Here is a 144,179-nt window from a genome sequence, read left to right as displayed (position 1 = left end):
TAAACATATTGAATTATACAAAAAACTTAAAAAGGAATCTCATTCAGACTTGATAGGAGGAATGTCACAGTGTTAGTGAAAGGGTACTGGAAAGTAGTTTGAAATCAAACAAAAAATTACATACTTTTTTTTTTTTTTTAATGAAGACATACAAAGGACTTGGAGGCCCTGTATATGCATCTAGGGCTAATATGGTTTCCTTCATGTTGGATTTTGTCAATTTGTGCATCTAACTTAGGGGTGGATTTGTGATATCTATTCTGTGAAGTCTTCCCTATATTTGTAGACTGAGCTGTTTCCTTATCTATGATCTGTTTTCTCAAATTTGAGAGCTGTTCTCGAAATTGTTTTTTTAGCTTCATTTTACTTATCCTTAAATATTTGCAATCAATTTAGTTTACTTATGTAGCACACTTAGATCCTTAATATTTTGCATGAGTTTAATCATGTAAGCTGGAAGAGTCACTCTGGCGTTTTTTACACTACTTTCTTAATTTCTTTCACTGGGCAGCAAAAATTAAGATATTGTAAAATAATATCATAAAATTTGGCCCATTTGTATTCAGACCCTTTTTGCTGAAGAACTAGTTGCCATTCCATAGATGCTAGTTTACTTTTAAAAGTATTAATGTTTTTCTCTTTAAGCATTCTTTTGTGTTCTAAGACATGAGTCCTTTCTTGGTAGATTGTGTATTCACAGTCTACAAATAGACATTTGTGGTCTGAGAAGTGGAAATCCACATTCCAGCATCTAATACTATCTTTTACCTCTCTACTTAGTATTATGTAGTCTATTCTACTAGATGTAGACTGAGTTACTCTTGTATCTGAACTTAATGCATTCATAAGATTATAGGAGTTAAGGGCATCTACTAGCCAGCTGTTATGGTTATTGCAAGATGTTGTCTCTATATTCAAGTCACCAAGAATTGTTACCTCGTTTGGGTCACAGTGTCCCACTATTCTACTAAAAATATCTATCAAACACCCTATATCTGATTTTGGTTGATGATTTATTATTTATTTTATTTATTTATTTATCCTGTGGATCACATATTGTACAAAGTACACATGATATAGGACAAGTCATTTTTCATAACAAATATGTAGTTTGGAGAAAAAAAATGAGCAATGGACTGCCATTTAAAAAAATGTACACAAAATTGTTCGTTGATGAATATAGTAACTTCACATACAGAGAATACAAACAATTTACATGGGGAACTAAGAAACATGTAGGCAATGTAGTGCTACTTTAAATTTACACAAATAATCACTGAGATTACAGAATAGTGAAAGTGTCAACTGGAAACACAACAGAAGGACAATGTCATTTAAAAACTACATTAAACATGAAGTTAACATTGAGATTTCACAGACAACTAAGTTTAATACTAATAGAATGTGTACTTGTACATTCAAAAGCGAGTTGAAAAATTTTGGGAAGTGAAACTGAAACATAGTTGTGTATAGTAGAAATTAGGTTATTATTTTGCCTACAGAATGTTTTACTCTAATCACAGTACTTTACAAAGGAACTTTATAATTTTTCATTTCCAGGAATTCTTGTACTGAATAGAAACAGTGCTTTGTCAGAAATGCCTTTAGTTTATTTTTAAATATTGGATCTGGAGCAGTTTTTATTTGTTCTGGAATTTTATTGTGTAATACGACACCCAGATGAGTTATATATTTTTGGTATGATGATGTCCTTGAAAAAATTTGATGGATATTAGATTGCCCTCTGGTATAATGAGTGTGTATATCATTGTTTCGGATTAATTTGCCTGTTCTTGAGAGGTATTCCCTGGTGAATAGGATTGTTTCTTGAATGAATAGGGATGGGATGCTTAGAACATTAAGTTTTATAAACTGACATTTACAGGATTCCAGCTTTTTGAGGCCACAGATTATCCTCAGTGCTCTTTTTTGTAGTTTAAATATATTTGTACTGTTAGTTGAATTTCCCCAAAAGATGATTCCATAGCGGAGCAATGAGTGGAACTGCACATGGTATGCTTTCATTAGTGTGGATTTACTTGTAGTAGATTTTAGTATTCTTAGTCCATAGCACAATGATGAGAGTTTCTTTGATAAGTTGTTTATATGTGTGTCCCATTTTAAATTTTGTTGGACCCATAGACCCAAAAATTTTGTTGCATTTACATTTTCAATTTTATCGTTATTTAACTTTACTTGGATAGTTTTTTGACTGGATGTGGGAATTAGATGGAAGTTGATACATACAGTTTTCCCACTATTAACAATTAGGCCATTTTTGTTAAACCACTCAGAAAGTTTTTCCATGGAGTTATCAGATATTGTCTGAAGGGATTCAGGGCTAGATCCAGTCAACACTATGCTTGTATCATCAGCAAACAGGATAGTTTTTTGTGGGCTCATACGTTCAACGAGATCATCTATGTAAATGAGGAAAAGTAATGGCCCTAGAACAGAACCCTGGGGAACACCATATCTTATTGTTCTTTCCTCCGAGAGGAAAACTGTGTTATTTATTTTATTCTGTACATTAATATCGTATTGAAGTGATACCTTGATACCTTCTGTCTGCGGTTTTGTAGGTAAGAGCATAGCCAGTTGTGAGCCACACCTCTTATTCCTCTTCTTTCCAATTTAGCAAGCAGTATTTTATGATCTAGTACGTCAAAGGCTTTAGAGAGATCTAAGAAGATACCTGCAGCTATATTATGTTGGTCAATTGATTTCAGTATGTGGTCCAACAGTTCAAAAATTGCTGTCTGGGTGGATAAAGATTTACTAAAACCATGTTGTTGAATGCTGATTGGTGCGTGGTTTTTTATGAAATTTATAAGCCTGTCATAAAAAAGTTTTTCCAGGATTTTTGAAAAGACGCTTAATATGGATAATGGTCTATAATTGGATACTGGATAATTTCCTGTATCACCATGCCCTTTCTGCAACCACTGATATGGAGTTCAACACCTGTCACTTCAGTCAAGCCTTCATTATTATACAGATCTAGATAGTTTAAGTTACTTACTTTGAGCTGCTCTCTAACAAATACTGCTGCACGTCCACCTTTAAGATGCTGTCTACAGTAGCTATTTCCTAGTAAATAGCCATCTAGTTTGAAGTAAATAATTTCCTCAGATTTCAGACCATGCTTGGTTAACACAACTACATGAGGTGAACAAACATTTGCAAAAGTTTGCAAAACATAGAGCTTATTTCTATTTAAGTGCATGAGCCTTAATGGTACTTTTAGTTTGTCACTTTGAAATTCCTCCTGTTCTGGATTGATTATATTGGGCCAAATCTGGTTGGAGTTGGCCATTTCCACTAGTTTCCCTGTGTGTTGGGATTTAGGTTGACAGCCCATCTGTTTTCACAGCTGTTTTCACAAATTATTACATCAACAGCTTTGTTTATGTCTGATGCAAGTCCCTTTTTACCAAATAGATTTAAATGTTGACCATGAATTATGAAACTAGTGTTTACTTAGCTGTTGACATCAAGAAGTCTTACATTTTTAAACTTGGAGCAGAAATGTTGTAATTTTTTATTTGTTCATCAAATTCCACTATTTACAGATGACCATTCCACCAGATCAAATCTCAGAGGTAAATTTGCTACTATCACATTTGTAGTTGATAGCAACTGCAAGATAACACTAAGATTTTTTATAAATGCACTGGCCTCATTGCAGTGAACACTGTTTGATCCTGCTATGAGAAAAAGCAGTCACTTTTAGTGGAACTGCCACATTATTTTTGTATATTGCTGGTTACATTTCCAAATTTCACTCCAGGCTTAACAATAGCTGACACAATCACATACTCCTTAGCAGAGTTTGATACAAAGTTTGAAACATTGCGTGCATGGCTGTCTTCGAAAATTTTTAATTTGAATCCAGATGTATTTGTTTTTGCATTGCTGAAGAGTTGTTCTTTCGGGAGTTTGTATTTGTTTTTGTGATTTTTAACACTGCAGAGCTGTCTTCAACACTGTCAGACACAAACATTTTTTTGTTTAAGTTTTCAATATTTATGGAATGTTCGTGCTCATCTGCTATTCTTACACTATTTTTACATGAATTGTTGTGTCTGTTTTTTCACCTGCAGCACATTTCTTAGGTTCACGTGATTTAACAGTTATAGTACAATTGTTTTCATTCACTTTTCAATTCTTGCTGCTTCCCAGGATTTTGCATTTTTGTTCTGAAGCAGCACACTTTGTGAAGCACTTCAATATCCCTTTGCAACATTTCAATTATTGAATCCTTGTGTCTAATAATGTTGATATACTTCTTTTCACATGTTTCTGTTATGGTACACATGCATCACATGACTATGAGTAGTCCAAAGTTATAAATTTTATGTTTATTTTGCAAATGTTTTCGTGAAACCAAACAATATTTGCCCTGGATACCTTTACAGACTTCTTTGTTGCATAACATGCAAATGGTGACATTTTGTTTATATAAGAGTATAGAAGTACAGTTTAATGATTGGAAACTGAATAACAGTACAAGAAAGCTACAGTACTTACATGTAACATAAAATATAAGATTCAAGAGACAAAGTTTTAGTCACAAAAGTTTTGTAATACAGTGCATAGAAGAAAAACAACTTTGGGCAGGTCACAATTGTTGAGCTACAGGTAGCATCTGACATATGCCCCCGCTAAACGAAGTGTGGGCAGGTCTTCATGTCTCCAAGAGGGCCATCTAGTACCTGAAAATTAATGCAGGCAATTTAACATTATAATTATAGACAGGTGAATTTAATGATAAACACTATTTACTATCTGAAGTAAAAGGCATTATTTCATCTGTTAGAAGCAAACGGAAAAAATTTTGTCCACATAAGAGCATAGAAGAACATTTTAATGGCTGGAAACTGACTAAAGGACAGGAAAGCAACAGTATTTACATGTCACATAAAATATAAGAATGAAGGGATAAAGATTTAGTCACAAAGTTTTGTAATGGAATGCATGGATGGAAAACAACTTGGCCTGGTCATAATTGTTGAGCTACAGGTAGCATCAGACAGTGGCCCCAGCTAAAGGAAGTGTGGGCAGGTGAATATGCCAACAAGAGGGCCATCTAGTATCCACAAATAAGAAATGGCTACTTAACATTATAAATATAGGCAGGTGATACTATGATGAACACTATTTAGAATATGAAGTAAAAGGCACTATTTTTTCTGTTAGCACCAAGCCCGATGACATTTTGTCTACATAAGAGCTTAGACCCCCCCCCATGAACCATGGACCTTGCCGTTGGTGGGGAGGCTTGCGTGCCTCAGCGATACAGATAGCGGTACCGTAGGTACAACCACAACGGAGGGGTATCTGTTGAGAGGCCAGACAAACGTGTGGTTCCTGAAGAGGGGCAGCAGCCTTTTCAGTAGTTGCAAGGGCAACAGTCTGGATGATTTACTGATCTGGCCTTGTAACAATAACCAAAACGGCCTTGCTGTGCTGGTACTGCGAACGGCTGAAAGCAAGGGGAAACTACGGCCGTAATTTTTCCCGAGGGCATGCAGCTTTACTGTATGATTAAATGATGATGGCATCCTCTTGGGTAAAATATTCCGGAGGTAAAATAGTCCCCCATTCGGATCTCCGGGCGGGGACTACTCAAGAGGATGTCGTTATCAGGAGAAAGAAAACTGGCGTTCTACGGATCGGAGCATGGAATGTCAGGTCCCTTAATCGGGCAGGTAGGTTAGAAAATTTGAAAAGGGAAATGGATAGGTTAAAGTTGGATATAGTGGGAATTAGTGAAGTTCGGTGGCAGGAGGAACAAGACTTCTGGTCAGGTGACTACAGGGTTATAAACACAAAGTCAAATAGGGGTAATGCAGGAGTAGGTTTAATAATGAATAGGAAAATAGGAACGCGGGTAAGCTACTACAAACAGCTTAGTGAACGCATTATTGTGGCCAAGATAGATATGAAGCCCACACCTACTACAGTAGTACAAGTTTATATGCCAACTAGCTCTGCAGATGACGAAGAAATTGAAGAAATGTATGATGAAATAAAAGAAATTATTCAGATAGTGAAGGGAGACGAAAATTTAATAGTCATGGGTGACTGGAATTCGAGTGTAGGAAAAGGAAGAGAAGGAAACGTAGTAGGTGAATATGGATTGGGGCTAAGAAATGAAAGAGGAAGCCGCCTGGTAGAATTTTGCACAGAGCACAACTTGATCATAGCTAACACTATACATGGAAGAACCCTGGAGATACTAAAAGGTATCAGATAGATTATATAATGGTAAGACAGAGATTTAGGAACCAGGTTTTAAATTGTAAGACATTTCCAGGGGCAGATGCGGACTCTGACCATAATCTATTGGTTATGACCTGTAGATTAAAACTGAAGAAACTGCAAAAAGGTGAGTATTTAAGGAGATGGGACCTGGATAAACTGAAAGAACCAGAGGTTGTACAGAGTTTCAGGGAGAGCATAAGGGAACAATTGACAGGAATGGGGGAAAGAAATACAGTAGAAGAAGAATGGGTAGCTTTGAGGGATGAAGTAGTGAAGGCAGCAGAGGATCAAGTAGGTAAAAAGACGAGGGCTAGTAGAAATCCTTGGGTAACAGAAGAAATATTGAATTTAATTGATGAAAGGAGAAAATATAAAAATGCAGTAAGTGAAACAGGCAAAAAGGAATACAAACGTCTCAAAAATGAGATCGACAGGAAGTGCAAAATGGCTAAGCAGGGATGGCTAGAGGACAAATGTAAGGATGTAGAGGCTTATCTCACTAGGGGCAAGATAGATACTGCCTACAGGAAAATTAAAGAGACCTTTGGAGATAAGAGAACCACTTGTATGAACATCAAGAGCTCAGATGGAAACCCAGTTCTAAGCAAAGAAGGGAAAGCAGAAAGTTGGAAAGAGTATATAGAGGGTCTATACAAGGGCAATGTACTTGAGGATAATATTATGGAAATGGAAGAGGATGTAGATGAAGATGAAATGGGAGATACGATACTGCGTGAAGAGTTTGACAGAGCACTGAAAGACCTGAGTCGAAACAAGGCCCCCGGAGTAGACAACATTCCATTGGAACTACTGACGGCCTTGGGAGAGCCAGTCCTGACAAAACTCTACCATCTGGTGAGCAAGATCTATGAAACAGGCGAAATACCCTCAGACTTCAAGAAGAATATAATAATTCCAATCCCAAAGAAAGCCGGTGTTGACAGATGTGAGAATTACCGAACAATCAGTTTAATAAGCCACAGCTGCAAAATACTAACACGAATTCTTTACAGACGAATGGAAAAACTAGTAGAAGCCGACCTCGGGGAAGATCAGTTTGGATTCCGTAGAAATACTGGAACACGTGAGGCAATACTGACCTTACGACCTATCTTAGAAGAAAGATTAAGGAAAGGCAAACCTGCATTTCTAGCATTTGTAGACTTAGAGAAAGCTTTTGACAATGTTGACTGGAATACTCTCTTTCAAATTCTGAAGGTGGCAGGGGTAAAATACATGGAGCGAAAGGCTATTTACAATTTGTACAGAAACCAGATGGCAGTTATAAGAGTCAAGGGGCATGAAAGGGAAGCAGCAGTTGGGAAGGGAGTAAGACAGGGTTGTAGCCTCTCCCCAATGTTATTCAATCTGTATATTGAGCAAGCAGTAAAGGAAACATAAGAAAAATTCGGAGTAGGTATTAAAGTCCATGGAGAAGAAATAAAAACTTTGAGATTCGCCAATGACCTTGTAATTCTGTCAGAGACAGCAAAGGACTTGGAAGAGCAGTTGAACGGAATGGATGGTGTCTTGAAGGGAGGATATAAGATGAACATCAACAAAAGCAAAACGAGGATAATGGAATGTAGTCGAATTAAGTCGGGTGATGTTGAGGGTATTAGATTAGGAAATGAGACACTTAGAGTAGTAAAGGAGTTATGCTATTTGGGGAGCAAAATAACTGATGATGGTCGAAGTAGAGAGGATATAAAATGTAGATTGGCAATGGCAAGGAAAGCGTTTCTGAAGAAGAGAAATTTGTTAACATCGAGTATTGATTTAAGTGTCAGGAAGTCATTTCTGAAAGTATTTGTATGGAGTGTAGCCATGTATGGAAGTGAAACATGGACGGTAAATAGTTTGGACAAGAAGAGAATAGAAGCTTTCGAAATGTGGTGCTACAGAAGAATGCTGAAGATTAGATGGGTAGATCACATAACTAATGAGGAGGTACTGAATAGGATTGGGGAGAAGAGGAGTTTGTGGCACAACTTGACCAGAAGAAGGGATCGGTTGGTAGGACATGTTCTGAGGCATCAAGGGATCACCAATTTAGTATTGGAGGGCAGCGTGGAGGGTAAAAATCGTAGGGGGAGACCAAGAGATGAATACACTAAGCAGATTCAGAAGGATGTAGGTTGCAGTAGGTACTGGGAGATGAAGAAGCTTGCACAGCATAGAGTAACATGGAGAGCTGCATCAAACCAGTCTCAGGACTGAAGACCACAACAACAACAACAAGAGCTTAGAGTGCACTTTAATGGCTGGAGACTCACTAACAGTACAAGAAAGCAACAAAATTTACATGTCACATGAAATAAAAGAATCAAGCGATAAAGATTCAGTCAGAAAAGTTTTGAAATAGAATGCAAGGAAGAAAAACATTTTTGGGCTGGTCACAGTTCTTGAGCTAGAGGTAGCTTCAGACAGAGGCCACCATGAAAGTAAGTGTTGGCTGGTAAACATATAACCGAGATGGCCATCTAGTACACACAAATAAAGGAAGGCTACTTCATATTATGTACATAGACCAGTGAATTTTATGATGAACACTATTTAGTATATGAAGTAAAAGCATTATTTTATCTGTTAGCAAAACATGGTGACATTTTGTCTACATATGAGCATAGAAGACCCGTTTAATGGCTGGAAACTGACTAACAATACAAGAAAGCAACAGTACTTACAGCTCGCATAAAATAAAAGAATCAAGGCATAAAGCTTTAGGCACAAAACTTTTGTAATGCTATGTATGGAAGAAAAACATCACTGCACCGCCAACTATTGTTGAGCTACTGGTAGTATCTGACAGAGGCTCCCGTGAAAAAAAGTGTGGGCAGGTGAACATGTCAGGTAGAGGGCCATCTAGTAACTGTATAATAAAAACAAGGTATTTAAAATTATAATTTTTTACAGTTGAATATTATGATGAACTCTATTTAGTATAGGAAGTAAAAGGCAATATTTCATTTGTTAGCAGCATACATGTTAACATTATGTCTACTTCAGAGCACAGAAATACAGTTTAATGGCTGGAAAATGACTAACAGTATATGAAAACACCAGTACTTACATGTAACATAATGTATAAGTGTCAAAGTATAAAGTTTTAGTCACAAAAGATTTGTAATGGAATGCATGGAAGGAAAACAACTGTGGGCTGGTCACAATTTATAGCTACAGGTAGCATCTGACAGGGGAACCCTCCTAAACAACGTGTGGGCCAGTGAACATGTCACCAAGAGGGCTATCTAGTACCCGCGGATAAAAAAAAGCTACTTAAAATTATAAAAATAGACAGGTGAATATTACGATGAACACTATTTGGTATATGAAGTAAAAGAATTTATTTTATGCAATAATAACAAACATGGTAACATATTGACATCTTGGGTTGTTGGGTGTTCTGCCGGATATTAGCGTCATACTTGCACGATATTTCAGTCATGTAGCTCATAACCTTCATCAGGTGTGACCTGAGACTGCTCCTCGAGTGGACCTGGTCCAGTATTTATGCCTATGGCCTTCCCCCTCCACCAACGGCTGCAGGCGCAGGGAATGGGCGCAGACCAGAGAGGAAGCGCCTGCAGCCGTTGGTGGGCGGGGAAGGCCATAGGCATAAATACTGGACCAGGTGCACTCGAGGAGCAGTCTCAGGTCGCACCTGATGAAGGTTACGAGCTATGTGACTGAAATATCGTGCAAGTACGACGCTGATATCCGGCAGAACACCCGACAACCCAAGATGTCATTGGATCGTCGGGAAAGCCTGAAGAGTTACATGGTAACATATTGTCTACATAAGGGTATAGAAGTACAGCTAAAATGTAGGAAACTGTCAAACAGTGATGAAAGAAACAGTACTTTTGTGTCACATAAAAATAAGAATTGAGGGATAAAACTTTTGGCACAAAGTTTTATAATGGAGTGAATTGGAATGAAAGCAACTGTTGGCTGGTCACATTTGCTGAGCTACAGATAGCAGCAGACAGAGGACGCTGTGAAAGCAAGTGTGGGCAGGTGAACATGTTACCAAGAAGTGTATGTGAAGTAAAAAGCGTCATATATGTTAGCAACAAAAATGGTTACACTTTGTCTTCATAAGGGTACACAAGTACAGATTAAATGTAGGAATCTAACAAACAGTAGGAAGGAAACAGTACTTACGAGTCACATAAAATATAAGAATCAAAGGAAAAACCTTTCAAAATAGTGTTTTATAATGGAATGCATGGAAGGAAAGTTACTGTAGGCTGGTCATAATTGCTGAGCTACAGGTAGAATCAGATAGAGAACCCCGTGAAATGAAGTCTGTACAGATGAAAATGTCACTAAGAAGGCCAGGCAGCACCCACAACTAAAAACAAGGTACTTAAAATTATAGATGTAGATTGGTTGGTTTTGGCGAAGGAGACCAGACAGCGTGGTCGTCGGTCTCATCGGATTAGGGAAGGATGGGGAAGGAAGTCGGCCGTGCCCTTTCAGAGGAACCATCCCGGCATTTGCCTGGAGTGATTTTAGGGAAATCACGGAAAACCTAAATCAGGATGGCCGGACGCGGGATTGAACCGTCGTCCTCCCGAATGCGAGTCCAGTGTCTTACCACTGCGCCACCTCGCTCGGTATAGATGTAGAAAGGAGAATATTGTGATGAACACTGTTTAGTATATGAAGTAAAAGAATTTATTTATGGAATAACAATGAACATGGTAACATATTTTCTACATAAGGGTATAGACGTACAGCTAAAATGCAGGAAACTGTCAAACAATGATGAAAGAAACAGTACTTTTGTAAGCAACAGTACTTTTGTGTCACATAAAAATAAGAATTGAGGGATAAAATTTTTGACACAAAGTTTTATAATGGAATGAATTGGAAAGAAAGCAACTGTTGGCTGGTCACATTTGCTGAGCTACAGATAGCAGCAGACAGAGAACCCTGTGAAAGCAAGTGTGGGCAGGTGAACATGTTACTAAGAAGTGTATGTGAAGTAAAAAGCAGTATTATATACGTTAGCAACAAAAATGGTTACACTTTGTCTTCATAAGGGCATACAAGTACAGATTAAAGGCAGGAATCTAACAAACAGAAGGAAGGAAACAGTACTTATGAGTTACATAAAATATAAGTATCATGGGATAAATCTGTAGACACATAGTTCAATAGTGGAATGCATATAACGAGAGCAACTGTTGGCTCATCACAATTGCTGAGCTATAGGTATCATCTGACAGAGGACCCCCAGAAAGGAAGTGTGGGCGGGTGTACTTGTCACCAAAAAAGCCATTCAGTAACCACAAATAAAAACAGGCTACTTAATATTATAAAAGTACACAGGTGAATACTGTGATGAGTACTATGAATTATATGAAGTAAAAGGAATTATTTTATTCATCAGCAGTAAACATGGTAATGTTTTGTCTACATAATGGCATAGAGGTACAGCTTATAGACAGGAAACTGACAAACAGTAAGGAAAGCAACAGGACAATTGTGCCACATAAAATATAAGAATCTAGTAATAAAGTTTTAGAAACTAAGTTTTATAATGGAGTGCATGGAAGGAAAACAACTATTAGATTGTCCAATTACTGAGATATATATAGCATTGGACCCTGTGAAAGGACATGTGGGCAAATGAACATGTCGCTAAGAAGGCCATCCAACACACGCAATTTATAACAGTTTACTTAACATTATAAATGTGGCCTGGAGTATATTGTCATGAGCGCATTTAGAATGTTATGTAAAAGGTATTTCTTTATCTGTTAGCAGCAAACAATGTGATATTTTGTCCTGATAATGGCATAGAAGTAGAGCTTATAGACCGGAAACTGACAAAAAATATGTAAGCAACAGATAACATCAGACAGAGGACACTTTGAAAGGAAGGGTAGGCAGGTGAATATGTCACAAAGAAGGCTATCCAGCTCCCACAATTAAAAACCAGCTAGTTAACATTATAAATGTAGACAGGAGAATATTGTCATGAGCACTATATAGTATATGAAGTAAAAGGCACTATTTTATCTGTTTCAGCAAACATGGTGAGATTTAGTCTACTTAAGAGTGTAGGAGTACAGCTTAATTCTGGAAACTCACAATGTGGAAAGCTAATGTGAATATGTTTCACATAAAATATAAGAAACATGGGTAAAGCTTTATATACAAAGCTTTATACTGGAATGCATCAAAAGAAAGCATTTGTTGGCTGGTCACAATTTATGACCTAAAGACAGCAGCAGAGAGAAGACACCGTGAAAGGAAGTGTGGGCATAGGTACATGCCATCACGAAGACAATCCAGCACCCGCAATTAAAAGTGGGCTGCTTAACATTATAAATGTAGAGAGGAGAATATTGTGATGAACACTATTTTGTATTTGATGTGAAATGCATTATTTTTGTTGAGTGGCACTTAAGTAAATAAATTAGTGAAATCAAAGTGATTCCAGTCAGCTGGTACTTAAGTAAATAAATTAGTGAAATCAAAGTGATTCCAGTCAGCTGGGCGAGGCGGCGACACGAGACACACACCGCTATGCGTAATTAGATGCCGCCACCACCGCTGCCGCAGCAGAAGGCTACGCAAACGACACAGCTGCCATTCTCCAAACCAGAACATCCAGTAAGATACAGTTGTACGAAACTTTCAATAAAAGTTATCTTATGTAAAAATGCTGTTTCATTCTACCTCATACCTGAGCCAAGGAAGAATCCACCCTGCCCACATGTTGTTAAGAGAGAAAAATTAATTTATCTATTATTTTCCCCCTTACATAATGCTTTAGAATGCTCATCCTGACAATTGACTTGCATCAAAAGAGAAAACCCAGTTACATTTAGTAGCAGAAGTGGTACAATTAGTAACAGAAATGTTACATTTACAATGAATAAACAAAAAATAGATTTTTCACTTAGAAAATTATGATGTAGTCTCTTCTTGCATGATGGTCTTCAGCATCGAAACTAACTGAAAACTACTGCTACGCTTCTTCACTTCTTCGTCTTCTTCGTCTCTTGTCTTCATCTCCGTCTGTCGGGCCCACCGTGTCTCGCGTATTTATTCACTTCAGTTCACTGGAGGTGAACGACTTCATGGCCATTGCCTCTTCTGTCACGTTGAAAAGCTTCTCGAAGAATCTTCTTAACGTCGGTCATTGGCTCTTGGGATGTAGGCGAGGGCCTTTGATCATATGTGACGACTGAGAAACACGTGAGCCGGTCATTGCCTCTTCTGTCACGTTGAAAAGCTTCTCGAAGAGTCTTCTTAATTTTGGTCATTGGCTCTTGGGATGTAGGCGAGGGCCTTTGATCACATGTGACGACTGAGAAACACGTGAGCCGGTCGGGCGACGCCCTGACGGCTGAATCGACAGCGCCCGCTTATGTGGAACTTGCTGACTTCATGGTCATTGTCTCTTCTGTTCTGTCCGCTGTTTGCCAGTATGTAACTCTCTAAACTAAACCAACTTTTTCATTTATGTTCTAATTTATACTTCACTTTGATTTCACTAATTTATTTACTTAAGTACCACTCAAAATTTTATCCATTAGCATCAGTCACGGCAACATTTTGTCTACATAAGCGAATAGAAGCACAGCTTAAAAGCACTAAACTGGCAAACAGTAAGGAAAGCAACAGTCATCCATGTCACATAAATCATAAGTATCAAGAGATTAAGCTTTAGACACAATTTTATAGTGAATTGCATGGAAGGACAGCAACTGTTAGCTGGTCACAATTGCTGAGCTACAAATAGTACAGGTAGATAACCCCGTGAAGGGAAGTTTGGGCAGGTGAACATGTCACCAAGAAGGCCTTCCTGCACCTGCAATAAAAAACATTCTACTTAACATTATGAATGTAGACAGGAGAATATTGTATTGAACACTATTTAGTATAGGAAGTACAAGGCACTATTTTATCCATTTGCAGCAAACATGGTGGCAATCTGTTTACATAAGGTCATTTGAAGAACAGCATAAAGGCAGGAAACTAACAAAAGGTAAGGAAAGCAACAGTTCTTTTGATTCTCATAAATCATAAGAATCAAGGGATAAAGCTTTAGACACAAAGCTTCATAAAGGAATGCATGGAAGGAGAGCAACTGTTGGCTGGTCACAATTGCTGAGCTACACATATCATCAGAATTAGGGTCCTGTGAAAGGAAGTGTGGCCAGGTGATCATGTCACCAAAAAGGCTATTTGGTACCCACAATTAAGAACATTCTACTTAACATTATATTTGTAGACAGGAGCAGGAGTAGGAGTAGGAGCGGAGAGAGACTGGTTCAACCAATGTCATGGTGACACAAGTTATAGTCTTAGTGCTGATTTGTCAGGGAAACTTTTATTTGAGAAATTTTTTTAGAACATTTCTGACACAATTTTATGACAACATCCCCATAAATAAATGTAAATTAACTGTCGAAGGCCTTGCAAACAGGGCTACAAACAGACTAAATCCATGGTACACTAAATGGTTATCAAATATGAAAAACCAAGTTATGGTGTTGCACAATATATGTAGCAATCAGAAAACAGAACATGCCAGATTAGCCTATATAAAATGCAGAAATGAGTAGAAAAAAGCTATTGTGGAAGCCATAAAAGTACATAATTTCAATACCATTGATAATTCCACAAATAAGTGCAAAGCTGCATGGAAATTAATAAATGGTGTTGCTAAAGATGTAAGAAGCAAAAAAATTAATATAAGTCCCCAAAAATTGAGTGATTTCCTTAATAAATCTATTGAATATGTAGGAAATACTATTATCAAATCTGATATCAGTTCATCAGAGTTACTTTCTAAAAATGTTTGCAGAACACCAACAGACACTGGCACGTTTATTTTCTCTGAGGTCTCACCTAGTCTTGTCCTAAGCATTGTAAAATGGTTGAAATCTTCAGACAGTGTAGATATATATGATATATCCTGTAATATACTAAAGAAAGTAATAGACTAAATTGTGTACCCCTTAACATTCTGTATAAATAAATGTATATCTGATGGATATATTCCTGAAGAACTTAGAGTGGCTAGGGTAGTTCCATTATATAAAATGGGAGATGTAGACTCACCTCCCAGTTACGGACCAATCTCCACATACCCAGCTTTTTCTAAAATATTGGAATGTGTAATTTACCAACAGCTGTCTGTTTATTTTGAAAAATTAGGAATAATTGGTGAATCTCAATACTGTTTTAGGAAAAAGTTGTCTACTGTGGATGCTATAGACTTTGTAGTCAAATACTTACATCAAGTGTTTGAGGATAAGGGCTATGCTCAACTCACATTTTGTGATCCAAGCAAAGCTTTCATCTGTGTAAAGCATAAGCCACTCCTAGAAAAACTGGAATTCTATGACATTAGACATAACAGCCTTAAATTAATAAAATCATATCTTCAGAATTATAAGCGTGTTAATGGGTAGGGAAAGAAATGTCAGGTAATAAACAAGTCAAGGTAGGTGTAACACAGGAATCTGTACTGGGCCCCTTTTTGTTCCTAATACTGATAAATGATCTGCCATCATTTATCAAGTCCACCACTGTGTTGTATGCAGATTATACAACATTTCTTCATGCTAGTGATGATTTCAATAGCCTTCAAACTTGTGCAGAAAAGACAGTTGACCAAGCATCCTATTGGTTCAAGGCAAATGGTTCCTGCCGAATGAAAACAAAACACAGCAGATGGTTTGTAGTCTTAGAGATAAGCTTCTGTCAGATGATCCAAGTTATGTCAAATTTTTTGGGGTATATATAGATGATAAATTATCTTGCAGTCAACATGTACAATATATTAGTGGTAAGTTGTCAAGAGTTATTTACCTCTTAAGGTGACTTATGGATTTTGTTCCTGAAAAATATATTAGAACATCCTTTTTTCATTCTTTCAAATTATAATAACATATGGAATTATTTTGTGGGGGAACTCTAGATGTGTATATGACATATTAATACTGCAAAAAAAAGCTATTAGGATAATTACTGGTTCTGCATACACACCACACCTTAAACCATTGTTCTGAGAACAAAAAATCATGACCGTTATCAACTTGTACATATACTATGTCCTAATTTATATGAAGAAGAAATTACCAGAAACAAAAACTAGAGAAAATGTACATAGCCACAATACAAGAAGGAATAGGTGCCTCTATATTCCTTACCACAGATTGTCAAAGTCACTCAACAGTTATGAAATCATGGGGTACAAATTATTTAATAATCTTCCTCAAGCTGTTCAAAAATTACCTGAACATTTATTCAAACAAACAATTCATGACTGGCTAGTTCCCCACCCATTCTATGATATAAGAGAATTTATCAACAGTAAAAACAACAAACTTGCTGTTTCTTTCCAACTATTAATTGTATTTTAGTATGTGTATGACATTGTATATTGCTGTAATGTCTGAATGATAATAAAATTATTATGATTATTATTATTATATTATTATTATAAACACTATTTATTATAAGAAGAAAAGGTATTATTTTATCAGTTAGCAGAAAACATGGTGACATTTTGTCTACATAAGTGCATAGAAGTGCAGCTTAAATTCACGAAACGGACACACAGTAGAGAAAGCAACAGTACTTATGTGTCACATAAAATATAAAAATCAAGGAATAAAGCTTTAAACACAAAGATTTATAATGGAATGCATGAAAAGAAAGCAACTGTTGGCTTTTCCCAATTGCTGAGGTACAAATAGCATCAGACAAAGGACCCCGTGAAAGGAAGTGTGGGCAGGTGAACATGTCACCAAAAAGGCTATCTAGTACCAACAAGTAAAACCAGGCTACTACACATTGTAAAAGTAGAGAGGAAAACATATTGATGAACACTATTTAGTATAACAAGTAAAAGCCATTATTTTATCCATTAGCAGCAATCATGATGACATTTTGTCTAAATAAGGAATAGATGTATAGCTTAAAGACAGAAAACTGAAAAAGAGTAAGGAAAGCAAGAGTAATTTTGTGTAACATAAAATATAGGAGTCAAGGAATAAATCTTTAGACACAGAGATTTATAATGGAATTCATGGAAAGAAAGCAACTGTTGGCTGGTAACAGTTACTGAGCTACAGATAGCATGAGACAGATGTGTATGCAGGTGAACATGACACCAAAAAGCCATCAAATATGCACAAGTACAAACAGACTACTTAACATTATAAATGTGGACAAGAGAATATTTTGATGAAAACTGTTTAGTATATGAAGTAAAAAGCATTATTTTTTCTGTTAGTTGCAAACGTGGTGACATTTTACTACATAAGTTGATAGAGGTACAGCTTAAAGGCAGTAAACTGATACACAGTATTGAAAGCAACTGTACTCATGTGTCACATAAAATATAAGAATCAAGTGATAAGGCTTTAGACACAAAGTTTTATAATGGAATGCATGGAAGGACAGCAACTTTTTTCCTGCTGACAATTGCTCAGCTAGAGATAGTATCAGACTGGGGATGCTGTGAAAGGAAGTTTTGGCAGGTGAACGTGTCACCAAGATGGCCATTCATGACACACAATTAAAAACAGGCTACTTAACATTATAAATGTAGAAAGCAGAATATTGTGATGATAACTGTATAGTACATTAGATAAAAGGCAATTTTTTGTCCATTAGCAGCAAACATTGAGAGATTTTGTCATAATGGCATAGAAGTTCAGCTTAAGTCAAGAAACTGACAAACAGTAAGGAAAATAATAGTACTTATGTGTCACATAAAATATAAAAATGAACTCATAAATCTTTAGACACAAAGTTTTATAATGGAATCCATGGTAGGAAAGCAACTAATGCAGAACACAATTGCTCGGCTAGAGATAGCATCAGACGGGGACCCTGTGCAAAAATGTGTCACCAAAAAGGCCATCCAGCTCCCGCAATTATAAAAAGGCTACTTCACATTATAAATGTAGGCAGGAGAATGTTGTGATTAACACTATATACTATATGAAGTAAAATGCATTATTTTATTGATTAGAAGCAAACATGTTGACATTTTTGCACATAATGGCATAGAAGTTCTGCCTAAAGGTAGGAAACTGAAGAAGAGTAATGAAAGCAACAGTACTTATGTGTCATATAAAGTATAAGAATCAATGTATATAGCTTTAGACACAATGATATATATATATATATAGTGGAATGCATGGCAGGAAAGTAAATGTAGGCTGGTCACAATGGCTGAGCTATGGTTGGCATCAGACACAGGACATCATGAAAGGAAGTGTGGGCTGGTGAACATGCCACCAAGAATGCCATTAAGCACCTGCAATTAAAAACATTCTACTTAACATTATAAATGTAGACAGGAGAATATTATGATGAACACTAATTGGTATACGAAGAAAACTGCACTTTTGTCAGTTACCAGCAAACATGGTGACATTATGTCTACATAAGTGTTTAGAAGTACAACTTAAAGGCAGGAAACTGACATACAGAAAGGAAAGAAACAGTACCTATGTGTTACATAAAATATAAGAATCAAGTTACAAAGCTTTAGACACACAGTTTTATATTCGAATGTATGGAAGGAATGCAAATGTTGGCTGGTCACAATTGCTGGGCTACAGATGGCATCAGACAGAGGATGCTATGCAGGGCCGGCCTTAGCCATCCAGGTGCCCCGGGCGAGTCGTCCAGTTGGCGCCCTTTATTGTATAAATAGCGAACCTGGCAGTGCTTTGCAACACGGTATTTGACTGTTTTCTAGAAATCGTCTTAAGTGGTTAATGGCATCATCTTATGATCATAACATTGTGAGGAGAAATATGGAGATGTATCACAACAAGAAGAAGTTAAAGCATGACAAAAATGTTAAGGTGATTCAGTACAAAGTTGGTGACCTGGTGTTAACAAAACGTTATGAGAAATCAAAGGAGAAATCATAAGGAGATCAAAAAGTTTTTTGATATTAATGTAGGTCCTTTTGATATTAGTGAAATGCCACATCCCAGTGCATACAGACTCATCTATTCTAGATCCAGGAAAGTGTTTAGATTGAGAAACATAGTACAGCTTAAACAATAATTATCATAAAGTTAAACTTCAGTACCACATCACTCATATACAGATTGACACATTTGACTTTTTTGTTGTTGTTAGCATACATTTGAAAGTGGTGAATTTTGTCTTTTGAAAATTTGTGAGTGATGCATTTCAAAAGTTCCTTTTTAGTACTGAGACAAATTAGATTGAAAATTTGAGAATATAGATTCATGGAGAAAGCGTTTTACATTTGTACATCAGCTTATGACATTTGACAAACATATCAGGAATTTTGACTCGGATGATGCTTTAACACATTCATAATCCTATTCTTGCCTGAACACGCTGCTTTATAATGAAAAAATGGTTCAAATGGCTCTGAGCACTATGGGACTTATCTTCTATGTTACGGGAATAGTTTAACCGTTTAATTGATAGAGGAGTTACTTTCAAATTATCTAAATCTTACTTTGGAAAAGAAGAAGTGAGATTTTTAGGGAAAATAGTGGGCAGTAAAGGTATTAGGCCAGACTCAGCGTGTATTGAAGCTATTGCTCAATGTCCAAGTCCTAGAAATAGGAAAAAACTGAAATCATTCTTAGGAATGATAGGATTTCTGAGAAGATTTCTTCCAGGGAAGGATATTGTGGATCCTAAATTACTCAATTTATTAAAAGAGAAATCAGTATGGCTCTGGGGAAAAGAGGAAATCTTTAATAAGACAAAAGGGGCATTAATAGATGCTAAAATGTTATACCACCCAGATTTGAGTATTTTATTTTTTTAAATGGAAATGAAATCCAAATAATCTGAAAGCCTGCTAAGACGCTCCATGTGAGTCTTGTGTAGCCTGTGATGTCAGTCCAGCATGCTGCTGTCGCTGCCGTAACAGTCAGTATAGCAGTGATATGTTGTTTGGGCATTCACATTTTGGGAAATTGTCTAAAAATATTGCGTAGTACTGCACTGTACATCTACAACAACTCCAGAAAATTGTTTTTGCGTGTTCCAAACAAAGAAAAGATGCGTAAAATGTGGTTGAAACAGGCTCGTATATCCCAAATATTTCTTTTCTTTTCTGAAGCACCCCTGTACTAAAGCGAACAAAACAAAGCAAAAATTATTCAAATTGGTCAAACCATTTTTTTGTTTTGGTGAGACTAACACACAACAATTGATTTTTATATATAGGAGGTAATATGTATAACGAAAAAACACTAATTTTGAATTGGGTACCATATTTTTATTGAATTTAATATAACTGTAAGCCATAAACCTATATTTTCTGTCAGTCATCTGAACACAAAACATATTACGCCTAATGAAAAACAATTATAAACGACTAAAATTTTACTTTTCTCCCTTTTCTGTCGGCAAAGTCTCTGATCAGATTAGCAAAGTCCAGGTTTTCTGCAACTTCATTTTCAGTGGACAGTGAGGCCAAACTGGTTAGTCTTGTTTGAGACATTGTAGACCGCAAGTACGTTTTTATCAACTTCAGTTTGGAAAAACTGCGTTCGCCACTTGTGACAGTCACTGGTATTGTTAGCAAAATATGTAACGTTATCCAGATGTTGGGATATAACTCTTGAAGATTATGCTTTTTTATGAAGTTTAAGGCTTCAATAGGCGTTGCCTGGCTGTCTTTGAGATAGTGTTGCAGGCCTAAAATTTCATCGCACAGCAAATTTCCATCAATATCTGACTTCATGTTGACAGTTAACTTTTCTTGTAATTTAGAACAGCATTGTATTAGTTCTTCTTTATTTTGATTTTTTTAAATGTCAAAAAAGAAATTCCACGTCGCAGAAAATTCTTGCATCTGTTCAATCTTTCTTTCATGGATATGTGCACGGTGTCCAACAGTGCATTGAAAAACTCTACTTTAAACTTCTTTTTTGGGTCAGTTATTTGATCATCAACAGCCTCTTCACCCGGCCTGCGTTTAATACATCTTAATCGCATTTGTGGTTTAAATAATGGCTGCGTATCAAGATCCGAAGCCAGTTCAGTTGTTGTTACAATAGCTTGTTCGAAACCTGTTTGTCTATATGTTTCCAAATAAGGGCAACATTTGTCAAGGATTCCCATAAACTCGACAAAGTTGATTGTGGGTGACTGACTTGCTTTACTCACAATGTTAATTTGAAACAGAACATCATACCATGTCACGAGAGAAACAATGAAGCTGAAGTCTTTTAATTGTCCTCCTAGTGTTGTCGCTTCATGTGACACCGCAGCATCGCTTTGTTCAGTAACATCGGCCAAGGAAACCAAAGCGTCATGCATTTCGCATAATTGATAACGAACCGCTTTGACACTATCAATTCGAGCTTCCCAGCATGTGTCACTTACATTTTTCAGGGTGTATATCTTCAAATGGTTGGTCAAAATTTTCCATCTATTTACCGATCCAGCAAGTAGATTAAACATTTTTTGTAACATTCCGAACAGTGTCACGGATTTTACTGATGATTTTGACGCATCACACAATACTAAATTATAACTATGGCATCCACATGGCACAAAAAAAGCTAGTGGATTTAACTTCTTAATTCTGTTCTGGACGCCTTTATTTTTCCCCTTCATGTTCGCGCCATTATCGTAGCCCTGTCCTTTGCAGTCATTAATGTTAAGGTCAAGATCACTCAATGTTTTTAAAATGCTTTCTGTGAGGCATTCACCAGTTGTATCATCTATTTGCAGAAATGAGATGAAATGTTCTTTTACACTTACGCCATCCTCTGTTATGTCGGCGCGTCTTAAAGTTATCGAAAGTTGTTCTTTGTGGCTTATATCTGGAGTACAGTCAGCTATGATTGCATAATACTTTGAACCCTTTATGCGGGATACGATTGTAGACATAACGTGTGATGCCATGAGTTCTATTAATTCATTTTGTATATTTTTGCCGCAATAATGGTCAGCCAAATCACCATTCAATGCCAGTCTGACGTGCTCTTCCATGATTGGATCAAACTTTGCCAATAACAGTACAAGACCTAAGAATTTTCCATTATTTGAGGTAAATAATTTATCTGATAACCCTCTGAATGCCATATTATTTTCAGTCAAATACAAAGTAATGTGCATCAATCTTTGAAGCACATTGCTCCATCGTAAACTTTCTTTAGAAATTAGCTTTTGTTCTTCCTTGTCAATAGTTAATCCAGCTTTAAACCAAATTTCAGCTTCAGTCGATTGAGTAAATGCTTTTTTGTGGTTAGGACTATTTTCATGCAGTTTCAGAGCTTCACTTAAATGTTTCCAATTTCTGAAACCCACAGTGGTAGTCAAATTAGTAGTTGACTTTAAATCAAACAGTCGACAACAAAAGCAAAAGACACTGTCGTTTGATACAGGATAAACTAGCCACCGTCATCTGATAGTTTCTTCGTTTGATAGTTTTCTTGTGTAATGAGTTGAAGAGAAATGACGCCCATTTTCATCTTTTGGAAAGTTATTTAGACATACTTATGAGGGTCCACATATTATAATGCGATCTATATCTCTAGCATTAAGTACTTTTGGCCACGTACCTACATCAGAAACATTGTATTCTTTTATTGCAAGAATGTTGAGACTTTCATCGACCACAGATGTCATGTGTTGATTTTGACTTGGAGAAATATCAGAGGATTCATGCAAAGATGTACTGCGCTGGTCAATTTGATCACCTTCAATAGGTGATTGTATATTTTTTGTGTATAATTGTTCACAGTCTGAAGAAATATTTGCTGATACATGGACTTTTGATTCAATATCTGAAGTATTTGCCTTAGAATTTCTTTTAAGGTACTTATAAATATTCATGTGCTTTTTAGTTTCTTCAAGAACTTTTTCTTTTTCAGCTTTTCTTTTCCGATTTTCTGAACCAGAAAGCTTTTTTTTTTATCATTTCCTTCTCCTCTGGCATGATTTAATAATTTGACAAATTATTGCTTGGACACTGCTCTATTTCACGACCACAATATTCGATCTACAACAAATAAAGAAATTCGCCTATCAGTAGACGTAACTAGAAAAAAACCTGAACTGAAAGATAAAAATGTTTTTCGCACCTACCAGAAAATTAAAATGTTGACACAGTCACGACACTCGTTTCACTCACTATTATTCAGCCATGAAAACATGACCCCTGCCTCCGACTTTTACTGACAATTACTGACATGCGGGTGCAAATCGTAGCGCTGCCAACATATGCAGTCTAACAAACATTGTGTGGCGCTGTATTATTTCAGTAAGTTAGGGGAGAATTCTCTATGAATGCAGTGCACGCATTGCATGATCTATTAATTAATGTACATGAGTCATTAAGTCACAAATATTCGATATAAATACATTCGTATTAATTAAATCATAATGTAATGTATATTTCACAGTCTGTATTTTCTTTTATTTGGAGCGACCAGTAGTTTCTGTTGTAAACAAGAGATGGTGCAGCTGCATGGGCTCTTCCTTGTTGCAGTTCTTGAAACAAATAAGAGAGGCGCTTTGGTAGAGCCCGTGCTAGCCCGCGTCAAATATGGATGGTTGCAGACAATACAAAGATTGCATTCAGCATGATTTCTCTTCTGCTACCCCGAATTCATTGCGCATTCGTGATATTAGTGACGTATGTTGAATGAGACTGAATAATATTTTAGTTTCGCGAAATGGGTGATTGAAAATTGTAATTTTTTTTTTTTACATGCGTTTAGTACGTGGCGCCCCTTGGGCCCCGGTGCCCTGGGCGACCGCCCGAGTCGCCCCACCCTACAGCCGGCGCTGAGGCTATGGAAGGAAGTGTGGGCTGGTGAATATGTCACCAAAAAGTCTTTTCAGCACCTGCAATAAAATACAGTTTCCTTCAAATTATAAAAGTAGACAGGACAATATTGTGATGAACACTGTGTAGTATATGAAGTAAAAGGCTTGTTTAAACCATTAGCAGCAAACATAGTGACATTTTGCTACATAATGTGATAGAGGTACAGCTTAAAAGCAGAAAATTGACAAAAAGTGAGGAAAGCAACAGTACTTATATGTCACATAAAATATAATTCTCAAGGGATAAAGCTTTAGACACAAAGTTTTATAATGATATGCGTGTAAGGAAACAACTGTTGTCTGGTCAGAATTCTGAGCTACAGATAGCATCAGACCGATGACCCCATGAAATGAAGATTGGGCAGGTGAACATGTCACCAAAGAGGCCATCCAGCACCTGCAATTAAAAATAGGCTAGTTAACATTATATATGTAGACAGGAGAATATTATGATGAACACTATTTGGCATAGCAACAGTACTTATGTGTCACATACAATATAAGGATCAAGGGATAGAACTTTAGACACAAGGTCTTATAGTGGAATTCATGGAAGGAAAGCAACTGTTGGCTGGACACAATAGCTGAGTTACAGATTGCGTCAGACAGATGACCCTGTGAAAGGAATTGTGGGCAGGTGAACATGACACTGAGAAGGCCATCCAGCACCCACAACTAAAAACAGTTTAGTTGACATTATAAACGTAGACAGGATAATATTGTGATGAACACTATTTAGTACAAGAAGTAAAAGACATTATTTTATCCATTAGCAGCAAACATGGTAACATTTTGATACATAAGGTAAAATGTAACCTTCTATCCTTCCCATTACTGTGTGCAGATCTTAGTTTCGACTTTCGTTTTTATGCAAATTATGTGCAGATCTTAATTATGCATTTTACTATGTGAAGATCTTAGTGTCTAAGTTTTATGCCAAATCTTAATCAAATATCATTATGCATTTTCTAATGTGGCAGATTTATCAATATTAATTTTAGTGGTTAAATCATTAATCTTCCATTTCCAACAATTTTAATGTTTTTGTCCATTGTTTTTTCTTTGGAGGTGATGCAGTAACTTTCTCTTCAAGTCATTTTTGTAGTTTGCGAGTGACTATATTGTAGGCAGACTAAGAAGTGAAATGTGTGTGATGAAGTTCGAGTTTAGGATTTGCTTTTGTGTCTACTGTGCCTCGCTATAACAGTCACCATGTGTAGTTCTGAGAGTATAGACGTTACAGTAGAAACATTTACTCCACCACAACAAATCCACATGTTGACACCAAACCAGCAGCAATCATCAGTAAGCACACCATTTTTGGGATATGGACCAAGTGAGCAAACACGTGGTTTACTAGCAAACTTAGCAGAACTGTTAAAACAAAATAAGAAGTACCTGCAAAAAGGTTTACAAAAGGACATTAAAGACCTGAAAGAGGATATTGATAGCAAATTTGAACATTTAAATCATACTAATGATAACCTGAATGAATCTGTTATAACAATTAAGCAAGATATTAAAGACACTAATGAACGAGTTGCAGGCACTCTGTTAGAAATCAGTCAGCTATGCGAATCTACTGCCGTAGATTTTCAAGCAGTTAATGACAGACTGAAAAATGTAGAATCCCGTGTTCAGAATACAGATGATACCATTTGCAAAGAACTCAATAGACAAAATGTAGAGTTTAAGGTCACGAAACAATACACCAAGCAAGAAGGTGCCTTTGTTGAGGAGAAACTAAAACAGAATGATAATCAGATGCAGGAACATTTTTCAAGTGATAACTATAAAATAAATGTTGTTTCAGACAATGTTAAAACTTTCAAATCTTGTCAGAACAATCAGCACTGGAGCACCAAGTTAATGGTAGATTTGTACCATCCTGCAACTTATTGCTTAAGTATTTTCCCAGAGGTTTTAAGATACACCCAGTATATTTTATTTGTCAATGTAGGGATAGCTTTCCTGCTGGCATGTCTGACTTGGCTAAGATAAAATTAGCAAAATGGTTTCTTGATGGCTAAGCCTTGTCGTGCGCCAATCAACATATTATAGCTGAAATTACATTTAAAGAGTTTGAGCAGTTATTCTTAACAGGCCGGCATTAAAAGTGCATTTTTAAATGGTTCAAGATTCAAGATTCTTTATTAGCCATTGATCATGCTAGATGAAATAGGCTTCGTCAGTACATAAAATAATATTAATATTCCAGACACTATATATAAGGCATAGATATAATTAGCATATGAGTAACTTACAAATAACATAAACCTTAAGCAGGTGACTACAATGCTTAATACATATTCTTGTTTCAGATACATACAAAGGTACCAAAAATGAGTTACATTGTAGTAGCAAACACAGTAGTTACGTAACACATCATAACACTGGCAAATAAAGTAGTTACCTAACACAGTTGAAATACAAAGGTATTAGATATGAAATATTTTGTAACAGTATATATAGTAGTTAATTAAGTTAATTATGCAATTACAGGTTTATCTCTGTGCTACTCAGATCATAATATTCTTGCATAGAATAAAATGGATTGTCAGATAACCAATTGTACAAATTTTGTTTAAGAATTTTTGTGGGCATGTCCCGAGCAGATTGCGGTAGTTTGTTGAATATTTTTAAGGTATTCACTTTGTGTGAGTTACTACTTTTTGTTAGTCTGTGTCTTGGTATATCATAATCTGCCTTCCTTCTAGTGTTGTAGTTATGAATTTCTTCCCTGACAACACCTTCCATACCATTGTTTTTAATGTGTAACACACAGATATAAATATACAAGTTTACAATGGTCAACAGTCTTAGCCTTATAAAGAGAGGACGACAGTGCTCCGTGGGACCGACTTTACACATTATGCGCAGCATTCTTTTCTGCATCAACAAAATTTTGTTACTGTGAGAGCTGTGCCCCCATATGAGAAGGCCATATGTAATATGTGACTGGAAGAGTCCACAGTACATTGTTCTCAGAAAGTTCATGCTAATCATGTCCCTAAGTTTCCAAAGGAGATAGGAGACTCTTGAAAGCTTTTTGCAAACCTGATTTACGTGTTCTTCCCAATTAAGTTTGGAATCAATATGCATTCCTAATAGTTTTACAGTTTTGTTTTCTATGGTTTTGGGTAACCCTAAGAGAAGCTGTTGTGTTTTCTCTGAGTTACACAGTAATTTATTGGATGTGAACCAGTGGATGGCTGATTTGAGTGATTCCTGTGTGTTATTGTCCAAAGCTGAGATGTTCTGATGTGAGGTGAGGAGGGTTGTGTCATCTGCATAGCATATGGTAGTACTATTTATGTGATGAGGTAGGTCATTGATGGCTATGATGAAGAAGAAGGGTCCCAGAACCGAGCCCTGTGGTACACCAGTACTAACTGCTGCTACAGGGGAGTAATTATTTTTAACTGAGACAAACTGTCTTCTATTATGAAGATATGACTCTATTACTGCTAATGCTGGGTTACATACACCATAAAATTCTAGTTTTGCAACCAGGGTGCCAAAGGGAATGCAGTCAAAAGCTTTGCTCAGATCACACAAGACCAGTGACACCATATTCCGGTCTTCAAAGGCTGTTAATGTCTGGTCAACAATTTCCAGGATGGCCGCAGTGGTATTTCTGCCCTGTCGGAATCCGAACTGACTATTGCTCAAAAGGTTGTGTGTCTCAAAATAGCTACTTAATTGAGTGTACATAAGTGACTCAAATACTTTAGAAAATATTGGCACAATTGAGATTGGGCGATAACTTTTAGGAAGATGTTTGTCACCCTTTTTAAACACTGGAATAACTTTGGAAATTTTGAGGGAGTCGGGAAACACTCCTGACTGTAAACATTTATTAAATATGAATGCCAATGGTTTAGCGATCGAGTCTACAGTTTTTTTTATTATGTAATTGGAGAGCCAGTAGCAGTCCATACTTTTAGAATTTGAAAATTTTGTGACTGTTCTTTTAATCTGAGCAGGTGTGATACTATACCAGTTAAAGACATGATCTACTGGTGGAAGGGCATTAAGTAAATCGCTTGCAGATGTATCTGTTTTTTCTATCTTACTTTCAATTTCTTTAATTGAGCTAATGAAGTAGTCATTTAGTTCCCTTGGAGTGAGCTGAGTTTCATGTGTGTGACGTGTGGGATTTTCTTGTGCTACAATCTGCCATGCTGCCTTGCACTTGTTTGTTGCACCTTCTATGTACCCTTCATAAGCAGCCTTTTTTGTCTGTATCAGCTTAAGTTTGTAGAATTTTTTACATTTTTGGTATGCTGCATAAAAGGTGCCCTCCTGCTCTGATCTTTGTTTACATGCATTTTTATATGCTGTGTATAGTACGAGCATGTTTTTTCTTATCTGGACCAGTTCGTCTGTGTACCATTCCAGCTTTTTATTTTTATATGTTCCAGAAGAGTTGGTTTTAATTAGTGGTGAGCATGAATACCATAATTCTGTATAATTTTTAAGGAAGTTTTCAAAGGTAGTTTCAACATCAGACTTCTCAGATGAACACTTATAGACAAAGTCCCAACTTGCATCCTCTAGTATACGAATAAATGACATAATGTATTCTTCTTTTTGTCTTCTTACCCATGTCATATTGTGCACACTAGTGGAATTTGGTTGCTTACTAAAGAGATTGAGAAGCAATGGGTCGTGGTCTGCAAAGCACCCATTTGCAAGGCTAACAGTGTAGCTGCCACGGGGAAAATTCACAATAATATTGTCTATGCATGAATTTTTACGTGTTGGACACTGGATGGTACAGTACAGATTAAGGGACCTTAATAAATTAAGAAAAGTTCTTGAGGGCTCATTACTTGTGTTTACCATTTCTATATTAAGGGGTGGAGATCGTGAGAGAGATAGAGACCGAAGGTCACGTTCTCCAACACATCGTCGACCATATGAAAAAAAACCAAACAAGCTAACAATTTTGGAACGTCTTGGAATAGAAATAAAAGCACCAAATGATCCTACGGCACAACCTGTAACACCACAGCAACTTCTTCAGCGTTCAGCAGAAGAGCAGGCTCGACAGATTAAGTCTACTACTGGAATAGAATTTCCAAAATATTACAATCCAGCTGCAATGAATCCTGCACGTTATGCTGAACAAATGCAGAAGAGGCGTCTCTTATGGGGCAACAAGGCAACAACTTCTACTGTAAAATCAGATTCGTCAACACCACAAACATCTACCAATAAATGGGAAGGAACTACATTTGCCCAAGACCAAGATGGCAAAATGACAGCCAAGTTTAAGAGGCTGATGGGGATCAAAGATACGGCACAAGGAAGCTCTGGCTCTTCAGGCACAGAAGGAAATGAAATTCTCAAGAAGCAAGAAGAAATGTTCAACTCCATGGAGATGCAGTATGAGGTAGCGAGAGTAGCAACCCACACACATCGTGGGGTAGGCCTTGGCTTTGGTACTTTCCAGTACCCACGATAGCAAGAAAATGGGAGGTGTGTCATGATATCACCTGGGGACGTGATGTATATGAGTGCAGGAAATGGTAGCCATTACAGGCCTGGTAATATATCAGTGAGGGAATTGTGTGAAAGACAGCTGGGTAAGCTTGCTCATCTCAACAAACCACTAGATGATTTAATACTTACAGATGCTTTAAGGAGACGTGTGCCCAGAAGAGCTCAATGGGGTCTAGCACGTGGTCACAATGACTCGATTGACAATTTCTTAAGGCATGTTGACAAATTAGGAAAAGCTTTAGATGAGGAAGACAGATACAAAAATTCACATAACACAAACAGTAACCAGAATGGTGGTTCTGATAATCATAACCAGCAGAACTTTCACAACAGACACAGAAGGAACCACCACAATAATTGAAATGGTAATAGGATCAATAACCGCAACTCCCACAACCAGGAAAACCAATAATTCCTTCACTTGAGGCCTGTCAAGTGGAGGAAACTAACAGATTTTATGACCAGGCAACTTTGAATACATGTGCGGAGGTATCAGATAATTGTAAGTATGAGTACCCAGTAAATTTTACTGTTGTTGGAAGTAAGTTTGGGAACATGTACCTAAAGAAAATGTATGGTGGAAAGAAAGGTATTGTACCTGAATATGAATTGGAGGAGGGTGTCTTAACAAATTTATTTTCTGATTGTTCTGTTTGTAGTGATAACAAAGACTGTGATTTCTATGGGATTGTTAATCTTATGTGTTCTAAACATGCAAATTCTGAAACTTTTGGTCATGAAAGTAGGAGGGCTTGTCTTGACTCTGTTTTGTTGGAAGTGGATCACACTCAAGAAAGGTGTGACAACACAAATGATTCTGTTGAGAATGCAGTGATTGAAACAATAGATTTGAGTGAGTTTGACGGAATGGTGTACTTAGAAATATTCAATAATAACCATACCAGTCATCCAATGCAGGAAAGCCAACTAATCCCCATTGATGTAAGTGACATTGTAGCAAACCAGGACATAAGTAGTCAACATACTGAAACTGACAGTAGAATTAAGGAACACTTCAGAAACTGTAGGGAGATTGTAACAGATAATATGAATGATCCTCAACTTGATGTGAACAGTCAGTTAAATGCTCACACCAATCCTCTCTTTAATTGTGAATCAAATCAATTACGATACCCATTCATCCTATACAAATGTCCAACAATAGTGCGAACTAGCCATGTAACTTAGACTTGAAGCAGGTTGAGAGTGATTTATTGAGAGAAGATAATGTTACAGAACAACATAATTTTGTGGGTAGCCCATACATAGAGATACCGGTTGGTAACTGGACAGATTTATGTCTAATTGACACTGACAGTGCAATTTCAATAATATTTGAGTAATTTAGAGACAGAGTACAGAATAATCCTGACTACATTGAGTTTCCTATCTCTGGAGGTAAAATCAAATGTGCAACTTGTAAGTACAGCAAAGTAATTAATAAACAAGCATTAATTACCTTCCATGTAGGAACAACTGTGTTTGAGCAAGGTTGCTTGATTGTCAGTGATCTCATTGAGGAGATACTCCTGGGAATGGATTGGATTCTAAAGAATAATATATCTTTTGACTATGTTAACTCACATGTTTGGTACAGAACTGACCTTTGTGAGAGTGAAGTTCAAATTTCTGATCATACTAAGCTATATCTAAGAACTGGTGAAACTACAACTAACAAAGTGTGTGGCTATGAGATAGAAGTAAAGGAAGGGGTTTTAGATGATCTTACAGGTGTTGATGTTACTGTTAAAGACTTTGATGATTTGGTTAGTGATAAGGTCAATAAGGCTGATAGGCTTACTGAATATGAAAAATCTGAACCTGAAAGTGTATTGAGAGAGTTTTGAAGATACTTTCAGTGAAAACCAGGTAGAGTTAAGAATTATTCTTGTAAGCTTCAGCTGAAGCAGCATCAGCCATTCTTCATAAGACCCTATGCAGTACCTATACATAAGAAACAAATTGTGGAGAGGGAACTCCAAAAGTTACAAGAGTGGGGAACTGTTGAAAGAACCATAAGCCAGTACAACAATCCTCTAGATGTTGTATCCAAAAAAGATTGTGGAGTCAGGCTTGTACTTCATTCCAGACATCTAAACAAATACTTGGAAAGGGAGGCAGATCACCCAGAGTCAATAGAAGAATTATTAAATAAATTCCATGGTGCCAGGTATTTTACTTGTTTGGATCTGACATCAGGTTTCCATCAGATCACTCTCAAGCCTAGTTCCAGAAAATACAGCACCTTTTTATTCTCTGGTAAAAGTTACTAGTACTGTGTAGCTCTGTTTGATCTCAACGTGTCAGTTGCAGAATTTATAAGAGCCTTTGATTTAGTGCTAGGTAGTGATACACTATTGAAGTTGGTTATTTATATTGATGACATCCTCATTGTGAGTAACTCATGGAACTAGCATTTCAAGACAATTAAGGAGGTAGCAATGAAATTCAGAAAAGGAGGTATGACCTTCAAATTGGCTATATGTAGATTTGGGGTTAAATCTTTGAACTTCTTGGCTCACAACATCAGTGAGGAAGGAATTCTGCCCAATGCAGATAAAATTAAAGCTATTGCCGATTTTCCCAGACCCAGAAATAAAAAGGAATTAAGATCCCAATATGGATTATGTAACTTCTACCATAAAAACATAAGATTACAAGTCCTGAATGAACTGTGTTTACTCCATTTAATGAAAAAGAACACATTATGGGAATGGTCCACAGAATGTCAAGCAGTTTTGGATGAGATCAAAACACAGCTTTGCAATAGTCAGATTCTATGTAGGCCTTATCCTTCCTTAATATTTTTCCTTATTTCAGATAGTTGTGATTATGGACATGGTGCCTATATTTTTCAACAGAAAGAGGTTGATGGTAAGATGGAACAACATGCAATAAGTTTTGCAAGCAGGAATTTACTTAAACAGGAAATGAATTACACGGTCACTGAGAAACAATTGCTCACAGTTGTGTGGGGTTTCAAGAAATTTAGAAACTACATCACTGGACATAAAGTCATTGTATTCTCTGATCACAAAGCTATTTATAGGAATGTAAGCTATACCATAACCGAATCGCTCACTGGGCCTTATATCTTCAGCAATTCGATTACACTATTTCCCATGTCAAAGATGAGCAAAATTGTGTTGCTGATGCCTTATCTAGGTTGCCAGTTGGTAACAATCAGGAGAATGTTGAGATTCAGGAGGACAAGAACTTTAGAATTATGTTTATTAAGGGAGTAAAGTGTGAGAGAGAAATTACAAAAATTTGTAAACCATTATGGAGACAGCAAAACCAAGATGGGGAAATTAGTGATAAGCTTACTCGGTAGGAAAGTTTAGGATAAAGTTGGACAGTATTACCAGGTGCACATGGGTGTTTTGTTCAGGAGACACAGACCAGACTCTGATAACTGGAAGCTATGTTGGCCCAAATAACACATAGACTTACTCATTAAGTTTATACATGAGAGTTTATTTTGATAATATATCCAGGAGGGTAAAGTGTTGGCTAGCTTCTTGTGATAGATGCCAGAAAGTAAAGGTAATAAATCAGTGCCACAAAGGTTTTTTAAATAGCATTATATCCAAAGGTAAATTTGAGTTAGTTGGGGTTGACTTCTTTGGTCAATTATCTCATTCCAAAGAAGGATACAATTACATTTTTGTTGTGGTTGATTTGTTTAGTAAATTAATTATGTTGTACCCATTGAAAAAGGCTACCAGTATGAAAATTATACAGTGTTTTGAAAATGATTGTCACTAATGATGGCAAACCTAAAGCTATATTGTCTGACAATGGAAGCCAGTTCATCTCACATGTATGGAAACAGTTTATGATAGATCAGAACATCAAACACATTTACACTTCTGTTTACTCACCATCTTGCAATCCTACTGAATGATACATGTGTGAGATTGGCCGGCTTTGTAGGACTAACTGTTCCAAAGATCATTCAAATTGTACTCCTATGTAACACAATTTGAGGATATTCTCAACCATCTGCAACACACAAAAACTGGATTTTCTCCTTATGAGATACATTACAATAAAAAACCCACTAATTTATTGTATGAATTAGTAAAGTTTCCCAAGTGTTCTGAGTTGTCTCCTGTTGAGAGAGAAGACATTGTGAGGAGAAATATGGAGATGTATCACAACAAGAAGAAGTTAAGGCATGACAAAAATGTTAAGGTGATTCAGTACAAAGTTGGTGACCTGGTGTTAACAAAACGTTATGAGAAATCAAAGGAGAAATCATAAGGAGATCAAAAAGTTTTTTGATATTAATGTAGGTCCTTTTGATATTAGTGAAATGCCACATCCCAGTGCATACAGACTCATCTATTCTAGATCCAGGAAAGTGTTTAGATTGAGAAACATAGTACAGCTTAAACAATAATTATCATAAAGTTAAACTTCAGTACCACATCACTCATATGCAGATTGACACATTTGACTTTTTTGTTGTTGTTAGCATACATTTGAAAGTGGTGAATTTTGTCTTTTGAAAACTTGTGAGTGATGCATTTCAAAAGTTCCTTTTTAGTACTGAGACAAATTAGATTGAAAATTTGAGAATATAGATTCATGGAGAAAGCGTTTTACATTTATACATCAGCTTATGACATTTGACAAACATATCAGGAATTTTGACTCGGATGATGCTTTAACACCTTCATAATCCTATTCTTGCTTGAACACGCTGCTTTATAATGAAAAAATGGTTCAAATGGCTCTGAGCACTATGGGACTTATCTTCTATTTACGGGAATTGTTTAACCGTTTAATTGATAGAGGAGTTACTTTCAAATTATCTAAATCTTACTTTGGAAAAGAAGAAGTGAGATTTTTAGGGAAAATAGTGGGCAGTAAAGGTATTAGGCCAGACTCAGCATGTATTGAAGCTATTGCTCAATGTCCAAGTCCTAGAAATAGGAAAAAACCGAAATCATTCTTAGGAATGGTAGGATTTCTGAGAAGATTTCTTCCAGGGAAGGATATTGTGGATCCTAAATTACTCAATTTATTAAAAGAGAAATCAGTATGGCTCTGGGGAAAAGAGGAAGTCTTTAATAAGACAAAAGGGGCATTAATAGAAGCTAAAATGTTATACCACCCAGATTTCAATCAGGACTTTTGTATGTGTACAGACGCCTCTGATTATGGTGTGTCTTGCATAATATTCCATGGTGATTTGACTAATGAAAAGGGATTATATCAACCTATTGGATTCACTAGTAGAACTTTAAATAAACATGAAAGGAATTATTTTGTAACCGAGAAGGAAGCTCTCGCATTGGTATGGGTTTTTCAAAGGTTTAGTGGATTCTTAATTAGAAGAAAAACAATTGTATATACTGATCATCAGGCTTTAACCTTTTTAAACAATTGCTGGTTACTTCACCATAGGTTATGACATTGGGTATTATGCTTGCAGGAATTTCAGTATGAAATTAGGTATATAAAAGGATCTCAAAATGTAGTTTCAGATGCTTTGTCGAGACTTCCAGTAGGAATGGAGAATATTAGCATTGCAGAAGAACCAGGAACAAATTACCATGTTTATTTCCTTTTAAATCAGGAGAACAAACATAAGGTTAAACAATTAGTAACTGCTATTAAATGCAATCAAAGAAATGACGATCAGTATAGGGATGTTATACAAAACCTTAGTAATGGGGAAGAAACAGTTACCACTAGAGGTGTGTGGTTATATGTCAATGAGTTGTTGTATTGGAAATCACAGAGGGAACATCAGAGGTGGAAAATTTGCATTCCAAAAACTGTCATTTACGAATTAGTTACTTATATCCATGAAGGTTATGGGCATTTTGGTATTCATAAATGTGTCAAACATCTGATGAAGTATTATTATTTCAAAAATATGTCCCGTATTGTAAAAAGCATTAGTAGAACTTGTGAAATCTGACAAAAAGTTAAAGTTAGTAACAAATCTAAGCATTATAAAATATATGCGGTAATTCCTCGAGGTCTATGAGATCTACTATCACTGGATTTTTTCGGTCCTCTGCCTCGTAGTTCAGGAGGATTCAGTTATGTGTTTGTTATAATGGAATGTTGGTCCTATCATATGAAACTATATACTTTGAAATGAGTGAATACAGCAAGCATTATACACTGCCTCACTCGAAATTACTTTTTTAACTGGGGCATTCCTAAACGACTTATGTCTGACAGTGGTAGTGCTTTTATTAGTCAAAATTTCAAAATATGATAAAACAATATGGAATAAGCCACATTTTAACCTCAAAATATCACCCTCAAAGTAATTTAGTAGAAAGAGTCATGATAGAATTAGGACGGCTATGTAAAACATACTGTGCATCTAGACATACTCGGTGGGCCAAACTAATGCCTGAATTCAAAAAAATATTAAACGAATTGCCTCATCTAACTACAGGGTTACCACCTATAGAGAGAGCCTCGCCTATATAGAGAGCCTTTACTAGCTGCTTTACCTTGGCCACCAGTAAATGAGACCCAACAATGCATTTCAAGCGACAAAATTCGCGAACAGATTGTTAAGAAAGCTGAACGGAGACTTAAAAGTTATAATCAACATGCTATAGAACTCTCATTTCAAGTAGGAGACCTAGAACTCATCCTAAAATTTCGAAAATTAATAAGGAATGTAGGAAATTTTTCTTTACCTTTGAAGGTCCATATGTTGTCCATGAGGTTGTACATCCCAAAGCGTTACTTCTTATGGAACCTTCGTCAGGTGTAATTAAAGGTTTATATGGTGTTGATCAAATTAAACCCTTCATTCCTAAAGAAGTTAACAGTTAATGTTACATATGAACGACTGTTTGCGGTTTATTCATGCAACTTTTTTTGTGATTGGGACGTATTATTTTAAGGAAATGACAAAAAGTTTACACAAGGGCTCAACAATAATCTACCAGTACTTCAAGAAAGGAAAGATAACTGAAAATGGCTTATATGGAAGAAATTTCATTCAAGAATCTTTTATAGAGAACTTTAAAAGAATTTAAATAATTTTTGGAAGTGTTTTGTAAATAACGTAGGTGACGAAGTCTGCACATGGTCATATTTCAAACAAAAATCATTGAGTCATACGTGTCATTACACTACAGCCTCTAATTCCATAATTACCTAGTTTACACAAGATAATAACATGATCAGTTACAACAAAGGCTTTACTTAGATCCAGAACTATCCCAGATACATGTTGTTTATCATCCACTGCTTTTAATACTTCATTTAAGAAGGCAAAAATTGCTGACTGAGTTGACTTTCCAGCTCTGAACCCATATAGAGAATCACTTATCAGCCTCTCTTCATTTAGGAAAACTGTTAATCTTCTAAGGAATATTTTTCCATAATTTTGTTGAAGCCGGACAAAACTGAAACTGGTCTATAATTAGAAATATCACTTTTTCCACCCTTCTTAATGCAAATGTGTTACTTTTGCAGTTTTTAGGTTATTTAGAAATACGCCACACTCAGAAGATGAATTTACTATGTCTGTTAGTGGTTCCACAATAAAAGTTGCACTAACTTTGATAATAGCATCTGGCATCTCATCAACACCCACTGAATTTTTATTAGGTAATTCTTTTAGGATTCTTGACAGTTCCTGCCTCTCTGAACATCATGCGACCACTGGTACAGAACTTTTAAGTGTTACAGGGTTTAGGTTAGCATCTCACTTTTGTAGATCAGAAATGGAGAAAGGAGGAGTTGCTACATTCATCAGGAACTGTTATAAATTTAAGAACATAGACATTCATAAATTTTGCCTAGAACAGCATATAGAAGCATGTGCAACAGAAGTAGAATTTCACAAAAAATCCTTCATAATATTAAGTGTATATCGAGCACCTGCAGGTAACTTTAATCTGTTCGTAAACCACCTTGAAGCTGTACTGGCCCATTTAACAACCAATAACAAAGAAATAGTAGTTGCTGGTGATTTCAATGTAGATTTCCTTAAAGACCCTCCCAATAAGAACATATTTGAGTTAGTAACACTATCATTCAACTTAATTCCCACTGTAAAGTTCCCCACTAGGGTAGCTAATTGCTCACAAACAGTCATTGATAATATCTTTACAGAAAAGTCCAATGAACAAAATTATATTACAAAACCAATAGTCAATGGCCTCTCAGACCATGACATGCAGTTCCTTCTGTTAAATGGTAGTACTGAACAGGATGTAAAATCTTTTAAATCTGAGCTCAAGAGGTTAATCAATAAGCCAAAAATTGATTATTTTAGGACACTCCTCAGAGGCGTTCACTGGACTGATGTTTACAGTGCTCATGGCATGAATGAAAAATATAACACTTTTGCTAATAAAGTGCTTACCTTATTCAAACACTGTTTTCTTCCAAAACTTACCAAGGTTAGAGCAAAGTCTACAAAAGAGCCATGGATTACTCAAGGAGTAGGGGTATCTTGTAAAACAAAAATAAAACTGTATCTGTCAACCCGTAACAGTTCCAATGTTGATGCTATAGCACATTACAAGAAATACTGCAAACTATTAAAAGACTGTAATACAGACATCAAAGCAAATATATTACAAGGAAAAGATAGTCATATCAGATAACAAAATACAGACTATATGGGATATAGTGAAGGAGGAGACTGGTAGAACCAGACATGAAGAGGGCCAAATAGCATTAAGAGTAAATGATACATTGGTGACAGAAATGTATAGTGTTGCAGAACTTTTTAACAAACATTTTATAACTGTTACTGACAAGATGGTGTTGTCATGTTCTGTAGATTTTGCTATGGAATACCACAGACCAGACATTTCAAGTAACTTCCATAATATGAATTTGATCCTCACTACACCAGCAGAAATAATCTCCATTATTTTGGCATGATATCCTTATCCCTTTTGTAATCCACTTGTTTGTTTCTTTAGTATTGTTCTACATAGTTGTTTTCTTGAGAATAGCCATTTCAAAAAACTGTTCAAATCTAGCCATAAACTTATCACATTTCTCATTAGCCTCATTACAGTCATATACATCTTTCCAACATTCACCCTCTAGGAGAAAATAAAAATATTCCACATTTTTTATACTGAAATTACGTGCAGTGTGTTGTATTCAACAGGGAATTTGGTGTCCTGAAACATTCATTGCATGAATTTGAGCATAGTGACACTAAAACCCAACTTTACAACTTGTGTGGTATAGGCATATTTTGAAGTATTTATGAAGATGAATACTTCAAAATATGCCTATAACACACAATTTGTAAACATGAAGTATTTATCAAGATCACCCCCCCCATGAACCATGGACCTTGCCGTTGGTGGGGAGGCCTGCGTGCCTCAACGATACAGATAGCCCTACCATAGGTGCAACCACAACGGAGGGGTATCTGTTGACAGGCCAGACAAACATGTGGTTCCTGAAGAGGGGCAGCAGCCTTTTCAGTAGTTGCACGAGCAAGAGTCTGGATGATTGACTGATCTGGCCTTGTAACACTAAACAAAATGGTCTTGCTGTTCTGATACTGCGAACAGCTGAAAGCAAGGGAAAACTACAGACGTAATTTTTCCCGAGGGCATGCAGCTTTACTGTATGATTAAATGAATTGGGTAAAATATTCCAGAAGTAAAATAGTCCCTCATTCGGATCTCCGGGCGGGGACTACTCAAGAGGGTGTCGGTATCAGGAGAAAGAAAACCAGCCTTCTATGGATCGGAGTGTGGAATCTCTGATCCCTTAATCGAGCAGGTAGGTTAGAAAATTTAAAAAGGGAAATGGATAGGTAAGAGTTAGATAGAGTGGGAATTAGTGAAGTTCGGTGGCAGGAGGAACAAGACTTTTGGTCAGGTGGATACAGGGTTATAAATACAAAATCAAATAGGGGTTACGCAGGAGTAGGTTTAATAATGAATAAAAAGGAGTACGGATAAGCTACTACAAACAACATACTGAATGCATTATTGTGACCAAGATAGACATTAAGCCCATGCCTACTACAGTAGTACAAGTTTATATGCCAACCAGCTCTGCAGATGATGATGATGAAATTGATGAAATGTATGATGAGATAAAAGAAATTATTCAGGTACTGAAGGGAGACAAAAATTTAATAGTCATGGGTGACTGGAATTCGAAAGTAGGAAAAGGGAGAGAAGGAAACAAAGTAGATGAATATGGATTGGGGCTAAGAAATGAAAGAGGAAGCCACCTGGTAGAATTTTGCGCAGAGCATAACTTAATCATAGTTACCACTTGATTCAAGAATTATGAAAGAAGGTTGTATACATGGAAGAACCCTGGAGATACTATAAGATATCAGGTAGATTATATAATGGTAAGACAGAGGTTTAGAAACCAGGTTTTAAATTGTAAGACATTTCTAGGAGCAGATGTGGACTCTGACCACAGTCTATTGGTTATAAACTGTAGATTAAAACTGAAGAAACTGCAAAAAGGTGGGAATTTAAGGAGATGGGACCTGGATAAACTGAAAGAACCAGAGGTTGTACAGGGTTTCAGGGAGAGCATAAGGGAACAATTGGCAGGAATGGGAGAAAGAAATACAGTAGAAGAAGAATGGGTAGCTTTGAGGGATGAAGTAGTGAAGGCAGCAGAGAATCAAATAGGTAAAAAGACGAGGGCTAGTAGAAACCCTTGGATAACAGAAGAAATATTGAATTTAATTGATGAAAGGAGAAAATATAAAGTGCAGTAAATGAAGCAGGCAAAAAGGAATACAAACGTCTCAAAAATCAGATCGACAGGAAGTGTAAAATGGCTGAGCAGGCATGGCTGGAGGACATGTGTAAGGATGTAGAGGCTTATCTCACTAGGGGTAAGATAAATACTGCTTACAGGAAAATTAAAGAGACCTTTGGAGAAAGGAGAACCACTTGCATGAATATCAAGAGCTCAGATGGAAACCCAGTTCTAAGCAAAGGCGGGAAAGCAGAAAGGTGGAAGGAGTATATAGAGGGTCTATACAAGGTTGATGTACTTGAGGACAATATTATGGTAATGGCAGAGGATGTAGATGAAGAAGAAATGGGAGATATGATACAGCGTGAAGGGTTTGACAGAGCACTGAAAGATCTAAGTCAAAACAAGGCCCCCAGAGTAGACAACATTCCATTAGAACTACTGACAGCCTTAGGAGAGCCAGTCCTGACAAAACTCTACCATCTGGTGAGTGAGATGTATGAGACAGGCGAAATACCCTCAGACTTCAAGAACAATATAATAATTCCAATCTCAAAGAATGCAGGTGTTGACAGATGTGAAAATTAGCGAACAATCAGTTTAATAAGTCACAGCTGCAAAATACTAATGCAAATTCTTTACAGACAAATGGAAAAACTGGTAGAAGCGGACCTCGGGGAAGATCAGTTTGGATTCCATAGAAATGTTGGAACACGTGAGGCAATACTGACCTTACGACTTATCTGAGAAGAAAGGTTAAGGAAAGGCAAACCTACATTTCTAGCATTTGTAGACTTAGAGAAAGCTTTTGACAATGTTGATTGGAATACTCTCTTTCAAATTCTGACGGTGGTAGGGGTAAAACACAGGGAGTGAAAGGCTATTTAGAATTTGTACAGGAACCAGATGGCAGTTGTAAGAGTCAAGGCACATGAAAGAAAAGCAGTGGTTGGTAAGGGAGTGAGACAGGGTTGTAGCCTCTCTCTGATGCTATTCAATCTGTATATTGAGCAAGCAGTAAAGGAAACAAAAGAAAAGTTCCAAGTAGGTATTAAAATCCATGGAGAAGAAATAAAAAAAGGTTCACCGATGACATTGTAATGCTGTCAGAGACAGCAAAGGACTTGGAAGAGCAGTTGAACAGAATGGACAGTGTCTTGAAAGGAGGGTATAAGATGAACATCAACAAAAGCAAAACAAGGATAATGGAATGTAGTCAAATTAAGTCGGGTGATGCTGAGGGAATTAGATTAGGAAATGGGACACTTAAAGTAGTAAAGGAGTTTTGCTATTTGGGGAACAAAATAACTGATGATGGTTGAAGTAGAGAGGGTATAAAACGTAGACTGGCAATGGCAAGGAAAGTGTTTCTGAAGAAGCAAAATTTGTTAACGTCGAGTATAGATTTAAATGTCAGGAAGTTGTTTCTGAAAGAATTTGTATGGAGTGTAGCCATGTATAGAAGTGCAACGTGGATGATAAATAGTTTACATGAGAAGAGAATAGAAGCTCTTTAAATGTGGTGCTACAGAAGAATGCTGAAGAGTAGATGGGTAGATCACATAACTAATGAGGAGGTATTGAACAGAATTGGGAAGAAGAGGAGCTTCTGGCACAACTTGACTAGAAGAATGGATTGGTTGGTAGGACATGTTCTGAGACATCAAGGGATCACCAATTTAGTATTGGAGGGCAGTGTGGAGGGTAAAAATCGTAGGGGGAGACCAAGAGATGAATACACTAAGCAGATTCAGAAGGATGTAGGCTGCAGTAGGTACTGGGAGATGAAGAAGCTTGCACAGCATAGAGTAGCATGGAGAGCTACAACAAACCAGTCTCAGGACTGAAGACCACAACAACAACAACAACAACACATCAAGATGAATGAATGAATACTGATATAAAAATGTAGCTATTCTTAAATGTAGGCCTAACCCATCTATCTATACGATGTGCTATACTTAGTTGATTGTAATAAATATTATTTTTGTAACAACATGCTGTAAATATAAAAACCTATACTGTGTAACAACTGTATATTGCATTATGAAGTTCTGTACCATATATTTCCAAGTGCATCACCCATAAGTAGCTTCTTGTACATGTGAATTGCAAATTCCTACCGTTTGTACAAAAATTGTATAAAAATACTATGACATTTGCAAAAGGTCACCAGTTGGTGACTATATTATGTGATCTATCCATCTAATCTTCAGCATTCTTCTGTAGCACCACATTTCAAAAGCTTCTATTCTCTTCTTGTCCAAACTATTTATCGTCCATGTTTCACTTCCATACATGGCTACACTCCATGCAAATACTTTTAGAAATGACTTCCTGATACTTAAATCTATACTTGATCTTAACATAACAAATTTCTCTTCTTCAGAAACGCTTTTCTTGCCATTGCCAGTCTACATTTTATATCCTCTCTACTTCGACCATCATCAGTTATTTTGCTCCCCAAACAGCAAAACTCCTTTACTACTTTAAGCATCTCATTTCCTAATCTAATTCCCTCAGCATCACCCGACTTAATTCGATATAATGTTAACATAATATACACCTGTTTTTATTTCTGATGTTAAGTAGGCTGTTTGTATTTATGGCTACATGTTGGCCCTCTTGGTGTCATATTCACCTGCTCACACATCTTTTCTTGGGGGCTTATGTTGATGCTAGCTGTACCTCAATATTTGTGCCCAGCCCACAGTTGTTTTCCATCCACACATTACATTTCAAAACTTATGTGACTAAAACTTTATCACTTTATTCTTATTTTACATGCGATATATAAGTACTGTTGCTTTCTTGTACTGTTAGTCAGTTTCCAACAATTTATCTGTACTTGTAAACTCTTATGTACATCAGGTTTTCTGCTAAGATGTAACAGTCCATTGAAACCCATTTTAAAAAATGTATTTTTCGATCCAAAACACTCCATTGAAACCCATTTCAGACACATACTTTTCAATTCAATTTGAAGTAAACAGGAATCACTGATGTAAATAAAAGGCAGTGGTGTAGGTAATCCTATATTTACAAAATTGATTCAATGATTAAATGATAATTACTTTGAAGTATATAAGTCCAGTAACCATTAGGAACATTTTCCGAAACACATATCTTTTGAATTTTATAAATATAGTAAAAGTATTGTTAATATTTCATATTTGAGTTTTCTCACACTTCTAAAATGTCAAATGCAACAAATTTGATAACGTATTTGCTCTATAAGTGCCAGTACAACTGTTGAAATATGCCATTTATTTTAAAGCAACAGTTGTAATTGTAATTTTATAAAAAAAAAAAAATAAATAAAAAATAAAAAAAACTTATAAAAATACCGAGGATTGTCCGGATTTGTATATAAAGGGGCAGCCATGCCAGCATTGGAGGGCAGTGTCTTAATAGATTCTGCTCAAGCAGCATGTAATGGCTTAAGAAAGATGTACGCCAGTGTTGTAAGCACTTCAGTATAATTATGAAGTGACATAGAATAAAGGTTCTGAAACTTAAAGTTTGTGTTTACAATCCATGGTGTAAAAACCACATTTGAGTCAAAAACATGAGCGTCTGGCAACAGCAGATATAAAGAAAATGGATGAGTACACCCTACATAACTATAAGCTTTGTTAATTGTGACATGTTCACCTGCACACACTTCCTTTTGTGGGTCCTCTTTCAGATACTACCAGTAGCTCAACAATTGTGACCAGCGCAGTGTTGTTTTCCTTCCATGCACAGGATTATAAAACTTTTGTGCCTAATGCCCTATCCCTTACATCCTTTATTTTATGATAAATGCAAGTACTGCTGCTTTCTTGTATTGTTAGTCAGTTTCCAACCATTAAACTGTACTTGTAAGCTCTTTTGTAGACAAAATCCCTCCATATTTGATGCTAACAGAGAAAATAATGCCTTCTACTTCATATACCAACTAGGGCTCATCGTAATATTCACCTATCTATATTAATAATGCTAAGTAGCCTTTCTTTATTTGCCTGTTCTTGATAGCCCTCTTGATGACATGCTCACCTGCCCACAATTTGTTTTGTGGGTCCTCTGTCCGATACTACCTCTAGCTCAACATCTTTGACCATTCCACCACTTTTTTCATCCCATGCATTCCGTTACAGAACTTTTGAAACTAAAGCTTTATCCATTGATTCTTATTTTTTATGTAACATGAAAGTTATGTTGCCTTCTTTCACTGTTAGCTACTTTTCAGACATTAAATTGTACTTCTATGTTCTTACATAGAAATAATGACCTTATATTTGGTGCTAATGGCAAAAATAGTATCGCTTACATCATATACTAAATAGTGTACTTGATAATATTCACGTGCCTATATTTATAATTTTAAGTAGCCTGTATTTATTTGCAGGTACTAGATGGCTCTCATGGTAACATGTTCACCTGCACACACTTCCTTTCGCAGTTTCTCTTTCAGATACTACCAGTAGTTCAACAATTCTGATCAGCGCAGTGTTTTTTTCCTTCCATGCATAGGATTACAAAACTTTTGTACCTAAAGCCTTATTCAGCGTTTCCTTTATTTTATGCGAAATGTAAGTAATGCTGCTTTCTTGTATTGTTCGTCACATTCCAGCCATTAAACTATACTTGTAAGCTTTTTTGTTGACAAAATCACTCCATGTTTGTTGATAACAGAGAAAAATAATACTGTCTACTTCATATACTAACTAGGGCTCATCGTAATATTCACCTGTCTATATTAATAATGCTAAGTAGCCTTCTTTCATTTGCCTGTTCTTGATGGCCCTCTTGATGACATGCTCACCTGCCCACACCTGGTTTTGTGGGTCCTTTGTTGGATACTACCAGTAGCTCAACAATTCTGATCAGCGCAGTGTTTTTATCCTTCCGTGCATAGGATTACAAAATTTTGTGCCTAAAGCCTTATCCCTTGATTCCTTTACTTTATGTGAAATGTAAGTAATGCTGATTTCTTGTATTGTTAATCACATTCCAGCCATTAAACTGTACTTGTAAGCTCTTTTGTAGACAAAATATCATGGGCATCAAATTCTCAAGCTACTTGCAGCTCAACATATGTGAGCATGACATAGTAGTTTGACTTCCATGCATTTTTGAATTGGAATATTCAAAAATTATGTGACTGAAACTTAATTGCTTGAAACTTATTTTATACATGACATGTAAGTTCTTTTGATTTCTTGTACTGTTGGTCAGTTTTCAGCTTTTGAACTGTACTTCTAAGCTCTTGTGTAGACAAAATGTTACCATATTTTCTGCTGTTAAACAAAATATTTCCTTTTACTTCATGTACTAAGTAATATTCATCATAATATTAATCTGTCTATATTCTGAGTGTTAAGTAGCCTATTTATCTTTGTGAATTCTAGATAGCACTCTTTTTGTATTGTTCACCTGCCAGCGATTGCTTAAAATGGCACCTCAGTCTGATACTACCTGTAGCTCAACATATGTGAGCAACCAATTATAGTTTTCCTTCCATGAATTCCAAATCAAAAATTATGTGACTGTAACTTAATAACTTAAAACATATTTCATATGTGATGACAACCTACTGTTGCTCTCTTGTACTGTTAGTCACTTTTCAGCCATTAAACTTTACACCTACATTACAAGCACTTGCCCGCGAAGGGCAAAGGTCTCGAGTTTGAGTCTCGGTCTGGCACACAGTTTTAATCTGCCAGGAAGTTTCATATCAGTGCACACTCTGCTGCAGAGTGAAAATCTCATTCTGTACATCTAAGTTCTTATGTAGACAAAAAGTTGCCATATTTCCTGCTGTCAATCACCCCATATTACCTGTTACTTCATGTGTTAAAAATATTCATCATAATATTCATCAGTCTATATTTTGATCATTAATTAGGCTGTTTGTATTTGCAACTTCTTGATAGCACCTATGTTGTATTGTACATCTGCCTGCAATAGCTAACACAGGCATATTAGTCTCGAGCTATCTGTTGCTCGACATATGTGAGCAGCCCTTAGTAGTTTGTCTTCAGTGCATTAAAATTCAAAAATTATTTGGCCAAAACTGAATCGCTTGAAACTTATTTTATGCGTGAAATGAAAGTATTGTTGATTTCTTGTACTCTTAGTCTGTTTTTACCCTTTAAACTGTACTTATAAACCTTATGTAGACAAAATGTTATCATATTTGCTGCTGTCAGATGAAATATTATCTTTTACTTCATGTACTAAATAATGTTCATCATTATATTCATCTGTCTACATTTTTGAATTTTTAGTATCTTGTTATTATGTTTGACTTCTAGTTGGCTCCCTTGATGTATTGATCACCTACCTGCAATTGCTAACACGGGCTCATCAGTTTGATGTTACCTGTAGTTGGACAGATGTGAGCAGCACATATTCGTGTGCTTTCCATGCATTCCAATTCAAAATTTTGTGACTGAAACTTAATTTCTTGAAACTTATTTTATACATGACATGAAAGTGATGGTATCTTGTACTGTTAGTCAGTTTTCAGCCTTTAATCTGTACCTCTAATCCCTTATGTAAACAAAATGTTACTATATTTGCTGAAGTCAAACAATATATTGTCTTTTACTTCATGTACTAAGTAATACTCATATCATATTTATCTGTCTATATTTTTAATACTATGTAACATGCTTGTGTTTGCAACTTCTATATAGCACTCTTGGTGTTTGATTTACCTGCCCGCAATTTCTAGCACAGGCATCTCAGTTTGATGCTACCTGTAGCTCGACATATGTCAGCAACCCATCTAGGGTTAACCTTTCATGAATCCCAATTCAAAAATAATGTAACTGAAACATATCACCTGCAACTTAATTTATTTGTGACATGTAAGTACTGTTGCTTTCTTCTACTGGTAGTCAGTTTTCAGCCTTTAATCTGTACCTCTAATCTCTTGTGCAAAAAAATAAATAAATAAATAAATAAATAAAAATAAAAAAATAAACAAATAAAATAAAATAAAATAAAAATTTTAAAAAAGTTATCATATTTGCTGAACTCAAATAAAATATTGCCTTTTCTTCTTTTAGTAATTAATGTTTGTCATAACATTGATCTGCCTATATTTTGAATGTTAAGAAGCTGTTGAAATTGTAACTTCTAGATACCATTCTTGGTGTATTGTTCAGCTGCTCATGATTCCTTACACAACCATATCACTCTGATGCTACCTGGAGCTCAACATATGTGAGCAGCCCGTAGTGGTCAAATAAAATATTGGCTTTTACTTCATCATTATCTGGATTCAACATCAGGATTGGTTCCAGTGAGCCAGGTAGGAACTTTTGTGATCAATATGCCTCCATTTCTAGCATTTGTAGACTTAGAGAAAGCTTTTGACAATGTTGACTGGAATACTCTCTTTCAAATTCTGAAGGTGGCAGAGGTAAAATACAGGGAGCAAAAGGCTATTTACAATTTGTACAGAAACCAGATGGCAGTTATAAGAGTCGAGGGGCATGAAAGGGAAGCAGTGGTTGGCAAGGGAGTGAGACAGGGTTGTAGCCTGTCCCCAATGTTATTCAATTTGTATATTGAGCAAGCAGTGAAGGAAACAAAAGAAAACTTCGGAGTAGGTATTAAAGTCCATGGAGAAGAAATAAAAACATTGAGGTTCACCGATGACATTGTAATTCTGTCAGAGACAGCAAAGAACTTGGAAGAGCAGTTGAACGGAATGGACAGTGTCTTGAAAGGTGCATATAAGATGAACATCAACAAAAGCAAAACGAGGATAATGGACTGTAGTCGAATTAAGTTGGGTGATGCTGAGAGAATTAGATTAGGAAATGAGATGCTTAAAGTAGTAAAGGAGTTTTGCTATTTGGGGAGCAAAATAACTGATGATGGTTGAAGTAGAGAGGATATAAAATGTAGACTAGCAATGGCAAGGAAATCGTTTCTGAAGAAGAGAAATTTATTAACATCGAGTATAGATTTAAGTGTCAGGAAGTCGTTTCTGAAAGTATTTGTATGGAGTGTAGCCATGTATGGAAGTGAAACTTGGACGATAAATAGTTTGGACAAGAAGAGAATAGAAGCTTTCAAAATGTGGTGCTACAGAAGAATGCTGAAGATTAGATGGGTAGATCACATAACTAACGAGGAGGTATTGAATAGAATTGGGGAGAAGAGAAGTTTGAGGCACAACTTGATAAGAAGAAGGGACCGGTTGGTAGGACATGTTCTGAGGCATCAAGGGATCACAAATATAGCATTGAAGGGCAGCATGGAGGGTAAAAATTGTAGAGGGAGACCAAGAGATGAATACACTAAGCAGATTCAGAAGGATGTAGGTTGCAGTAAGTACTGGGAGATGAAGAAGCTTGCACAGGATAGAGTAGCATGGAGAGCTGCATCAAACCAGTCTCAGGACTGATATAGCTTTTGCCTCTTCACTACATCCCATGTTACTCTTCTCCTTTTGAGGTCTTCCTTAACCTGTTCCATCCATTTCTTTCGAAGCTGTGCAATTGTTCTTCTTCATGGTACCTCCATTTCCACATACCAGTGTGGAATTCAGGTTGTGTGCATTTGCTTCATGTGACCGAATTCAATCTGAAAGCACTCAGCCTCTCCTCTGTAATCAGTGTCACCTGCAGGTCTCACCTTATGTAAATATTCCTGGCTCTCTCTCTCTCTCTCTCTCTCTCTCTCTTTCTCTCTCTCTCTCCTAGTTTATTGTAGAGCTGACTTAAGGAACTTCATTTCACATGCTTGCATTTGACTCACTTCGCTCTTATTTATGACATAGGACTATAAGCTATACATCATGATTGGCAGGAAGTAAGTTTTATAAATGGTCTGTTCTCTTTGAGGAACTTCCTTGTCCCAGATTAGATTTCATACTTGGTCGAAGAAGTTAGATCCTTTTGTTATCCTGTTTAAGATTTCTACTTTGGAACATCCATAGCATGATAAGATGCTACCCAGATAATTGAAGCTTTTCACACATTCAACCTTCTCCCCATCCAGTATGATGTGACAAGGTGTGGGTGTCCTGCTCATCTTCAATGCCACTGTCTTGTTCCTACTCACAGTTAACTTGAATTTTTTAAATTTTGTGTTCCAATTGTCTAGTCTCCTCTGTACCTCCATTTCCATCTCTCCCCAAACGGCAATGTCATCAGCAAAAACAAAAGCATTGGGTTCTTCATTTCCTTCTTCCTTGATTTTTTTCATGATTGTGTCGGTAAGTGTAACCTGCTCTTCCTGCATTGTTACAAGCAATGAAAGCTACAGTTATCCATCCGTTACCCAAACTGGAAGAAGGCCACAAATACTACACATTGATCTTGCCAAAAGCCGAGAAGCGATTCGTCTTGGTGTTTTAGCTCCCTGGGGCACTCTGGGATGCTCTCTTACCTTTTGTTGGACTTAGAATTTTTCTCTGTCTATTATTTTACTTGTCTATTTGTTGCTGGAAAATTCACTTCCACCAATGTTATTCTTATGGAGATTTCTTTGCTGATAAGCAAAAATTACAGAAAATTAACTTCATCTTCTTAATGAGCGCTGATAAGGACTTCCTGTATAGGTTTATATATTGTCCTTAAGTAAGCTCTTAAAAAAATTCTTTTCTGCCCTCACAACCACCGTACAGCATCTGGACCTTTTTAATTAATGAATCAGGAACATTATGTTTTCTCAAGCATTCCCATATTTTATCCCTTGGTACAGTGTCATATGCTTTTTCCAAATCCACGAATACTACTATCAAGTGCTTCCCCTTTTCCCAATGCTTCTCCATTAACTGATGGAGGGAGAAAATGAGATCTATAGTTCCCCCTATTACTTCTGAACCAATGCTGTTGTGTTCTAGAATTTCCTGCCATCTTGTTTCTCTGACTTTTCCCACTATCTTAAGTCAATGTGATAACAGTGTGATTCCTCGGTAGTTGGTGCATTTATTTCTACTACCTTTCTTGAAGAATGGTATTATAATTCCTTTTTTACATTCATCCAGCACTTTGTTTTCTTTCCATATCACTCCCAGCACCCAGTGTAACTATTGTATTCCACGGATTCCTGTGGCTTTAATCATATCCACTATCAGCTCATCTACTCCAGCCGCCTTCCCACTTTTCATCTATTTCATGGAATTCTCAGTTTCTAACCAAGAGATTGTATTCTGCTCCTTTTCTAATTCAACAAATTCAGTGTCACTTTCTTGTGCACCTCCCATTCAGTAGAATTTCCAAATAATTTCAAAATAATTATTCATATCTTCTCTGATACCTTCCATGTGTTCTGATAATATCCCCATCCTCTGTTTCAATCACTTTTATGTCTTCTCTATCAGATCTTTTACTTTTCAATAACCCATATAGCAGTTTTTAGTTCCCTTTGCTATCCTGCTCTAGTTTCTAGGTGAATATTTCCCAACTCTTCTCCTTTTCTTCTTTCACAATTCTCGTTGCTTGGAGTTTCTTTTGTCGGTATTCCTTCTCCAGTGTTGTCACTATGTGTCCATCTTTTGGTACCAGCCCCTGGTTCTGATTTTATTTTGTCAAACACCATGTTTTTCTTTGCCATAATACATTTCTTAATTGCGTCTTTTACTCTATCATACCACCAACTGTTTTCTTTGTCTTTCACTTTACCCTTTATTTTGCTGTATATCTCCACAGCACTATTAACTATTGATTTTTTAAATAGGTTCCACTCTTCCTCTACAATACCACTTTCAGTTTTTGTCAATTTGCACTACTAGATTTTGGAAACTTTTCTTGTTTTCTTCTTCTTTCAACTTCCACTCCTTAATTTTTGGCATTCGTTGTACAGCATTCAAACTTTTCATCTTATACTTAGCTCAGCTACTAGTAACCTGCAGTCACTATCAAAGTGCTCACTTTGTGTGACTTTAGTGACCCTTACTTTTCCTTCAATTAATTTGTCCGTTAATATATAGTCTATAACTGTCTTAGATTTGCCATCCCAGCCATATCTAGTAATCTTAAGGCTATCTTTCTTCTTTAATAATGTATTCTTCATTAAAAGAGGATTCCTTATGTACAGATTTAGAAATTCTTCACACTCAATATTTTGTCTTCCATATCCGCAAGGGCCAATCACCTCCTCAAATATATTTCTATCCATGTTCATCTGAGCATTCAGATAACCAATTATCATAATGTTATCTTCCCTCACTTATTTTCTCTTACTTCTATTTCTTGTACTACATAATGTACATCTTAATATCCAACTGTACAAATTTTAAATGTTAAGTAGCCTGTTTCTATTTGCAACTTCTAGTTGCACTCTTGGTGTATCATACACCTTCAAGCAATTGCTAACATGGGCACCTCAAACTGATGATAACTGTAGCCTAAAATAAGTGAGCAGCCCATAGTGGTTAGCCTTCCATGCATTCCATTTCAAGAATTGTTACTGAAACATAATCACTTAAATCTTTTTCTTGGAGACATGTAAGTACTGCTGCTTTCTTGTCCTGTTAGTAAGCTATGGCCTTTAAACTCTACTTCTAATCTCTTATGTAGACAAAATGTTACCATAATTGCGACTGTCAAATAAAATATTACATTTTACTTCATGTAGTAAATAATCTACAACTTAATATTCAACCGTGTATATTTTGAATATTAAGTAACCTGTTTGTAATAGCAACTTCTAGATAGCACTCTTTTTGTATTGTTCACCTACTCGCACTTGCTAACACTGGCTATTCTGTTAGATGCTACCTGTAGCTCCACATATGTGAACTCCCCACAGTAGTTTGTCTTCCGTGCATTTAAATTAAAAAATTATTTGAATAAAACTTAATCACTTGAAACTAATTTTATACGTGGCATGTAAGTACTGTTGCTTTCTTGTACTGTTAGTCAGTGTTCAGCATTTAAACTGTACTTGTAATCAAGAACCAAGAACTTTATTCACCATAGATCATTTTACAATGATATTGGCTTCATCATACAGGATGTAATAGTACATACAGAATAATGAAATAAACAAGTGTCATTACATTAAAGAATACATTTCAAGCATGGCAGTGTACCAAATTACACCAGGATAGCTTCTAAAAGTTAATGCAATAAGCTGTACTATGATCTAATATAATATACAATTGTATTGTTTATTGTATACACTACATAATTACACACAATTAACCACAGCACACATTAATATGTTTAACTACAGACAACTTTTAAATGCTAATATCCTCCTCAGGCATCTCAAAGAATTCTTTAATGTCATAGAATGGATGATCTGACAGCTAGCTGTACCACTTAATTTAAAAAAATATTACATCCATAGACTGAACATGAACTGGCAGTTTATTGAACTTAGTGGGAATTTCCTGTTCTTGCTAATCTGTGGCACGGTATGTCTAAATTACTCTTGGCTCTGGTGTTGTGTTCATGTATTTCCCCTCTGGCAATAAATTCTGAAATATTATTTTTAATATAGAGTACAGACACATAGATGTTTAAATTTATAATTGTGAGTATTCTGAGTGTGGAAAAAAGGGGACGACAGTGCTCCCTACGACCCATTTTACATATTATGCATATGACTTCTTTTTGTAGCTTCAGATGTTCTTGATGAAAAAGCTCTTACGTAGACAAAATGTTACCATATTTGCTGCTGTCAAATAAAATATTACCTTTTACTTCATGTACTAAACAATGTTCATCAAATTATTCAGCTGTCTATATTTTGAATGTTAAAAAGCATGATTGTATTTGCGACTTCTAGACACCAATCATGGTGTATTGTTCACATGCACACAATTGCTAACATGGGCACCTGAATCTGATGCTATCTGTATGTCAACGCATGTCAGCCGCCCATAGTGGTTTGCCTTACATAAATTCAATTTAAAAAAATTTTTGACTAAAGCTTTACTGCTTGATATTTATTTTATACTTGACATGGAGCTACTGTTGCTTATTTGTACTGTATACAGTTTTCCAATTTTAAACTATACTTCTGAGCTCTTATGCAGAAAATATATTACCACACATGCTGTTGACAGAGAAAATAATGCCTCTGACATCATGCAATAAATTATGTCCATCATAATAATCATCTCAATATATTTTATATGTTATATATCTAAAAACAAAGTAGATGTGACTTACCAAACGAAAGTGCTGGCAGGTTGATAGACACACAAACAAACACAAACATACACACAAAATTCTAGCTTTTGCAACCAATGGTTGCTTCATCAGGAAAGAGGGAAGGAGAGGGAAAGACAAAAGGATGTGGGTTTTAAGGGAGAGGGAAAGGAGTCATTCCAATACCGGGAGTGGAAAGACTTACCATGGGGGGAAAAAAGGACAGGTATACACTCGCATACACACACATATCCATCCACATATACACAGACACAAGCAGACATTTGTGAAGGCAAAGAGTTTGGACAGAGATGTCAGTCAAGTCGGAAGTACATAGGCAAAGATGTTGTTGAATGACAGGTGAGGTATGAGTGGCGGCAACTTGAAATTAGCGGAGGTTGAGGCGAGGCGGGTAACGAGAAGAGAGGATATACTTAAGGGCAAGTTCCCATCTCCGGAGTTCTGACAGGTTGGTGTTAGTGGGAAGTATCCAGATAACCCGGACGGTGTAACACTATGCCAAGATGTGCTGCCCGTGCACCAAGGCATGTTTAGCCACAGGGTGATCCTCATTACCAACAAACACTGTCTGCCTGTGTCCACTCATGTGAATGGACAGTTTGTTGCTGGACATTCCCACATAGAAAGCTTCACAGTGTAGGCAGGTCAGGTGGTAAATCACGTGGGTGCTTTCACACGTGGCTCTGCCTTTGATCGTGTACACCTTCCGGGTTACAGGACTGGAGTAGGTGGTGGTGGGAGGGTGCATGGGACAGGTTTTACACCAGGGGTGGTTACAAGAGTAGGAGCCAGAGGGTGGGGACAGTGGTTTGGGGATTTCATAGGGATGAACTAAGACGTTACGAAGGTTAGGTGGATGGCAGATAGACACTCTTGGTGGAGTGGGGAGGATTTCATGAAGGATGGATCTCATTTCAGGGCAGGATTTGAGGAAGTCGTATCCCTGCTGGAGAGCCACATTCAGAGTCTGATCCAGTCCCGGAAAGTATCCTGTCACAAGCGGGGCACTTCTGGGGTTCTTCTGTGGGAGGTTCTGTGTTTGAGGGGATGAGGAAGTGTCTCTGGTTATTTGCTTCTGTACCAGGTCGGGAGGGTTGTTGCGGGATGCGAAAGCTCTTTTCAGGTTGTTGGTGTAATGGTGTAGGGCTTCCGGACTGGAGCAGATTCGTTTGCCACAAAGACCTAGGCTGTAGGGAAGGGACCGTTTGATGTGGAATGGGTGGCAGCTGTCATAATGGAGGTACTGTTGTTTGTTGGTGATCTTGATGTGGACGGAAGTGTAAAGCTGGCCATTGGACAGGTGGAGGTCAACGTCAAGGAAAGTGGCATGGGATTTGGAGTAGGACCAGGTGAATCTGATGGAACCAAAGGAGTTGAGGTTGGAGAGGAAATTCTGGAGTTGTTCTTCACTGTGGGTCCAGATCATGAAGATATCATCAATAAATCTGTACCAAACTTTGGGTTGGCAGGCTTGGGTAACCAAGAAGGCTTCCTCTAAGCCACCCGTAAATAGGTTGGCGTACGAGGGGGCCATCGTGGTACCCATGGCTGTTCTCTTTAGTTATTAGTATTTCTGGCCTTCGAAAGTGAAGAAGTTATGGGTCAGGATGAAGCTGGCTAAGGTAATGAGGAAAGAGGTTTTAGGTAGGGTGGCAGGTGATCAGCGTGAAAGGAAGCGCTCCATCACAGCGAGGCCCTGGACGTGCGGAATATTTGTGTATAGGGAAGTGGCATCAATGGTTACAAAGATGGTTTCCGGGGGTAACAGATTGGGTAAGGATTCAAGGCGTTCGAGAAAGTGGTTGGTGTCTTTGATGAAGGATGGGAGACTGCATGTAATGGGTTGAAGGTGTTGTTCTATGTAGGCAGAAATACGTTCGGTGGGGGCTTGGTAGGCAGCTACAATGAGGCGGCCGGGATGATTGGGTTTGTGTATTTTAGGAAGAAGGTAGAAGGTAGGGGTGCGGGGTGTCAGTGGGGCCAGGAGGATGATGGAGTCAGGTGAAAGGTTTTGTAGGGGGCCTAAGGTTCTGAGGATTCCTCGAAGCTCCGCCTGGACATCAGGAATGGGATTACCTTGGCAAACTTTGTAAGTAGTGTTGATGAAATGTATGATGAGATAAATAAAATTATTCAGGTACTGAAGGGAGACAAAAATTTAATTTTCATGGGTGACTGGAATTCGAAAGTAGGAAAAGGGAGAGAAGGAAACATAGTAGGTGAATATGGATTTGGGGTAAGAAATGAAAGAGGAAGCCGCCTGGTAGAATTTTGCACAGAACATAACTTAATCGTAGCTAACACTTGGTTCAAGAATCATGAAAGAAGTTTGTATACATGGAAGAATCCTGGTGATAGAGAAAGGTTTCAGACAGATTGTATAATCATGAGACAGAGATTTAGGAACCAGGTTTTAAATTGTAAGACATTTCCAGGGGCAGATGTGGACTCTGACCACAATCTATTGGTTATGAACTGTACATTAAAACTGAAGAAACTGCAAAAAGGTGGGAATTTAAGGACATGGGACCTGGATAAACTGACTAAACCAGAGGTTGTACAGAATTTCAGGGAGAGCATAAGGGGACAATTGACAGGAATGGGGGAAAGAAATAAAGTAGAAGGAGAATAGGTAGCTGTGAGGGATGAAGTAGTGAAGGCAGCTGAGGATGAAGTAGGTAAAAAGATAAGGGCTAGTAGAAATCCTTGGGTAACAGAAAAAATATTGAATTTAATTGATGAAAGGAGAAAATATAAAAATACAGTAAATGAAGCACGCAAAAAGGAATACAAACATCTCAAAAATGAGATTGACAGGAAACGCAAAATGGTTAAGCAGTGATGGCTAGAGGACAAATGTAAGCATGTAGAGGCTTATATCATGAGAGGTAAGATAGATATTGCCTACAGGAAAATTAAAGAGACCTTTGGAGAAAAGAGAACCACTTGCATGAATGTCAAGAGCTCAGATGGAAACCCAGTTCTAAGCAAAGAAGGGAAAGCAGAAAGGTGGAAGGAGTATATAGAGGGTCTATACAAGTGCGATGTACTTGAGGACAATATCATGGAAATGGAAGAGAATGTAGATCAAAATGAAATGGAGATACGGTACTGCGTGAAGAGTTTGACAGAGGACTGAAAGACCTGAGTCGAAACAAGGCCCCGGGAGTAGACAACATTCCATTAGAGCTACTGACAGCCTTGGGCGAGCCAGTCATGACAAAACTCTACCATCTGGTGAGCAAGATGTATGAGACAGGCGACATACCCTCAGACTTAAAGAAGAATATAATAATTCAAATCCAAAGAAAGCAGGTGTTGACAGGTGTGAAAATTACCGAACTATCAGTTTAGTAAGTCACAGCTGCAAAATACTAACACAAATTCTTTACAGACAAATGGAAAAACTGGTAGAAGCTGACCTCAGGGAAGATCAGTTTGGATTCCGTAGAAATGTTGGAACATGTGAGACAATACTGATCTTACAAGTTATCTTAGAAGAAAGATTAAGGAAAGGCAAACCTACATTTCTAGCATTTGTAGACTTTGAGAAAGATTTTGACAGTGCTGACTGGAATACTCTCTTTCAAATTCGAGAAGTGGTAGGGGTAAATACAGGGGGAGAAAGGCTATTTACAATTTGAACAGAAAGCAGATGGCAGTTGCAAGAGTGGAGGGGCACGAAAGGGAAGCAGTGGTTGGGAAGGGAGTGAGACAGGATTGTAGCCTCTCCCCGATGTTATTCATTCTATATATTGAGCAAGCAGTAAAGGAAACAAAAGATTAATTTGGAGTAGTTATTAAAATTAATGGAGAAGAAATAAAAACTTTGAGGTTCTCCAAAGACATTGTAATTCTGTCAGAGGCAGCAAAGGACTTGGAAGAGCAGTTGAACAGAATGGACAGTGTCTTGAAAGGAGGGTATAAGATGAACATCAACAAAAGCAAAACGAGGATAATGGAATGTAGTCAAATTAAGTCAGGTGATGCTGAGGGAGTTAGATTAGGAAATGAGACACTTTGAGCAGTAAAGGAGTTTTGCTATTTGGGGAGCAAAATAACTGATGAGGGACGAAGTAGAGAGGATATAAAATGTAGACAGGCAAGGAAAGCGTTTCTGAAGAAGAGAAATTTGTTAACATCAAGTATAGATTTAAGTGTCAGGAATTCGTCTGTGAAAGTATTTGTATGGAGTGTAGCCATGTATGGAAGTGTAATATGGACAATAAATAGTTTGGACAAGAAGAGAATAGAAGCTTTCGAAATGTGGTGCTATGGAAGAATGCTGAGGATTAGATGGATAGATCACATAACTCATGAGGAGGTATTGAATAGAATTGGGGGAAGAGGAGTTTGTGGCACAACTTGACAAGAAGAAGGGACCGGTTGGTAGGACATGTTCTGAGGCATCAAGGGATCACAAATTTCGCATTGAAGGGCAGTGTGGAGGGTACAAATCATAGAGTGGGACCAAGAGATGAATACACGAAGCAGATTCAGAAGGATGTAGGTTGCAGTAAGTACTGGGAGATGAAGATGCTTGCACAGGATAGAGTAGCATGGAGAGCTGCATCAGACCAGTCTCAGGACTGAAGACCACAACAGCAAACAACCTAAAAGTCCTTCATATGGCACTTGAACTTCATCACCCTGCACATCCCAAAGCTTTAATCCAGCTTCCATTGGTGTATAACAGGAGCGTAATCGACCATATCGAAGCATTTCAGTGCATCTGCAATAGAACCCTTCTGTTCAAGTATTCATCTAACTTCCTCCCAGTTTCTGGTTATACACATACCCATAGAGGACTTTGCTTCTGTTAGGTCTTTAACTTCAAAATTCTCAGACAATCCCTGATACAGCTTGTTTTTCATCATACTGTTATTACACAGGACATAAAAATCATCTAAATACAAAGCAATAATTGCAACATTTTTACCTGACCATTTAATGTACACACAGTCTTCATCGGTATTTGCGGCATAACATAGGTCTAAAAGTATACATTTGGCTTTTCATTCCACTGTCTGGCTGATTGTTTCAAACTGTAAATGGCCTTAGTTAGTTTGTAGACTTTACCTTCACTCCCTTTTAAAACAAACCATCTGGTTGCTTGATGAGAATAGTTTCCTCCAAGTCCCCATACAGAAAAGCAGTCTTAACATCAAAATGATATAAGATCAAGATTTACACCTAAACTAACGAGAGCTGTAAGAGTACTACATCTCACAACAGGTGAAAAGCTCTCACAATTATCAGTACCAAATTTTTGTGTAAACCTTTTAACAACAAGTCTAGCACGGTGGAATGCTGTACCATCCACATTCCTTTTCAGCTTAAATACCCAGTTGTTACCTACAATACTTTTATTATTCTTTGGTGGATCCACCAAGTTCCCAAACACCATTGTTCTGGAAACACTTAATTTCCTCTTTCATGGCCTTTATCCAGTCTTCTTTGTCACTCCTCGACACGGCATCATCCAAGTTCACAGGTTCTTCTCCCAAACTAGAAAAATCACTTACCAAATAGTTGACATAATCCGGGTACTCCTTGGGTTTGGGTATATGGGCTGACCTTCTGACTGGTTGGTCCTCATCTGAAGCATCAGTGTCCATTGTCTGCACCTCAGTCTCTTCTGTGTCTGCCACAGACTGAGCATCTGGGATGTAGTGTGGGTCTTCATCTCTGTCACTTCCAGCACTGCCGACTTCTTCTTCTTCCTCTGCCTCCCCATTCAGTATACTGTTTATTTGACCAGAACATACAGTAATCTTCGTTATTAACAGCTGGTGTCCTGGTACTGTCAGTCATGCACTCATTCTCCAGAAAAACAACACTCCTGCCTTTCACTATTTTCTTGGAGTGCTGTGGATCAATTAGTCCGTAACCTTCAGTCATTTCATCGTAACTGACAAAAACAAGTTCTTTAGCTTTGGTGTCCCACTTTCTTCTGTTTTGATCTGGTATATGCAGAAGAACTCAACACCCAAACACCTTTAAATGGTTCAAACGAGATACTTTTCCAGTCCATAAGTCCTCTGGAGTCTTACCATTAAGTGCTCTGTGTGGAACATGGTTCTTTCTGTAAACAGCTGTATTGCATGCCACTGCCCAATACTGCCTAGGGAGACCAGATTCAAATAGCATGCACTGTGCCATCTAACAAATTGATCTGTTGGTCCTCTCCACAACCCCATTCTGTTCTGGACTATAGGGCACACTAATCTGATGCTTTATTCCAGTCTCACTAAACAATATATTAAAATTAGAGTTCACAAATTGCCATTGTCAATTCTAATTGATTTTATCTTTGCACCAATTCCATTTTTTACCCAAGTTTTAAACTCACACAAAAATCAAATGTTTGATCTTTACTCTTGAAAAAGTAACAGAATGTCCATCTGGAATAATCATCCACTAGTATATACATGTACTTAGCCATACCATGTGACGTTTCCTGGCAGATTAAAACTGTGTGCCTGACTGACTCGAGCTCGGGACCTTTGCCTTTTGCGGGGCAAGTGCTCTACCATCTGAGCTACCGAAGCACGACTCATGTCCGGTCCTCACAGCTTTACTTCTGCCAGTATCTTGTCTCCTCCCTTCCAAACGTTACAGAAGCACTATGAGGACCGCCCGTGAGTTGTGCTTCGGTAGCTCAGATGGTAGAGCACTTGCCCGCGAAAGGCAAAGGTCCCGAGTTCGAGTCTTGGTCGGGCACACAGTTTTAATCTGCCAGGAAGTTTCATATCAGCACACACTCCGCTGCAGAGTGAAAATCTCATTCTTTATACCATGTGACATTTGCTCCATGGGGCCACATAAATCCATATGCACAAGGCCAACCAACTCAGATGCACATTGCCCTCCAGTCTTAGGAAATGGTAATTTCGACATCTTACCTAGTACACACAATTTGCAGTTGTCAAGAGTCACAACAGTCCAACTTTATGCCACTCCTTTGTAAACATATCTTAAGCCCAGTGTCAACTCTAATATGGACTCGCATTTGGGAGGACAACGATTCAATCCCATGTCCGGCCATCCTGATTTAGGTTTTCCATGATTTCCCTAAATCGCTCCAGGCAAATGCCGGGATGTTTCCTTTGAAAGGGCACGGCCAACTTCCTTCCCCATCCTTCCCCAATCTGATGAGACTGATGACCTCGCTGTCTGGTCTCCTTCCCCAAACAACCCAACCCAACTTAACTCTAATATGACCAAGTCTACAGTGTCATAAGTCTTCCAGATTACTAAAATTTTTAACACTGAGAGCATGCTCATCTGACAACACAGGTTCAACATTCTTTTAGTTTATAAATGCTATTTGACTCTGATCCAAACCGAAGTATCTCACCACTTTTGAGCATCTTACATCCACCTTCATCAAAAACAACATTTATTCCTTTCTTGACTAAAGTCGCTAAGCCAGGGACAAGAATAACATTCTCTATTAGGGATATATCTGGTGAATTGACAATAACACCAACATTCCCTTCGCTCACTAATTCAACACTATCAGCACACTTCACAATTTTTTGTTTGATATTTTGTGTTTCAAAACCTTTAAGTCATTCCTTTCCTGATGTCATGTTTGACAGTGCTCCAAAATGTATCATCCACTCATTCTGTTTAAATCTGACATACCAAGTGAACAAAACCATGACTTTTCTGTTCCCTTTGATTCTTTCTTTGATGATTCTTGCTTCTGAGGACATTCACGCTTGAAGTGACCATACTTCCAGCAATTGAAACATTTCACTTTTTTCTTTTTCTTGCTTGTCTTTTGAGAAACCCTGTTGTGAATTCTTATAATTCTTTGTAAATAAGGCACTATCACTACCATCCGTGTCCAATTTGAGGTATTCTTCTGCACTACCATTGAACAACTTTGCTTTGATATTTTCTGATGTGAAATTTTCATCTGTTGTAGTGGACTCTGTACCTACCCATCCAGTATGTTAAACAAAATATTGGTATTCTCTAAGCATAATCAGTGCAATTAGCCCATCATCGACTGGTTAGCCCATTCTCTTCAGTTTGTTGCTACATCCAAAATGTGAGTCACGTAATTTTGAATATTTCCTTTGCATTTGGATAAAAAATTTGATTTATTGATCCATTTTCATCTACAGCTGTACAATGTGCAAGAGATATTTGGATTTTTTGTTAATATTAACAGTTTTACGTATAACATAACTTTGTATGTACTAACACACATTAATATATCAATTAATGATGAATACTTAAATAAATGTTGTTACGCTATATACAGAGAGATAAAATACAAATGGTCTTCTTAATAAGACAGCATTGGGTAAACACACAAAAAGTTTAAAAGCAGTGATCAACCACGTATGACTTCAGTTTAGATCACAAATGTTTTTTAATATATCAACCATCAGAACATCCCAGAGATTCATCCATATGGTTTTAATCTTACCAGCAAGCAGGTTTTCCAAAGTATCCCAAGCTTCCTTTACTTTTGTTGTGTTTTTCATGTGTGCATACAGAGATTTATCCACATGCAAAAGAATAAGTGTCCACACATATCCTTCTCTGCATTTGTAGTACTACTTCAACCTATGATAAAATCCAATTTCACATGCATTAGAATAACTATCATTCCAAACTTACATGTGTTATAATCATCATTGTTTCTCAGTTTGTCTGCCACTGGAGTAGTGGTTTATGTGAAACTTACATTGGAAGCCATTTTCAGACACTCGAATTCAAAGCACTAGAATACGTGACTGATTTCTTCTGAAAAACAAGAGTTCAAATGCTGATGAAGTTGACAAAACACAAATGAAAACAAGTATCACACACAACATGGTCATAAAACCTAACACGCTTCTTCAGTTATTTATCTTCCTACCCACACAACAAACATAGTTCACTGCACCGATTTACCGTTCTGGACCCATAACCTGTTAGCAGAGCAATATTAGGCATTAAAAGAGATAAGTAACAGATTGTTCATAATACTTATATTCTCATAACAGCACATTACATGTAGCACACTTCAGAGAGTGAATATCAAGAGCAAAGGTAGTCTACTTGTCATACTCGATGTATACAAACAAAAGAATGAAGGAGCAAGATTACCAACAAAACAGTTTGCCATCCATGCATGCCAATTCAACAATTATGTGACTGAAATTTAATCTCTTGACTGTTAGTCAGCTTCCAGCTGTTAAACTATACTTGTAAGCAGTTATATAGTCAAAATGTTACCATATTTGCTGCTTTCAAATGCAATATTACCTTTTACTCCATGTGCTAAACAATGTTTATCATAAAATTCATCTGTCTATATTTTGAATATGTAGCCTGTTTGTATTTGCAACTTCTAGATAGCCATCTTGGTGTATTGTTCACCCACCCGCCATTACTAATGCGGACACCCCAGTCTGACACTATCTAAAGCTCGACAAATGTGAGCAGTCTAGAGTGGTTTGCCTTCCATGCATTTCAAATCAAGAACTATGTGACTGGGCTTTTATCACTTGAATCTTATTTTCTACATGAAATATAAGTACTGTAGGTTTCTTGCTTGTTAGACCGTTTTCAGCGCTTAAACTGCCCTCCTAAGCTCCCATGTAGACAAAATGTTACCAAATTGACTGCTGTAAAATAAAATATTACCTCTTACTTCTTGTACTAAATAATGTACACCAACGTAAACTTGGTTCAAGAATCATAAAAGAAGGTTGTGTACATGGAACAAACCTGGAGATACTGACAGGTTTCAGATAGATTATATAATGGTAAGATAGAGATTTAGGAACCAGGTTTTAAATTGTAAGACATTTCCAGGGGCAGATGTGGACTCTGACCACAATCAGTTGGTTATGAACTGTAGATTAAAACTGAAGAAACTGCAAAAAGGTGGGAATTTAAGGAGATGGAACCTGGATAAACTGAAAGAACCAAAGGTTGTACAGAGTTTCAGGGAGAGCATAAGGGAACAATTGACAAGAAGGGGCGGGGGAGGGGGGGGGGGGGAAGATATACAGTACAAGAAGAATGGGTAGCTTTATGGGATGAAGTAGTGAAGGCAGCAGAGGATCAAGTAGGTAAAAATATGAGGGCTAGTAGAAATCCTTGGGTAACAGAAGAAATACTGAATTAAACCGATGAAACGAGAAAATATAAAATGCAGTAAATGAAGCAGGCAAAAAGGAATACAAACATCTCAAAAATGAGACCAACAGGAAGTGCAAAATTGCTAAGCAGGGACGGCCAGAGTACAAATGTAAGGATGTAGAGGCATACCTCACTAGGGATAAGATAGATACTGCCAACAGGAAAATTAAAGAGACCTTTGGAGAAAAGAGAACCACTTGGATGAAAATCTAGAGCTCAGATGGAAACCCAGTTCTAAGCAAAGACGGGAAAGCAGAAAGGTGGAAGGAGTATATAGAGGGTCTATACAAGGGCGATGTACTTGAGGGCAGTATTATGGAAATGGAAGAGGACATAGATGAAGATGAAATGGAAGATACGATACTGCGTGAAGAGTTAGACAGAGCACTGACAAACCTAAGTCGAAACAAGGCCCCGGAAGTAGGCAACATTCCATTAGAACTATGACAGCCTTGGGATAGCCAGTCCTGACAAAACTCTACCATCTGGTGAGCAAAATGTATAAGACAGGAGAAATACCCTCAGACTTCAAGAAGAATTTAATAATTCCAATTCCAAATAAAGCAGGTGTTGACAGATGTGAAAATTATTGAACTATCAGTTTAATAAGTCACGGCTGCTAAATACTAACAGGAATTCTTTACAGACAAATGGAAGAACTGGTAGAAGCCGACCTCAGGGAAGATCAGTTTGGATTCTGTAGAAATGTTGGAACGCGTGAGGCAATACTGACCCTATGACTTACCTTAGAAAAAAGATTAAGGAAAGGCAAACCTACATTTCTAGCATTTGTAGATGTAGAGAAAGCTTTTGACAATGTTGACTGGAATACTCTCAAATTCTGAAGGTGGCAGAGGTAAAACACAGGGAGTGAAAGGCTATTTACTGTTTGTACAGAAACCAGATGGCAGTTATAAGAGTCGAGGAACATGAAAGAGAATCAGTGGTTTGGAAGTATATCTGCATATTGAGCAAGTAGTGAAGGAAACAAAAGAAAAGTTTGGAGTTGGTATCAAAATGCATGGAGAAGAAATAAAAACTTTAAGGTTTGCCGATGACATTGTAGTTCTGTCAGAGACAGCAAACGACCTGGAAGAGCAGTTGAATGGAATGGCCAGTGTCTTGAAACGAGGATATAAGACGAACATCAACAAAAGCAAAACGAGGATAATGGAATCTAGTCGAATTAAGGTGGGTGATGCTGAGGGAATTAGATTAGGGAATGAGACACTTAAAGTAGTAAAGGAGTTTTCTATTTGTGGAGCAAAATAACTGATGATGGTCGAAGTAGAGAGGATATAAAATGTAGACTGGCAATGGCAAGGAAAGCGTTTCTGAAGAAGGGAAATTTCTTAACATTGAGTATAGATTTAGGTGTCAGGAAGTCATTTCAGAAAGTATTTGTATGAAGTGTAGCCATGTATGGAAGTGAAACATGGACTATAAACAGTTTGGACAAGGAGAGAATAGAAGCTTTTGAAATGTAGTGCTACAGAAGAATACTGAAGAGTAGATGGGTATATCACATAACTAATTGAATAGAATTGGGGAGAAGAGGAGTTTGTGGCACAACTTGACAAGAAGAGGGGATCAGTTGGTAGGATGTGTTCTGAGGCATCAAGGGATCACCAAGTTAGTATCAGAGGACAGGATGGAGGGTAGAAATCATAGAGGGAGCCTAAGAGATGAATACATCAAGCAGATTCAGAAGGATGTAGGCTGCAGTATGAATTGGGAGATGATGAAGCTTGCACAGGATAGAGTAGCATGGAGAGCTGCATCAAACCAGTCTCAGGACTGAAGACCACAACAACAACAAAAACAATATTTATCTTTCTATATTTTGAAAGTTAAGTAGACAGTTTCTCTTTGCAACTTCTAGATTACACTCTTTTTTGTTGTTCACCTGGCAGCAATTGTTAACACAGGCAACTCAGTCTGATGCTACCCGTAGCTCAACATATTTGAGAAGCCCATAGTGATTTACCATCTATGCACTCCAATTTAAAAATTAATTGATGGAAACATAATATCTTGAAATTTATTTTATACATGACATGTAAGTCCTGTGTCTTTGTTGTGCTGTTGGTCAGTTTTCAGCCTTTAAACAGTACTTCTAAGCTCTTATGTAGACAAAATGTTATGATATTTTCTGCTGTCAAATAAAATATTGCCTTTTACTTCATGTACTAAATAATGTTCATCATATTATTCATCTGTCTATATCTTGAATGTTAAAAAGCCTGATTGTATTTGCGACTTGTAGATAGCACTGTTGGTGTATTGTTCACATGCCCGCAATTGATAACACGTGCACCACAGTCTGATGCTACCTGTAGCTGACATATGTGAGCATCCCATAGTGGTTTGCCTTACATTAATTCAATTTCAAAATTTTTTTGGCTAAGCTTTACCTCTTGTTATTTATTTCATACATGTCATGTAGCTACTGCTGCTTGCTTCTACTGTTATCCAGTTTTCTGATTTTAAACTGTACTACTTAGTTCTCCTGCAGAATATATATTACTGTGCCTGCAGCTTTCAGATTAAAGAACATGTAATAAACATCATGTAATGAATTATGCTCATCATAATAATCATCTCTCTATATTTTGAGTGTTATGTAGACTGTTTTTATTTGTTACTTCCAGATGGAACTCAAGGTGTATTACTCTCCAGTCCACAATTGCTAACACAGGCATCTCATTCTGATGCTACTCGTAGCTCGACATATGTAAGCAGCCCATAATGGCTTGGCTTCCATGCAATCTATTTAAAAAAATTTGTGACTAAAGCCTTATCGTTTGATATTTATTTTATACGTGACACTTACAGATTGTTGCTTTCTTGTACTGTTGTCAGTACTTAACTTCAAAATACGAGGGCAGTTCAATAAGTAATGCAGCACATTTTTTTTCTCGACCAATTTTTGTTGAAAAAACCGGAAATTTCTTGTGGAATATTTTCAAACATTCCCGCTTCGTCTCGTATACTTTCATTGACTTCCGACAGGTGGCAGCGCTGTACGGAGCTGTTAAAATGGCGTCTGTAACGGATGTGCGTTGCAAACAACGGGCAGTGATCGAGTTTCTTTTGGCGGAAAACCAGGGCATCTCAGATATTCATAGGCGCTTGCAGAATGTCTACGGTGATCTGGCAGTGGACAAAAGCACGGTGAGTCGTTGGGCAAAGCGTGTGTCATCATCGCCGCAAGGTCAAGCAAGACTGTCTGATCTCCCACGTGCGGGCCGGCCGTGCACAGCTGTGACTCCTGCAATGGCGGAGCGTGTGAACACACTCGTTCGAGATGATCGACGGATCACCATCAAACAACTCAGTGCTCAACTTGACATCTCTGTTGGTAGTGCTGTCACAATTGTTCACCAGTTGGGATATTCAAAGGTTTGTTCCTGCTGGGTCCCTCGTTGTCTAACCGAACACCATAAAGAGCAAAGGAGAACCATCTGTGCGGAATTGCTTGCTCGTCATGTGGCTGAGGGTGACAATTTCTTGTCAAAGATTGTTACAGGTGATGAAACATGGGTTCATCACTTCGAACCTGAAACAAAACGGCGATCAATGGAGTGGCGCCACACCCACTCCCCTACCAAGAAAATGTTTAAAGCCATACCCTCAGCCGGTAAAGTCATGGTTACAGTCTTCTGGGACGCTAAACGGGTTATTCTGTTCGATGTCCTTCCCCATGGTCAAACGATCAACTCTGAAGTGTATTGTGCTACTCTTCAGAAATTGAAGAAACGACTTCAGCGTGTTCGTAAGCACAAAAATCTGAACGAACTTCTCCTTCTTCATGACAACGCAAGACCTCACACAAGTCTTTGTACCCGAGAGGAGCTCACAAAACTTCAGTGGACTGTTTTTCCTCATGCACCCTACAGCCCCGATCTCGCACCGTCGGATTTCCATATGTTTGGCCCAATGAAGGACGCAATTCGTAGGAGGCACTACGCGGATGATGAAGAAGTTATTGATGCAGTACGACGTTGGCTCCGACATCGACCAGTGGAATGGTACCGTGCAGGCATACAGGCCCTCATTTCAAGGTGGCGTAAGGCCGTAGCATTGAATGGAGATTAAGTTGAAAAATAGTGTTGTGTAGCTAAAAGATAGGGGAATAACCTGGTGTATTTCAATGCTGAATAAAACAACCCCTGTTTCAGAAAAAAAATGTGTTGCATTACTTATTGAACTGCCCTCGTAGAAAAGGTCCTACAGTTTTTGTACTTATGTTATAGGCCAATTTCAGTGTTTTTACTTCTGATGAAGGCATTCATAGTAGTGTCAAAACCTAGATCAAGAGACTTTTTTTGTGACTGAGTGCTTTTATTGCTTTAATTTTAGAAAATTAAAAACTTATATGCACTATTATTGCATATGATGTATCACATGAAAGCTAAGGATGTCAGTAAACTCTACAGAAGTAATATTTCATTTATTTTATTTGTTGTGGGCATTACGGCAGATTTGATACCAGTATAATTGAGTAAACCTGCTATTGCCCTGAATTTGCCACTTCTACACATAAAATGGATGCTGAATAATTTACCCGGTTCGGTACATAAACGTGCCATATAATGAATATTTTGTTGTTAATGGTATTTAATCTTTATTTTATTATAAGTATTGGTAAATTTGCTACTTAAATGAAAATTACCCATGCTATAAAAAAACCATAAGCACAAATGAATAGAGGCCATATGGACTCTCCTTTCGGGTAGGACACATTTATTCCTATAACTTCATTTGGCATAACTTTTTGTGGGTACAGACAACCTTATGATTTAGATTTTCGTTAATATCCTACGTAATAATGTATAGTTTGTGCCTTGTGAAACCAGAAAATTATCATAATGAATGTAAGTTTATTTTAACGTGTGTATTTAGGTGTAAACGGCCTTAGTTTCAACTCGGTAGTCTGAGGCGCCAGAGAAAGTGTTTTTTCTGTTTGTTCTTTTTTTTTTTTTTTTTTTTTTTTTTGTCATCAGTCTCCTTCATCAGAATTTTGCACAGAGCATAACTTAATCATAGCTAACACTTGGTTCAAGAATCATAAAAGAAGGTTGTATACCTGGAAGAATCCTGGAGATACTAAAAGGTATCAGATAGATTATATAATGGTAAGACAGAGATTTAGGAACCAGGTTTTAAATTGTAAGACATTTCCAGGGGCAGATGTGGATTCTGACCACAATCTATTGGTTATGAACTGCAGATTGAAACTGAAGAAACTGCAAAAAGGTGGGAATTTAAGGAGATGGGACCTGGATAAACTGAAAGAACCAGAGGTTGTAGAGAGTTTCAGGGAGAGCATAAGGGAACAATTGACAGGAATGGGGGAAAGAAATACAGTAGAAGAAGAATGGGTAGCTCTGAGGGATGAAGTAGTGAAGGCAGCAGAGGGTCAAGTAGGTAAAAAGACGAGGGCTAATAGAAATCCTTGGGTAACAGAAAAAATATTGAATTTAATTGATGAAAGGAGAAAATATAAAAATGCAGTAAATGAAGCAGGCAAAAAGGAATAGAAACGTCTCAAAAATGAGATCGACAGGAAGTGCAAAATGGCTAAGCAGGGATGGCTAGAGGACAAATGTAAGGATGTAGAGGCTTGTCTCACTAGGGGTAAGATAGATACTGCCTACAGGAAAATTAAAGAGACCTTTGGAGAGAAGAGAACCACTTGTATGAATATCAAGAGCTCAGATGGCAACCCAGTTCTAAGCAAAGAAGGGAAAGCAGAAAGGTGGAAGGTGTATATAGATGGTTTATACAAGGGCGATGGACTTGAGGACAATATTATGGAAATGGAAGAGGATATAGATGAAGATGAAATGGGAGATAAGATACTGCGTGAAGAGTTTGACAGAGCACTGAAAGACCTGAGTCGAAACAAGGTCCCGGGAGTAGACAACATTCCATTAGAACTACTGATGGCCTTTGGAGAGCCAGTCATGACAAAACTCTACCATCTGGTGAGCAAGATGTATGAGACAGGCGAAATACCCACAGACGTCAAGAAGAATATAATAATTCCAATCCCAAAGAAAGCAGGTGTTGACAGATGTGAAAATTACCGAACTATCAGTTTAATAAGTCACAGCTGTAAAATACTAACGCGAATTCTTTACAGACGAATGGAAAAACTGGTAGAAGCGGACCTCGGGGAAGATCAGTTTGGATTCTGTAGAAATGTTGGAACACGTGAGGCAATACTAACCTTACGACTTATCTTAGAAGAAAGATTAAGAAAAGGCAAACCTACGTTTCTAGCATTCGTAGACTTAGAGAAAGCTTTTGACAACGTTAACTGGAATACTCTCTTTCAAATTCTGAAGGTGGCAGGGATGAAATACAGGGAGCGAAAGGCTATTTACAATTTGTATAGAAACCAGATGGCAGTTATAAGAGTCGAGGGGCATGAAAGGGAAACAGTGGCTGGGAAAGGAGTGAGACAGGGTTGTAGCCTCTCCCCGATGTTATTCAACCTGTATATTGAGCAAGCAGTAAAGGAAACAAAAGAAAAATTAGGAGTAAGTATTAAAATTCATGGAGAAGATGTAAAAACTTTGAGGTTCGCCGATGACATTGTAATTCTGTCAGAGACAGCAAAGGACTTGGAAGAGCAGTTGAACGGAATGGACAGTGTCTTGAAAGGAGGATATAAGATGAACATCAACAAAAGCAAAACGAGGATAATGGAATGTAGTCAAATTAAATCGGGTGATGCTGAGGGAATTAGATTAGGAAATGAGACACTTAAAGTAGTAGAGAGGATATAAAATGTAGACTGGCAATGGCAAGGAAATCGTTTCTGAAGAAGAGAAATTTGTTAACATCGAGTATAGATTTAACTGTGAGGAAGTCGTTTCTGAAAGTATTTGTATGGAGTGTAGCCATGTATGGAAGTGAAACATGGACGATAACCAGTTTGGACAAGAAGAGAATAGAAGCTTTCGAAATGTGGTGCTACAGAAGAATGCTGAAGATAAGGTGGGTAGATCACGTAACTAATGAGGAGGTATTGAATAGGATTGGGGAGAAGAGAAGTTTGTGGCACAACTTGACTAGAAGAAGGGATCGGTTGGTAGGACATGTTTTGAGGCATCAAGGGATCACAAATTTAGCATTGGAGGGCAGCGTGGAGGGTAAAAATCCTAGAGGTAGACCAAGAGATCAATACACTAAGCAGATTCAGAAGGATGTAAGTTGCAGTAGGTACTGGGAGATGAAGAAGCTTGCACAGGATAGAGTAGCATGGAGAGCTGCATCAAACCAGTCTCAGGACTGAAGACCACAACAACAACAACATCAGTCTCCTGACTGGTTTGATGCAGCCCTCCACGAATTCCTCCCCTGTGCTAACTTCTTCATCTCAGAGTAGCATAAACAACACATTTCCTCCATTATTTGCTGGATGTATCCAAATCTCTGTCTTGCTCTACAGTTTTAACCTTCTACAACTTCCTCTAGTACCACGGAAGTCATTCTCTCATGTCTTAACAGATGTCATATCATCCTGTTCCTTTTCCTTTTGAGTGTTTTCCACATATTCCTTTCCTCTCTGATTCTGCACATAACATCCTCATTTTTTACCTTATCAGTCACATAATTTTCAATATTAGCCTGTAGCGCCACATCTCAAATGCTTCGATTTGCTTCTGTTCCGCTTTTCCCACAGTCCATGTTTCACTACCATACAATGCTGTACTCCAAGTGTACATTCTCAGAAATTTCATCCCCAAATTAAGGCCTATGTTTCACACTAGTAGACCTCTCTTGGTCAGGAACCTCCTTTCTGCCATTGCTATTCTGCTTTTGATATCCTCCTTACTCCTTCTGTCATTGGTTATTTGACTGCCTAGATAGCAGATTTCCTTAAATTCATCCACTTCGTGACCATCAATCCTGATGTTAAGTTTTTCGCTGTTCTCATTTCTGCTACGTGTCATTACTTTCATTTTTCTTCGATTTACTCTTAATCGATATTCTGCACTCATTAGATTATTCATTACATTCAGCAGATCATGTAATTCTTTATCACTTTCACTCAGAATAGCAATGTCATCAGAGAATCGTTTCATTGATATCCTTTCACCTTGAATTTTAATTCCACTCCTCAACCTTTCTTTTATTTCCATCATTGCCGAAAGACTACATCCCTGTCTTACACCATTTTTAATACAAGCACTTTGTTCTTGGTCGTCCACTCTTATTATTCCATCTTGGCTCTTGTACATATTCTATATTATCCGTCTTTCCCTACAGCTTACCTCTATTTTTCGCATAATTGCAAACGACTTACCCTATTTACATTGTCGAACGTGTTTTCCAGGTCGACAAATCCTATGAACGTTTCTTGATTTTTCTTCAGTCTTGCTTCCATTACCAATCGAACGTCAAAATTGCCTCTCTCGTGCCTTTATCTTTTCTAAAGACAAACTGATCGTCATCTACCACATCCTCAATTTTCTTTTCCATTCTTCTGTATGTTATTCCTGCCAGCAATTTGGACGCATGAGCTGTTAAGCTAATTGTGTGATAATTCTCGCAATTGTCAGATCTCACATTCTTCGGAATTGTGTGGATGATATGTTTCTGAAAGTCAGATGGTATGTCGCCAGACTCATACATTCTACACACCAACGTGAATAGTCGTTTTGTTGCCTCTTCCCCCATTAATTCTTTCCACCTATCCACTCTCTCCTCAACATTTAACAGTGGAATTCCCGTTACACTCTTGATGTTACCACCATTGCTTTTAATGTCACCAGAGGCTGTTTTGACTTTGATGTATGCTCAGTCTGTCCTTGCTACAATCAACTCCTTTTCGATTCCTTTGCATTTTTCATGCAGCCATTTCATCTTAGTTTTCCTGCACTTCCTAGTTATTTCATTCCTCAACGACTTGTATTTCTGTATTCCTGAGTTTCCAAGAACATTTTTGTACTTCCTCCTTTCATCGATCAACTCATGTATTTCTTCTGTTACCCATGGTTTCTTCGCAGTTACCTTCTTTGTACCTATATTTTTCTTTCTAACTTCTGTGGTAACCCTTTTTAGACATATCCAATCCTCTTCTACTGTACTCACTACTGAGCTTTCCTTATTGCTGCAGCTATAGCCTTAGAGAACTTCAAGAGTATATTAGTACCGGTACTTCTCTATCCCACTTCTTTGCGTATTGATTCGTCCTAATGTCTTAAACTTCAGCCTATTCTTCATCACTACTATGTTGTGATCTGAGTCTATATCTGCTCCTGGGTACGGCTTACAATCTAGAATATGATTCGGAATGTGTGTCTGACCACGATGTAATCTAACTGAAATATTCCCATAGCACCCAGCCTCTTCCAAATATATCTCCTCCTCCTCCTGTGAATTTTGAACAGAATATTCGCTATTACTAGTTGAAATTTGTTACAGAACTCTATTAGTCTTTCTCCACTCTCATTCCTTGTCCCCAGCCCATTTCTCCCGTGACCTTTTTTGTACTCCTTCCCCTACAACTAAGATCCAGTCCCCCATGACTATTAGATTTTCATCTCCCTTTAAGATCTCTGTTACCCTTTCAATAACCTCGTATACTTTCTCTACCTCTTCATCTTCAGTTTGTGATGTCAGCATGTTTCCTGAACTATCGTTGTCGGTGTTTTTGCTGTCAATTCCGATAAGCACAACCCTGTCACTTAACTGTGCACACTAACGCACTCTCTGCCCTACCTTCCTATTGCTAAAGAATCCGACAGCCGTTATACCATTTTCTGCTGCTGTTGATATTACCCTATACTCATCTGACCAGAAATCCTCGTCTTCTTTCCATTTCACTTCACTGGTCCTTACTATATCAGGATTGAGCCTTTGCTTTCCCCTTTTCAGATTTTCTAGATTCCCTACCACGTTCAAGCTTCTGACATTCCACGCCCCGACTCGTAGGACGTTATCCTTTCATTGATTATTCAATATTTTTCTCATGGTCACCTCCCTCTCGGCAGTCCCCTGTTGGAGATCCGGATGGGGAGCTATTCCGGAATGTTTTGACAATGGAGAGATCATCATGACACTTTTTCAATTAGAGGCTACATATCCTATGTATACATGTTATGTGTCTTTAATGCAATGGTTTCCATCACCTTCTGCATCCTCATGCCGTTGATTATTGTTGATTCTTCCGCCTTTAGGGGCAGTTTCTCACGTGAAGGACAAGAGAGTGCCCTGAGCCTTTGTCCATTCCTCCGCCCTCTTGACAAGGCCATTGGCAGAATGAAGGTGACTTCTTAAACCAGAAGTCTTCCGCTGCCAATGCTGATTATCAATCAAAATTGGAGGAGTGGTGGAATTCGAAACCGGGACCGAGAATGTTTTGATTGCAAATCAATACGCTACCCCTAGACCACAGTGCAATCTAGAAAGTATTTATGCGCGCAAATTGTCACGTGCATGGGCTATTGGTGTCTTGTCGTTCGGGTTTAAGTAGCAGTCTTCCTTGGTGAGTCGTTCTACTGATCACACAAGAGGTAATGCTGAAGATGCTATCTCGGAGACGAGACAGCCGCATCAGTTGACACCAATTTTTTATGGATGCTAATCATTACCTCGGGCTAATTTAACAGAACTCAAGATCACATTTTTACTTTGTACTGAGGAGTAATTTTAGTTTCGTTAGTGTTTTCGAAAAGTGGTTCTGCAGAGAAATGAGCGGTATGTGTGTATTTTACTGTGTGGACTCCAAACTGTTTGTGTAAATATTAGAGCATTACCGGGATGCTTGTGCTAAGCGAGTATTTCGAATAGTATGGATTAGAGGTAGCGTGGCTGCAGAAAAGATTGCATACGGCGACTTCTGGGGCTACAGTCACATTAGCTGTGATACGGACAAAACAAAAACCAGATGTCAGTAGCTCTCGTACAAGCTGGTTTGTGTACGTAGATAGTTCATCCATTCCACGAATCGAGGATATTGACGATCTCTAGCTGTTATCCACATTTATACTGGCAACATATCTATCCCTGGGATTGCAGGACTTTCGAGAATGTTTTAATTTCAAATTGGATAGCAAATGACAAAAGAAATATTTTTTTCGTGTGATACAATTACAAATTTAACAATATAGGATTGTGTCCTTTATTTGTACTGTGAAACCTTGCTTCTTGGCAATTTTCATGATTCTAAGTCAATGGGAAGTACACTTTGTGTTCTGACGACTGTGTTTTCGAGTATCAAAACATGTGACATAATTGGTCGTATCTTCTGAATTGACTTAGAAGCAGAAAAGTCGTACACCGTGACGGTACCACAAACTTCATTATTTGACATAAATTTTAACTTGATATGTCGACTAGTCTCAGAAGAAAAGGTCTCTTAATAGTGAGGCGGACGGGCAATGAAACGATCCTATAGCGGTTGGGTTTCTGAAGGCGGCTCGGCGGAGCTCCACGATTTACAGCGGTCGGGGAGGTCATCCACAGCAATCACACCTGACATGTTGCAGCGAGCTGATGTCGTCATTAGCGAGGACAGGCGCATTACGACTCGGCAGTTGGCGCTACATCTCTCAATCAGGAAAGGAAGTGCGGGTGCAATTATACGCACTCTTCGATATTCAAAAGGGTGTGCAAGGTGGGTTGCATAGTGTCTAACGGTGAATCATAAATCGCGCAGAAAAAACATTTGTCTTGATTTGTTGCAACGTTCTGAAGCTGAGGGGGACGTCTTCTTTTTTCGGATTGTGACAGGTGATGAAAACCTCGGCTCACAATTTTGAGCCCGAAGCAAAACGACAGTCGATGGAGGGAGGCCATTCCCACTCCCCACAGAAGAATAAATTCAAAGCAACTGCTTCCGCCGATAAGGTCATGATCACCGTGTTCTGGGACTGTGAAGGTGTGATTGTCATTGATGTGATTCCAAGAGGCGGTACCATTAATTCATAAGCATATAACCACACATTAACAAAGCTCAAGACGCGCTTCCAGCGACTTCGGTACCACAGCAACCGAGGAAATGTTTTGTTGCAACACGATAATACTCGGGGCCACACAAGTCTGAGGGCTGCTGAACACATCACAAAATATCGTTGGACAGTGTTACCCCATCCACCCTACTGCCCTGACCAAGCTCCCTCGGACTTAGACTTCTTTGCGCCATTACAGGATGCCATTCGCGGAGAACATTTTGAGAATGATGAGGAGGTGATTTGTACATTGAAGCACTGGCTAAGCCACCAGGACAAGAACTGTCCCCGACAGGGCATACACACCCTTGTTTTGCGCTGGAAGAAGGCCATAGAACGGAATGGAGACTACGCTAAAAGTTGGGGTGTGTAGATAAAATACCATTCTTTCATGTGTGTAATTCTCATTATGTTCAATAAAGTAATGTTAAAGAAAAAAAATGCGGTTCATTACTTTCTGGGCCACCTTATACGTAGAGTATGTGTACAGAGTGATCTGATTTGGAACGACCACATAAACTTAATCACGCGTGAGACAGACACCAGAGTTTTCTTCGCTGGAAGCGTCCTCCGGAAATATAATCCATCAAGAAGGAAAGCAGTCTCGTTCGACCAATACTCGAATGTTGCTCGTCAGTCTGGGATTGATACCAGATAGAACTGACAGGGGATATAAAAAAAAAACAAAGAAGAGCAGCACATTTCGTTAGTTTATTTCGTAAGCACGAAAGTGTCACAAAGGTGATCACTCAACTCCAATGGCAGGCGCTTCAAGAGAGGTATTCTGCATTGCGGTGCAGTCTACGGCTAAAATTTCCGAGAGTGCGCTTCCCTAGAAGAGTCACCCAGTGAACTGCTTTCTGCTACCTGCATCTCGTGAAAAGACCATGAAGATAAGATTAGAGAGACTGGAGCCCACATGGTGGTTTACCAGCAATCATTCAACCCGCAAACCGTACGCGACTGGAACAGACGAATTGCATTGCATTGATGCACAAAGAACCCTCCACCACAAACCGTGAGGTGATCTGCGGAGAGTGGAAAACATGTACATGTGGATTTAGATGGAGAGGAGTGGAAGTATTCAAACGCAGTTTCAGTGAATGATACTGGAGCACTTGCTCTTACCTGAACATTCCACTGGCGAGAATCGAGGCAGCACCTCAACATAAATTATTTTGCAGAAGCTGATGTTGGTAGCCGCTGGAGATGCAGAGTAATTAACTGTACTTTTCGTCGAATTTAGGGAAGAGACGTTGCTTCTGGAATCTTTGCTTATGGGTTTTCATACTACACGTATTGCGAAACGAACAGTGTACGCACATGTTCCAGGTTCCAGCTGTGCTACGCTTTGCATTTGAATCAGCACTGACGTGAGACCCCTGTTCAGTGACGTTTGAGTAATATCTGTACGCCCGCCCGGTTATCCGTGCGGTGTAACGCACTGCTTTCCAGGCGGGACGCGTGCCGGTTCCTGTCACGAATTCGCCTGGAGGACTAGTGTCGAGGTCCAGTGTGCCTGCCAGCCTGTGGATGGTTTTGAAGTCGGTTTTCCATCTGCCTCGGCGAATGTGGGCTGGTTCCCCTTATTCCACCTCAGTTACACTATGTCGGCGATTGCTGCACAAACATTGCCTCCATGTACTCGTGTACACCATAATTACTCTACCACGCGAACGTTGGTGTGAGACGTTCCCAGGGGGGTCCACTGGGAGACGAACCGCACAATAACCCTGGGTTCGGTGTGGGGCGGCGGTGGGGTGAGTGGACTGCTGTAGCCTGTTGTGGGGTTGTGAACCACTGAGGGCTACGGCGGGGACGAAGCCTCTCCGTGATTCTAGGTCCCCAGTTCGATACAATACAATACAATATTCTTAATTATCCGCCTATGAATGCACAAATGTAAAACCAGTAATAAATTCAGTCAGCCTCAGGATCGCTGTAAAAGAAAAATATTTCGTAATTCATTGCTAATTTTATCTGCTCCCGATTTACGGGTTGGTTAATTTTATAGCGGAACAATTTTTTAAATGTGCCGCCTCTGCAAATCGTTCGGTCGCGGCACAGCCCAGCAACACCAACGATAATCGCTAAAAGTGCTGAAAATTCTTTAAAGAAATATTATAGATGACATGGGCAAGCTAATTTACATTAGTAATACACAATTTTGATAAATTATAATGTATTTAGACCACAACAATAATTAAAATTACACACCTTTATAATTTCTCCTGTAATGGCGGCTAAAGACAGATACCGACAAAAGAAGTCTACTCATGCATATAATGCTACGTCACAGGTTCCTCTCTCTCTCAGCTCTCGAGGAAGACGACGAAGAATGCACATTATGTAGTGATATTTATACTACTGCTGATTATTGATATCTCTTTGTAATCTTACAACATTATTTTCCTCTGTGGCTATATTTTACATTTTTTCATCGCAGATATTATCATATTTCGTAATTACATTATGAGTATAGAAATATTACAATCATAAATACATCGACAATATTATTACAGAAAATATTACAATAGTAACCGACGTCCTTTATACAAAATTAAATAATATTTTTTGTTAAACAATTACAGTACATACGAATTGCTTCATAGCGGCGTACATAGTACAATTAAACGTCATTTCAGTTCATTAACAGTGTGTGTGCTGCCAGGGAACGTAACAACTGCAAGCAGCAGAATGGTCAAGAACGAGCCGATATGGTGTTTGTGTAGGCCAAGCAGATGGAAACGGTCGAGAGGCAGCTCAGCTGTACTAAAACAGGCACCCTCAGAAACACCAACCGATTCACACAACATTTCAAACCCTTTTTGTTTGATCATTAGTCCTTTTGGGCAGACGACCGTGTAGGGAGGTGGTGGACTGTTGCGTATCCAGATTTGGGACTTGTACTTGGGTTCGTCTTAATAACCTGTAGAACATGGCCCTTCCAATCTGGTGTACGCTACAATCCGCCGCCTCCCTCGTCTGTCTGAAAGAATCCACGATCACAAAAACGCCCAAAAAGGGCTTGAAATGTCCTGACATTCGGTTGGTGTCTGTGAGGGTACTTGTTTTGGTGTCGCCATGCGACAGTCGACCGTTTCCATCCGCTTGGCCGTACACACACACAATCTCGGCTTGTCCCCGACATGAATACCGGACCATCCTGCCGCATACAGTACACTGCGTCAATCACACAGCCTGCAACACACAAGGAACACAGGGCATGTGGTGAGAGGAAGCGTCATTCCTCAGCGCCATCTATTGTGCTAACGATGCATACCTGAACACATGTCCACGGGAACTCATTTTCTCCATTTCCAGTCAGAAATCCGTCCCTGCAGTTTGCCGTGTTATTAATGTTCACACTGTATACTTATGAGATTCAAATTATAATTCTATTGTGTTGGTCAACATTGTAAATCCTACAGGATTTACTTACTCAGTCCATTTTTGTAATTATTCGCTAACCTGCATCCAAATTCTTAAACATGTAGATTCTTCCAGACGTGTATTCCTGGGCAAAGCATTGACGTACAACCAACTCCCATCACGCACAAAGGAGATCCGTCTGGTAGTGCAGGTTGTGTGTTTGCACACACCTTCTCTGATGTTCAGACACTACTTCCAAAGGCCACGCAATGGTTGGTTCGCAAATAATTTTTACTGTTGAGGGTTTCTCTGTACTGAACATAAAACCGAGTGCTCTCTTATTCATAAATTTTGGCGTCATTCGAAAACAAGGCAATACGAAGCTTTATACTGTGTGAGTATAGAGTTGAATAGTTTGACCAAAACAATTAGATTTGATTAGATTAGATTAGATCATAAATATGACACTTCGTAATGATGTGAAACGTGTCAGGTTAATAAAAGGTGTCTATACAAGATATTACATTGCACAAAATATTACATGACACTTAATATTTTTAATTTTTTTGTGGGGGTTAGGGAAATTACCCACTTACTATATCCAAAAATTCATCTAATGAGTAGAAGGAGTAGCCATTAAGAAATTCTTTTAATTTCCTTTTAAATGCTATATGGCTATCTGTCACACTTTTGATGCTATTAGGTAAGTGACCAAAGACTTTCGTGGCAGCATAATTTACCCCCTTCTGAGCCAAAGTTAGATTTAATCTTGAGTAGTGAAGATCATCCTTTCTCCTAGTGTTGTAGCCATGTGCACTGCTATTACTTTTGAAATCGTTCAGATTGTTAATAACAAATTTCATAAGTGAATATATATATATATATATATATATATATATATATATATATATATATAGGCCACAGTGAAGATCTCTAGCTCTTTAAATAAGTGTCTGCAGGATGATCTTGGATGAGCTCCAGCAATTATTCTGATTACACGCTTTCGTCCAATGAACACTCTTTTACTCAATGGTGAGTTACCCCAGAATATGATGCCATACGAAAGCAGAGAATGAAAATAGGCGTGGTGAGCTAATTTACTCAGATGTATATCGGCAAAATTTGCAGTGACCCTAATAGCAGAAGTAGCTGAACTCAAACGTTTCAGCAGATTCTCAGTGTGTTTTTTCCATTTCAACCCTTCATCAATGCATACACCTAGAAATTTCGAATATTCTACCTTAGCTACAGATTTCTGATCGAAGTCTATATTTATTAATGGTGTCATTCCATTTACTGTGTGGAACTGTGTATACTGTGTTTTCTCAAACTTTAATGTGATCCCATTTGCAGACAACCATTTAATGATTTTCTGAAAAACATCGTTTACAATTTCACCAGTTAATTCTTGTCTGTTGGGTGTGATAGCTATACTTGTATCATCGTCAGAAAGTACCAGCTTTGCATCTTCGTGAATATAGAGTGGCAAGTCATTAATATATATTAAGAACAGCAGAGGACCCAAGACCAAACCTTGCGGCACCCCATTCTTGATTGTTCCCCGGTTTGAGAAATCACCAATTTTTTTGCATATTATGTGAAAAATTTCACAAATAAAGATAAATCAAATATTCTACTTTCTTACGAGACCTATGGACAAAAGAGACTGAACTGTTTGATTCTAGAAATTCAGTGAATTGCAAAGAAAAATTTGATCTAAAGCATAACATAAAATTTGGTCTTACATTAAATCAGTAAACGGGTTAAAACCATACATCAGGCACATTGTGACAGTAAAGCTATGGAAACAGAGCATGACAGACAGAACGACAAGGAACTAAGCGCTTTTAATTTGCAAAATTGTTTTGCTGAGGGTGATACTGATTAGATTCCTCGTTTAAATCGTTGCAATAATGTCTAAATGACAGGTACCGAAATAAATGTCCACGGGATAGAAATCGCTCAACAGACAAAAAGCCACGACATTGCATGGGATACCCATACCTGATGGAATAACATTTTTCCAGAGACACACAAGCCCCAGCTTTACCTTCGATAAGAAGTTGAAGCAATGAATTAAAATTCGTTCCACAGTCAGGGCTTATATATAAGTCTCCTGATTACTGGGCAGATGTGCTACCAATTATACCACTGTACCGTTGTGGTTACCACTGCTGTACTGAATACCCTCGTCCAGTGCCTTCCCCAACACAAACTTCACTTCAGACCTGCAGCCCATTTTCCCCTTCTCTCATCGTTATTATTGACAAGGCTCTCTAACATTGTTGGCCATTGTGGCCGAGCGGTTCTAGGAGCTTCAGTCTGGAACCGCGCGGCCGCTACAGTCGCAGTTTCGAATCCTGCCTCAGGCATGGATGTGTGTGGTGTCCCTAGGTTAGTTAGGTTTAAGTAGTTCTAAGTTCTAGGGGACTGATGACCTCAGATGTTAAGTCCGATAGTGCTCAGAGCCATTTGAACCATCTCTAACATTGGAATAGCACCCCAGTTTTGTATGTAATGAGGAAATCCTGTCTGTATCCCAGACATGGTTGATCTATTGATCTCAAGGAATAACATTTTTCTAGAGACATACGAGCCCGAGCTTTACCTTCGATAAGAATAGAAGCTGAAGCAAAAAATAAAGATTTGTGCCACGGCTATGACTTGAACCCAGGTCTCCTAGGGTTAATGGTTTAATGGTTAGCACATCTGTCGAGGAAGCAGGAGATCTGGGTTGAATCCCAGCTGAGGCACAATTTTTAATTCATTTCTACAACTTCTATCCTTATCGAATTCTACATAGAATGCGAAAGAACGTGTTTCTCTTATAGTAACAGCATACCGCAGGTCGCTGGAGGAGCGACGTCTTCCTGGTAATTGGAATACACTCTTTGAAATTCTAATGGTATTACATACAAAGAAACTGGAGTGAAAGTTTATCTGCAACTTGTAAGGAAATCAGACTGCAGTTATAGGGATTGAAGACCTTGAAAGGGAATTAAAGTTCAGGAATTAGAAATAAAGAATTTGAAATTTTCTAGTGTGCTCACTGTATCAGCGACGGCAAACGATTTGGGAGACCTGTTGAGCCTAGTGGATATTGTCGAAAGGAGTGGTTATAAGATGACCACCAACAATAAATAGCAAAACAAGAGTAATGGAATGTCGTCAAATTAATTCAACTGACACTGAATAAATTAGGTAAGGATAGCTGTAAACAATATTTAGTTATTTAGATAGCAATATAACTTATGATGAGCGACATAGAAAAGACATAAAATGTAAACTCACAATAGCAAGAAAAATATTTCTGAAAATCAGAAATTTATTAACACGCTATGTAAATTTAAGTGTTAGGAACTCTTTTTTTTTAATATGTCAGGAGTAAAGTTTGCTCGATAATCTGTTCACACTAGAATAGAATTTTCTGAAATGTGGTGCTACACAAGAACGTTGAAGATTAGGTGGATGGTACCGAATAACTAACGAGGGGGTATTGAATCGAGTCAGAGAAAAAATAAATTTATGGCACAACTTGACAAAAAGAAGGGATCGATTGATAGGACATAATCTCAGGGAGAGGGAGTAGAGAATTGCGAATTTGGTGATGGACGTAAGTGTGAGGTGAGGAAAGGGGGGAGCGGGTGGGGGGGGGAGGGGGATCTTCTCTAGATGGATACCAAGGTTTGATCACCGTCTGCCAAATGGATATAGGATGCAATGGTTACAAAGATGTGGTGAGGCTTGCAGATTATAGATTAGGGTGGAGAGCAACATGAAGTCAGTCTTCAGACTGAAAATTTCATCAACAACACGTAACTGCAGAGGCACGCTTTCGTATCTGCACAGTTCATAAGTGACAATGCAGTTACATATCCTGGTGATAAGGTTAAATGTTCAAGTGGACTTCTTTCAATTGACCAACATTCTGAGATTTATTTTTCAATCCTTTTTTTGTCTCGTAAAGATAATGAGTCCATTTTCAGCGCTACTGTGTAGGATGCCCTTAAGCCATCTGCGTAATCAGTCAATGACTTGTGGCATGTTTCCTCCGACACTTAAGAGTGCTGTAGGAACAGCGATCCACAAAACTGATGACAAGAGAAACATGTTTTACCAAAGAACCATTTCACTACGTCCAGTCTTTTCAGAAGTCTATGTCAAAGTGGCTACGACAGGATACTGAATCACTTAACGGAGCAGAAGTTGGTAACTGCTACATAGCTTGACTTTCGTAAGGAATTATGCACAGGACAAGCAATACAAGGCCACGTAAATTCCGTTGCTGCGGTAGATTACATTGTTTATATATTTTGTGAGGTTGACGAATTCTTTGTACGGATCAGAAAATTCCACTTACAAACCAATGAGCAGTGGCATTCGCGACATCCTCTTCTAAAAATGGAGTCTGCCTTTGATAATAGAAATCATCGAGTGTCACAGGAATGAAACTAATCTCTGAAAGGGGGTGTGGGGGGGGGGGGGGGGTGCATGACGTGTGTGATCCCACAGAGATCGGTACTGAAATTACAATGAAATCCAGACCTTTAGCTGCTTACAGGCGTTGATACATATCAATGGGGACAGTAGAAGATGTGTGCCCCGACCGGGACTCGAACACGAGATCTCTTGCTAACATGATAGACGCTCTATCCGCCTGAGCCCTCGAGGACACAGAGGATAGTGCGACTGCAGTGACTTTATCTCTGGCATGCTCCCCGTGACACCCACACTTCCAGCTTACTGTCCGCACACTACATTTCTAGTGCCCCTGCCCACTATACTCATTACTAGCGGCAGTCAATCTAGTGATTCCCGTAAGAGTTCGGGCAATGTGAGTGCATCCGAACTGAAGAAGATCATCGCCCGGTAAGCCTTATCTGTATGAAGATGGTATGACCGAAATAATGATTAGATACATAAACTATGGTGTTACACTTGTGAAGAATGATAATCAAAGAAACGATTTTTTCCATCCAAACATAAGTGAATGTTACATTTTACACAATAAAATGTGGTTTTACCTTTGCAACCCGGTTTCTTGCACCTGTCAAATGACTTTTTGTCACTGACCACTGGAAGCCTCTGGACGAACTTCTGGGATGCCCCCTATTCGTGGCAGCTGGCTTATCTATTTTTTCAGTAGTCTGGCCACACCAAACCCTAAACTGAAGCCATCCTCATAGAGATCGGTACTGGTTGGACTCACGTTGTTAACCTACAGAAATGATCTTACAGTAACTAACAGTTTACTCGTGGCACAAGCACCCTCATCAAAGACACAAACTCATCCCTAAGACAAAGTCAGACGATAAGTGGACATGGCTGCAAGCGGTTCGCAGCTGACAGTTTAAGTCTTAATATCACAGTGATCCATAATATTCGATTTCAGATAAGCTAAAATGACCTGCAGCCAACGGAAGTTGGCATTAATGGTCATAATCTAAAATTAACACAGTATGGAAAATTCCTAAGGGTCCGAACGGACAGCAAGTTAAAATGGATACAGCACATAGATAAACTAACGAAGAAGTTCAGTTCAGCGTGATTCACCTTCAGAAACATCTCTCATTCTATTAACCCAGTTCATGGATCTTGACTTATTTTACGTGTTTTCACTCCTTTTAGGAATTATCTTCTGGGAAGTGCACCGAAAGTAAGTAAATATTTTACTAAACAGAACCGAGCGGTATTAATACTGCATTAAGTAACAGATCTTGCGGAACTCCTATGTACCTTAGCATCGCTAGACGCACATTGCAACACATTTACTTCTTAACAGTTTTCGTCGCTAAGAATGTAAACCAGTTTCACCATAACCATGATTTACACAGTCACAATAGAACTTAAAAAAACATGATATTCGTCTGGAGTTTGCCTCCTTGTACAGCACACAGAATGTAGTTATGTATTCTGGTGGAAAGATATCCATTTATTAATTAATTTATTTATTTATTTATTGTTCCGTGGGACCAAATTAAGGAGAAATCTCCATGGTCATGGAACGAGTCAATACACGAAATTATAACACGATAGTAGAAACAGATAAAATGAAATATAAAAAACATATTCAGGCGACAAGGCGTAAGTTTCAATAAAGAAAGTCAACTATGTAACACTGGAGTTTGCTTAATTTTTCAGCTCTTCCAGGAGCTCCTCGACAGAATAGAAGGAGTGGGCCATGAGGAAACTCTTTAGTTTAGACTTAAAAGACTTTGGGCTACTGCTAAGATTTTTGAGTTCTTGTGGTAGCTTATTGAAAATGGATGCAGCAGAATACTGCACTCCTTTCTGCACAAGAGTCAAGGAAGTGCATTCCTCATACAGATTTGATTTCTGCCTAGTATTAACTGAGTGAAAGCTGCTAACTCTTGAGAATAGGCTAATATTGCTAACAACAAACGACATTAAAGAAAATGTATACGGTGAGGGCAATGTCAGAATTCCCAGACTATTGAATAGGGGTCGACAAGAGGTTCTCTAACTCACACCACATATAGCTCGAACAGCCCGTTTTTGAGCCAAAAATACCCTTTTTGAATCAGAAGAATTACCCCAAAAAATAATACCATACGAGATAAGCGTATGAAAATATGCGAAGTAGACTACTTTTTGTGTTGAACTGTCACTTATTTCAGATACTGTTCTAATGGTAAATAAAGCAGCATTTAGTTTCTGAACAAGAACCTGGACATGGGCTTTCCACAACAGCTTACTATCTATCCGAACGTCTAGGAACTTGAACTGTTCCGTCTCGCTTATAATACGCCCATTCTGTCTGATCAAAATATCGGTTCTTGTTGAATTGTGAGTTAGAAACTGTAAGAACTGAGTCTTGCTGTGATTTAGCATCAAATTGTTTTCCACAAGCCACGAACTTATTTCATGACCTACATTATTTGATACTGTTTCAATATTACACACAAGATCCTTCACTACCAAGCTTGCATTTAACAAGCAACAGGAAACTGGGAATCCGTACATTAAATTCAAAACTTATTTCATTAGCCACCGTTTTTGCATGTTATCGGAAGTATTTCAATCAAGAATTAGAACTTTCCGTCAACTACTTGAGCAGCGGCAGTGTTCGTTGGAAAGCTGCGTGAGAGGTGGGAACATGCTGTAAATTGCACTCAGTATTCACAGGAGTGGCGAAGTAAAAATGAAGCTACCAATGGCAGACGAAGACCAGCCGTCTAGTGTAACTGAGAACGCTGATACTCTTTGTCTTCTTTCTACTTTACCCGATTAAATCTAGATGGTACAGGCGTGAGAGCATCAAGCAGTATAGTGATAGCATGTTGTTAGCACAATACACAGGTTAAGTTGCTGTGCTCTATCTGTCTTTTACTAATCGGTACCTTGAGTCGTCCCACACCCCAGAAGGTTCTCCTTCTTCGTCTGAAACTGGTTTTCCTGACAGGCCGATACACCCGTCTCAACAGTAGAAGATAGGACAACGCCTTTTGACAATTGTGAAAACTCATTAGGGCCACAGCATAACATGGTACAAAGTCCTGTCACCAGTCAAGTGACGCGATGCAAGCGATTGTTTAAGATAAGGAACAACGCAGCACCCGGGAGAAAATTTCCGACCCATCTGAGAATAGAACCCGGTTCCTCTCGTTCCGTTATATGATGCTCTGACGCCACCGAGGTGGAGAAATTTGTTTTTCTTGCCGGAAACTGGCGTAAAACTGGCATGAGGATCGTTAGACACAGTTGTAAACATGCAAGAGCTCCAGAGACACTGAAAGGCGAACAAATAGCTACCTACTACCTAGAATTAATAGAGAGAATAGTGTATATTACTTTTTCTGTCGGCTGCGTAAAATTCCTTTATTTACGAATACTTCCCGTATTCTCATTCCACCCCCATTATCCACAGTGCCCCTGGTTTTGACGAGGCTCTCACCACCATGACAGGAGCGCCCTCTAGCTGAAGAGGATATAAGCGCCGCTGCTGCCAGCCTCGGCCAGACAGTATTCGCACAGTAGTATAGTGCGCGTCATTTACGACGTCGGCCGAGTTTAGTTTCATTCTGCGCATCTGACGTCACAAAACACTGTCAGCCAATGAACAGAGAACGACGTTGCGAGAGCTCAACTGCAGTGCAGAGAACGGACGAGTGTCTCCAGTTTTAGAAACGTTCAGTCATAAATAAAGTAATAGAACAAAAGCAATGTCTCGATAGCAGACTTTCTTTTGTAGAAAGTTGGGAAAAGTATTATTTATACCAATTGCTTCATATTATATTAATTAATTAAACCGAACAAGCAATAAGCCTCCTAATTTAGGCGATAGCAAGGAAAGGTGTTTGTATCATTCTCACGAACCGCTTTTGCGCGATAAAGAACAGCGGAAATTGTTTATTTCATATTGTACTTCAATGAAACGTGAGTAATTCATAGTCATACCAACAGTGTTTTTCGGTATTTTGCTTGATATTTTAGAGTCCTCCAGGAGTTCTGCTGAACGCCAAGCTGTGTTAGCGCAATGGTTAAAGTGTTTGACTGCTAAGTGAAAGGTTCTGATTTCAAACCTTATTTGGCGCTTAATATTTTCTTTATTTAAAAATATTATCGAAGTGTCTTACTTCGTGAATTTTATTCGTTTGAATGTAATTTTTTGAAATTTCTAGTGCCTTGTCTCTTCATTATGATCATAATAAGTTTTCGGTTTTTCTAATTTTGGGGCCAAATAGTTTTTGTGAAATCGAATGATCAAGTGTGCCAAAGGAGTTGGAACACCATGTGTCTGCACAGGCGAGCAATGCAGTGATGACAAAATACGGGGAGCACGTCTCTGTAGCAGCGAAAGGGTTAATGCGGCCGTGGTGGCTTTACTTCATAAACTGCGTGCTCCCCCCTAAACGTAAGTTTACAAACTATACTATGCTATGGCACTGCTTCTCTTGGCGCGTGCAAATGGCAACGCAGCAATCTCCCGCGTCTGAGCGGGCACGCGTGAGCCGCCAAGAGAAAAGAATTGAACTATAGGAGAGCACTACGACAGCGGTGACGTATGTTTCGTATCAAGTGCCTACATGGACCTTGTATACAGCAAATGACTTTGATTGCTTGCATGTCACCCATCGTTTGCGACGCCGTTGTAAATTCAAAGTTCAGTTATGTCAAGCTTCTTATTTGCAATAAAAATTATTAATCTGAATTTACTTGAATTGTTGTATAGCATTCCAAGAACGCAGCATCTTTTAGGCTCCCTATACCAGACGAGTGGGCGAAGCATCCCCAACTCTTTTTTTTTTTTTTTTTCCTTTATTGTAATTTTCAGCACCTCATACAAGGCGGGCTGGCAGCAGCTTAATACGCCGCTCTTCAGCCTTATGGGGTACAATAATATGAGATAGTTGACACAGAAAATACAAAAAATGGCGGGCAAAGAAAGTAGTTACAAAAAAAACAAAAAACAAGAAGCCGTTCACATTGGACGATAAAAACACTAACACTGGTTGACACGGCGCACAAAACACGGAGAACTGCGACGGCACATGTGAACAGTTGAGTTGTAACTGCACGAAACACAAAACGAAGCACACACACTAGACACTGATGGCGATGATCTCCGGCGCGCGAATGTTCACTATGCGTGTGCGAGTCCGGGGACTTGCCAAGAGAGGAGGAGGAGGAAGGGGAGTAGGAGAGGGGAGAGCAGAGATGCCACGGGCAGGGGAGAAAGGGGGGAGGGAGGATGGGGGAGGGGAAGCCCGGGGGGGAAGAGTGGTGGAGGGAGGGGACGGGGGAAAAGGAAAGAGAAGGGGAGGAAAGGGAAGAGAAGGGAGTGAGGGAGGGTGCCTAAAGGAAAGGAAACCGGAAGTGGGAGGGGCAGGGTCAAAGTTGATAGGAGGGGTAGATGGAGGGGAGGAGGACATCATCAGGGAGGGGGAGCTGGCGGAAGCCACCTTGGGAGAGAGTAAGGAGGGTGGAGAGATGGAGACCGGGCGGGACGTGGGAATACAGGCGCGGCAGCGGGCGGGGATGGGAGAGGATCGGGGATACGAGCGGGTGAGGAGGATCGAGTTTACGGGAGGTGTACAGGATCCGTATCCTTTCAAGGAAAAGGAGGAGGTGGGGGAAGGGGATGAGATCATACAGGATCCGCGTGGGGGAGGGGAGACGGATGCGATAGGCGAGGCGGAGTGCATGGCGTTCAAGGATTTGGAGGGTTTTATGAAAGGTAGGGGGGGCGGAGATCCAGGCTGGATGGGCATAACAAAGGATAGGGCGGATGAGGGATTTATAGGTGTGGAGGATTGTGGAAGGGTCCAGACCCCACGTACGGCCGGAAAGGAGCTTGAGGAGACGGAGTCGGGAACGTGCCTTGGCTTGGATTGTACGGAGATGGGGAGTCCAGGAGAGGCGACGGTCGAGGGTGACGCCAAGGTACTTAAGGCTGGGAGTGAGGGTGATGGGACGGCCATAGACGGTGAGATAGAAATCAAGGAGGCGGAAGGAAGGGGTGGTTTGGCCTACAATGATCGCCTGGGTTTTCGAAGGATTGACCTTGAGCAACCACTGGTTACACCAAGCGGTGAATCAGTCAAGATGGGATTGGAGAAGGCGTTGGGAGCGTTGCAGGGTGGGGGCAAGGGCAAGGAAGGCGGTGTCATCGGCAAACTGGAGAAGGTGGACGGGGGGTGACGGCGGCGGCATGTCCGCCGTGTACAAAAGATACAGGAGGGGGGAGAGGACGGAGCCTTGGGGCACACCGGCGGAGGGGAAAAAGGTGTAGGAATCCGTGTTATGGATGGTGACATAGGAAGGACGGCGGGAGAGAAAGGAGCCGATCAGACGGACGTAGTTAATAGGAAGGGCGAAGGTTTGGAGCTTGAAGAGGAGACCGGAATGCCATACGCGGTCATATGCACGTTCGAGGTCCAGGGAGAGGAAGATTGCGGAGCGACGGGAATTAAGCTGTTCAGAAAGGAGATGAGTGAGGTGAAGGAGAAGGTCGTCGGAAGAGAAGGACGGCCGAAAGCCACACTGGGTAACGGGAAGGAGGCGGTGCTGGCGGAGATGCTGGTGGATGCTTCGGGTGAGGATAGATTCCAGGACCTTGCTGAAGACCGAGGTAAGGCAGATGGGACGGTAGGAGGAGACGGCGGACGGCGGTTTGCCAGGTTTAAGGAACAGGAGGATACGGGAGGTTTTCCACAGGTCGGGGTAGTAACCGGTGGACAGGACTACATTGTAGAGCCTGGCCAGGGTGGAGAGGAAAGAGACAGGAGCTTCACGATGGTGACGGTAGGTGACACGATCGTGACCAGGAGCGGTGTTGCGTTTTGTGCGGAGTGTAGCAATGAGATCCCGTGTAGTGATTGGAGTATTGAGGTCCGTGTGTGCAATGTTGTCCAAGTACTGGAAACCAGGAGCGAGGGGAGGGACAGAGGCGTCAGTTCGATCGCGGATATCCGGGAAGAGGGAGTAGTCGAACTGGGGATCATCGGGGATGGAAAACACATCGGACAGGTAGGAGGCAAAGTGGTTAGCCTTACTAAGGGCGTCAGGGAAGGGGTGATCATCATGGAGAAGAGGATAGTAGGGGGAGGGCTTAGTTCCGGTAAGGCGACGGAAGGCGGACCAGAACTTGGACAAGTGTATAGGGAGGGTAGCATTTAAACGGGTGCATGTCTGTCGCCAGTCCCGGCGTTTTTTAGCCGCGAGCAAATTACGAACGTGTCGCTGGAGTTGCCGGTGGCGTCGTAGTGTGTCCGGGTCGCGCGTGCGGAGGAAGGCACGGTAGAGACGACGGGATTCACGGAGGAGGAGGACGGCCTGTGGGGGTAAGGTAGGACGGTGGGGGTGGATGGCAACAGTAGGGACGTGGGCCTCCACGGCCTCAGACAAGGTCTGCTGGAGAAAGGATGCGGCATGGGTGACATCATCGGGAAGGTGATAGGTGAGAGGGTGGCTATCGACCTGGGTGGAGAGGGTATCCCGGTAGGCATTCCAGTTGGCACGGGAATAGTCATGGACGTACTTAGGGGGAGGGTCATTACGAGGGTCAGGGCGGGGGCGACGACCGTCTGAAACGGTGAGGAGGACAGGGAGATGGTCGCTACCAATAGGCTCCAGGACATCCACTGTAATGCGACCAAGGAGGTTGGGGGAGGAGAGAAGAACATCGGGAGTGGAATTGGATTCGGGACGGGTGTGCTGGGGGATGGGGATGAGGTCGCCATGAAGGGAGGAGAGGAACCGATGCCACCGCCGTAACTGGGCAGCGGAGCGACTATGGATGTTGAGGTCGGCGGCGATCACGTAGGAGGAGAAGGTACGGTCGATGTGGGAGAGGAAGTCGAAAGGAAGAGGGGCGTTGGGGCGGACATAGATTGTGGCACAGGTAATGGTAAGGCCGGGGAAGAAGAGACTAAGGATCAGGTGTTCGGTGGGGTCAGGAAGGAGTGGTTGGAGCCGAACGGGGATCTGGCGGTGGTGACCAATGGCCACTCCGCCACGCGCAACTGGGAGGGGATTATCGGAGCGGTGGAGTAGATAGGGGGAGGTGTGGATGGAGTGGTGGGGTTGGAGGAAGGTTTCATTGAGGAGGAAGGCATCCACACGGTGGGTAGCAAGGGTGTGTAGGAAGAGGTTCTTGTTGGCGGGAAGGGAGCGGATGTTGTTGAAAAGGATACGGTGCTGTCGTGCCATGACAGGGATTTAGACGAGGGTGTCAAGACGGGAGAAGGTGAAATGGGCCTGGTTGTTGGAATAGGTGGCGTACATTTTAAGGTGAAAAATGGAACGGGCGGCGAGGGAGATCTGTTGGAGGGTGTGGGGGCGCTGAAAGGGATGGACATACTGGAGGACGATGGTGAGGAACCTGATGATTTCCTCAGCGGTGGGTGGGGGACGAAGGGAATTGCCAGGAGGGGTGGGGGCGTCCAGAGGACGGACAGGTACGGTGAGTTCAGGAGTGGTTGGAGGAGGTCGGGCTTTACACTTTTGGGAGTAGGTGGGATGAGGGAGATTGCAGGTATTACAGGAAGGAGGGGATTGGAGGTTAGGGCACTGCCAGAGGAAGTGTGCTTGCCGGCAATGCGGGCAGGTGGGGGCCTCGCGGCACTCAGCAGTGGGGTGCGCATTATAGCGCAGACACCTCTGGCAGCGCAGGGATTGAGGAGGGGAACGGGAGGGGTCGACCTTGTACCGCTGATGGAAGAGGAGGGCACCCTCCTTCAGGAGACGGTCAATGGAGGGGGCGTCCTCAGAGAAAACCCGCATAAGGCGGGTGGGACCGGCCGAGTTGAAAATGTGGCGAACCGCCCGCACCTCCAGCGTGGGATGGGCCTTGAGCTCCGACAACACCTCCTCCTCCGTGATCGACGGACTGAGCCGCGTGATCACGGCGGTGAGGGTCGGCGGGCGACGCGGGGGTTGGGGTTGGCGGGTAGGAGATGGAGAAGGAGCAGGGGTAAGGGAGGCGTTGGGACCAAAACGGGTGACGAGGAGACGGGAGAGGATGTCAGTATGGAGGGTTGGGCTGGGGTAGGAGATGAGAACAGAGTCCCGTCTGGGAGTAAGGAGAGAGATGGGGGCACCAGGGAAATGTTGGCGGAGGAGGAGGGAGAGGTTCCGGGCCTCGCGAAAGGAAGGATCGGGATGGGACAGGAGATATTTGTATAAACAGGGGGATGAGGAGGAGGAGGAGGAGGTGGGAGCAGGGCCAGGCGGGGAGACATCCATGGCACCCTGGGGGGGAGATGGAGGTTGGGGCGGGGCCTTTTTGGGAGCGGAGGAGGTGGGGGTGCCACTAGGGCGTTTGACGGCGGCAGAAGGGCGGGTGGTGACATGAGGGACGGGAGCGATGGGGAGGTGATGGGAAGGGACAGGTCCCGGCGTGGACGCAGCAGTCGGCGCCGGAGATGGTGAAGGCGAAGGCGAAGGCGAAGGCGAAGGCGAAGGCGAAGGCGAAGGCGAAGGCGAAGGCGAAGGCGACGAGGATGACGGTGGTGGCGGTGATGGCGAAGGCGACGGCGAGAGCTGGGCGTGGACAGTGGCCCGACGGGCCACCACCCTAGCCGGAGCTGCAGTGACAGGCTGGGGGAGTGGGGGGAGCGAGAGGAAGAAGGGGGAGAGGGGGGAGAGGGGGCGACAAACAGCGAGGGCGAAGGGAGAGTGAGGAGAGGTGGGATGGAAGGAAGGGGGTGAGACTGGGCACACCAAGTTGTAGTAGTGGAGGCGGCGGAATGTGAGGTGTAGACGATGGCGGTGGCGGTGGCGGTAGTGGACATGACGACAGGGAGAAAAAACGCACAGCACGAAAAGGAAAGGACACAAACTGGGAGAAGACGAAGACGAAGACGAAGACGAAGACGAAGACGAAGACGAAGACGAAGACGAAGACGAAGACGAAGACGAAGACGAAGACGAAGACGAAGACGAAGACGAAGACGAAGACGAAGACGAAGACGAAGACGAAGACGAAGACGAAGACGAAGACGAAGACGAAGACGAAGACGAAGACGAAGACCAGGCTCGGACGGCGACGGCGACGGCGACGGCGACGGCGGGCGGCAGGAACGCCGCAGCTGCTGCTGCCGCGGACGGGGCCGGGGCTGCTGCTGCTGCTGCTGCTGCTGCTGCTGGACCGCGGCGGCTCTGCTGGGCTGGCTGGCTGGCTGGCTGGCTGGCTGGCTGGCACCTGGAACACCTAGCACTTCGATAAGCGCTGGAATTGCACTATCGAAGGGCGGCAACCTTTCGGTGTACCGCCGGAGATGCCCCAACTCTCTAGTGGTTCCCTTTTTAGGTACTCCACGTTGACGTCTGCTCGTAGATACGTATCGCTGGTAGGGTTTCTGGCTTTACTCCCGACGTGACAGCGACGACTCTCCGATGAGGTGCGGCCCTTGTGTTTTGCTATTACTGCGAGTCTTGTAAATATCGCTTTTATTTAGTAATTTGCCCGACTAAAACTCTCCCCTTTTATGATTAAGACAGCCTGCGCCACCTTTCGGGGGGATTGGGGACGTCAAAGAGTCACAGAAGTTCATATTAAGCGCACGTAAACGTTCACTTCAGTTAGCGTGTTAGTTAATGCCTACGCTTTCCGCTAGATGGTGCTGACTTACTGCTGAATAGCTTTGGTTCCGTGAAACCTTCATTGATTAGTACTAGGTAAATGAAATAAGTACAACACTCTTGTATTTCAATTTCACTCTATATTCAAGGATTAAGATGGTGATGGATGATGGTCTATTTAAAAGGTTCCTAGCCTGGAGGAATCTAAATAGTCCGCAAATGTCGATATGCACGCCCTCTACGTCCAGATTCGCGACTAACGGCACACGACACTTTCAAAAGTCCACACGTTAATATCTGAATAACGGTACCCCTGAATTCACTCGTATCAGCTGATAATTTGAGTTTCTGTCGTCTATATGTCCGTAAAGTTCCAATCTAGCACTAAAGTCCTAAAACCCCCTTAATACTCCGTTGCTACCAACAGTCAGAGGTCGTACACTACATCACTTTTAATCACCGTAATATTCTAACAGTTTATCGTGAATCTTAACACGATAAAGTCCAATCTAATTATTGTCTCGCTGACTGACACGGGTTCCCCGCCCTTTAACGAAACAATCAAGGGAAAAATAAGGCGGAAATAATGGTGATCAGGCCTTTTTATAGGTTTTTCATCACAAGAGTTTAACGTCACTGCCTTCTCCATGAGGGAGCTTCCGTGGCTTTGCTGCGCTTAGACGTTAAACTACTTGCTGGTATACTATAATTTTGATCTTCAATTACCGAACTCTGATTCTACACTATTTTCCCCTCTAAAAATTCTACTCTTAATTTTAAATTATTCTTTCTATAGCTTTTACCACTGTACACTGAACCGAGGTGTTACATGGGCCAGACACCACAGTTACGTCTGGCACCTATCCACAGAGACAGGGTAACAGTTGTTGAACTACATGAAATAAAATCGTCGTAACTTCTGAACGGTTTGCGTTAGCATGTTCAGACTGCGCAGTTGGCCGCGGTGCATCATGGAAATTAGTATGCGGAGTATCGTTTGGTTTAACCACGAAGCCCACTTTCAATTGGATGGGTTCGGAAATAAGCAAAACTGATGCATTGGGGGGATTGAGAATCCGCAATTCGCGATCGAGAAGTCTCTTCACCCTCAACAGGTGACCGTGTGGTGTGCCGTGTCCAGTCACGGAATAATCGGTGCGATATTCCTCGATAGCACAGTGACTACCGAACGGTACGTGAAGCTTTTGGAAGATGATTTCATCCCCATTATCCACAGTGACCCTGATTTCGACAAAATGTCATTCGAGTAACACGGCGCTCGATCCCATCGAAGCAGAAGCGTGTTTGATGTCCTGTAGGAGCACTTTCGGGACCGCATGCTGGCTCTAGGGTACCCAGAGGCTACGGACATGGGCTTGGATTGGCCGCCATATTCTCCGGATGTAAACACATGTGACTTTCTTTTTGTGGGGCTTTGTTAAAGAGAAGGTGTGCTGCAACAGCCCCAAAACCATTTCTGAGCTGAAAACAGAAATTCAGGAGGTCATTAAGATCATCGATTTTGTGGTACTTCAGCGGCTCATGCAGAATTTCGCTATTCGTCTGCGTCACATCATCGTCAATGACAGCAGGTGTGTCGAACATGTTACAACCTAAATCCGAATCTCTGTAGTGACGTTTACGTGTTGAATAAAGTGTGTGCACGCCGTAGTTCGTAAGTAATTTATGTTTTTTCATATAGTTCTATAAGCCACGTAACAGACGTGTAAAACTCCTCTTGCGATTTTCTCGGAATTACCACCCTACTACTTGCACAAAGAAAATGCTTCAAACGGCTCTGAGCACTATGGGACTGAACTTCTGAGGTCATCAGTCCCCTAGAACTTGGAACTACTTAAACCTAACTAACCTAAGGACATCACACACACACCCATGCCCAAGGCAGGATTCGAACCTGCGACCGTAGCGGTCGCGCGGTTCCAGACTGAAGCGCCTACTTGCACATTATGTTGTTTTAATGGCCTAGTAAAGGTCAACAACGTTTGAAACAAATCTGTGATCTCAACGTCGTGCTCCCCCATGTTAGTTTAGTAAAAACATTAATGATCCCTGAGGACCCGAAGTTACATCAACTGCCACATGCAGCTTACATACACTGCCACTTCAAAGAAGGTTTCCAACAAGTCTCTACTGTTGCCGTCGTCATCCGGGTCTGACAAGGTTACATCAAAAGTAACATTCGTTCAGAAACCTGTTTAAAATACATACAACATATAACGATAGTAAATACTACGATCAGCGCCATTAATTAAATTATGCTGTGAGAAACAGTAGTCTGCTGAAGCGCAGACCATACGTGAAACGATACAGGGACCCACTAGTCGAGCTGTTACACTACTGGTCAACGGAAGTAGTTGAGAAAAAGAGAAGAAGGCTAGGTTCTTCTTTAGTTTCCCTCGTGTTCTCGACCGTTTTTATGAATGATTAACACTGAGACAGAATACTGTCAAGTTGAGAAACCCGATACGCGCAGAGAGAAGTACGTAGAGGCTTTACGGAAAACGATCTGTTCTGTTCCGCGGCGTTGCAGCCTCTCCAGTGCTCTTCTGCCTGGACTCCAGACTTTTTTGTCTTATCCTGGCCCCCAATAATCTATGCACAAGTTTGACGTGCAAAGTGCTCCTCTGCAACGTGTACTGTGTCGAATGGTATACCCTGTTTCTACTGAAAATTTCTGTTGTTCCTCCCATAACAAATTTTAATTACTGCACGGACAGGCAATCTTAAGAGCAACAATGTCTGACTTACACATGTACGGAAGAAATTCCAGGTGACTATCAGGACATTGCTTGTATTTACAGTAGTTTATCTAATCCTACACCACATAAATTAACTTCGAGGTGTGTAGATACTATGAACACTGTGTACTACGATATAATATGGCTGACCTAACTTAGGTAAATTTGGTAAACCTATGAGCATATGATGCTTGTAACATGATTCACTACCACTTAAATGTTAATAAGGGACTTTACTTATGCCAGCTGGTTCAAATGGCTATGAGCACTATGGGACTTAACATCTATGGTCATCAGTCCCCTAGAAATTAGAACTACTTAAACCTAACTAACCTAAGGACATCACACAACACCCAGTCATCACGAGGCAGAGAAAATCCCTGACTCCGCCGGGAATCGAACCCGGGAACCCGGGCGTGGGAAGCGAGAACGCTACCGCACAACCACGATGCCAGCTGGTAACTCCTGTGAATCAGTAGATTATTACAACTCTAAAATACGCTGTACGTACACCTACTTAGATCAACAGATCGTAGCTCTTAATTAATCCCTGAGCACTTCGCCTCTAAAGCTTAATTGAATACGCTTGCTAATGCGTATGCTCCACCATGAGCTATAAACTCTAATTCTCTCATGTATTGGAGAAATCAACATCCTTATAGATTATTTACATCTTGTCATGTGGACATGTTACGTAGCTTATGTCTTCAAAAACAGTAATTGTGGCATTCATTCTGCCTAGTTTTTGTATTTTTCTGAAGTTTTCCACTTTGAATAGTTTACGACTTTATTACCAAATGAAGTGAATGTCATGGACAGAAGTGTGATACAGCAATTAACTCGATCCTTATTTATTGCGATTGCACTTAAATCCATTATTCTTAATTTTTTTCGTTCTTCGATTTTGCTGTCAAGAAAGCAAAGATGTATCTAACTGCAAAGTCAGCGATACAATTTCTGAACACCGTTAATACCATTAAGTACGATAAGCATTTTTTTTAATACGTTCCCCTCTTTCTTTTGCTTATTTATTTCAAATAATCATTTTTTCATAGCGAAAAGGCTCAAGTTATTCAACAGTTTTCGTTCTTTAAGATTCTGTTAACGTACAGTTACGTCAGCATATGCTGTCTTGCGATAAAGTTAAATTCAGTATTTGAAAAATTCTGTGCTATAGGTGATCTGTACGAAGATTACAAATATATTTTTCTTCTAAACAGTAATAACCCATAGGAATAACAGGGCAAATGAACTTGATCTTTTTATGGTTCTATACCTTTTCCTTTATGTAATTATAAAATTTTCTTTGACCCTGGTGATAAATCATTGTGTTTAAACAACCATATAAAGAGAAAAATTGGGAGTAAAATTTGACTTTAATGTGGCGAAGGTTTATTCACGATATTTTGGGGTCCTGTACACGCCGCAGCTGCTGTGAACAATTGCCAGTGTAACCCAGACTAATAAACAAATGTGACCTGCAACAAAGAGGTTATTAATACCACAAGCATCTTTACCCTAGCATTAATAATACGCACACCAAGTTCTTCCTACGTTGTTATTTTTAAAGTTGAATGCCCATTTTTTTTTAAAATTTGGATACTGATTCTTCTGTTGCGTGCATACAAAAACTCAAAATCTGAGATATTATTATCGCGAGTTGTAGCGAGCGAACAGTTGTTGAGAGCAGTCGAAAGTCGAACGCCGCCTGGCATGGGGAAAAGACACGCGTTAGGGGAGGTGGCAACCTGACCTGACCAGGATTTTTGTTTTATTAGTCGAAGATATTTGGTAATTAGCCTTTTTGCTGCGCGTAGTTGTTGCTTACTTGCGCACTGGAGGGATTTTGTAAGATTTATGTACGCATAAATTGAATGTAATATTCGTATCTTTGTTGTGACCAGGTATATGATTGTTGATTAAAGACATTGTGGAATAATAAAAATTTCTGTTAATCAAACTGTCCACGGAAAACAAAGGCCTGTACTCATCATTTAATTTCTATAAAAAAGAACAGTGGTTGAACCAGTAGTTGTGACCAAACATTGCACTCTGCATGCATCGCAGTATTTCTTTTCAATTACTTTAGCATGTAGCTGGATGCAGAATATTCATGCAGTTGCAGCGGTGGAACTAGGTAAATATTGTCTGTTGCGTGCAGGACCATTACAATATAATTGTTAGGAGATGTTAGAGGATATTTTTAAAGAATCGCAGTCACATGCAATGGGACTGATTTTTCATAATTTATGGGAAGAGGAATCAACTTCTGTTTTTTGTTCTCAGTCACAATACTGACACGTCCGATAATAGGAAGTTCCAGAAAGCGTTTGGATACTGATGTGTCGGAATAAGAGTTTTCATGATACAAGTTGTACAGCTGCATATCAGATTTTATCATAACGATAATAAAGTTTCACCAGATAGCCTAATAATTTCTAGAGAAATAGTGTAGATAACGGTAATATTGTCAGAGATAGAGCTTTACTCATTTCCGTACGTCTGTTGCCATAATAATAATTATTGACATAAAGCTTTCACCAAGCTAATAATAATTACAGTTTTTTTTATAATAAAACTTTCAGCTTGACAGTGTCAAATTGGGAGACCGGTGATCTATTCTGTTAAAGTGTGTGGATAAAAATCATACGTCGAGGTCCTAAAATTCCTGTCAATAAAGATATTTTAGTGATCTAGACTCTGGGCTTTTATCCACACATTTTAGCACTCTTCCTCTTCAGGCGTTTGCTCCTGACTGGTTTGAAGTGATCCACCTCTTCATCTCAGAGTGGCACTTGCAATCTACATCCTCAATCAATTACACACAGCACTTGCAACCTACATCCTCAATCAATTACAAACATCGAAAAAAATTTGCATCACCTCGGTTCCGAGAGTTCCGGAACCTGTACAGAAACTGGAATAGAGGTCAACATAAACATCATTTCCGCCCTTTTTATTGCTCATGAAAACCACACATTGCATGTTGTGTGACCAAACAGCGAGACCTTCAGAGGTGATGGTCCACATTCCTGTACATACTGGTACCTCTTGCATTGATCCATGCCTGTATTCGTCGTGGTATACTATCCACAAGTTCGTCAAGGCACTGTTGCTCCAGTTTGTTCCACTCCTCAACGCCGATTCGGCGTAGATCCCTGAGATGTTGGTGGGTCACGTCGTCCATAAACAGCTCTTTTCAGTCTATCCAGGTATGTTCCATAGGGTTCATGTCTGGAGAACATGCTGGCCACTCTAGTCGAGCGATGTCGTTATCCTGAAGGAATTCATTCACAAGATGTGCACGATGGGGCGCAAATTGCAGTCCATGAAGACGAATGCCTCGCCTATATGCTGCTGATATGGTTACACTCTCGGTCCAAGGATCGCACTCAAGTATCGTACAGCTGTTACAGCGGCTTGCGTCTGCCCCACATAATGCCACCCCAAAACATCAGGGAACCTTCACCTTGCTCCACTCACTGGACATTTCGTCTAAGGCGTTCAGCCTGACCGGGTTGCCTCCAAACTCGTCTCCATTGATTGCCTGGTTGAAGGCACTTGCGACACTCATCGGTGAAGAGAACGTGATGCCAATCCTGAGAAGTCCATTCGGCAGGTTGTTGGGCCTATGTGTACCGCGCTGCATGGTGTCGTGATTGCAAAGATGGACCTCGCTATGGACGTCGGGAGTGAAGATGCGCATCATGCAGCCTATTGCGCAGAGTTTGAGTCGTAACACGACGTCCTGTGGCTGCACAGAAAGCATTATTCAACATGGTGGCGTTGCTGTCGGGGTTCCTCCGAGCCATAATCCTTAGGTAGCTGTCATCCACTGCAGTAGTAGCCCTTGGGCGGCCTGAGCGAGGCATGTCATCGACAGTTCCTGTCTCTCTGTATCTCCTCCATGTCCGAACAACATCGCTTCGGTTCACTCCGAGATGCCTGGACAATTCCATTGTTGAGAGCCCTTCCTGGCACAAAGTAACAATGCGGACGTGATCGAACCGTGGTATTTACCGTCTAGGCATGGTTGAACTACAGACAAAACGAGCTGTGTACCTCCTTCCTGGTGGAATGACTGGAGCTGATCGGCTGTCTGCCCCCCTCTGTCTAATAGGCGCTGTTTATGCACGGTTATTTACATCTTTGGGTGAGATTAGTGACATTTCTGAACAGTCAAAAGGACTGTGTCTGTGATACAATATCCAGAGTCAACTCTATCTACAAGAGTTCTGGAAACCGGAGTGATGCAAAACTTTTTTTGATGTGTGTACATTCCCAGAACTTTCTTCCTCTGACTAAGGTCTATGTTGATGCTAGCAGACTTCTGCTGTCCAGGAATGCCCTTTTGCCAATGCTATTCGATCCACCTTGCTGCATCTGGCATGGTTTACTTTGCTGTCTAGGTGGCCAAATTCCTCAATTTCACCTATTTCCTGATCATCCATTATCGCTGTTCTCTTTTCTGCTATTTATAACCCTTTCCCCCACTGTTTGTTACAATATGTAATAGCCACTTGTCACCCTTTTTCCTTTGAGAGTAAGCTGACACTGAGAGTAGCTCAAATTAATAATTCCACCAGAAAAGAGAAACTCTCTCGCAATGGATCAAACATCTTGTGAATTCTCGGACAAGCTATGCTGTACAACAAATTGCATGTTCCGTAATTGATCAAATAGTACCAGTTAACACAATGCACTGCACTTGAGCCTATCTAACAATCTTAATGAAATTCGGTAACCAATCTTATATACAACAAGAAAGCACCCCGCTTCACGAGACGGTTCCATACAGCCCCACTAGTAGAGTAACAGGGAACAAAATTGGAACCAATACCAATCCGAAATAATCATCGAACCAAATTCTCGCAAACAGTAATTGATTCATTGAATTATAAGAGCCAAACTGCAATCGTTACCAGATTCAACAACTCACTTAAGCCTTGCTAAAAATGCTCTTGCACTGACAAAGATTTCAAACTCCCATCAACTCCGACTCGCTGCTGAACCAAACTATCTATATCTTCAGAATGAGATTTTCACTCTGCAGCGGAGTGTGCGCTGATATGAAACTTCCTGGCAGATTAAAACTGTGTGCCCGACCGAGACTCGAACTCGGGACCTTTGCCTTTCGCGGGCAAGTGCTCTACCAACTGAGCCACCGAAGCACGACTCACTGATTGCGTTAAAAATTGTTTATAACGCAACTGGTGTGCTGTTTCTTTACATTGGAAATCTTGTTATACCATTCACAATGCCACTCCTAGTGGAATCGGACACACAGTGAAACAAAAATTATGATCTACTACAATTTCGAAAGTACAACTTGAAATACATATCGAAAATTGTCGTAAGAAATGCGATCCCGACATCGCATTTCTTTCAGGATAACATCCAATAACTTTATCAATCAATGTCAAGCTCAGTAAATGCTTGCATGAGGGCCATAGGTAGACTATCGTGTTATTGTCTTGTTCAATTTATGAAATTCTGTGTCTTAATTATCCAATTTTTATTAAATTATAACCGTTGTTTGTCTCTATATGTACATCAAATCTACCGATTTCTACCTCACCCGATCATTCGTTCCTTGGTTGCCGTTTTTTGTTTTTTTCTTTTTTTTTCTTTCTTGGAGCGTGTTACTGAATCTTGGTAGCAATGCACAAAGTATTTGACAACTCCGTGGACGACAATTTACTTCCTGGATGGCACAGAATTATCCTGCTAAATTCACTTGAAATTCCCCATCTTTTTACATTGAATACTCAGAGTGATTTTTCACTCAAGTTGTGAGATAAGACTATTAATTTGCAGTTTTGAGACCAGGGAAGTCATTGCCTGCGTAAATTGCAGGTAATTTCGAGATTTACGTCGTGATTTATCTTTCCTAGTGAACACGAACAAAGCAGGTAATATAAATACCATAGCTCTTTGCTAGGTCGCCGGTAATGCGGACGGCCGTTAACTGAAGGTTGCCTTAGTTCACAGTTTTGGCACCTATTGCTGAAGGCCGAATTCGTAGTTAACACCTCTACAAGCAGCCATATTGAAAATCAGTAAGGAAATCTCAATATAACCTCTTCATCGACGACGTCTCATTACATCCAGGACCCCGTAGCATGAGTGTGAAGTTAAAAGACGGTTAATGCCTCCTTTCGCTGACCACAAATATTTTTTGGTTTTTGTGAATACACAGTTTTATTTATGAAGTTCAACATTTCCGTACTACATGCGTGTGACAGTATCTCAAGTAAACTAAAAGTGTTTTGATGTCCAAGCTCTGTAATATCTTACTAATTAATGCTGATATAAGCGCACTCGTGTTACAGACACTTTATGTTGTATTAAAATAGATTATCATCATAAGGTAATGGTGGTAACGTGGATTCTATTACTGTTAGTACAGTACATACATTGCCAGAAGAAAAACTCGCAACACCAAGTAGGAGTTGTGCTGCATATATGGAAGTCGGCTTGCATGTTTCTACATCTGGAAGATGATGTCTGTTAAAATTTCACGCCAGTCGCATAAGGGTGGCGCCAGTACAAATCAGGTTTTCCTTAAATACACGATGTAACGGTCGCCAGCGTCAGTTACCTGTGACATTGGACGTGGTGAGTTGATGTTACTCAAGAATGTCTGTAAGTCGACAAAGATGGCATTGTGAACACCTCTCTGTTTTTGAACGAGATGGTGTACCAGGGTTACATGTAGTAGATGTTGAAACTTCCTGCCAGATTAAAACTGTGTGCCGGACCGAGACTCGAACTCGGGACCTTTACCTTGGTACTGGCGGAATTAAAACTGTGAGAACGGGCCATGAGTCGTGCTTGGGTGCTCAGTTAGTAGAGCACTTGCCCGCGAAAGGCAAAGGTCCCGATTTCGACTCTCGGTCCGGCACACAGTTCTAATCTGCCAGGAAGTTTCATATCAGCGCATACTCCGCTGTAGAGTGAAAATTTCATTCTAGCTAGATGTTCCTTCTGCGATACTGCAGAAAGACTTGATGGGAATGTAGCCACTGATTACTGGCAGCGGTGGTCACCTGAAATGTACAATCGCCAGATAACTGCTCCAGAAGACCACATGGCAACACCAAGAGAGGAGACCAAGGCGTTTAATGTATGGCCTTGGCGCATCGTTCGACAACTGCAGGACCAATTTGAGCAGCAGTTGGCACCACAACAAATCCGTTACTTCTAGGACGACTCGGAGCCAGATGTCCTGCAGCGTGCATCCCAGTGACTGCAAACCACTGTTATTTGCAACTTAAGTGGTGTCAAGTGAGGATCATTGGAGGCTGCGGTGGAGGTATGTTGTGTTTTCTAAAGAAAGCCAGCTGTGCCTCATTCCCAATTATGGCCGTATGTTAGTTAGAAGTAGGCCACTTGAGGACCTGCGACCAACCTGTCTATGTGCTAGACGCACTGTAAATACACTACTGGCCATTAAAATTGCTACACCAAGAAGAAATACAGATGATAAACGGGTATTCATTGGACAAATATATTATACTAGAACTCATATGTGATTACATTTTCACGCAATTTGGGTGAATAGAACACGAGAAATCAGTACCCAGAACAACCACCTCTGGCCATAATAACGGCCTTCATACGCCTGGGCATTGAGTCAAACAGAGCTTGGATGGCGTGTACAGGTACAGCTGCCCATGCAGCTTCAACATGATACCACAGTTCATCAAGAGTAGTGACCGGTGTATTGTGACGAGCCAGTTGCTCGGCCACCATTGACCAGACGTTTTCAATCTGGAGAATGTGCTGGCCAGGGCAGCAGTCGAACATTTTCTGTATCCAGCATGGCCCGTACAGGACCTGCAACGTGCATTATCCTGCTGAAATGTAGGATTTCGCAAGGATCGAATGAAGGGTAGAGCCACGGGTCGTAACACATCTGAAATGTAACGTCCACTGTTCAAAGTGCCGTCAACGTGAACAAGAGATGACCGAGACGTGTAAAAAGTGGCACCCCATACCATCACGCCGGATGATACGCCAGTATGGCGATGACGAATACATGCTTCCGATGTGCGTTCACCACAATGTCGCCAAACACGGATGCGACCATCATGATGCTGTAAATAGAACACGGATTCATCCGAAAAAATTACGTTTTCCAATTTGTGCACCCAGGTTCGTCGTCTAGTACACCGTCGCAGGCGCTCCTGTCTGTGATGCAGCGTCAAGGGTAACCTCAGCCACGGTCTCCGAGCTGATAGTCCATGCTGCTGCAAACGTCGTCGAACTGTTCGTGCAGATGGTGGTTGTCTTGCAAACGTCACCATCTGTTGACTCAGGGATCGAGACGTGGCTCCACGATCCGTTACAGCGGGTAAGATGCCTGTAATCTCGACTGAGAGTGATACGAGGCCGTTGGGATCCAGCACGGCGTTCCGTATTACCCTCCTGAACTCACCGATTCCATATTCTGCTAACAGTGATTGGATCTCGACCAACGCGAGCAGCAATGTCGCGATACGATAAACCGCAATCGCGATAGGCTGCAATCCGACCTTTATCAAAGTCGGAAACGTGATGGTGCGCATTTCTCCTCCTTACACGAGGCATCACAACATCGTTTCACCAGACAACGCCGGTCAACTGCTGTTTGTGTATGAGAAGTCGGTTGGAAACTTTCCTCATGTCAGCACGTTGTAGGTGTCGCCACCGGCGCCAAGCTTGTGTGAATGCTCTGAAAACCTAATGGCTTGCATATCACAGCATCTTCTTCCTGTCGGTTAAATTTGGTGTCTGTAGCAGGTCATCTTCGTGGTTTAGCAATTTTAATGGCCAGTAGTGTACAAGCTGAGTTAATGTCTGGGGTGAGGTTTTGGATGGAGCGCTCGCGTGTTTATCCCCCGCACCCTGACTGCAATCTGTATGTCAGTCTGTTGATTCGACCTGTTGTGCTGCCACTCACGAACAGGGACGCTTTCCAACAGGATAACGCTCGCCCCCTTCCCGCTGTTGCAACGCAACATGCTCTACAGAGTGTCGCCATGTTGCCTTGGTCTGGTAAGTTACCTTATGCCTCCAATCGAGCACATATGGGACAATATGAGATGAATACTCCAGCGTCACCCACGAACAACATTAACCATCCCTGTATTTTCCGACCAAGTGCAACAGGCGTGGATCCCATAAACGGACATCCAGAACCCGTACAACACAATGCGGGCACGTTTGCGTGCTTACATTCAACAGTCTGGCGGTTACACCGGTTATTAATGTACAAGCACTTTGCAATTGCAGTGGTGTATCTCTCACTCACAGATACCTGTGACATTGTAGAGTTACTGGTTTAAATATAATTACATTTTCCTCGACACATTTGAGTCTCATCTACATCTACGATAATGATGGAAGCTGAAGACGTGAATCAAAATTTGTGTCACAGGTGGGGTCCTGAAGCCATGTCTCCTTGCTGATTAGCCAGATACAGGGTATGTTTACAAAGTAAGTTCCGTTTGGTTATATAAAACAAATATGTACAGATGCAGAAAAAATATTTGCTGTACAAAAATCTACAACTGTTAAACAACTTTTCTATATTGCTTCCGAAATTTTGTAGGCACTTGTCATAGCCTGGGACAAGTTTTTGTATGCCTTCTTCATAGAACGTTGCCACCTGTGTATTCAGCCATGTGGTAGCATGTTTTTTCAGCTCGTCGTCATCGTCGAAGTGTTGGCCAGCAGGGACAGATTATAGGTGTAAGAAGAGATGAAAGTCATAAGGAGCAGGATCAAATGCGTCCCAGTGAAATTCCCATAAGAGATGCTTGGTCACATTCGCTGTGTGAGGTCTGGCATTATTGTGGAAAAAAAACACCTTTTGACAGTAATCCTGGGCGCTTGGTCTGTATTGCGCGGCGCAATGGTCTCGCAGTAACCATGTGCATTGATTGTTTGGCCTCGTCGTAAGAAATCAAACAGCAAAATGCCTTTTCTGTCCCAAAAAATGGTGCACATGGCTTTTCGAGGTGTCAAGATTTGCTTAGGCTTAACCTGCGCTGGGGATGAAGTGTGCCTCCATTCCATTGATTGCCGTTTTGTTTCAGGGGTGTCGTACGATACCCAAGTTTCATCCCTCCGAACTATCCGAGAAAGAAAACCATCGTCTTCTTCATTGTAGTGTGTCAAAAACTGAAGTGCACTGCCCATCCGTTGTTTTTTGTGTTGTTCAGTAAGAATTTTGGGTACCCAATGTGAGCAAAGTTTTCGAAATTTCAGTTTTCCAGTAACAGTTTCATGAATTAGTGATCGTGAGATTTGCGGAACTTCCATAGCAAGGGCACTAAGTGTAAACTTACAGTTGTGCTTAATCCTCTGTTCAATTGTGTGAACCAGTTCATCAGTAACCACAGACGGGCGTGCACTTCGTTCTTCATCATGCACTTGATCACGTCCTTCATTGAAAAGTCTGACCCATATTCTAACCATTGAATCACTCATAGTATTTTGTCCGTATACCTCGCAGATTTGGCAATGAATTACCTTTGGTTTAACTTTCTTTGCATTTAGAAAACGAATCGCAGATCTGATTTCACACGGGGCGGCATTTTCAATTTGGATAATATTATAAAAAGGCACAACAAAGCACACGTTGGCAGCAGCGATCTGAAAATGGCGTACACGTCTTCTCCTTGAGTCAGAGTAACTGCCGCGCATGCTCGGAACTGCGATCGTAGCGCTGCCGCGGAGAGAAACGGAACTTACTTTCTGGACGACCTTCGTGTAATCCGTTACATCGCAGCAAGATGAATTTATTTTATGTAAATGACTTCAATAAAAAAAATACTCTGTATTTTCCCTTTTGATCTAAGGGAAAGAGTGAGAAAGCAGCTTGCTTAATCTGAAACAGAGCATGTGCTCGAAATTCCAAAGGTAGTTTGCATTTGACTTCCATGTAAGGTGATATCAATGCACAGTGAATGACACTAGATGTTCAGTGAATTACGCTTTCATACTGCACACGGCAAGATGGGACGATGTCGAATCGATACGGATGTATACGGTACTGGATGTATGGTTATCTGTGGCCGCAGCATCAAGCGCACTTACTCAATATTGGAGATAGATATGACCTTGCTTTCAGCCTCAAAAATAAATTACATATGTGAGCGACACTTATCATGGAGCATTTTAGAACCTAATGGCAACTAGATGCAAATCACTTAGTGGCTACACTCTTTAAACAGAAACTCTACGAAGTATATTGCATGCATTATATGATCTAGAAGTATACAACTATGACCATAAAAAGGATACTACGTTGTTATCAATAAAATATGAAATTCTCTTGTTTTAAAATAAAAGAATGTACTATTCGAAATTCCTTGAGACGTGAGAAGACAATAAGTCTCGAAAATCGCACCCCTACATGTTTATTAATGGCCACAAATGAGTGCAGGTGTGTTTCATTAATAAGTGAGGTTTGTGAGTGAGTTGTGTGCCAACGTAAGATGTTCAAGGAAGAGTTTTATATGTATGGTAATGCATTTTTGTTAATTCTAAGGTGCCTAATGGCATACTAACTTAAACATATATAATACTACAGCGTAATAAAAATAGATTTACAGTCCTGTAAGTGTGTGTCCCATTGCGACGTTGTTATTTGTGTTTCCTTGTTTTACAGAACTTGATTATGGCATAACATTGTCTCGAAACAACCGATGGTAAATAAATTAAATATTTCCGACAACTAGAACATAAGATTCCCAGTAGTGATTCGTGATAAAGATATATAATGGCTTTCCTAAAGTACTTCTCAGTAAACCGCACACGGCTCATATTATTAACAACGAAAGGATATTCGTAATCGATTTTCTTAGCTCTCTTAGCCTACCTCGATTAGCGAACAACAAAAGATACAATACTTTCACGGCAGTTTGTAACTGGTCATTCATCCTTCTTACTACTATAAAATAAACAACTCACACGTGACTTGCATGGCTGTATACCAAAAATACTAACTGTTCTGTCAAAAGCCATAGGAATTGTGTCTAATGTGATCTACGCTAATCTTATTACCTACGACCAGAACACGGCAAGTGCCGTACGCCAATTTTCCAGAAATTTCGCTCAGTGAAAGAGGGGCCAAGATAAGGGAGAGCGTCTCTCGGTTTATCCGTAGATGCTCGGCCCTTTCTGAGAATACGATAGCCCAAGTTTTCGAGGTATTTCATATGCCTCTTATCGAATAACGGTTCAACAAAAGCAGTGGCTAACTAGATAGCATTCCGACTTCTGACTTCAGAGCCCCGTGTACGAAAAGCGATTACTATCTCTATTTTTGTTTTTCGTATACCTATCTACGTCCGTAGAAGATTAGTAGACGAATGTTTACCAGTGTATACCGAAATAACTTTGTCCTGTTCGTCTACTAATTGTATGTCTCGCGGATGAATTAAAAAAAAAAAAAAAAAAAAAAAACAATAAATGAATGGAAAAATTATTTGAAATTGTTTTCGGTCATATTCCTGTGTATTTTGATTCATGATCAGTTGGAAGAGCTTGTATTCGGAAAAGCGGCTTGCAGCGAAATTATTCCGAAGGCCTGGGGTCTTCAACAGTGTTAACGATGTGTCTCTCACCAGTAGGATTCGTACGAAGAGAGATCGCTGTATAAAAGCTACCTTCGCACAATGCTAGTGCTGTTCGGAATTTCTATGTTTCGAAAGTTTCTCCAGTCGTTATCATCTAAGGGAATGTACTAAACCTAACTGAAGAGTAAACATGAGAATAAAATACAAGAATTAATATAAGAATAGAGATAATAGTGAAATGTAAGGATATGAGAACTTAAGGAGATTGTAACCACTGAAAGTACCATGCGCAGACATATATTACAATGAGGTCACAAAAGTCATGGGATACCTCCTAATATCCTGTTTGGACCTGCTTTCATCCAGCATAGTGCAGCAGCTCTACGTGGCATGGACTGAACAAGTCGTTCGAAGTCCCCTCCAGAAACAGTGAACCATGCTCCCTATATAGCCGTCCATAATTGCGAAAGTCTTACCGGGTCATGATGCTGTGCACGAACTGGGCTCTTGATTATGTCCCACAAATGTTCGATTGGGGGCCAGATAATTCCCTCAACTTGTCAAGAATGTTCTTCAGACCGACGGCGAACAGCTGTGGCCAGTGACACGGTGCATTGGCGTCCATAAAAATTCCATCGTTCTTGGGAACGGCTCAAAATTCCATTTCGAGTCAATCATCGGTTCAGTTTGACCAGAAGACCCAGAGCATTCCATGTGACCACAGCCCACACCACAACGGAGCAACTACCAGCTCGCACAGTGCCTTTTTGGCAACTTTGGTCCATGGCTTCATGGGCTCTGCACCACACCCTAACCCTACAGTCAGCTCTTACCAACTGAAATCGCCACTCATCTGACCAAGCCACAGTTTTGCAGTCGTTTAGGGTCCAACCAATATGGTCACCAGCCCAGGAGAAGCGATGCATGGGATGTAGTTCAGTTAGCAAACACATTGACGTAGGTCGTCTGCTGCAACCGCCTATTAAGGCCAGATCTTGCAGCACTGTGCTATCGGATAGGTTCGTCGTACGTCTCACATTGGTCTCTGCTGTTACTTCAAGCAGTGTTGCTTGTCTATTAGCACTGACAAGTCCACCGAAACGCTGCTGTCCTCGATCGTTAAGTGAAGGCCACCGGCCACTGCATTGTCCATGGTGAGGGTTAATGCCCGAAATTTTGTATTCTCGGTACACTCTTGACAATATGGATCTCGAAATATTGAGTTTCCTAAAGATTTCCGAACCAGAATGTCCCATTCGTCTAGCTCTAACTGCCATACCGAGTTCAAAGTCCGGTAATCCTCGTCGTGTGGTCATAATCCCGTCGGAGACCTTTTCACATGAATCACCTGAGTACAAATTACAGCTCTGGCAACGCACTGCACTTTTATACCTTGCGTACGCTGCTGTTTCTATATGCGCATATCACTATCCCCTGACACTTATTTGAAAAACCGCTTATAATTTTACAATTAATATAACGCCATTGTATGCATACATTCATGAGAATGTTCCGTGAAGTAAACTTCTACGTACATCTGTAGATAAATGAAAATAAATAAAATAACATAAATAAAAACAGTGTTTTGAAACGAGGATATAAGATGAACATCAACAAAAGTAAAACAACGATAATGGAATGTAGTCAAATTAAATCAGTTGATGCTGAGGGAATTAGATTAGGTAATATGACACTGAAAGTGCTAAATGAGTTTTGCTATTTGGGGAGCAAAATAACTGATGATAATCGAAGTAGAGGGGATACAAAATGTAGACTGGCAAAGGCGAGGAAAGGGTTTCTGAAGAAGAGAAATTTATTAATATCGAGTATAAGCTGTCCGGAAGTTCTTTCTGAAAGTATTTGTATGGAGTGTACCCATGTACATGGACGATAAATAGTTTAGAGAAGAAGAGAATAGAAGTTTTTGAAATGAGTGATAGAGAAGAATGCTGAAGATTAGATGGATAGATCACGTAACTAATGAAGAGGTACTGTACGTGGACGATAAATAGTTTGACAAGAACAGAATAGAAGCTTTCGAAATGTGGTGCTACAGAATAATGCTGAAGATTAGATGCGTAGATCACATAACTAATGAGGAGGTATTGAATAGAACTGGGGAGAAGACGAGTTTGTGGCACAACTTGTCTAGAAGAAGGGACCGGTTGGTAGGACATGTTCTGAGACATCCAGGGATCACCAGTTTAGTATTGGAGGGCGGCGTGGAGGGTAAAAAATTGTAGAGGGAGACCAAGAGATGAATACACTAAGCGGATTCAGAAGGATGTGGGGTGGAGTGGGTACTGGGAGATGAAGAGGGTTGCATAGGATAGAGTAGCATGTAGTGCTGCACCAAACCGTCTCTGGACTGAAGACCACAACAACAACAACAACAAATAAAAACAGTAAGGAAGTTTCGAACATAGGGTTCAAACTCGAGAGCGAGCGACCGTAACCATTGTGTCACCATATCAACTGAAGTTATCGCGCGCTTGAAGACATGCAAATTATGCAGGAAACTTTGACCGTCATTTTGTCAGAAACGCGCGAGTCTGTAGATAAGCCGAGACACTTGTTTGCTTATTTCGACTTCTCTTGCTCCGTAAGAGATTTGAGGAAAACCGAACTGTGGCACTTGCTAGTTTCTACTCGATAGTTTAATACATTCATCTACGTACGCACATGTGTATACCTGCTGCAAAACTTACTTCACCGAATCAGTAGTCCGTGAAATCAAAGTCCTCAGTCAGTACGCGACGCGGGTGATCTTCCCTATCGACACTTCTGCAATCGACTGCGAAGGGAAAAAAATAATACGAAGGTAATCCGAAAAGTAAGGTCTCCTATTTTCTTATAAGTACATAGACCCGTTTATTTCTACAATGGTTTACATCAGTTTACAGCTTGAACATTTAGCTGTTTTCGACATAATCACCATTTCTGTAGATGCATTTTTGTAGACTGTGGCACTTTTTGTATGCCCATGTCATACCAGCTAGCCCCCATGCTGTTCAGAAAGTTATGACCTCTATTTTCACCTCGTTTGAATCGCTTTCCGGCCAAATGTTCTTTTAACCTAGGCAACAGGTGATAGTCACTGGGCGCCAAGTCAGCACTATAGGGTGGTGGGTGATTACGTTCCACTGAAACTGTTCCAGGAGAGCAACGGTTTGCCGAGCGATGTGTGGGCGAGCGTTGTCATGGAGAATGCGTACGCCCCTGCTCAACATTCCCCTTCTCCGGTTCTGAATTGCCCGTTTGAGTTTTCTCAGGGTCTCAGAGTACTTGTCAGCATTAAGAGGGGTAGGACGTCAAACGGGCCGACTTGGAGCAGCAGAGGCATCACAGGAGATTTTAATTTCCACTGTCTAAACTTTTACAAATAAATTCATACAACATTGTCAGCATCACCAGGAAGGATTCAGGACTCACACTCATTGCAGTGGAAGTTCGAAAACATAGCAAAATAATTTTTTTTACGTGTGAAATTTCATCATTTTTTCACTTACTAATGGCTGCGTTTGTTGATATAGGTACACTTTTCTTCATAAGTTAGAGAGATTCTTCGATGAATTTTGCACAGCATACATACCATACCTACAGGTGTATGAAGCTGTAGAATTTATTTAATTTATGAAAAAACGAATGAGCTGTTGTATTTTAAATTTCATGTTTAATAAAAACACAAATTTTTGTGTTAATTACTTCAATTTTTACCACAGTTTTTAATAGATTTGGAAAATTCTAGAGTTTCATACACCTTTAAGTACGGTTTGTATGCTGTGCAAAAATGCATCGAAGAATCTGTCTTATTTATGAAGAAAAGTGTACCAATAGCAACAAACGCTGCCATTAGTAAGTGAAAAAATTATGAAATTTCACATGTAAAAAAAATTATTTCGTTATGTTTTACAACTACCACTGCTAAGAGTGTGAATTCTGAATCCTTCCTGGTCATGCTGAGAAAGTATTATAAATTTATTTGTAAAAGTATAGATATATAGATATTAAGATATTAGGGTATGCAGATGATCTAAACATCATTAGCGATAGGAAAGAATCTGTAACAGCAAATGCGAATGCGTTAATCAAGGCTAGTGAAGATGTAGGTCTAAGGATAAGTGAAGACAAAACTAAATACCTGGTTACTACTAGAATGCCAACAGCAGTAGATCAGGAAATGTTAAGAGTTGGAGACATGCAGTTTGAAAAAGTGAACACATTTTAGTATTTAGGCGTGGACATCACTTCGAAAAATGAGATTGAATCCGAACTGAAGAAGAGATTACGGGCGGAAAATGCGTGCTACCTCTCACTGAATAGATTACTTTCATCACGGATATTGTCTAGGAATTTAAAGATTCGAATACACAAAACTATTATTCTACCAGTTATGCTGTATGGGTGTGAGAGTTGGTCTCTCACTGTGCAAAATGAAAAGCCGTTTCGAGTATTTGAAAACAAAATTTCGAGGAAAATTTTCGAGGCAAAAAGGGATGACATTAGCGGAGAGTGGCCAGAACTGCATAACGAAGAGGTTCACGAACTCTATTCAAGCCCCGACATAATCAGTACTACTAAATCACGTAGGCTGCGATGGGCGGGTCACGTAGCTCGAATGGATGAGGGCAGGGCAGCGCGCAGAGTACTGGTAGGGCACCTAGAGGGAAAACGTCCTGTGGGGGGACCGAGGCGTAGATGGGAGGACAATGTGAAGGCTGATTTGAGGAGCCTAGGTATTGAAGGTGAGTGGAAAGAAGTAGCCCAAGGCAGGGACAGATGGCGAAAATACGTTGCTGCGGTAATGGACTCTCGAGTCTGCTATGACCAGTGGTAAGTAAGTAAGTAAGTAAAAGAATAGACAGTGGAAATTGAAATGTCCTGTGGTGCCTCTCCTGCTCCAAGTCGGCCCGTTTGACGTCCTCCCCCCCCCCCCCCCCTAACCCTTAATTGTAGGCCCAGCGATTCAGCTCCGACGACGAGGTGAAAGAAGAGGTTCATAACTTTCTGAACAGCATGGCGGCATACAAAAACTGCCACAGCGTCTACAAAAATGCAGCGACAGAAATGGTGATTATGCCGAAATTAAATGTTCAAGCTGTAAACTGATGTAAACCATTGTAGAAATAAACAGATCTATGTACTTACAGATTATTCTCGTAGAAAGAGCACTGAAAGACCTGAGTCGAAACAAGGTCCCGGGAGTAGACAACATTCCATTAGAAGTACTGACGGCTTTGGGAGAGCCAGTCATGACAAAACTCTACCATCTGGTGAGCAAGATGTATGAGACAGGCGAAATATCCTCAGACTTCAAGAAGAATATAATAATTCCAATCCCAAAGAAAGCAGATGTTGACAGATGTGAAAATTACCGAACTATCAGTTTAATAAGTCACAGCTGCAAAATACTAATACGAATTCTTTACAGGCGAATGGAAAAACTAGTACAAGACGGCCTCGGGGAAGATCAGTTTGGATTCCGTAAAAATATTGGAACACGTGAGGCAATACTGACCTTACGACACATCTTAGAAGCTAGATTCAGGGAAGGCAAACCTACGTTTCTAGCATTTGTAGACTTAGAGAAAGCGTTTGACAATGTTGACTGGAATACTCTTTTTCGAATTCTGAATGTGGCAGGGGTAAAATACAGTGAGCGAAAGGCTATTTACAATTTTTACAGAAAGCAGACGGCAGTTTTAAGAGTCGAGGGGCATGAAAGGGAAGCAGTGGTTGGGAATGGAGTGAGACAGGGTTGTAGCCTCTCCCCGATGTTATTCAATCTGCATATTGAGTAAGCACTAAAGGAAACAAAAGAAAAATTCGGAGTAGGTATTAAAATCCATGGAGAAGTAATAAAAACTTTGACGTTTGCCGATAACATCGTAATTCTGTCAGAGACAGCAAAGGACTTGGAAGAGCAGTGTCTTGAAAGGCGGATATAAGATGAACATCAACAAAAGCAAAAGGAGGATAATGGAACGTATTCGAATTAAGTCGGGTGATGCTGAGGGAATTACATTAGGAAATGAGACACTTAAAGTAGTAAAGGAGTTTTGCTATTTGGGGATGTAATGTCTCTTGCAGCGGACTCCCCGCGATATTTTCAGAAATTTTATAAATTATATAACTCAGTACATATCTCGAAATATCTCTTCTTATCTTACCGATTCTTAAACTTTAATATACGATGATTATCAATGCAAAGTAGTTTCAAGCCCTATTATTCCTTGGAGCGTCCATTTACTCCATGGAATAGCTTCTCTACTATCTATGTTTTCTCTTATGAAAAGAATGATTGTGGGGAACGTCTGATTTACACTGGACGAACCTGCCGCTTTAAATGCTCAAATTTTCCAGTTACTTCAAATAAATAGCCTAACACGGTCTTACCAGCAGATCTTCGGGCTTCCCCATGAGATCACCGAAAGTTAATAATTATTACAAATGTTTTCAGGCAATCGACTGACAATTTTCGTCGCACCGAGACTTCGAAATTGCTTCACTGCCATATGGAATTTAAGTTAAGCTCAATTTAATCAGGATAGAACAGTATTGAACTGTGTGAATGTGATAAGCCTGCTTTCTGAATGAAAATTCCCTTAACTTACGCATGTTTTTACTATCCTGATAAGTGAAGCTAAATCAGGCCGGTGTCAGAGAGGTTTTTAAATTTTTTTAATACCACAAAAAAATTATTAAAGGGAGCAAAATAACTGATGATGGTCGAAGTAGACTGGCAATAGCAAGGAAAGCGTTTCTGAAGAAGTGAAATTCGTTATCATCGAATATAGATTTAAGTGTCAGGAAGTCGTTTCTGAAAGTATTTGTATGGAGTGTAGCCATGTATGGAAGTGAAACATGGACGATACATAGTTTGGACAAGAAGAGAATAGAAACTTTCGAAATGTGGTGCTACAGAAAAATGCTGAAGATTAGATGGGTAGATCACATAAGTAATGAGGAGGTACTGAATAGGATTGGGGAGAAGAGAAGTTTGTGGCACAACTTGACTAGAAGAAGGGATCGGTTGGTAGGACATATTCTGAAGCATCAAGGGATCACCAATTTAGTATTGGAGGGCAGCGTGGAGGGTAAAAATCGTAGAGGGAGACGAAGAGATGAATACAGTAAGCAGATTCAGAAGGATGTAGGTTGCAGTAGGTACTGGGAGATGAAGAAGCTTGCACAGACATCATCAACTTTTGTAGTCCTGTCTTCCTCAGTTGCGTGTAATATTGCGGTATATTGATAATTTATACTTATGGACCGTCTGACAGCAACTGAATAAAACACAATTTTAGTGCCATACGCGTTTCGCCTTTATTTTCTGTAAGGCATCATCAGTGGCAGGTTGCGTGGACAGTTTCTTACATATTACGCTCTTGTTGCATTTTCGGTGTTGTTCTTCTTCTTATGAACGCCAATTTGCGGTTTTTTCCACATTCCACAGCACTATGCACTGAACGCTTGTTTTAATGCAATGTTTTGGTCTCTTCCATGCGGCTTTTCGCGGATGATGCTGTAGTATACAGAGAAGTTGCAGAAACCAAAACATTGCATTAAAACAAGCATTCAGTGCATAGTGCTGTGGAATGTGGAAAAAACCGCAAATTGGCGTTCATAAGAAGAAGAACAACACCAAAAATGCAACAAGAGCGTAATATGTAAGAAACTGTCCACGCAATCTGCCACTGATGATGCCTTATAGAAAATAAAGGCGAAACGCGTATGGCACTAAAATTATATTTTATTCAGTTGCTGTCAGACGGTCCATAAGTATAAATTATCAATATACCGTAAGCTTGCACAGGATAGAGTAGTATGGAGAGCTGCATCAAACCAGTCTCAGGACTGAAGACCACAACAACAACAACATACCGAAGAACCTTGCTTATTTTGCATGTCGCCCTTTGCTTGCGACACATCCATGTAACGGAAAGTTAAGTATTCTACTTGTTTATTTTGTGATAAAACTCATTAATACGATCTGCTTGTATTGTTGTCTAGTGATCCGAGAAAGCAGGTTTCCTAGACACGCCATATTTGACGATTAGGCGGGATTTAGCACTGTTCTTTTGGACACAATATATATAAATGGCCTAGTAGATAGTGTCGGAAGTTCCATGCGGCTTTTCGCGGATGATGCTGTAGTATACAGAGAAGTTGCAGCATTAGAAAATTGTAGCGAAATGCAGGAAGACTGCACCGGATAGGCACTTCGTGCAGGGAGTAGCAACTGACCCTTAACGTAAACAAATGTAATGTATTGGGAATACATAGAAAGAAGGATCGTTTATTGTATGATTATATGATAGCGAAACAAACACTGGTAGCAGTTACTTCTGTAAAATATCTGGAAGTATGCGTATGGAACGATTTGAAGTGGAATGATCGTATAAAATTGTTGGTAAGGCGGGTACCAGGTTGAGATTCATTGGGAGAGTCCTTAGAAAATGTAGTCCATCAACAAAGGAGGTGGCTTACAAAACACTCGTTCGACCTATACTTGAGTATTGCTCATCAGTGTGGGATCCGTACCAGGTCGGGTTGACGGAGGAAATAGAGAAGATCCAAAGAAGAGCGGCGCGTTTCGTCACAGGGTTATTTGGTAAGCGTGATGGCGTTACGGAGATGTTTAGCAAACTCAAGTGGCAGACTCTGCGAGAGAGGCGCTCTGCATCGCGGTGTAGCTTGCTGTCCAGGTTTCGAGAGGGTGCCGTTTGTGGATGAGGTATCGAATATATTGCTTCCCCCTACTTATACCTCCCGAGGAGATCACGAATGTAAAATTAGAGAGATTCGAGCGCGCACGGATGCTTTCCGGCAGTCGTTCTTCCCGCGAACCATACGCGAGTGGAACACGAGAGGGAGGTAATGACAATGGCACGTAAAGTGCCCTCCGCCACACACCGTTGAGTGGCTTGCGGACTATAAATGTAGATGTAGATGTAGACATGCCCGAAAGACCAGACAGCACGCACTGACAGACTTCCTCACAAACGGTAGAGTACCTACAGACAAGCCGAGACACATCATGTTAACCTTATTTTGGCTCCTCATATAATGAGCAACGGTGATAACATTAAGAGTGCAACGGGAATTCCACTGTTAAATGCAGCGGAGAGATCAGATAGGTAGAAAGAATACATTGAAAGCCTCTACGAGGGTGAAGATTTGTCTGATGTGATAGAGAAAGAAATAGGAGTCGATTTAGAAGAGATAGGGGATCCAGTATTGGAATCGGAATTTAAAAGAGCTTTGGAGGACTTACGGTAAAATAAGGCAGAAGGGATAAATAACATTCCATCAGAATTTCTAAAATCATTGGAGGAAGTGGCAACAAAACGACTATTCATGTTGGTGTGTAGAATATATGAGTCTGGCGATATACCATCTGACTTTCGGAAAAGCATCATCCACACAATTCCGAAGACGGCAAGAGCTGACAAGTGCGATAATTATCGCACAATCAGCTTAACAGCTCATGCATCGAAGCTGCTTACAGGAATAATATACAGAAGAATGGAAAAGAAAATTGAGATTGCGCTAGGTGACGATCAGTTTGGCTTTAGGAAAAGTAAAGGGACGAGAGAGGCAATTCTGACGTTACGGCTAATAATGGAAGCAAGGCTAAAGAAAAATCAAGACACTTTCATAGGATTTGTCGGCCTGGAAAAAGCGTTCGACAATATAAAATGGTGCAAGCTGTTCGAGATTCTGAAAAAAGTAGGGGTAAGCTATAGGGAGAGACGGGTCATATACAATATGTACAACAACCAAGAGGGAATAACAAGAGTGGACGATCAAGAACGAAGTGCTCGTATTAAGAAGGGTGTAAGACAAGGCTGTAGCCTTTCGCCCCTACTCTTCAATCTGTACATCGAGGAAGCAATGATGGATATAAAAGAAAGGTTCAGGAGTGGAATTAAAATACAAGGTGAAAGGCTATCAATGATACGATTCGCTGATGACATCGCTATCCTGAGTGAAAGTGAAGAAGAATTAAATGATCTGCTGAACGGAATGAACAGTCTAATGAGTACACAGTATGATTTGAGAGTAAATCGGAGAAAGACGGAGGTAATGAGAAGTAGTAGAAATGAGAACAGTGAGAAACTTAACATCAGGATTGCCGGCCGCGGTGGCCGAGCGGTTCTAGGCGCTTCAGTCCGGAACCGCGAGACTGCTGCGGTCGCAGGTTCGAATCCTGCCTCGGGCATGGTTGTGTGTGACATCCTTAGCTTAGTTAGGTTTAAGCAGGTCTAAGTTCTAGGGGACTGAGGACCTTAGATGCTAAGTCCCATAGTGCTCAGAGCCATTTGAACCATTTTGAACATCAGGATTGATGGTCACGAAGTCAATGAAGTTAAGGAATTCTGCTACCTAGGCAATAAAATAACCAATGACGGACGGAGCAAAGAGGACATCAAAAGAAGACTCGCTATGGCAAAAACGGCATTTCTGGGCAAGAGAAGTCTACTAATATCAAATACCGGCCTTAATTTGAGGAAGAAATTTCTGAGGATGTACGTGTGGAGTACAGCATTGTATGGTAGTGAAACATGGACTGTGGGAAAACCGGAACAGAAGAGAATCGAAGCATTTGAGATGTGGTGCTATAGACGAATGTTGAAAATTAGGTGGACTGATAAGGTAAGGAATGAGGAGGTTCTACGCAGAATCGGAGGGGAAAGGAATATGTAGAAAACACTGATAAGGAGAAGGGACAGGATGATAGGACATCTGCTAAGACATGAGGGAATGACTTCCATGGTACTAGAGGGAGCTGTAGAGGGAGGAGGAGGAGGAGGATATTAGTGTTTAACGTCCCGTCGACAACGTGGTCATTAGAGACGGAGCGCAAGCTCGGGTGAGGGAAGGATGGGGAAGGAAATCGGCCGTGCCCTTTCAAAGGAACCATCCCGGCATTTGCCTGAAGCGATTTAGGGAAAGCACGGAAAACCTAAATCAGGATGGCCGGAGACGGGATTGAACCGTCGTCCTCCCGAATGCGAGTCCAGTGTGCTAACCACTGCGCCACCTCGCTCGGTTGCTGTAGAGGGCAAAAACTGTAGAGGAAGACAGAGATTGGAATACGTCAAGCAAATAATTGAGGACGTAGGTTGCAAGTGCTACTCTGGGATGAAGAGGTTAGCACAGGAAAGGAATTCGTGGCGGGCCGCATCAAACCAGTCAGTAGACTGATGACCAAAAAAAAAAATAATGAGCGAAGATTCTGGGATATCAGATTGTGGCACCTGCCGTGTTCTCCTCGTAAGAACCGAGAAGCAAAGCTTCATTTACGCGAAACAACATTCCTGGAGGCGTGACTGTGGGTGTGTGCATTCTAGCGTTCCGTGGTGCGTGGTTGCAGCACCCCGCGTGTCGCCGCAGTGTGTCTTCCCCGCAGGGAACACTTGGCTCGCAGCGAGCGCCGGCCACGCCCACCCGCAGTAATCGATGAGTGCGGCCGGCGCCGCCCACTGAACTCCAGCAGGTCAGCGCATGCGTCGCCTCGGCTACACACGTCCCGCCAAGGCCGCCGTCGCCTTCGCCACAGCCAGGCCAAGCCGGCCAGCAGAATCGATGCTGTATAAAAAGCCCGCCCCCACCATCTCTTTGTTGTTGTGGTCTTCAGTCCTGAGACTGCTTTGATGCAGCTCTCCGTGCTACTCTATCCTGTGCAAGCCTCTTCATCTCCCAGTACCTACTGCAGCCTACATCCTTCTGAATCTGCTTAGTGTATTCATCTCTTGGCCTCCCTCTACGATTTTTACCCTCCACGCTGCCCTTCAACACCAAATTGGTGATCCCTTGATGCTTCAGAATATGTCCTAACAAGCGATCCCTTCTTCTAGTCAAGTTGTGCCACAACCTCCTCTTCTCCCCAGTTCTATTCAATACCTCCTCATTAGTTATCTGATCTACCCATCTAAAAATGGTTCAGATGGCTGTGAGCACTATGGGAGTTAACATCTGTGGTCATCAGTCCCCTAGAACTTAGAACTACTTAAACCTAACTAACCTAAGGCCATCACACTCATCCATGCCCGAGGCAGGATTCGAACCTGCGACGTAGCGGTCGCGCGGTCCCAGACTCTAGCGCCTAGAACCGCTCGGCCACCTCGGCCGGCCTACCCATCTAATCTTCAGCATCCTTCTGCAGCACCACATTTCGAAAGCTTCTATTCTCTTCTTGTCTAAACTATTTATTGTCCACGTTTCACTTCCATACATGGCGACACTGCATAGAAATACCTTCAGAAACGACTTCCTGACACTTAAATCTATACTCGATGTTAACAGATTTCTCTTCTTCAGAAACGCTTTCCTTGCCATTGCCAGTCTACATTTTATATCCTCTCTACTTCGACCATCATCCGTTATTTTGCTCCCCAAATAGCAAAACTCGTTTATTACTTTAAGCGTTTCATTTCCTAATTTAATTCCTGCAGCATCGCCCGACTTCATTCGACTACATTTCATTATCCTCGTTTCGCTTTTGTTCATGTTCATCTTAATCCGCTTTCAAGACACTTTCCATTCCGTTCAGCTGCTGTTCCACGTCCTCTGCTGTCTCTGACAGTATTACAATGTCATCGACGAACCTCAAAGTTTTTATTTCTTTTCCATGGATTTTAATTCCAACTCCGAATTTTTCTTTTGTTTCCTTTACTGCTTCGCTATAGACAATCCTAATACAAGCGAAGTAATAGAGTTGGCGCTTCTATTCAGGTCGCTAGCCTTGAAGCCTCTGTTCGACTGGCCCGTTGCTGTAGCGTTGTCGTCCTGGAGAGCTGTCGGTCAGCGAGCGACTGTCTGACACCTCCTCAAAGCCCCCTCTGTTCTATCGGTCCTCACTGGAATGCCGGCGCTTTGGCTTCACGCAGTAACAGACAGACACCGCGCATTCATACAACCGAATCGCCTCGATGGGCAACGAATCCACCACCTTCTGTGTTGATACACAATTCCTGTGGGAATTTCAAAGTCCCGAACACGGAGGACATGGACGCTGACTGCGGATAGGTGGGAAAGTGGATCGGCCAGGATATGTGTCGAGATAGTCCTCACAACTGCGATAAACAGTGTCTGGATGGCCGACTGGTTAACGCAGCTGCTTGGTAAGCAGGCGATACTGGGTTCCAATCGTAGACCCTACACACGTTTGCCCTCGTCGCCGCCGATTCCGCGTAATGTCCTGGTGCAGCTTATATCAGCAGTTTCCTTTCCTTTCCTCCCTCCCCCACCCATTTCAATTTACAGAGTATGTTACTGAGAAAATGAGGTCACAATTTTCGAAATTATTTTCGATGCCTCTTAGCACACGATAATGTCATTCGAAATTGTGGCACATTGGCCAGCATTCCGATCTCTTACTTTGGCCCATGTCTTAAACACTACTATTATTTTAATTCTTTTTTTTATTCCTTTCCTTTGCGCCCTAGTATCTGTGGTTCAGACACTGCCCATCCCTGTGAAACAATGCTCTGAGCAATAGCAACCTCCTGGGCTACACTCGTCAAGACTTTGCCTTCCTTCCAGTTTCCCAATGATTCCTCGCCATTTTAATCCATACGAATTCTGTCTCTGGGGCATATTGTAATGAAAAACACCACCACGGTGCACCGTAACTGCCCCCTGTGTGTCAGACACAGTCTCTTCCTATTCCTTCAAGTGCCTTGTATCGTGGGCCCATCTCCACTTGGTGCTATGGTCACACTGACATCACACCATGTGATGACCAACTGTCTGTGCATGACTGGATGACATCTGGAAACATGCTCCCATACTTTCACTCCTTTCCAATGAGCAGTTACGTCACTTCGTCTAACGTGTCCATACATTCTTCAGAGCAGTGTAGTTTGTTCAGAGTAAATGATCACTTTGGGATTGATTTAATCAGCAGTATCATATGTGTTATCCCAAACCAGTTCTGTTGGAAAATGAAAGAAACCAAAATGTACAAAAATTTATTAACAACATTAATAAAGTAAGTACACCCTCCTAATACAAGGCTTCGGTTTTCAACCTTATTGTAATAATATTGTGGCATGTGAATTACTGTGTGCATAAAGAGGGAGAGGGAGAGAGAGGGACAAGAATAGTTTTCCTTTATTTTGCTTTTATATTGTCTTTTGGAGTCAAAGCTGTCATTGCAGATTGACACTGACTGTTTGAGTTTGAGTAGGCAAAACCAATAAATGGAACTTCACGAGAATAACTTTGTAGTGGCATATATTTTACACAGATGAGGACTATATCCTAAGATTCATTTCTACCATTTTGATAACATCATAGGTCAGTCAGAACAGATCGAATTGGCAGGTTCGATATTCACCATAAATAAATTAAAAATATAACCATTCTAAACTCGAGGTTCCATTACCATGGTGGTATAAAAGTAATGGGAAGTTCTAGAATGGATGAAACCCAGTTCTGAAAAGTTAAATACTGCTTTAACTTTAGAAGCGAACTTTAAAAAAAAAATGTTCAAATGTGTGTGAAATCTTATGGGACTTAACTGCTAAGGTCATCAGTCCCTAAGCTTACACACTACTTAACCTAAATTATCCTAAGGACAAACACACACACCCATGCCCGAGGGAGGACTCGAACCTCCGCCGGGACCAGCCGCACAGTCCATGACTGCAGCGCCTAGACCACTCGGCTAATCCCGCGCGGCGAACTTTAAAAGCTATGTATCACCTCTCACATCATGTGAAACTTGAGTTGATGTGCTGAATACTTTCTGTGACATTTCTAAACGTCAAAGCCACTTACACTGCATAAGTTAATAGAATATGTTTTTCAGTCAGTGTGTTTCGTGTAGTCAGTAGATGCATTAGAACATTCTCACCACTGATGCATTAATACATGTGAAAACTGTTGCCTTGAGAAGTATTTCATGGTACAGTCTCTAAGCAGATAGAGGTTACTACTGACTCTTGTAGACTGGAAGCCAAACGAAATTTTTACGTGTATTTTAGTTCCTATGGAAAGAGTGTCAGAGGAAGCCAACAGCAAGCCACCTCCATTAGGATACGGCAGTGAGGGTCTCCCGCATCGTTCCCCTACGCTCTGTCAAGAAGCATGGGACTTCATTTCCATTTCCATGGAAAGAGTAGTGCCTCACTATCCACCTTCCTGATACTTCGCGTTAACTAAGAAGGCAAACTAATGAATTGGTAACTTCCTAGGCAAGAGTAATGTCGTGTACAAAGGAAATCAGTTACAAAAACTGTGTCCACTTGATTCTTGGGTATCATTTGTAAGTCAAGAACATTTACAAAATAAGATTAAATGAAAGATAAAGGATTCACAGAAGTGCAGCACTATTCGTTGCATGTTTCTGTCTTTAGTTTCAGAATGTCACAAAAGATCAATGTGTAGTTTTATTATTGTTTTTAAAAAAAATTTCACGGGATATAAGGGAAAGGATTAACTTTATTAATTTCTATAATAATGTGTTATATCACCAACAAGTTTTACTTTAGCACATCTTCCACCACCTTTAGCCCAAACAGAAACACTCTCCTGCTCATTTATTTTCCTACGATTTCTTGTCCTTATCGTGAATGGCATTGTAGAGGTAAAATATAATGAACCCATATCTTTGTTGAAAACTTCTCCAACATGATAGTTACGATGAGCTATAACATCTCTGTTATTAAATGCTTCTAAAGAAGTCACACCTTCCACAGTAGTACTTGGATAACGCACTGCAGCAACAGTAATCCATCCATTACCAGACACATTTGAATCTTATTGAGTAAGTGTAAAATTAATTACACATCCACAAAACACAGAAGGCCCTTGCAGAAAACTCTGTGCTCCCTTATTAGGAACTTTAAATTCCAAATCATCTGTGGCCTTGTAAACAGCAAGACGCGAACGTCTATATCTTCTCCTATAACGAGAGAATTCAAGATGACGTAATCCGTCCTTGAGCGACGCGTGAGCTACTGAGGTTGTGGCTAACTTCCCTCGAAAAAGAAAACTTACCGAGAGCTATTTATAAATAAAATAATTGATCTTATGAAACTTTTATATTGTAGCATTGAATGCAGAGGTCATGCTGCATAAAAGTACTTACTACACTATATTAATTTTTTTCACCCTCGGTCCTGATTTATTCGTTCAGCATGAAAGTGAAAGAAAAATCGCAGGAGGAGGTGAATCAAGAGGTAAGCAAAAAATTATTTGTCTATACAGAATTATACTGTGATTTGTTGTGATATGTTGTGTTGAGTGTAGTGGGATGGACAACAAATATTGTAGCTGTGGTTTAGCAGCCTTCCCTTGTATTGGCTGTAATGATGAGAGACTGATAGTAACATAATGTGCCTCTAGCAAAAACTAAGGAGAAGAAGGCAAAATCCGTTTTTAGGCTTTACGCTATATGGACTGAAGTATTATTATGAGTGGGTGAAATAATTTGGGCATATGTGCCTGGAGACTTTTTAGAAGTAGAACGTCATATCACAACTGTTGTCATCTCAGGATGTGAGCAGTCGCCTAAATGGCGAGACTGTTGACACCTGCCACTTAGGCTAAGTCAGATGTCAAACTGCCATGATCACAATGCACATGCCTAAAGGCTAAAGTGATTACTCACAAATACAGGAAATAAAGGCTCTATTTCCGATTTTGGCAAAAATAAATTTATCTGGTGCAATCCTCAAGTATTGTTACATTAACTTCTACATTCCCACATTTCTTAGAGAGTTTCTGAAGTTCAAAATCTGTGAAATCTAACGCAATCATTTGTGTTTAGCCGGGCGGGGTGGCCGAGCGATTCTAGGCGCTACAGTCCGGAACCGCGTGACCGCTACGGTCGCAGGTTCGAATCCTGCCTCGGGCATGGATGTGTGTGATGTTCTTAGCTTAGTTAGGTTCAAGTAGTTCTAAGTTCTAGGGGACTGATGACCTTAGAAGTTAAGTCCCATAGTGCTCAGAGCCATCTGAACCGTTTGTGCTTAGGAATACAGTATTTGTCTGTAGTGGATCTGGTTGCAAACGTATTCCTTAGAATTCTCACTGCATGTGCCTGTGAGGAGGCGGATGGGAGGGAAAAACATGAATGATGTTGTAATTTGTGTAATATATAAGGGAACTTGGGGTTAGTTGTCAAACATGGCAGGTCAAGGTTTTTTTTTTTTTCAATAATAAAGTAGAAAGGTACTTACAGAACAGCATCTAATTCACAATTTTAAAAGCATGCAGCTTTCTGTCATTCAGAATTCTTTTTAGTTGTTGTGATGTTGAAATATACTATTTTAACTACCATTTCCAGCCTCTAGTGATTCCTCTATTTTTGAAAGTGTTGCAAACTTCCCTGACTGTTTCTTTCCATTGTTTTTGGATGAGTCTGTGTATGTGTGTGTGGTGTGTGTGTGTGTGTGTGTGTGTGTGTGTGTGTGTGTGTGTGTGTGTGTGTGCGCGCGCGAGAGGAATGGGATTTGTGATCATCTGTTGAGCTGTTTGTCTATTACATAATCAATTGGTGAGAACAGAGGGTGGTTAGTCATATTCACATGGTCATTTAATTGTAGTTCCTTTCCTGCCTTTGTTTTGTATATGTGATTTTGCAATGGAAAGTTCAGGCTGGAATAGCAATATTATGAAAAGGATAGATGTGATTTTGCAGTGGAAAGTCCAGGCTGGAATAACAGTATTATGAAAAGGATAGATTGCTACTCGCCACTTAAAGGAAGCGCTGAGGAGCAGACAGGCATAAGAAAAAGACTGCTAAATGTTTGTGCTTTAGGAAGAAAAGGGAATTTCCTTGTAAAGTTAGCAGGTGTCTTTCTTTACTTGTTCGGTTATCATATATTGTTCTCTTGTTGTTGGAGTGTTATTCACTTTTCTTAAATCTCCTGCAGAAGTTGAGAGGCTTGTTCCATATCTCCAGACTCTGATATGTTCTTTGTATTGGGTGTCAAATGTTTGCTGCCTTCCACTACACACTTTTCATTACATGTATTACGTTTTAATGGATGTATTCCTACTTTCTGGTAGATGTCCATCTCTGTTGTTTTTGCAAAGTACTTTTAGACTGAATGATATGTCTTCATGTTTATACCTTGTTGTTCAAACCGGTTTGATTGAAAGACATGATAATTTTTAGAACAAATGTCAAAAGGCACCTGTTTCTTGACAAGAAAATTGTCACATATTAAAAAAAATACATAAAAGAAAGTACTTACAAATTAAGTGAATATGACTAACCAATCACTGTTTACAGTAATTTATTATGTATTAGACAATCATCCTAATAAATGAACAACAATCCCACTCATCTCCTAAGTATTAAAAAGTACACACACTCTCTCTCTGTCTCTCTCTCTCTCTCCCTTTCTCTCCCTCTCTAACATAAACATGTATACAGTCAGACAAAAACCAAGGGAAGGCGAGGACTAGAGACGGTGCCAATGCTAACAAATCAGATAAGACTTTAGGAACTGAAAACTGCAGGTAAGTTTTATGTTAGGAAACTCAATGACTAAACTAAGATTGAAGGTTTTCAACTGGTTTTCCACATGAAGAAAATCTTTGTTGTTTTCAAATAATGAATTAGATGTGACACACACAGTGGTTACGGTTACTACAAGCCACACCACAAGTTGGGAAACGGGGCCAAATTTCTAATAGTTTACTGTTGAGTTGAGATTTTCACACACAAATGTTTTATTCATATCTTACATAAACTAACAGTACGACAATAAACAACATTTTAAACACGCCGCTAACGGCAATCAAATCATTTATAGCAATACAACAGTTAAAAAAATTTAAAGAACATTAGTAAACAGGTTACTAAAGTAAACACACAACTTTGTTAATAAAGTACAGTGAGGTAGTGAAGCTACCACCGCCATTAAAGAAAATTAAAGGTCTCAGCAAACACACGATTACTGGCAATAAAGGAATGGAGGAATTTAAAAAAGTTTTTAAACAAAAGTGTCCTGGAATATCGTTAGAACATAACAGATATGACGGACCCGTGTAAGGCGGCCACAAATCACCCACTCAGGGACGCTCAGCCTAGACGGAATACTGACCAATTTAAATACGCCCATAAACACAATTGCCACTCTCAGGCTGGTCACTGCACCGACTTTTAGCCAGCGAAAACTTGTAATAGGATGGCTTAACTTGCTGACAGAATTAGAGCTAACCTCGTGCAAGGAAACATTACACCACACAGTCCTGAATGAGCGACCACATGATCAACAAACAAGAAGCGTGAATTTACTCATAACACACGACAACATAGGGAAACAATTAAACTGCTAAAACTACACATCGCATCGGGTAGTAAAGAGAGGAGGAGGAAAGATCACTGTCTTCAATTACACCGATGAAGGGGACAGGAAACCCGATCGCCGGAGGCCACAAGGCAGAAGAGAGACTGGTTATGCAAACTTATTACTTAATGATTAAAATCTTCCACTAACTTAACTTGCAGTTATGCTCGAACAGGCAGTACACGACCTCCGATGGCAAGGATCCACATATCTGACCGCGCACGCGTCGCCAGCGTACCCAACACGCCACGGTCACGCGACAACACGCTCTGTCACCGGAGTTCACGTCTTCTCTGCAACGTTGACGCGTATTGACCGCTCCTTCATGTGGTGTCATCGCCAGGTAGTAGCTAGGTGGTAGCCTTTAAATCGGCCGCGGTCCGTTACTATACGTCGGACCCGCGTGTCGCCACTGTCAGTGATTGCAGACCGAGCGCCGCCACACGGCAGGCCTAGTCTAGAGAGACTCCCTAGCACTCGCCCCAGATGTACAGCCGACTTTGCTAGCGATGGTTCACTGACTACATACGCTCTCATTTGCAGAGACAACAGTTTAGTATAGGCTTCAGTTACGTCATTTGCTACGACCTAGCAAGGCGCCATATTCAGTTACTATATGTCTTCGGAACAGATAATATTGTGAATCATGTACCGTCAAGAGCGACGTTCATCACTAATGGATTAAAGTTAAGTATCAAACTAATTACGTCCGCTTTCTGAATTCTAATTCCTTGTCATGTTCCAGACCTCACGTCAGTATAGTCCTTCCCTCCTCACGCCAGCCTGCGTGAGCTAAACGCATGCATTTCGGCATCCACTAGTAACACGGTGTTGGCTCTTCGGCCAACACAACACTTCATGTTAGATGTCTCCTTTTTAAACTCCAGTGTTGAAACGGAGGACTTAAAGAAGGTTGTTAACGTCCCACCAAGGTAAAATGAACAGCAACTACTCGTGGGGCGATTCTGTGTACAACCAACCCGCGGGGAGCTCTTCCGTCAACTCGCCCGCTCGTTACACACGACCGACACACATCACGAGGCGACTCGGTACAGCCGACCACGCCTGGTCCGCGCTGGCGAGCCACACTGCCCTCCTCTGTCCACCAGACTCTCTGAGCGCACGGCCCTACTTCCGCGCCACCACACGAAGTAACCACCGGTCGAAGATCTCACTTCCTTCATAGCAGTTTCCCGGACGCAAAAACGCAGATATCGATAGCAGATAGAAAAGGCCACCAAGCAGCCACTTAATGACGGACAACATATCAAACAAACATGTCAGGGGAAGAAAACGAAAACCAGTGCGATCTAAATACAAGGTGTAGCACGAGTCGATACACGGCTCAGATGCTAGACAGTAACTACCTCTCCTCTTTATTATTCAAAAGCTTTCATTGACTGCTTTGGATCAATTACCGTAACGTGACAATGAAGAAATTCATGTACGAGGACATGATGAAAAGTAATGCCTCCAAACTTTTTATGTGAGAACTCGTAAAGCTTTTTAAATAAAACAAACGTGACTAACATTCTACACCTTTATTCTTCATGCCTACATATTTACAGCCTTCTGCTGGCTCTGAGCACTATGGGTCATCAGTCCCCTAGAACTTAGAACTACTTAAACCTAACTAACCTAAGGACATCGCTCACATCCACGCCCGAGGCAGGATTCGAACCTGCGACCGTAGCGGTCGCGCGGATCCAGACTGTAGCGCCTAGAACCACTCGGCCACTCCGGCCGGCAGTGTGTAATCCACTGGAATGTACTCATGTCTATTGTCAGAACATTAACCGCTCAGTTCAGGTGCCTGGAGCAGAAACACATGAAAGCCACTGTTAAAACAGGCTGTCATAAGATTAGGTTAGTGCCACAGTTCTTTGAATTGGTACGAATCCATTCTAGTGGTTTTACTACTTATTTTCATGAGTGTATGTGTGACCGGTTGAGATGCCGTTTTCTGAATACTTCGTAGTACAATATGAAACGAAAAGTATCTACACTCTTCATATTTGTCAAACTGATTAGATGTGTCTCTCTCTCTCAGTTTCATTGTTCACACAGGTAATTGTCCAGTATACATTATCTGTCCAATAACCATAGTGATACAGCTGATTGATGTTCTTGTGACACAGTTCATGATTTTAGGACTATCACTTTCAAATAAATCACCAAGACTGAACTGTTGACAATGATATACACTCCTGGAAATGGAAAAAAGAACACATTGACACCGGTGTATCAGACCCACCATACTTGCTCCGGACACTGCGAGAGGGCTGTACAAGCAATGATCACACGCACGGCACAGCGGACACACCAGGAACCGCGGTTTTGGCCGTCGAATGGCGCTAGCTGCGCAGCATTTGTGCACCGCCGCCGTCAGTGTCAGCCAGTTTGCCGTGGCATACGGAGCTCCATCGCAGTCTTTAACACTGGTAGCATGCCGCGACAGCGTGGACGTGAACCGTATGTGCAGTTGACGGACTTTGAGCGAGGGCGTATAATGGGCATGCGGGAGGCCGGGTGGACGTTCCGCCGAATTGCTCAACACGTGGGGCGTGAGGTCTCCACAGTACATCGATGTTGTCGCCAGTGGTCGGCGGAAGGCGGACGTGCCCGTCGACCTGGGACCGGACCGCAGCGATGCACGCATGCACGCCAAGACCGTAGGATCCTACGCAGTGCCGTAGGGGACCGCACCGCCACTTCCCAACAAATTACGGACACTGTTGCTCCTGGGGTATCGGCGAGGACCATTCGCAACCGTCTCCATGAAGCTGGGCTACGGTCCCGCACACCGTTAGGCCGTCTTCCGCTCACGCCCCAACATCGTGCAGCCCGCCTCCAGTGGTGTCGCGACAGGCGTGAATGGAGGGACGAATGGAGACGTGTCGTCTTCAGCGATGAGAGTCGCTTCTGCCTTGGTGCCAATGATGGTCGTATGCGTGTTTGGCGCCGTGCAGGTGAGCGCCACAATCAGGACTGCATACGACCGAGGCACACAGGGCCAACACCCGGCATCATGGTGTGGGGAGCGATCTCCTACACTGGCCGTACACCACTGGTGATCGTCGAGGGGACACTGAATAGTGCACGGTACATCCAAACCGTCATCGAACCCATTGTTCTACCATTCCTAGACCGGCAAGGGAACTTGCTGTTCCAACAGGACAATGCACGTCCGCATGTATCCCGTGCCACCCAACGTGCTCTAGAAGGTGTAAGTCAACTACCCTGGCCAGCAAGATCTCCGGATATGTCCCCCATTGAGCATGTTTGGGACTGGATGAAGCGTCGTCTCACGCGGTCTGCACGTCCAGCACGAACGCTGGTCCAACTGAGGCGCCAGGTGGAAATGGCATGGCAAGCCGTTCCACAGGACTACATCCAACATCTCTACGATCGTCTCCATGGGAGAATAGCAGCCTGCATTGCTGCGAAAGGTGGATATACACTGTACTAGTGCCGACATTGTGCATGCTCTGTTGCCTGTGTCTATGTGCCTGTGGTTCTGTCAGTGTGATCATGTGATGTATCTGACCCCAGGAATGTGTCAATAAAGTTTCCCCTTCCTGGGACAATGAATTCAGGGTGTTCTTATTTCAATTTCCAGGAGTGTATAACACACAACTTCCATGGAAAGAATTTCAACTACTTCGGCCAAATTACTGTAGATTGAGTTGTCCAAGAGTGGCATTGACACTGCACAACACACACACACACACACACACACACACACACACACACACACACACACACCATGGAAGCTAAGCTTCTACTGAGCACCAGAGGGAGGACTCAGTAAAGACATGCAGTATAGGCAGTGATACTACAGTATGCTTATGTCCCAGCGCAAAAATTTTCCGTATTGTGAAAGAGAACTGCAGAGAATAAGAAATAAAGTACCTCTGGCAGTGGAGATAGGAAGGGCTAGGAGCTGTTCCATGGATCCAGACCTATCTAGCATGTGATCACATTGTCATACCATGTAGTTTGACCAAAAACATATGAAAATACAGAGTTGTAACCCATGGCATGAGGAATCGGAGACATCTACAAACCTACAGTGCAGCCTGTTACAAGAAATAGTCGTAATATTAATAAGTTTTAACGAAGAAAGAAAATGAAACAAAATTTTATATTCTTAAATTCTTGATAAAAGAGGTAAAAATTTATAAATCCTACAAAAGTCACATTATACGTAATTCCCAATATTGTTGTTGTTGTTGTTGTTGTGGTCTTCAGTCCAAAGACTGGTTTGATGCAGCTCTCCATGCTACTCTATCCTGTGCAAGCTTCTTCATCTCCCAGTACGTACTGCAGCCTACATCCTTCTGAATCAGTGTATTCATCTCTTGGTCTCCCTTACGATCTTCACCCTCCACGCTGCCCTCCAATGCTAAATTTGTGATCCCTTGATGCCTCAGAACATGCCCTACCAACAGGTCCCTTCTTCTAGTCAAGTTGTGCCACAAACTCCTCTTCTCCCCAATCCTATTCAGTATCTCCTCATTAGTTATGTCATCTACCCATCTAATCTTCAGCATTCTTCTGTAGCACCACATTTCGAAAGCATCTATTCTCTTCTTGTCTAAACTATTTATCGTCCACGTTTCACTTCCATATATGGCTTCGCTCCATACAAATACTTTCAGAAACGACTTTCCGACACTTAAATCTATACTCGATGTTAACAAATTTCTCTTCTTCAGAAAGGCTTTCCTCGCCATTGCCAGTCTACATTTTATATCCTCTCTACTTCGACCATCATCATTTATTTTGCTCCCCAAATAGCAAAACTCCTTTACTACTTTAAGTGTCTCATTTCCTAATCTAATTCCCTCAGCATCACCCGACTTAATTCGACTACATTCCATTATCCTCGTTTCGCTTTTGTTGATGTTCACCTTATATCCTCGTTTCAAGACACTGTCCATTCTGTTCAACAGTTCTTCGAAGTCCTTTGCTGTCTCTGACAGAATTACAATGTCATCGGCGAACCTCAAACTTTTTATTTCTTCTCCACGGATTTTAATACCTGCTCCGAATTTTTCTTTTGTTTCCTTTACTGCCTGCTCAATATACAGATTGAATAACATCAGGGAGAGGCTACATCCCTGTCTCACTCCCTTCCGAACCACTGCTTCCCTTTCATGCCCCTTGACTCTTATAACTGCCATCTGGTTTCTGTACAAATTGTAAATAGCGTTTCGCTCCCTGTATTTTACTCCTGCCGCCTTTAGAATTTGAAAGAGAGTATTCTAGTCAACATTGTCGAAAGCTTTCTCTAAGTCTACAAATGCTAGAAACGTAAGTTTGCCTTTCATTAATCTTTCTTCTAAGATATGTCGTAAGGTCAGTATTGCCTCACGAGTTCCAACATTTCTACGGAATCCAAAGTGATCTTCCCCCAGGTCGGCTTCTACCAGTTTTTTCATTCGTCTGTAAAGAATTCTCGTTAGTAATTTGCATCTGTGACTTATTAAACTGATAGTTCGGTAATTTTCACATCTGTCAACACCCGCTTTCTTTGGGATCGGAATTATGATATTCTTCTTGAAGTCTGAGGGTATTTCGACTGTATCATACATCTTGCTCACCCGATGGTAGAGTTTTGTCAGGACGTTGGATATCCTCCCATAATATATAGGATACTGATTGAAGAGTGTTGTGAAGAATTAATCTGAAATTTGGTGGTATCTAGATACATATAGGCATGAAAGGACTTTTATAAAACAGCCAATTCTACAGTTGGGATAAAACTTTTATAGACGGACGATGAGTCTGGAGTTGCTCTGAAAATGTTAGGCAAATGCTCAATCATGTACTTGCGTGAACCACAGTGTGACGAAAGTCAGCCTGATGAGCGTATAATCACGAATGCCCAGTTTCCATGATTTCACTGACGGTACTTGAAAGCCAAATCCAGAATCGTTGTCCTTTCCACAAGTCGCATTACTCTATCAGTTTTGAGATTGTAGCTCGCTGTAAAGTAAGGAACTGAAATATTTTCTATAGGAAATATTGTCATTAAATACTGTGAAAAATGTCATTTAATCAAATTATTATTACTATTTATAACAAAAACAATGTGTTGGACATATGCACTTGTCGGCCGTCGTAGCCAAGCAGTTCTAGGCGCTACAGTCCGGAAACATGCGGCTGCTACGGTCGCAGGTTCGAATTCTGCTTTGGGCACGGATGTGTGTGATGTCCTTACGTTAGTTAGGTTTAAGTAGTTCTAAGTCTAGGGGACTGATGACCTCAGATGTTAAGTCCCATAGTGCTCAGAGCCATTTGAACCATATGCAATTACTGTGTCACACCAAACTGGTGGCAGTATTTCTGATTTTTTAAGGAACATAATTCAGTTTCCTAGTGAACTTAGATCTGACGTGCACAACAAAACCTACAGCAGAACAATGCTCAACATTACGCAGTTTTGGGAAAGGGAAATTTCTGTCAAACTATGTATAACTTTCCTGTTATTTGGGCAACGGCCTTACCGCAGTGGATACACCGGTTCCTGTCAGTTCACCGAAGTTAAATGCTGTCGGGCGTGGCCGGCACTTAGATGGAAGTCAATCCAGGCTGTCATGCGCTGTTCCCATTTTTTGGTGTGCACTCAGCATCGTGATGTCAGTTGAGGAGCTACTCGACCGAATAGTAGCGGCTACGGTCACAGAAAACCATCGTAACGCCCGGGAGAGCGGTGAGCTGACCACACGCCGCTCCTATCCGCATCCTCAGCTGAGGATGACACGGCGGTCGGATGGTCCCGATGGGCCACTTGTGGCCTGAAGGCGGAGTGCTTCCTGTTATGTGTTACATTGTTCGTCGCCCTAGACCCGGTATCGGATTTCAGATACATATAAAAGTAAGAGACGACAAGTAGAGGAGCCGGCCGAAGTGGCCGAGCGCTTCTAGGCACGTCAGTCTGGAACCGCGCGAGCGCTACGGTCGCAGGTTCGAATCCTGCCTCGGGCATGGATGTGTGTGACGCCCGTAGGTTAGTTAGGGTTAAGTAGTTCTAAGTTCTAGGGGACTGATGACCTCAGAAGTTAAGTCCCATAGTGCTCAGAGCCCGTAAGTAGAGGAAACATAGGCCAGCTCACCATGCTACATATTGCCAATTCACAGATCTCACCTGGTCATATGGCTCCAACTGATACCTTTCTACCCATTGCACCAATGTTAAAACTATTCCCATCATTCGTTTAATGTCTTCATTTCATGCTCTGTGCTTTATTCTGGCTTGAGCAATATCGTTCCATATATCATTTTTACTGATTCTAACCTTTCTTCTAAACTGACAGAAAAAAATAAAAAAAATCGCAACAGCAAGTTATTCTGGCTTGAGCAATATCGTTCCATATATCATTTTTACTGATTCTAACCTTTCTTCTAAACTGACAGAAAAAAATAAAGAAAAAAATAAAAAAGAAAATCGCAACAGCAAGAAATGGAAATGAGCGTTTGGCGTCATTGGCCGGGAGGCCCCTCGCGGGGCAGGTCCGGCCGCCATATCGCAGGTCTTATTACATTCGGCGCCACATTGGGCGACCTGCACGCCGGATGGGGATGAAATGATGATGAACACAACACAACACCCAGTCCCTGAGCGGAGAAAATCTCCGACCCAGCCGGGAATCGAACCCGGGCCAAGAGGACGGCAATCCGTCACGCTGACCACTCAGCTACTGGGGCGGACAACAGCAAGAAGGAAGTGTGTGACATAAACGAACGTTCGTAGGCATGTTTCCACATCTGAAAGATGATGTCTGTTCCAACTTCGTGCGAGTTGAGTTGCAGAAGAGTGGTACTAGCAGCCCAACTATGGGGATGCAAATCAGGTTTGCTTTAAATACATGCCTTAACGGTCGTGAACGCTAGTTATGTTTGAGACTGCGTGTGGTGAGTTGATGTTATTCAGGAATGCCTTTAAGACAACAAAGACGCAGTTCTTCTTCTTCTTCTTCTTCTTGCGTTACGGCCTCTGTAGGACCACAGGTAGCCCCTTCGTGGACTGCACTTTCCTCTTCTTCTCCCAGAAGCTCTTCATTCTTTTTCTTCTCCTCTCCCGCTCTTCTTCCGAGATCTTCAGTTTCCGTTTCTCCTGGCGGCTCCACTGGTGACATTCTAATCTTTTCCTGTATTCTTCTCTGTCATTGATCTCCGTCATATTTGTCGTTGTATATTTGATCCTCCAATTTTCCTTTCCTTCGACCTTGATCCCCAATTCCGACCGGTCCTTCCGATGTTCAACAACTCACTCGGTTCCTGTCTTTCCCCTTGTCCTCCCTGTTGTTTCCCACACTCTCTTCGTCATTCTGTCCATACTCATCCTAATTACATGCCCAGCAAACCTTGCCCTTTTGAGTTTGATTTCCCCAGATATTGTTCTCATGTTCCGGTACAATTCTTTCCTAGGTCTTCGCATCCACCTCTCTCCACCTCTTTTGGGACCTAGTATTTTTCTCAGTATTTTCCTCTCTTCTTTCTCTAGTTGCTCTGCCCCATTTCTTCCTAGTGTCATCGTCTCAGCAGTATATAATACTGCATTCCTCACTGTTGCCTTGTAGTGGCTTATCTTCGCCTCTGTGGATATACTCTTTTTATTGTATACCTCTCTCGTCATGCAGAAGGCTGACGTCATCTTCTTTATCCTCTCTGTTATTCCCTCCTTACTCCTGTTCCTTCCTGTTATAAATTCTCCCAGGTAATTAAACGTGTCCACCATTTGCACAGTGCCTTCCGGTGTTTCCCAGTTTGCAATGGGGTTTAATGTCTTTGACTTGTTATAGGCGATCCTCAGTCCCACCTTTCTGGCTACTTTACTTGTCGAGTTGTGTCTTTGCGTCTTCTTCTGTCTCACTTACTATTACTATGTCATCTGCAAAGGCTAGGCAGTCCACCTGAGCCCTGTTGTCCCTTTTGTCCCCCACATGGGTCTTTGGTGTTCCCATTTCCTCGTTTATTGCTCTCCACTGCCTGATCACTTCGTCCAGTGCTATATTGAAGAACAATGGTGACAAAGACGCAGTTATCAACACCTCACTGAGTTACAATGAGGTCACGTAACAGGGCCGTGAGGAGCTGCCTATTCCTCCTGCAATCTTGCAGGTATGTAGCCACTGTACGTAACTGGTGGCAGCAATCGTCACGAGAATGTACGGCCTACATCTACATCTACATCCATACTCCGCAAACCACCTGACGGTGTGTGGCGGAGGGTACCCTGAGTACCTCTATCGGTTCTCCCTTCTATTCCAGTCTCGTATTGTTCGTGGAAAGAACGATTGTCGGTATGCTTCTGTGTGGACTCTCTGATTTTATCCTCATGGTCTCTTCGCGAGATATACTTAGGAGGGAGCAATATACTGCTTGACTCCTCGGTGAAGGTATGTTCTCGAAACTTTAACAAAAGCGCCGGCCGCGGTGGTCTCGCGGTTCTAGGCGAGCAGTCCGGAACCGTGCGACTGCTACGGTCGCAGGTTCGAATCCTGCCTCGGGCATGGATGTGTGTGATGTCCTTAGGTTAGTTAGGTTTAAGTAGTTCTAAGTTCTAGGGGACTGATGACCACAGCAGTTGAGTCCCATAGTGCTCAGAGCCATTTGAACCATTTTTTGAACAAACGCCCGTACCGAGCTACTGAGCGTCTCTCCTGCAGAGTCTTCCACTGGAGTTTATCTATCATCTCCGTAACGCTTTCACGATTACTAAATGATCCTGTAACGAAGAGCGCTGCTCTCCGTTGGATCTTCTCTATCTCTTCTATCAACCCTATCTGGTACGGATCCCACATTGCTGAGCAGTATTCAAGCAGTGGGCGAACAAGCGTATTGTAACCTACTTCCTTTGTTTTCGGATTGCATTTCCTTAGGATTCTTCCAATGAATCTCAGTCTGGCGTCTGTTTTACCGACGATCAACTTTATATGATCATTCCATATTAAATCACTCCTAATGCGTACTCCCAGATAATTTATGGAATTAACTGCTTCCAGTTGCTGACCTGCTATTTTGTAGCTAAATGATAAGGGATCTATCTTTCTATGTATTCGCAGCACATTACACTTGTCTACATTGAGATTCAATTGCCATTCCCTGCACCATGCGTCAACTCGCTGCAGATCCTCCTGCATTTCAGTACAATTTTCCATTGTTACAACCTCTCGATATACGACAGCATCATCCGCAAAAAGCCTCAGTGAACTTCCGATGTCATCCACAAGGTCATTTACGTATATTGTGAATAGCAACGGTCCTATGACACTCCCCTGCGGCACACCTGAAATCACTCTTACTTCGGAAGACTTCTCTCCATTGGGAATGACATGCTGCGTTCTGTTATCTAGGAACTCTTCAATCCAATCACACAATTGGTCTGATAGTCCATATGCTCTTACTTTGTTCATTAAACTGACCAGACTCTGGACGGCCGTGCAGAACTACTGACAGGGAAGTATCGGTCCGGTGCACCGTACTCCATTTACAGCATCAGTTTTAGCAGCAGTTGGCACCAAAGTCACAGAAATAATTTTTAAAAATCGATTACTTCAAGGACAGCTCCAAGCCAGACCCAAGACCGCTGCCATTTCCGACTTGAGTGGTGTGAAGCGACGGCTCATTGGAGGGCAAGATGGAGACCTGCTGTTTCCTGCGATGAAAGCTTGCTCTGCCTTGGCGCCAGTGATGCCCATGTGTTAGTTACGAGGAGACCAGTTGAGGCCCTGCAACGGACCTGTCTGTGCGCTAGAAACGCTGGGCCTACACCTGGAGTCATCGTCTGGGGTGCCCCCCAACTGCAAATTTGTACATCAGTCTGGTGATGCGACCCGCTGTGCTGCCATTCATTAACAGCGTTCCAGGAGATGTTGGTGTTTTCCAACAGGATAATCCTCGCCCACAAACCGCTGCTGTAACCTAACCCAACATGCACTACAGAGCGTCCTCATGTTGCCTTGGCCTGCTCGATTACCACATCTGTCTCCAAACGAGCACATATGGGACGTCGTCGGACGACAACTAGAGTGTCATCCACAAACAGCATTAACCCCGCTGTATTTACCAACCAAGTGCAACAAGCAGATAAATCCATCCCATAGACATGTGGCCCCTGTACAATGTATAATGCCTGCACGTTTGCATGCTTGCATTCGGCGTTCTGGCGGTTACGGTGGTTATTAAAATAGTTCAAATGGCTCTGAGCACTATGGGACTTAACATCTGAGGTCATCAGTCGCCTAGAACTTAGAACTACTTAAACCTAACTAACCTAAGGACGTCACACACATCCATGCCCGAGGCAGGATTCCAACTTGCGACCGTAGCGGTCGCGCGGTTCCAGACTGAAGCGCCTAGAACCGCTCGGCGAAACAGGCCGGCGGCGTTTATTAATGTACCAGCATTTCACATTTGCAATGACTAATCTCGTGCTGACATTAACCTGTCATCTTTCAATGTTAATTACATACTTTACCTAGACAAATGTACGTATTCTAGAAATTTCATTAGCCTATGTTAATTACGAGGGTCAGTCAAATGAAAGCCTTAAATATTCTTTTTAAATAATATTTATTGTGCACAAGTGATACAAAGCTGCAACACTTTTCAACATAATCTCCGCCACGCTCAATGCAAGTCCTCCAGCGCTTACAAAGTGAATAAATTCCTTTAGAAAAAAATTCTTTTGGTGGTCCACACAACCACTGATGCACCGCATGACGTACCTCTTCAACAGAACGGAAGTTCTTTCGTCCCATTGCGTCTTGGAGTGGTCCAGACATATGGAAATCACTTGGGGGCAAGGTCTGGTGAGTATGGTGGATGAGGAAGACACTCAAAATGCATGTCTGTGATTGTTGCAGCTGTTGTACGGGCAGTGTGGGGGCTTGCATTGTCATGTTGCAAAAGGACGCCTGCTGACAGCAATCCACGTCGCTTTGATTTGATCGCAGGCCGCAGATGATTTTTTTAGGAGATCTGTGTGTGATGCACTGGTGACAGTGGTCCCTCTAGGCACGTGATGCTCCAAAATGACGCCTTTTTCGTCCCAAAAGAGAGTCAGCATAACCTTCCCTGCTGATGGTTCTGTTCGAAACTTCTTTGGTTTTGGTGATGAGGAATCGCCGAAGAAGTTCTTCACAAGCATCAACACGTCGTTCTCTCATTTCAGGAGTCAGCTACCATGGCATCCATTTTGCAGACACTTTGTGAAACCGGAGCACATCATGCACAATGTGGTGTGCTGACCCATGACTAACCTGTAAACATGCTGCAATGTCATTCAGTGTCACTCGGCGGTTTTCCTTCGCTATGGCTTCAACTGCTGCAATGTTCTGTGGAGTCACAACTCGTTGCGCCTGACCTGGACGAGGAGCATCTTCCACTGAAGTCACACCATTTGCGAACTTCCTACTCCATTCGTAGACTTGTTGCTGTGACAAACATGCATCACCGTACTGAACCGACATTCGTCGAGGAATTTCAATAGGTTCCACACCAAACCGAACAACAGAACGCTGTTCTTCCCTGGTGCAAGTCGCAAGTGGGGCGGCCATCTTTATATTGATACTGCGACAGTATGTCTGCATATGCACTGTGCTGCGACCTACGAGCCATTCTGCACGCTGTTTGTAGCACGCTTACCTAGTTACAGGATAACGACGCGAAATTTCATATTGTTATTACAAATTCAAGGTTTTCACTTGACTCACCCTCGTATTTTGTGGTATTGCGATATTTTTCGTCAGTGTACTTTCTTTGTTAGTCTTCACATATCTGCTACACATGTCACAATGCATTGCACAAAAATCTTGTACATCTGGTTCTTTGTACCTTTCGATACATTTTCACTTCCTACCTTTCAAATTTTTGCAGTGATCAACAGTGTGACGATATTGTGGTATGCTCGTTGATATCAGACTATGAATTACCGGTACCTAGTTTGTCTGTATCTATATGGTATACTTACATATCTTGCCGGCCAGAGTGGCCGAGCGGTTCTAGGCGCTAGAGTCAGGAACCGCGCGACCGCTACGGTCGCAGGTTCGAATCCTACCTCGGGCATGGATGTGTGTGATGCCCTTAGGTTAGTTAGGTTTAAGTAGTTCTAAGTTCTAGGCGACTGATGACCTCAGCAGTTAAGTCCCATAGTGCTCAGACCCATTTGAACCATTTTGAACTTACATTTCTTAAGTGGATCCTCTAAAAAGTGTGGTGCACCTGTTTAGTAATTCGTATGCAAGAGACTACTGAAATTTTTTGTAGGGCATTGCCCCAATCTTTTCAATCTTTGTAGAGCAGACTTGACAGCAGACAGTAAATGACATATAATGTGTGTGGCAGTTATCCTAGTAGGTGAAGCCGGCCGGAGTGGCCGTGTGGTTCTAGGCGCTTCAGTTTGGAACCGCGTGGCCGCTACGGTCGCAGGTTCGAATCCTGCCTCGGGCACAGATGTGTCTGATGTCCTTAGGTTAGTTAGGTTTAAGTAGTTCTAAGTTCTAGGCGACTGATGACCTCAGCAGTTAAGTCCCATAGTGCTCAGAGCCTAGTAGGTCAGAATTCTGTTGGGAGAAGGGTGGCAACTCGAGTGATCAGGGAAGGGCCTTTCCACAAGACCCTCTTGTGTAAATAAAGAGCGCCGGTATTGAAGGTAAAATGTGCGACGCTTCTGCTGGCTGCTTTCTTTATCAGTGCAGAGCTTTTTCTGTTCTGTTCAGGTCTATATGACCAGAAATTTCGTTTATTATTATTTAAATAACAATATCACTTTATAAAATTTGATAACTTTTTCTGGAAATGCAAAGTTTTAAAATATTTTAAGTGATTTGTTCATGAACCTAAACAGTTCCACATGTAACTTTCGTGTCATAGTGACACGACGTTGGTTATTCTAACGTCAAATACGTTCTGGTCGTCTTTTAGATTTTATAGTAGTAAAGAGTCTCGTTGTTTGTACTTGGTCTCAACACTCAACAAATCAGCAAAGGCAGTGCGTTTACAACAATAGACCTGTCATTAGCATTTCTCAGCTGTTCTAATTATCGACTGTTTCTACTCAGTTTAAACTGTGACATGGAATTCTCCATCCTTTGTGATCAGTGTGAAGTGCGACATCATGGACATCACTGACTGATGCTGATTTTGCAGAGCCAGTAAATACCTTAACAGATGAAGGACCACTTTCCGATTTCGGAGATCATCTCAGTAATGCACCTAAAAAAGAATTGAATGACGTCAACATGTTCAAAATAGTATACAGACTTCTGTTTCTAAAAACTGGAACAAAGAATGGCAGTTGCAACCACCGGCACACCATGGCTGACTCCATTCTTCAAACATCATCAAGAATACTATGAGAGTTATCAGGTATGCAAGTGGCCGAATAAGTGATGTAAAAAGGTCATTTGAAGTAGTATTGTGTACAATGCTTCAGAATGTCATTATAGAGATGTCAAACATTGAGGGTCGATGAGCTTATGGTCAATAATGGACAAACATCGATGTTTCTGTTTCCCACACACGCTTGGGAGTCATTCCTTGTGGTAGTATATTCATCACATGTCGAATGTACAAAAAGTTTGGCGGACATGGATACTGGGAGGGGGGGGGGAGATATTTTGATCAACCATAACCTTTGAAAATATTGCGTCTTGCAATCTGATAAGAAATCCAGAAGAGAGGAAAGACGATGTGCTGGTAAACTTGTCACAATGTGTAGTATCTGGACTAAGTGGTTAGAAATCCTTCCCAAACTAGACAGGATGGAAAAAAATTGTGTCACGAAGTTTTATCCCTGGATAGCTGATGCCAGTAGGAACCTAAGTTACTAATGTTGTAAACGTCGACAACGCACCATTTTCAAACTACGGAAACTTGGCGCCAGACGCTCCGATTGGCTGTGGGATTGCCCTGTTGCCACTCGTCGCTATGGTTGTCGGTTCACCCATACAAACATCTGTCGCCTCGTCACTGCTCCAACGTGATACGCACATGTGTCGAATAGGTCTACCTGTTTGTCTCTACCTCACGTCAGAGCACACACACATCACCTGCGATTTAGTCATACAGTAAGCATGGCGACAAAACATTCGTTTGAAGAACAACGAGATAAGGTTTTTGTTTATGAACTAGCCGAAGGTAATGAAGCTCGACGGTTGTATGAGGAACGGTACCCAACAGCCCACCACCCACACCTCCAAACGCTTACAGCAGTTCACCGTCGACTTGGTGAAGCAGGCTCATTAGCGGGATACCATGGTGATGCTGGAAGACCTCGAACACGACGGGATGCTGCATTTGGAGAGTCTGTTCTCAGGCACTTCGAGGAAGCATGTACGACAATATCTCGAGTGGCTGGACACGACTCTGGGATGGCTCATTGGTTAGTCTGGGAGGTTTGGAGGGATGGCAGGCAGCATCCATTTAGTTCCCACCTGTCAATCAGTCCTGTGCACGACTATGAACACAGGCTAGCGTTTTACCGGTGGATTCTGTGAAGTGTTGCACGAGACCCGACTTCCCCGCCATTGTGAATTCCACCGAC

The sequence above is a fragment of the Schistocerca serialis genome, chromosome 11, assembly GCF_023864345.2.
Source record: "Schistocerca serialis cubense isolate TAMUIC-IGC-003099 chromosome 11, iqSchSeri2.2, whole genome shotgun sequence".
Classification (NCBI taxonomy): domain Eukaryota; kingdom Metazoa; phylum Arthropoda; class Insecta; order Orthoptera; family Acrididae; genus Schistocerca; species Schistocerca serialis.
The sequence above is the reverse complement of the archived record's forward strand: the minus strand, read 5'-3'. Positions refer to the sequence as shown.